The sequence below is a fragment of the Cajanus cajan genome, chromosome 10, assembly GCF_000230855.2.
Source record: "Cajanus cajan strain Asha chromosome 10, NIPB_CcT2T_4, whole genome shotgun sequence".
NCBI classification, from domain to species: Eukaryota; Viridiplantae; Streptophyta; class Magnoliopsida; order Fabales; family Fabaceae; genus Cajanus; species Cajanus cajan.
The window spans coordinates 41,851,558-41,995,736 of NC_138526.1; the positions used below are offsets into that span (position 1 = coordinate 41,851,558).

Genomic DNA, 144,179 nt, shown 5'->3' on the forward strand with positions numbered 1-144,179 from the left:
AAATAAAGGTTAAATAGCCCACACACACACACAACAAATATAAGTCACATGTAAATAACATACATAAATAATCAATATCACATATATATTCATTTATCATGCTATGATGTCATGGACTCGACTCATAAATGCATGCATGTGGCGCCATAAGGAAGTTTCACATATCATCACTGGTGACCTTAAGGTACACCTTGTTAGCATGTTACATCGTGGGTGATCCTAAGGTACACCTTGTTAGTCGTGGGTGACCATAAAGTACACCTTGTTAGTCGTGGGTGACCATAAGGTACACCTTGTTAGTCGTGGGTATGCGGCCTCAGCGGCACACCTGGAGTAATATATGCATATGATGCATGTCATACATTTATAATCTCATTGACTCAACATTTAACTTATTACATAATTTCATTTAGTACATCATGTCATTATTTGTCATAGTCTCATAATCATAGTTTGTCTCAATAGTCCATTCTCAGGTCTCAGGTCATTTGTCCATATTTCACATGGTCACGTTATCAATACTCCTCATAAGGTCCGCACAGGAATTCTCAGAGAACATTCTTTTTCATATTAAAACTTATTTATTTTTAGCATTAATGACATAATCATTTATTATTTCCATCAAGGAATAAAGTAGAGCAAATAGAAAATCAGACAGAACAACGGCAAGGGATTGCGATTACTTAATCATTTATTATTTTCAACAAGAAATAAAGTAGAGCAAATAGAAAATTAGACAGAACAACGGCAAGGGATTGGGGGCCAATTCGACAAACAAACTATCCAACAATTATCCCCACACCCCCGAGCGAGGTTTCTCACTCCCCCCTTACCTGGATAAGCGGAGTTGAAACTTGGGCAGGGCCTCCTCCTCTGGATTCCCTCTTTCCTTCCCTCTCTTTCTTTCTTTCTTTCTCTCTCTCTCTCTCTCTCTCTCTCTCTCCCTCTCTCTCTCTCTCTAGAATTTTCACTTTTCACTCAGTTATAATTTTTCACCCCCCAGTCTCTATTTATAGGCATCCTAGGGTCCTCGGAACGGCCCGTATTGGATTCGGAACGGCCCGTTCCGGATTCCTTCGAACATAGGCAAATTTAGCAACTGGAACGGCCCGTTTCAAAAAGCAGAACGGCCCGTTCTGAAGTTCACGTTAACACTGATTGACTATAGTTGGAACGACCCGTTTCCAACTAAAGTCTTTAGGCAATTTCATAACCTTGGAACGGCTCGTTTCCCTTTGGGAACGGCCCGTTCTGGAAATACAAAAAGAGTAATTTTCTTCTTTGGAACGGCCTGTTCCACTTTTGGAACGGCCCGTTCTGGTCCCTCAAAAACAACTTATTTTCATTATCTGGAACGGTCCGTTCCACTTTTGGAACAGTCCGTTCCAGCCTAAAAAATATAATTTATAAAAAATTTCATAAATAATTTTAAATTAATACAAACCTCTACAAAACCCTTTTAATTAATAAATAATAATCAACAAGAAAATTTAGGGTGTTACAATATACCTTAAGTTATGATAATTAATACATTTACTATGTGATTTAAGTTAAATAATTTCTATTAAGTAAATTATCTTTTAAGTTTATCTTAATTTTTTAAAATTAATTCAAAAAGTCAAAATCACATCTACAAATCAAAAATCATAAAATCAAATAAAGTAATACATTAAAAAATTTTAAAAAATCAAAATAAAATAAAATAAGATAAATTCATTAACTAGATTAAAAAAAAAAGTTCTGTTAACGATTAGACTCTTCCACATGAGTTACTCTCCAATTTTAATGTTTATTATTGAGTACAAAAATTCAATGATGAAGAATATTTCACTACTAGAATTTCTCTTATTACCTGCAAATATTTATGAAAAATTTGCAGGAAACGTTGTTCCTACAAATTTTTTTGCGGAATTTTATTTGTAGGTAATACCTTCATGGATAATATATTTTATTTGTAGGTAATACCTTCTTGCAAAAAAATTCACAGGAAAGTTTCCTGCAAAAAAAATTAAAGAAATTACTATAAATTCTATCAATAATTCTTCAACTTTGAAATGCTCACAATGAACTCATCCGAAGCATTTGTTTTCATGCCTCCAACATGTGATACACAATCTTTTAAATTCTAAGATTGTAGATTATAAGTCTAACACTCAATCATACAAATCAACTTATAAGGTAAGTGTTGTCCCAACTTATATACTGTTAAGTCTCAATTTTACCTCTTTTTGGATGAGACTTATTGAACAAATTCCACTCATCCTTTGAACCATTGCAATATAATTGTTCTCTTTTTGGTTCATTTTGTGTGCAGATATAACTAACCCAAATTTAGCCAACAATACCTTAATACACCTCATTTTTTGTGCAGGTATTGAGCTAGAGATTTGAGGATTGAAGATCTTTTGGATTGGAAACATAAGGAGCCAAGGAGCAGAGCAGAGTGGCTGCGCCGGGCGCAAGATGACTCCGCGCCGGGCTTGAGAAGAACAGAGCAGTGGACTTCTGGAAGTCATACATGCGCCGGGCGCGAGACTCCACCACGCCGGGCGTGATCGAGGCAGAGAGTACCTCAATACTCTCTGGAACGAATTGTGCCGGGCTTAATAGAGAATTGTGCCGGGCTTGCTCTAAGGCAGAGAATGCTTGAAAGCCTCTGGAAGACACTGCGCCGGGCGTAAAAGTAATTGCGCCGGGCTTATAACGAGGCAGAAAGTGCTCAGAAGACTCTGAGTCGGGCGCGAAGACTTATGCGCCGGGCGCGAAACCCTAATCTGACCTCCCAGGCTCGTATTTGAAGCCATTTTCGAGGGTTTCTCCCTCATTCTCACATTGGGCGCCTCCAGGAGCTGCGGAAGGGATTCCCAGGGCTTGGGATCGTCCGTGTGCGGATCTTTCCTTCGGTTCTTCATCCTCCTTTCATCTCTATTTTGTATTTGCCCTCTTTGTTGAGTGGTTTCACTCATTTTGTGGGGTTAGATGTAACCAACGTACTCTATTGTAATCTTTACGGTTTTAATGATATATATATATGTTGTTTTATTCTTTGTTGTGTTTGTTTCTATTCTTAATGCTTGCTTTGGATTGATCACCCTTTGCATGATTTAAGGTTCCATGGGTATTGGAAAATAACCTTTGAAACTAGTTCTGAAACATATGCCTAGTGGTGATTGTATCTAGGGATAGAGCTTGACCCATTAGTAGTCTTAAACCCTAGCCCGTAATGCGGGTGTAGATATTGGGTACTCAAGGGATTGATATTCAATATCCGCACCTAGGCTCTTTCTCTAAGGGATTAGGTTTGAGTAAACTTATGGGTTGACTAAGCAATGAATTCAACAAGAGATTAAGGATACATTAGTGTTACGTTCGGTGAAATCTGACCCCCACAACCTCACAATACCACAATACCATTCCTTACCTTTTCCACTCACAAAACAATATTTATTTACAGCTTTCATTCCAATAGTCACAACTTTGCATTCACTGCACAAACTATGAAATTGGAATTATTCTTTAGCCACGAATAGTCAATAAATGCTTATATTACCTTCTAATCCCTGTGGATACGATATTTTTACTACTTGAACGGCCGGTATACTTGCCGTGTTTGAGACCGTTGATAGAATTAAACGAATTTACAAATATTAACAAAAGTGTTTCAACGGAAATCTCAACAAGTTTTTGGCGCTGTTGCCGGGGATTAGAATGGCGATTTAGTATTTATAGCTATTTGTGATTTAATCCTTTATTGTTTTTGTTATTTTTTGTTAGCAATGAATTGATGAAGCTAACTTGTGTACTCTAGTCTTCAGCTTTCTCTTGTATGCAAGGTACTGTGAACTAGATTGACCAATTCCTCTGAGCAGTTGCTGAGCAATCCTCAGATTGAGCACAAAGCAAGGAGGAACAAGAGCAACAGGAGGAGAAGGAGAGTAGAGCACTTCAAGTTGGTCACTGTCAGGCTCGGGACAGTAAACAAGCGCTTCCTGGGAGGCAACCCAGAGATCTGAACTGTGTTTTAGATTTTTGTTGCATGTTGTTCTGTGTTATAAGTGTTGTTTTGTATTATGTGTTGTGTTTTGTGTTATATGTTTTGTGGTATATGTTGTTTGTGTTATGTGTTAATTGTTAGAATCATGCTTGAGTGGGTAAATATAGGGTACATCTTGTTGGGAGTGTGAGGAAGAGGTAACTCTGTATCTAGGTGGAAATCAGGCCTTATCTCAAAGTAAATTTAGGCAAAACTGACCATATCAGGGTTATGCGCCCGGCGCGCTTCACCTCGCGCCCAGCGCAAGACTCGAATTGTGGTCTCTGGAACCCACCACGCCGGGCACGTTTAACGCAAGCCCGGCGCGATATCAGATTTTGAAGCCTTGTTGAATTTTACTGATATGAAGCCCGGCGCATCTGTGTTGCGCCCGGCGTAGGACATTCCTGACAGCCCATATTTATCTGTTTTCAATCATGTTTCTTTATGTTCTGTTGTATGTTGTATGTTTGTGTGCTTTATGTTGCATTGTTATAGTTCATTTCCGTGTGCATGCATGTTGTGCTTAATTTTGGTCTAAGGATATTCTCCATTTTTGCTATATTTGCTTGGTCATCAATGTGTATAATTTTTGTGCTCACCATGTTCTTTCATGATTATACTCCGCAATCACTTCTGGTTACCAGAACTTTCAGGCATATACTGGTTGGCCTGGGGACCAGGCTCCTAAGTTTGGGGGAGTGGAGCTGCTGATGCTGATGGAGTTGATGATGGTAGAGCAGCTCTTGGAGATGATGATGACCAGACCCCATAGATGGAAGCAGATGGAGCCTACCATAGTTTACCTTTGTCTATTGCAATTTATTCTTCTGTCTTTTATTTTCAGTATTTAACTATTTTTATATATAGTCTTTTTGATGATTACTCTGTTGGTTCTTTTTGTGAATAGTCTGCCTTAGCATGGTTTTTAATCTTGTTGATACTTGTTTTGTTTGTGGTCGATTCTGGATTATAGTTTGCTTGATGTTTATGGTGTGTGTACCTTAGACATTTTCAAGTCACATTAGATATTTAGTTCATAACTAGTTGCATACGGGTTTCAATGTTGATCATAGAATTGAGCTGAGTTTGATAGTTGTGCATGCATAGCCGGGTGAGGTGTGAGCCTAAATACCTATGAGTGAACTACACTTAGGTTGCATGATAGACTTTGCTTGAGTTTCCCTGGTGGTTTGCTTATGTTGTGCACTTATATGATCAAGGCATTCATACTCCTCTATTTTGTAACCATCTAAGCCAAAAAGCCATCTCCACTCTTCACTTGACCCATACCTTTCTAAGCCTAAACACCACACCTTCCACTTGTCCCAAACCATGAAAAATTAACCATAACCCTTGCTTTGGTTAAGAGAGCAAACTGATGACATCAAATAAGTTTGGGGGAGTTGAAGAATGGGGAATTTTGGGAAGAAGAAAGTATGTGGTCAGCCATTACAAAAAAAAAAAAAAAAATATTAAGATGCAAAAATGTAAATATGCATCTCATAAAGGCTAATGGCTTGGATCAGGTAAAGGGCATGTGCCAAATTTTTGTAATGGGGTATGGAGAGGGACATCATTGTAAAATCTTATTTGCTCTCTTAAGCTATAGCACCTTCAATCCTTGAAAAACCATAAAACTGCTACCGCTTGACCTTGCTTGACCTAGATTGCCCTAATAAAGACCTTGTGATAAGTGCCTGCATTTGTTTTACCACTGGTCTCATTTGGAAACGAAGAGCAAAGTTGAATCATGTGGCGTGAGTAGTAGACTAGAGAGAAACACTCACCCTGATACACTAGTGTGCATAGAGAGAAACACCTTCCTAGTGAGGTTGTATACACAGATAGTCATTACTCTTCTCAGCTCTTTGATCTCTTTTGAAACCTTTGTTTGCACCTTGTCATGTTCTTTTGCAATAATTGTGACTGGAGATCCATCTTAGGTTCATGCTTGCGAAAAGAAAATACAAGTGAACTGGGATGTAAAATTTGACACACTTGCACTGCTTGTTATCTGCTAGATTAATGACCTTTTGCTTGAGGACAAGCAAGGTTCTAAGTTTGGGGGAGTTGTTAAGTCTCAATTTTACCTCTTTTTGGATGAGACTTATTGAACAAATTCCACTCATCCTTTGAATCATTGCAATATAATTGTTCTCTTTTTGGTTCATTTTGTGTGCAGATATAACTAACCCAAATTTAGCCAACAATACCTTAATACACCTCATTTTTTGTGCAGGTATTGAGCTAGAGATTTGAGGATTGAAGATCTTTTGGATTGGAAACATAAGGAGCCAAGGAGCAGAGCAGAGTGGCTGCGCCGGGCGCAAGATGACCCTGCGCCGGGCTTGAGAAGAACAGAGCAGTAGACTTCTGGAAGTCATACATGCGCCGGGCGCGAGACTCCACCACGCCGGGCGTGATCGAGGCAGAGAGTACCTCAATACTCTCTGGAACGAATTGCGCCGGGTTTAATAGAGAATTGTGCCGGGCTTGCTCTAAGGCAGAGAATGCTTGAAAGCCTCTGGAAGACACTGCGCCGGGCGTAAAAGTAATTGCGCCGGGCTTATAACCAGGCTCGTATTTGAAGCCATTTTCGAGGGTTTCTCCCTCATTCTCACATTGGGCGCCTCCAGGAGCTGCGGAAGGGATTCCCAGGGCTTGGGATCGTCCGTGTGCGGATCTTTCCTTCGGTTCTTCATCCTCCTTTCATCTCGATTTTGTATTTGCCCTCTTTGTTGAGTGGTTTCACTCATTTTGTGGGGTTAGATGTAACCAACGTACTCTATTGTAATCTTTACGGTTTTAATGATATATATATATATGTTGTTTTATTCTTTGTTGTGTTTGTTTCTATTCTTAATGCTTGCTTTGGATTGATCACCCTTTGCATGATTTAAGGTTCCATGGGTATTGGAAAATAACCTTTGAAACTAGTTCTGAAACATATGCCTAGTGGTGATTGTATCTAGGGATAGAGCTTGACCCATTAGTAGTCTTAAACCCTAGCCCGTAATGCGGGTGTAGATATTGGGTACTCAAGGGATTGATATTCAATATCCGCACCTAGGCTCTTTCTCTAAAGGATTAGGTTTGAGTAAACTTATGGGTTGACTAAGCAATGAATTCAACAAGAGATTAAGGATACATTAGTGTTACGTTCGGTGAAATCTGACCCCCACAACCTCACAATACCACAATACCATTCCTTACCTTTTCCACTCACAAAATAATATTTATTTACAGCTTTCATTCCAATAGTCACAACTTTGCATTCACTGCACAAACTATGAAATTGGAATTATTCTTTAGCCACGAATAGTCAATAAATGCTTATATTACCTTCTAATCCCTGTGGATACGATATTTTTACTACTTGAACGGCCGGTATACTTGCCGTGTTTGAGACCGTTGATAGAATTAAACGAATTTACAAATATTAACAAAAGTGTTTCAACGGAAATCTCAACATATACTCTTTAATTATTTTATTTTTAATAAATGTAGGACTTGAATTTTTTAAAAATATTAAACTTATAAATTTAAATATTTTATTTTTTATTTTTCCTGCGAATTAAAATTTGTAGGAAAAATTACCTGCAAAATTTTTCTACCATTTAGTAAACATTACTTACAAATTTATTTTTGCAAGAAAATCTGCAAGAAACAAAATAAAATTCTTACAATATTTTCTGCAAATTTTTACTATGGAAAAAAATTTCTATAATCATTAAAATTGTAGCAAAATTTGCAAAAATTTCTTGTAAATTATTTTTCTTAAAAAAATTTGTAAGAAATATCTGTAAATTATTTTTCGCAAATAAATTCGTAAAAAAATTTTGCAAAACTATTATTGCAAGAAAATTCGCAAAAAAAATTTGCGAATATTTTTTTGTAGAAAAATTCACAGGAAAATGACGCTTTTCTAGTAGTATTTTTTTTTAATTAGATGTATGGAATTTAAGTGTTTGCAAATATAATTATATTAAAAGTTTCTCTAGTATTTAAGTGAACATTAATCTTCTTTATTTATTTATCTAAATGATATATATAATTTTTTTATATAAGATAATACTATTTAGACACTGTTAAAAGAGAACAAATTATTAATACAAGTATCAACAATAAAACAAAACTTGATATTTTACTCAATTTTACCTACAAAATTATATCTTAAATATCATGTGTGTTGTGATTTTAAAAAATATATCAACTCTAAAAAATAATTTTAAAGAACAAGTTAAAAAATTATTTTTTTAAAATTGAAGAAATGAAAACGCATAAAAAAATATAGTATTGTTTGTAATTCAAAAACAAAAGATATAGATTTATATGATTCGTAGGATATAAATTGACTTTTTTTTATCTTAACTAATAATATTATTTCAAGGGAACTAATATGATTTTTAAAAAATAGAGAGAAAATATATGTCATTTGAATAAACATTAAGAGAAGTGAGTGCAATTTTCTTTAATATTGATGTAAAAAAGAAATTATATTTATATTATAGAGTACTAATATTATGGTATAAATAGATTGTAATTTTAATAATAAAAAATTAGGGAGATTTTTTTTTCCTGAACTTTACATCAGGGATAGCAACGAGGTGGGTCGGGAATAGATTTCATGATACTCATTTCCATTTCCGCGAGTCAAACTCATCCCCGTTCTCGTACCAATACTCGTTGGGTATATAATTTTCATCTTCATCCCCATTCCCTTCGAGTATTAGGTATACATGTACCTGTACTCGTCATTTTTTTTGGTAAAACAAATACACAAATATTTTTAAATTATTTTTTCTATTATATTATAATTATAATTAGGATGTTTCTCTATCTCATATTATAATAAATAATCACACAAAATAAAATATTAAAATTCGTTAACATAATTAAATCAGGAGTAGGTATTAAATTGGGAATGAAAACAGGGACGAGTACGGAGTGAGTAAATATATACTCATACTCGTACCCGTACCTGGTTTAATATATCGAGTTTTACACATATCCGTATCTGGTCAAACTAAATATTCTCTATCAAAGTCGGGACATATTTGGGTATTACTCACGGATACGAATATATTTATCATCTACTTTGCTTGTAGTATTAAATTACAATTTTTTTCTAATAATAAAAATAAATATATATTTATACACACAATACACGGATGTTAGATATACTAATATATATATATATATATATATATATATATATATATATATATATATATATATATATATATATAATGTAAAGTCATTTCATAATCATACTCATCCAATTTTTCTGCATAAAAATAAGGTTAAAACCCTATTTTGGTCCCTTATAATCTTTTTTTGTTTCAATTTAGTCTCTCATTAATTTTTGGTCTCAATTTGGTCCCAAATTAATTAATTGGTTTTAATTTAGTCCTAAATTAATTAATTGATTTCAATGTGGGACTTTCCGTCCAAATTGTTTTAACGGTGTTAACATTTGGCCATGTGGACGCCACGTAGATGCATACGTGGCATCCACGTGGATGAGAATTTTTTTGAAAACACCTGGACCTAGAATGGCCCATTCTGAAACCGGAACGGGCCGTTCTGGGTGCACTTTTGGTGTGTTAATTTTGCATCCGGAACGGCCCGTTCCAAGTGCAAAATTAACACCCCCAAAATGCACCAGAACGGCCCGTTCCAATTTCAGAACGGGCCGTTCCGGTTTATTTTATTTTTTTATATATAAAATATTAATAAAATATAAAATATATATTATTAATTATATTTTAATTATGTTATTATATCCAATAAAATAATATATTAATATTTTTTTATATTTTATTTTATTATGTTTATCTTATTAATTTTTTATCATTTTATTCCTTTAATCTTAAATAAGTTGCAAAAAATTATAAAGTGATATTCCTTTTATCTTATTAATTATTATATTTTTTAATAAAATTAATTAAGAATATTGGTTTAATTGCATTTTTTATCCCTCAAGTATTACAATTGTGAAGTTTTGTGATCTCCAAGATTTTAATTGCATAATTTTAGTCCTTAAAAAATTGCAATTGCGCGATTTTGGTCCTTCAATTTTTAATTGAACAATTTTAGTCCCTCAAATATCATAATAGTATGATTTTTGTTTCTCTCATTAAAAATTAATAATTTTAATATATATATATATATATAAAATGTTTTAAAATTAAATAATTATTTATCTATTCAAATTAACGTATATTATAATTTTCGATATTATATAAATAATATTATTAATATATTTATAGATAAACTAATAATTTGATAAATATAACTTGTTATATATTAATATACTTTTACAAAAATATAAGTATATTAATTAGAAATATATATATGATCTTATATATTTATATTTTTTGTAAAATTATATTAATATATATTAAGTTATATTTATCAAATTATTAGTTTATTTATAAAAAAGGTAAAAATATTATTGATATTAATTTATCAGTAATATTAAAATACTAATAATATATAAATTTTATTTATTTAGTAATAGTAAATATATATCATTTGATACATTAAAAAAAAAAATACGTTAATTTAAATAAACAAACAATTATATAGTTTTAAAACATTATATATATATATATTAAAATTTTAAAATTATTAAATTTTTAATGAGAAAGACTAAAATTCCACAATTATGATATTTGAGAGATTAAAATTGTTCAATTAAAAATTGTGAGACTAAAATTACACAATTATAATCTTTTAAGGACTGAAATTATTCAATTAAAATCTTAGAGATCAAAATTGCATAATTATAATATCAAAAACACAATTAAGTAAATAATATTTTATTCACAGTTTTGGAACGGGCCGTTCTGAAATCAGAACGGGACGTTCTGGTTTCAGAACGGCCCGTTTTGAAAGTAGAACGTCTCGTTCTGATTTCAGAACGGCCCGTTCTGATTCACTGGTAGTGTTTTAATTTTGCAACCAGAACGACTCGTTCCGGTTTCAGAACGGGTCGTTCCGGGTCCAGGTGTATTAAAAAGAATTTTCTCATCTACGTGAATGTCATGTATGCATCTACGTGGCATCCACGTGACCAAAAGTTAACTCCGTTTAAATAATTTGGACGGAAGTCCCACATTGAAACTAATTAATTAATTTGAGTAAATTGAAACCAATTAATTAATTTGAGACCTATTTGAGATCAAAAATTAATGAAAGATTAAATTGAAACAAAAAAAAATTATAAGGGACCAAAATAGAATTTTAACCTAAAAATAAAGAATACTAATCATGTCCTCAATTAAGAAGACAACTACTATTCACGATTCCCGATTGTAGATTTTAAAACGTGGCAAGAAGTGGCTATAAATACAATAATAATCATATTATACTCATAATTAAAAACAAAAAGACAGAGATAATACCTTACATTTTTAATGTCACCAATGGAACCGTAATTGTTAATAATGATATGGTATAATAGATTAATATACTATGCATGTATTTTTTAATGTTATATCTTCTTACAGCATTATTACTTTAGAAAACATTTAAAATAAATAAATACATTTAATATTTTAAAATAAAATATATTTAACACGTACTTACCATATAAAAAAGAAATAGAAAAAATAGTAAAAAAATAGTTTTAGAATTATTCTTTTATAAAAAAGAATTTATCACAAAATTAGCAAGTTTGGAAATATATAGAAACATGTCTCATAAACATAAGTTACTATACTAAATTAGTTTATATAATTGATAGTGACTATTATATATTAATTAAATTATTTAGAATTTAAATTTTAATTATAAATTCTTTGTATAAATATTATGGTTACCTTAAAAGAAAAAAAAATCAACTTCTATATATTATGTTCTACATGTTGAGAATGGTAGATGAACTTTGATGAATAATTAATAAGTCCAAATATAAATAAAATGAAAGTGACATTTCCATTTATTTTAAAGTGGTTACGGGGATCACTAGGGACACATTTTTGTTGATTTGGGGAGATGATGTTAGTGTAGTTGAGAGCATGAATTGTGACAATTCAACGAATTTTAGTTTCGTTGATTCAGACATGACAAAGTTGAAGTTATGCATGCATAGTCACCTAACTTAACAACTTACTTAAATCCATAATTTACATATATGTGTGAAGAAAAGTGCTAGGAAACTAGTTTCACCATGGTTTGGTTTGGCCCTTAATGGGTCTTGTTTGTTTGCCATTTTCACAATTGAATAATGAAATTTACGAAGTGATGGTGTTGGTGGATACAATTAAAACTCATTCCCATTAGTTAATAAGGGGAATGAGATTTGAGGAAGAAGTACGAAATGAAAAAATTATGAAAGTGGAAAGTGCAGAGACAATAATAAAAAAAGAGAGGGTGAAGTGGAGACAATGTGGCAGATGGACATGTGCAGTGCCAGCTGGGCCCATCACTAGGCAATACCCATACTCATTAGCCAAGCCCAACAAACCAAAGCATGTGGGCCCCACTCTTAAAATTTCAATTATCCACTTTGAGTTTGGAGTCTCGTGCCAAGCATATTCTGCCTACATGCACTGACATTCTGTTTAGACTTTATAGATAATAAAGTTCAATAAAGATGCATGTATGTGACCATCTCCTAACACTTGGATCAACAACGTCATAATTTCTTCACTAATCTTAAATTTGAGTTATGAATGTTAATTAAAGATAGATGAAACTACGTCATAATTAGTAAATAATAAGATTTTTAAAAATATAATTATAAGGATGGGATGGGATGGGTGTTATAGTATTGCATATCTTTGACGAGAAGCACATGTGAAGTGTCTTCTTGTCCCATAGCCATACCCACTTCGATTGTGACTTTTCTTTTTCTTCCCTTTGTGGAAACAACATCTATAAATTTTGTTTAAATCTTCGACACAAACTATTGTTCATTTTATGTCCACCTGGTCATGCTTTTGTTTTGCTATTTTGGGGGTGTCAGGTTTTGTTCTTTTTTGATTAATTTCTCATTTAAAAAATAGATGAACCTCTATGGTAAAGAGGAAAAGCTCTTGAACAAATTTTGTTTAGTGGGCACTCTATCCAAAGGCGAGTACTTTTGACGAAAAAAATTCTAAAACTTCCCAAAAAAGAATCTCCATTCGACTATGTATCGTATAGTAAAGCAACAAATTTTAACCCGACTTGGTAAGACCTCATCTTATTTAGATTATATATGTGTTCATGAGTAATCATCATAACCCTTTTTTCCAAGAATGTCTTTCCTATTTTAAAATTTCCATCACCTAGCTATCTAGCTCATATGTTTATCATACTAGATATATTTAAATCATCACCCGATACAATTAAGATCCTTGATATTTCACTCTCAACACTAAATATATATGGATCTTTCTGCCAATTATAAATGAATTTTTAGTGAGAAGAATTACCACACCTATTAATTATGTCATTTCGTACCTAGAATCTCCAACTGTGAGACCATTAGTCTGCACATAAACAACCCATTTGACCAAAGCTATTTTATTTGCTTTTTTGACTTCCACCCCACAAGAAAGAGCGTTGCAGACTGTAATAATCTTAACCAATTTATTTGAAACCTTGAAAAAAAATGTATACAGAAGAAATACATAGGTAACTAGTGCAATATTCTTGCTATATGAGAAATTAAACATGTTTACTTTTCTATTAAGTGATTAACCCTTAGCAGGAAGGCTCGTGTACTTGAAAGGAACGCAGCCACTCATGCATCTCGACATATCAAGTTGGTAATTATTATTCTAAGGTACTGTAGTATATATATTGGACGTAACTACATGCATGCATGTCACATTATTGCTTAGTTGTGATAGGTACCGTAGCTGCAAATATAACGGAAAAATTGTTTGCAAGAATTTTCGAAAAAAGACTAACTGCAATATTATTTTTTTAAGGAGCCTAACTGCAATATAAAAACGATTATAAAAATAAATAAATAAATAAATAGGAGGCACCGGTAAAGTAGGTTTTAATTATAACCTAAATGTAGGTCTTATTTATATATAAGTAGCAGTGTTAGTAAGAATGTAATGTGTCTGGTTAACCTAGGCAACGTCACAGCAGAGCGAGGTTTCATATTCATGGCATTTGCTGATTCAAAAGTGATAATTGTTTATCAATAATTTAATGCGTATGCTCCATTCTCGAGTTTTCATATTGGTTTTTGGAATGCGATGGTGAATTCTCTAACACAACCTTAAATTAAGATATCACTGCATGCATGCATGCATATTTTGGTTCTCTGGACAAATTTGGTTGAATTAAAGTGTTTCTCATTTACTATTTTTTGATTAGGTTCCTACATGTACTATTTATACCAATACTTTTTTTTTTTGTAAAATATAAAAATAACTTAAATAGATTTTATAAAATGGTGTGACAAATTAAGGAGTTTATAAAATGTTAGAAGATATTTAGAGTGCTGGAATGCATGATGATGATAGTATTTGTGATAGTGAAAAAGTGTTTGGTTGAGTGGAAAGGCAACGCAGGCCAACTTGAAAGTCAAGATCGCCGCTAGCTTAGCTCCAACTTTTGATTAAAGCCTCAGATAGCTTCTACTTTACAAATTTTTTACAACATCAAACAATGTACTTTTAATTATTTTATTTTTGCAACTTATTTTTTTATTACTAAAACAAACACTTGTCGTAAAATCACCTTAGAAATAACTTTTTTAATATAACATCAATTTTACTAACCGATCTTATACTAAAAGTTTAAGCAAATATAAACTTTGTTTGAATAAAATTTTCCGTCAACAATTACAAGAGAATAAAATAAAGAGGTAATTAAAATAAATTATATTTCTTGTAAGGTAAAATCAATTATATACTTCAAAGTTACAAGAGAAGGTAACTTTGCTTTGGGCCAGTCCGAAGGCTGTATCAATTGGGAAATGGTTCTACATGTTCCGTGGGGCTTATACTAGTTTGCTGGCCCGCATTTTATTTATTTATATTATTAAAGTTGCAAATTTTAGTTTTCAATTATTTATTTAATTAATTTGTATAAAATTAAGTTAATTTACATTATAAAATGAAAGTTAATTGTTACTAACAATAGAATGTTTTAGGGTTGTAATAGGAAAAATGATGGAATCATGCCTAGGAAGGCAAGAGGTGACATATTTAAGGAGTCAAGAGGAGTTGGCTAGACATGAAGGTTTGGGCCAGTCAGGGCCCAATGGGCCTGATGGGCCTGGGAAGGCTCAAGTTGAACTTTTCATGGGCCATATTTTGTTATAGCTAATTTCATATGTTTTGTATACATCATGTTAGTATAGGTATCATATATTTTGGTCTTGTATTTTGGACCACATAGAATAACATTTTAGGTTTTAGGCTAGTTGGGCCTAGTTTTGGGTTTCATGGGCCTTTGGGCTTTTGGTACCCAATATTGGGCTCATTTTCATTCTTGTAATTTTTCCTTTCCATTGTAATTGTTTGACCAATGTAATTAGGTCATTAGAATAGGAAAATACAAGGAATACTAAAGTATGCTAATTAGGTTAAACTAGGTTTAATTTGGAAGCCATTTAAGTTACATTTGAGTCACATGTTTTGCACCATTGGTGGCTGAACATGTGACACTCAAATTAACCCTAAATGACTCTCAAATCAGACCTAAATGCACCTTGGTACCTAAATTTTCGGACTTATACATGTGCACCAAAGTTTGAATTTAAATTTCAAATTTGAATTCAAACTTTAGGCACCAATTTGTGTAGCTTTGGTTTAGGTGCCTATGTGCTTCATTTTCGTGCATACTTAAGTCCTCCCTTCACATTTTTGTATTCACTTTTGAGAATAATGAAATTTGAGAGCTTATTCAGCCAAATTTCGTTCAAGAGTCACCATGAGAGAAAGCTTCACCTTAGGAACCCTACTAGGTTTTCCTCCTCTTTGAAGTGAGCTTTTCCTTGCACCTTAAGCTTGGATGCTTCCATCCAAGGCTTAAGCCTCTTCTATATCCGAGATTCTTCCTCCATCTAGTGTTCATCTTTGTGGTTTCCATCTCCTTGAAGAAGATCCGAGCAAAGGAGAAGCTAAGGAGAAGTCATCTACCACTCCTCCTAACCTTTTTCCATCATTTTTGGTATCAAGAGCAAGGTTTTCAAGGAGATAAGTTGTTTCACTTTTGAGTCCGTTTCTTTTTGTGTTCTTGTGTTGTTCATTGTGTTCTTCTTGTATTGTTTGAGTTTATTTTCGGATCTATATGTTTTGAATCACATTTTGTTCCATAGATCCATTGGTTGATTGTTTTTGAGTTTTCTTCCACAATCAACATGTTTAGGACCTATTAGCTTGTGCTTGTTTTGATTTAATTTGAGTCTCTCCATTCTTGTATGTGTCCGTGATTGGACTTCATGCATTTGCATTAGATTTTGGTTTTTAATCTTGTTTTGTCTTAGAGTTTGTGTTTAGTCCTTCTATGTCACAAAATTCCTTGAATAGCATGTTGACCTAATTTTTGTTTTAAGTGCATTGTTCATTATTTTGCTCTCGGTTTGTTTCTTTTTGTGCCTACCTATATGTGCTTTTTCTTTTACCTTATTGTGTTCATAATTTGCTTTTAGTCCTAGCAAGTTTCTTTAGAGTTAGGTTTCCATTGTGTTCTTAAGTTTTCAAATCACTTTCCATTGAAAATCTTATAAAAATTTTTGACTCAAAATTTCAAGTGTAATCCTACTTCTAGTGCACTAATTTTGTGGATTCAAATTAAAAAAAAAAGTGAGTAAGAGGCTGGAAAACAGAGTTTAAAACAGAGCCTAAGGACTTAAAGTTCAAAAGAAAATAGTTCAAAAGGAATCCAAACACAAAACTTAAAGACTAGTGCACTAGTTTCTCATTTTCACTTGGATTTTGACCTAACTTGTAGTCTCGGTTTCTATAGCTTGGAATCATAGAAAAATTTGAAGCAAATACCTTCTCTGGAATCTTAATTTGAATTTAGAAAAAAGAAAGAATAAAAAAAAATTATATAAAGCAAATTAAAAGGAAAAAGCCGAGAGGTGTACAATCTGAAAAATCCACTTGATTCCTTGTTATTGTTTTGACTACTACTTGTGCTATACTTATCCAATTGTTCTCAAAAAAAAAAAATTTTGTTCATCTACTCTAGTACCTATCTAGGAACCTTCCTAACTGTGTGCTAGCTTTATTTTGAGTCTTAGTTTTCAGTTTTACTTGTTGAACTTCTTTGAGTCTTGTCATATACACCTATTACTCTTCACTTTTGGTATAAGCTTTTCAAATTGTGCTTTTGTTGCTTGTCTTGTTTTCTTTCATTAAATTCTCTGTGTTGGAAGTGGCCTCAAATCCTTGCTTAAGGATCAAGCATTGCTCAACAAAGAGTAGGAAAAGTTTGGACACTAAGACTACAAAATTTTGACCTAATTTAGTGACCTAGCTTTTCCTAAACTTCCTTCACTTGAGTGACCATTCCTTTCACCTTGTGAGGAGCCTCCATTAACCACTTTTGTTGTGTTCATTGTGCAGGTCTAGGAGCATCTTATTTCAAGGATTAGTGGCGGATTAAAACACTTGAACAAGTGTTAGAAAAGTTGATCAACCAATCCGTCACTAATTGGGTCACAAAAGCCGTCATTAATTGTTTTCTAGGCTAGTTTAAATTTTGCAATCTCTTTTGTATTTTTAAACCAATTTGTAAAGCTTGGAGGGAGTATTAAGAAACTGGTCAGGTATATCTAAACCTTGGTAGCTCACTCACGTGTAGTACTAGTGGAAGTGGCTTGGAAATTTCATATGTTTCAAGCTTCCACTTAGGGCAAACCGACTAGTTGCTTAATCTTGCTTCCTTTAAGTGTTTGATCTTTAATTTGTTTACTTTTGCTGCCTTGTTTCGACTAGCTTTGTGTAGCATTTAATTGTTCACGTTTTAGATAGCTTCAAAAATAATTGTGAAAAGCATACAACATAAAAATCTTTGTGAAAATTTTTGTGGAATTGAAAATACCACAAGGGAGTTTAGTGATTTCCACTTGAAAAGGCTTGGTTATTAAGTGGCTCTTAGTAGCTCACCTCCCTTGATAGTGCAATTTGTACACTTAGACTTCCAAGTGCTATTTTTTTGTTCCTAGAAAATTACAAAAATATTTTCTTTTTGCATAGCATATAAAAACAAAATTCTTTTGTTTAATCATGAGAAAATATTTCTCAAGTGGTAGTGATTTAAGCTCTCCAAAAAGTTTTTCACATCCTACTCAAAGGCTTAAATCACTAACACCTTGGACAAAGCAAGAAGTGTTAAAAAGAGAAAAAGAAAAACTTGAAAGAAAAGCACGACTTGCAATTTTAGAGGAAGAAATTCACATTCTTAAACAAAAGAAAGAAAAAATTTTAGCAAAAGAAAAATTGAGAAAAACAAGAGAAAAAGAAAGAAAAAAGGCATTGCTCTTAGGGAAGAGTAAGGAGGAAAATAATTCCTCTAAAGGACTTGTGAGTGAAGAGAGTTGTTCTACCACTAAAAATCATTTACAAAATACTCTCTTCATAAATAAAGACCTTAACTCTTACCCTAATCTTATCACTAGTCATGAAGTAGAGATTCAAGAACAAATTATTCTAAAGAAAAATGAATCTCAACTTCAAGATGCAGTGAAGAAGGAGTGGACTACATTTAGTTCCACTTCTTGTGCTACTTCCTTGGAGGTGCCCAAGGAAGAAAGCCTTCCCCTCTTTAGGACTTCTTCTACCTTAGTTGTTCTAATAAAGCACCCAATTTTCGGTTTACATTGTTTAGTAGATACAACTTGTAATAATCTATATTCTATATTTGATCTTATGGGAAGTTCTTACTCTTTTGAACTTAATACGTTTCCTTCCCTACAAGACAAATATAGCTTATATGATTGTGAGTATCTAGTAAACAATCAAATCCAAAATTGTTTAGGGCGTTTTCTAGTGGTATTTTCTTTATATTCTAGGAAAATACTAGGTTACCATTTAGGGTACTTTAGGCAAGATGTTGTAATTTTTAAGAAGCATTCTTTTCATTGTCTTAGTCATAGTGTCATTACATTTTTAGGATTTCATTCTAGGTTGTACTTAGAAGAGGATCCAATTTCTACTTTTAGGGAGTCTAATTTTGATAGTTTATTTTTTCTTAGGCTAGATATAAGGACTCCTCTTAGGATCCATAATCCATTTTCTCATCATAAACATGTCACCTCTTATACATGGTTTGTTGTGTATGTAGGTGATGATTCTTATTCCATGCATCCTCGTGATTTGAGGACAAATCCTTTTCAAGAGGGAGGGGATGATGGAATCATGCCTAGGAAGGCAAGAGGTGACATATTGAAGGAGCCAAGAGGAGTTGGCTAGACATGAAGGTTTGGGCCAGTCAGGGCCCAATGGGCCTGATGGGCCTGGGAAGGCCCAAGTTGAACTTTTCATGGGCCATATTTTGTTATAGCTAATTTCATATGTTTTGTATACATCATGTTAGTATAGGTATCATATATTTTGGTCTTGTATTTTGGACCACATAGAATAGCATTTTAGGTTTTAAGCTAGTTGGGCCTAGTTTTGGGCTTCATAGGCCTTTGGGCTTTTGGTACCCAATATTGGGCTCATTTTCATTCTTGTAATTTTTCCTTTCCATTGTAATTGTTTGACCAATGTAATTAGGTCATTAGAATAGGAAAATACAAGGAATACTAAAGTATGTTAATTAGGTTAAACTAGGTTTAATTTGGAAGCCATTTAAGTTACATTTGAGTCACATGTTTTGCACCATTGGTGGCTGAACATGTGACACTCAAATTAACCCCAAATGACTCTCAAATCAGACCTAAATGCACCTTGGTACCTAAATTTTCGGACTTACACATGTGCACCAAAGTTTGAATTCAAATTTCAAATTTGAATTCAAACTTTAGGCGCCAATTTGTGTAGCTTTGGTTTAGGTGCCTATGTGCTTCATTTTCGTGCATACTTAAGTCCTCCCTTCACATTTTTGTATTCACTTTTGAGAATAATGAAATTTGAGAGCTTATTCAGCCAAATTTCGTTCAAGAGTCACCATGAGAGAAAGCTTCACCTTAGGAACCCTACTAGGTTTTCCTCCTCTTTGAAGTGAGCTTTCCCTTGCACCTTAAGCTTGGATGCTTCCATCCAAGGCTTAAGCCTCTTCTATATCCGAGATTCTTCCTCCATCTAGTGTTCATCTTTGTGGTTTCCATCTCCTTGAAGAAGATCCGAGCAAAGGAGAAGCTAAGGAGAAGTCATCTACCACTCCTCCTAACCTTTTTCCATCAAAAAATTATACTTGACTTTATGCATCAAAATCCAGTCAAGCACTAGTCATGGCAATCTAACCCGCCCCCGTGGGTACCCGCCCGAACTCTTCCCGATTTGAATGGGGAAAACCTGTGTTTATCGGGTTCAATCGGGGGCAGGGGCGGGGATGTTAATACCCACCCCGCCCCGCCCCCATACTCGCCCCCCGCCCCCGCCCCAGCCCCACTTAATAATATAATTAAAAAATTATTTATATATATATATAAACCAAAATTATAAATATTTATATGTAAAAATTTATATTAGTTTACTTTTCTTTTATTTTTTTTTTAAATTGTTCATATTTATTTAAAAGAAAAAAAGAAGAAAAAAAATAAGAGCGGGGGCGGGGACGAGGCGGGGAAACCCGAACCCCTCCGGAGGCGGGAATGAGGACCCAGATTTTATCCCCGGCGGGTATCGGGGGCGGGGGGCGGGAACAGTTTAAATTTGCAGGGGCGGGGGCGGGGAACGTAAAACCCGCCCCCGCCCTGCCCGTTGCCATGCCTATCAAGCACTCATGCAAATTTTTTTTTATAGACACGATTCATAATATTTCAAAATTAATAATTAAAAAATTAATTTGCATTTACAGTCTCCACAAATGTAAAATGTGTTTTTCCATGTACAAGAGCAATTTAAACAATTTTTATTTTCACTTACTTTTGAAATAAACTTAATTCCAGAACTAGGCTCAAGAGTTATCTATCACTTGATTTTTTTAAACATAGCTTTCTATTATTTTCACGTGCTTCACGATCTTTAAATGTTTGAATTTTTATATTAAATAACTTTTAAAGCATATATATATATATATATATATATATATATATATATATATATATATATATATATATATATATATATATATGAGTTAATCACCTATACACTGTAAAGTTTTTTATACTAACAATCAATTACATTTTTTAATTGTGTCATATCACTGTTAAAAGTAAATGTGTTTACAGTAACATGATACAATTAAGAAATATAATTGGTTACTAGTGTAAAAAAATTTTACACTGACAGTATATAGATGATTAACTATATATATATATATATATATATATATATACCACTAAGAATGAACATGTATGTTCATATTATAAATGAACAGAAGCACAAAGTGTGATTAGATTATGCTCATAATTAAATGTAAGTTGATACAAATGGTTGAGGATAATTTAAAGAAAATTTTCCACCCTCCCTATAAGCGTAGATTTAGACTAATTTAAAATAATCTCTTTGGGAAAATCACTTTACACCCAAAGGCTATTTTTTATTTTATTTTTAACAGACGAAATTTAAAAACAAAGCAAAGCAAAATTAAAGGGATCTTAGCCATACGTCAAACCTACGACGAGATGCCCAAAAGCTAATTGATTAAGAACTACAAATTTTTTTAAAAAAATGCGTCCTTGCAATTTAAACTTACATAGACATGAAAACTAAACCTATACAAACTTATATGTATGACAACTAAATCTATACATATAGATATCCATTCGACCTCATTTTAACAAAATAAAATAAAATAATCACTTTGACCATATACAAATTCGGATATAGATTTTTTCTAACTTGAAAAATCGAGTTTGAGTTCGAATATATAAATTCTCGTCCAATTCCTTGTACTCGTTAAATCTTTTACATTTTTATTTAACATTGTTTTACAACAAAGAAATATAATATATATATATATATATATTAAAGTTAATATTTTTTTATAAACATTAAAATTATAAATTATTTTAATAATTTAATAATTTAAATTCTAACAATAATTAAGTAATGAGTTTAAAATTATATATTTAACTAAAAATATTATTAAATTCTTAATTTTTCTATTTGCAAATTTATTCTTATTTATTATTCACATTATTATAATAAAATTTATTTTATTTAAAAATTTTATGCAATAAAATTATATAGAAAAATGTGATGATTCCACGTGAATTTACTTAAATCCGATAAAATTCGAAGAAAATAAAGGTTTTAAAAATATAAACCTTTAAAACTCGAACCCAAACCCATTCTGTCTTATACGAGGATGAGATTGGGGACACTTAGAGCTAGAGAGCAACGGATACCAGCACCATCCCTAAACTTACATAATAATGTCTTAGGTCAGGCCTTCACTGATATTACCAATTCCCAAGATGTCATTCACGCTATTTAGTAGGATTTGGGATGTTTAATCCTTCCTAAAAAAATAAATTATAGTCACAGATTGACAATTTTTACTTTTTTTTGTACAATGGCACAATGTTATAACTTCAAACATTAGACATACTACCCAAACCTCCACAGCTACGGCATCTCTAATAGTTTTAGATATAAACTGTTTTGATGCATTAGATTAAACACCATATGCTCTCTAGGACTGTAAACATTCACTTGACGGAACATTTAAATAAACAACTTAACTAAATACTTATTTAATCATCACTTACATTATGCGAACTTAACCTTATGGCTCACCTCTAGACATAGTTTACCAACTTGCATTTAAATAGGACATTAAGCAACGTTCCTCGATGGCAGGAAACAGACGGGTACAAACTACAAAATGGTAATACAACTTACATACTAGCATTCAATCATAAAAGCAAAACTGAAAAACCCAAACTATCACGATAACTTCAGTTCTGAAAATGATTGCTGTATGTTCTAATTGTTGGACTGGCGCAACTCGGGACGAACGAAGTCTGCATCTGCCGACACAGAAATGTCAACCGTAGGTCTCAGCTCAGCACAAACTTTAATGGCAGCATGCACTGGGTCTGACAGGAAGTTGCTGATTAATGACCGGTTAATAGGTTTTCCACTGTCCACAGCCACCAAGGCCTGCTGGGTTAGGATGTAGTCAAATCGTGGAGCCCATTTCCTCGAACCTAACCTAGCCGTGGTTGAGCAGTTATCAACCATGAATGAAACACCACGGGCATGCATGAAAGGATTCAAAGAATCAACAGCCTCGATCACGCTCTCATTGATGATTTCGGAGTACGAATGACCCTTCTTCCTCAGGATCTCAATCTGGAAATTTAGTAATCACAGTGAAAATACAGATATTTTTAGGATCTATATCTACAACAGGAGAGAAAAAACTACCCTTTGAGAGCAAACAAAGACAAATATGTGCATCAATCCCCAAAATACTAGCAAGAAAAAACTTCCAACAGTACCTGAGCCATCATCAATGCCACAAAGACGCCAGCAGTAAAAGGATATAATGGGCCTTGATCACCCGCTGGTCTTGTAGATCGGACACGCTCACCAACCTTCCACATGCGGGTTTGATCAATATTACCCATGGGAAAAGCAGGTAGACCCTCTTTCTCCTGTAAAACATAAGTATAATTTAAAAACTCTGGTGCAAAGGCTGATTACTTTAAAAGAAAAAATGAATGTCCTTACATAAAAGCGACGCCCAGCCAGAACAACACTGCGAATCTCACTACCACTGGCTACATCCTCGTAGCACTCATACAAAATCTCCATACAAGGATAATAAGAAGCACTATAAGCTTTCTCAAATTCCTTTTTCTCATCTTCAGATAAAGAATTGTATACAGCTAGCATGCCCTGTCCAAACCAATAAGTGCAATAGGCTAGTCAGAACTCAAAAAATCCCTGTACCAGCATATTATCCAGGGTTTCGGGGAAGGGATGGGGGAGTTCAGCGGACACATTAAATGCCAGACAAGCATGAAAATACAACCTTAGTTGAGATGGTTTTAGATATAATTCCTGTTATAGACTCAACAGTATTCTTATAGGCCAGATCTTCATTCATTCCATGTTCAGTGAATCTCCTAAACAAGGATTCCACAACTCCATGAACAGCACCAAGTAAAATGCCTAATAACCAACAAAAGTGGAGTTATCACTCAAGTCTTCAAGGAAAACTAGCAAAACACTGCAGAAAGTTCTCACCTCTCTCCCCAAAGATATCACTCCTGTATTCCTGCTCTAATGTAGTGGCAAAAGTGAATGGAGAACCAAGGGCAACGGACCATGCCAAAGCAACATCAGTAGCCCTGCCATCCACATCCTGCATGCAGAAATAGTTACCCAAATTAATCAATCAACACAGGAGCAGAAGAACCACAGAAAGTGAAGAGAGGCTCAAGCAGAGCAAATAACCTGGTGGACCGCAAAACTTGAATTAATTCCAGCACCATTTATTTCTTTCCCTTGGACATAGAGCCTCCTCACAGATGGACCCATTCCCTTAGGGCACACAGCAATTACACTAATGTTCTTTGGAAAATCAAGTCCTTGTGACTGTAAATGCCCAAGAAGAAACCCATGGGACAGCCCAAGTATGCTGTTTGGCTTCATGTAAGAGAATATCTTTTCATAATTATCAGCCTGCAAGATAAATAAAAATATTAAAACGTTCTGGATTAGGAGCAAATATAGAAAAATAACAGAAAACTGCAAAAATCACTGGCAACAAGACATACTTTTTCTACTTATATTGACGAAAAGGATTTTTTTTTCCAAGGAAGGAATATGTTAGGAGGTTAAGCATGATACCAAGAAATCTTTCAACCTGACATGGCTTCACAAATGAATAGTATGACATTCTTAGAAAACTTGCGACATTTGATTGGGACACCTCTTAGCTTGCACTAGTTACAACTTGCATGTATATTGGAAAAAATGTTTCTTAAGAGAAAATGTTATATAAGGTTATTTTCATTCCTTTTTACATGTTTTTAAATAGAAGACCCCTAATAAAATTAAACTGAACAATTAAATATTTTTTATTTAAAAATATAAAAGGGGCAAAAGAAGAATCATGTGATGGTGATGAAAGCTGGCGATAGCAGCTGTGAGTTGGTGGTGATCAGCCGATCAGGTAAACATCAGAATAGATAATGTCATTAGGGTGTGGAATTCACAATGGATTGGGTGTTAGCAGCTGCATTGACATGTCTAATTTCTGATAATTAACATGGCTGAAATTAACCCAACAACTTTCATACAAAGAATTGTTACTAATACTGTGAAGGCCTTATAGTTACAGTCGAGTTTGTGTTAATAATCAGACAGTTTCACCAACACAATAAAACAGCAAGAGACGAATAATAATAAGAATATAGAGCAAATAATATAATGAATTAAAAAATAAAATATAGTTTCAGGAGCATTGACTTGAACTGATTAACCTGTGCGGAATCAGAAATCAACAGCAACACAAGATCACTGCCGGAGACAGTTTCATATATGTCACCTAGAGTCCCATTCTCCTCAGAAAATCCAGCTGCCCGAGCTTCAGCAAAGGAACGAGAACCTTTCCTGAGTCCAATCTGCGTTTTAAAACGACAAAACATTATTAAACCGCAAAACACTAATCAACAATTTCAGCATACATTCTATAAAAGAAACCAACCAAACCAAAATCACACCTTGACCACAATATCAGACTTGGCTTCAGCAAGCGAGTCCCTTAGATTCTGAGCCTGAGCAGGTCCCTGGTAAACACAGTCACGCGTCAACAATCATATCATAGATAGTAAGTGAGTCATAATAAAAACAAAACAAAACAAAACAAATACCAAGTCATAACATAAAAGCGCATTCCCAAACAAGATACGCAACATATTGAACATTTCAGCGAAACCATAAAGCACTCACTACGAAATGAAATACTCGATTACCTGAGAACCCCAACCGATGACCCCAATCTGCTTGATCCCCTTGAAAGCATCGGGCAACAAGTGAAACAAATCCCTGCCACCTCTCACGATGTACTGCAACAAATTAACACAAACAAGAAAGAATAGAAAAAAAAAAAAAAAAAAAAGTTCAACGCTCACGAATCTGGAAATGAGAGGAAAAGAGGAAGCATTCGAAACAAAACCTCGTCGTGTCCGGCGAGGTTAATCTTCTCCTTCTTGAAAATGTTGGTGTCGAAGTCGAGGAGCGCGGGGGCCTTGACCGGCGGCGCCGACACCATGCGGGCGCCGAGGGCGGAGGCGCAAGGGCGGAGTCTTAGGGATTTGAAAGCGAGCTTGGAAGAGGAAGAAGGCAGAGCGAGGCTGGTGGCGGAGAAGGCGGCGGAGGGAGGCTTGGGTAGGGTTTCGGAGGCGGCGGAAATCGCAGAAGAACAGGACGTTGCAGCCGCCATTGTTGGAGTGTGAAGTGGCTGTTTGGAGGTACAAAGGGTTCAGTGAGTGAGTGAATGAGGGTGGTTTCTGATTCGGGGCTTTATACTAGGGGTTTTTAGTGGACAGTGCTAACGTGCGCTTGTAAGAAGTAAGAAGTGATAACTGGTTACTTGCATAGCCCGTTTCTCGTAAGACTCAGATCCAATGGTTATTATCCTCGTGTGCACAACACAACCCTACAAAGGAGGTAGGTAAACTAAAGCCAGAATGATGCCCACATTCCACAAACACATCATCATTGATCACTCTTGGATATTACATTGTGTTAAATATTTAGAAAAAAAAAATTGTAATTCTTAATGATGCTATCAAACGGGGGATACATGTTGTATTGGTGAGTTTTATATTTATTTGCAATATATTTGGAATTTATATTTGGACAAGAATCGTGTTAATTGATGAAGAAACTATTTTGATTACTTCGATTGGATGTATGCAGAAAGTGATGATTTATGTTCTGAAATTAGTTAATAAATCTACTGGAATTCTTTCATTTTTGGTAAATTTTAATCAATAAGATATGTATTAAAGTGTGTTGTTCACATTCCTTTTAATTATTAACAAAAAAAAATATTACCATATTCAAAAAAGTATATAAATTTTGATAGATTATTTTATAATGTGAATTTTGTGACTTTTAGTTAAAATTTATAAATATCTCATTCATTTGACAATCTTACCCAAACCATTAATATATTGTATTTTTTTTATATTTTCTCTCTCTTATTTTTCTTATGCTTTTTATTCTCTTTTATTTCCCTCCATCCTTTCTTTCTCCTTCTCTTTTTTCTCTCCTGTTGATAAATTATATTTTTGTTGATTATATATATAGTAATTTTATTTTGATGTAATTGGTATTTTATTTTATATAATTTATTTAAAAAATTTAAACTAAATTTGAGTTGTTTTAGTGCAAATAATTAAGTTTATATAATGAAAATTTGAAAATTAAGTAGCATGATAAAGTATGTGGAACACTAGACCAAAGAGTACTAAGAAAAATAGTGCATCTATGTATAATTATGCATATTTGTGTTAAAATTGAATAATTATATGTTTCAAAAAGAAGTACGATTAAGTTAAATAATGCGCAACATGTCAAATGATGGAGAGAAAACACACACTAGTCATATTGAAAGGAGACAACACAGTCATGTTAAACTTAGTATAAAAGTGCTTGGTTGACTCAAGCTCAATCTTATTAATAAAGAAAATGGTAGAAAGGAAACACTTATTGGACAATTTGACCTAATTTCAAAGCTACAAACAAAAATCCTACTTCTTGTGATTCTCAAATTGAAAATGAGATACCTCAAAGTTAAGCGAAAATATCTTGAGATTTCTGGATCAAGAAGTGAAAGGATGTTCATTATCTTTAGGGTTCCTTATTTCTTCTCATATACTCCATAATGATAAGATTGCTTTCTTTTGTGACGAGGAACTAATTCTTTAGACTAAAGTTATACTAAGCCATGCTTGATTAACCTAAAACTCTTATTGGTTGTTGGGACCATAGTGCATAACAAAATATTAAAAGTTTAAAAATACTTATTTTATTATGAAAACCTAGTTATAAAATAATCAAATAAAACAAATTTCAACAACAATAATAAACTTCAAAATCTAAAGTGAAAGATTTCCACTTCAATGTTAGAGAATAAAGATCATGGAACCTAATTCAAAAACAAAAATTTCACTGTATAGAATAATGAATACACCAACATAATTTCTCTAACTAGACAAAATTGACAATCTAAACTCAATCCAATAAATAGAGTTAAGTTAGATCTTTAAAAAAAACTTGTCTAAATAGAATTGAACTATTTTGACCTAACTAATACAGTTTGACAAGTACCCAAATTAGACTAACCCACAGGCATTTAGATTGCCCAATAAAGAAATAAAATTTAATTAATAATTAATACCAATAGTAATAATCATTATGTAATGTGATGTTTGTTGTAATATTGATCGGACATAGTCCCACAAAATAAATAATAATTTTAGATTAGGTGAAAATGTCAAAATGACACACACACACAGATACGCACGCACGCAGGCACGCACGCACGCACGCACACACGCACGCACACACGCACACACACACACCACACACGCACGCACGCACGCATGCACGCACGCACAGACACACAGACACACAGACACACAGACACACACAGACACACAGACACACAGACACACAGACACACAGACACACACACACATACACACACGCACACACACACACACACGCGCGCACACACACATAAAATGATTTTATATAAAAATGATAAAAGAAAAGATAAATTTTAATAAATTAGAATAATATATATATATATATATATATATATCAATAAAATCAAGAATGAAATTTAACTTACTTTTTTTTTTCTTCTATATTTAAAAAAAAAATGAAAAGAAAAGAAGAACAATCCAACTTAAAACTTATATATGAACATATTACATTTTAATTTATAATTTATAATAATAATTATTAATTAATAATTCATTTATTATTAAATAAACTCGATTGACTTGTCGAGTTATATATGTTGAATTAAAATAACTTGGTTTTATTTAGACCATTTTTATTAAAATTTATTCTAATCTTATTAAAAAGTTAGTCGAATTGATCATTACATCATACTTAATTTGACAATTATAATTCAAAGAGTCTCTGATGGTAAAAATGTAAATTTGTATTATTAATTTAAGAGATTTTAGGTTTGAATTGAAACGAAGGAGATTGTCTTCTTCTTCTATTGTGTTGATCCACTTGAATTCCTTTTATTAAAAGCATATCAAAATTAAATTCTTAGAATCATTTAATCTTTATAAAAATGATAGTATCTTGTTATTTTGTGTTACGTTGTTCGAAGTGATATTTGCCAAGGAATTTTATAAGAAGAGATTCATGAATCACTATCCCACTTTTAAGATTGACATGGAATAGGAATTAGGAAGAAGAATGGCACTCAAAATCATAGTATTTCATTACTCAATGCTTAGCCAGTTAGCTCCTTATTCTAAGTTTTTCTTATTGGGCCCCCTGTGAAAGAGACCAAGCTCAATGGGTAGCTCCTAAGCTTAGATTGTGGGCCTATGGATCTGTGTCTCGCGATTTTTTTTTTGGGTTGATAGAGGTTTCAAAATTACATTCGGGCTCGCAAATAGGCAGTGGCCTAATACCCACCTTTTAAGTCTCAACTCTCAAGTGCCTATCCTGTGAAACAAATGTCATCACACACATTTTATTTTCCTTTATTTATTTTTATTGTAATTTCATGACACTTGTTTTATTTATCATTTTTCTCTCTTGGTATAGATCGACATACCTTCCACAAAACATTATTCTTCTCGATTTGAACTATTCATCAACACTTCCACTATAGTTGCAAGTGGCTTGAAAATCAGTTACATGTTCTTTTGTCTTTTCAAACAAAACTTTAGTGCATCTCTTCTTGGCTTCTTGCAGATGAATCCTATCTCTAGACATTTATTCTTCAAGTAGTTATTGTTTTGATGAATTTGAACCCTCATGTGATTCAGAGTATTATATTTGTTGAGTCAATAATTCTGATATCTCAACTTTATATTATGTTTCAATACATGCATAACCTATAATAGAATAGGCACAATGTGATTGATTACTTTATTCACTCTTAATATATTTCTTGCTAATCGATAGTGAGAGCTCTAAATCATCTTTAGTTAATCTATCCATATTTCGACCCATAACTACAACATGAAATTATTCTTATTTTGTTTGCAAACTTGAAAAACCTTAGCTTTCTGGTGTAAACAACACTTGGTTATTGTATAATCGTATTTGATTAGTATATAAGTATTTGTCTTCAATACCTTGTTTGTGAGTTATATGTGGAAGAAAGGTCGATATTGTACAACTTTGATATGAACAATTTCCTTGATCTGGCAACAACGTATTAATTGATGTTCTACAGTGTACTTACACGAGACATTGATTAAGGTAGTGATCACCACTACAAACATGTTTTCTTTGGCCATTCCACAAATTTGTATATTTGAGACATTATACTTGTTGATCAGTTTGCTGTGTGGAAATCTGAAACGTATACAAAATGTTGGGGCAACTTTAATGAATTCATATAAAACAAATATCACTCCCATATAAATTTATAAAAGTGGCGTGTTTAAATAAATGAGCAGTTATGATATCTTCTTATTTTAACCTATATACATGAACACGTCTATCATCTAATTATAATTTAATTTGGCCATCATTAAGGTCAAATTTGAACAAAATCACCTTTGACTATTTACAAGTTTTAGAAAAGCAAATAAACAAAATGTTACTAAGGTAAGATTAATTATTATCATGGCACGCAGTAGCAAAATTACATGTACTAAACGAGATAGATAATTGCCTTTTGGAAATCCAAGCCTCGTACTAAACGTGGAGAATGAACCAATTTGTTACCAACCTTGAAATTCATGTTTGCATAGTGGAAATTTGAGGACCACCACAGGAAGGATTAGATTCGTTAGAATAAGTGTAAGAAAGGAAATCTTGATCCCATTAAGATAAAGTGTGTGAATCTAAGTGGTCGTGTTCAAATAAAGCTGTGTTTGTGTCACCATCAATGACGTGGATAATGGATTACAATTCTATTGTCAAAGGAAAGTGATTAGCATAAAGGGGTAATTAGCCTATTAAAAAAGTGATTAGCTGGCTCTTTACCCTAAAGGGTGCCATCAAAACTTGGCTTTTGCCTAACTTAAAGCTTGCAATTACTCATTAAAAATATGAAACAACACATTCTCCCATAAATCACTATGCATGACTCCAAAATAAAATTCAAGCATAGTGTGCGTTACGCAAATTGCGGCAATTAAGATAACCAATTTAGAGATCACAAGAAATCCCAATTACTGCGAAACCACTTTCTATATTGCAGATGAACCAATTACCTTTGAGTTAATGGCAAACAATTTAATCATATTATATTCCTCAACGACTTGGAACTCATACATAAGATTCTTTTCAAAATGTGCTAAAATATGCACTTGTCATATTCAGCAGCACTCATGTATTTTTCTGAATCACCACTCGTGATGCTATGTGACTGTGTGTGTGTGGACAAATATTGTTCAGTTCCAAAAAGGCTCATTTGGGTTATTTTAGCTACGACAAAATTTCCCATAGTGAATTTTCATCACTCAGCACTCGATCGAGAAGAAGTTTGAATTTGAAGATTTTTTACACTCTTTTGATTTGAATTTCTTTTGTATATATATTACTATTTTCATTAACTATTTTGTGAATGGCCTCTTCCATTATCGTTGCCTATTTGAAGAAATAGATGGTGCCGTATAAAAATGAAATTGAATATTTTGCAACTTTAAAGAAAGTCAATTATTAGCATTAACTAACATAAAATATTGTAGGTCGCTTAAATAATCTTCTACCTAGTATTCTGATGTTCTAGTTTTACAAGTATCTCTAACCTTGAAAATCATAATTTAAATCCTTAAAATGATATGATAATGAAACTCTTAATCCTTTAAAAATAGCAGAGCCAATAATGTTTTGGAATGACCACAACGTTCTTTTATCACGCATAATAACATCATAAATCTAAAATAAAGATAAAAAATCAATCTTAATCATATTATTGTTTGTCCCATTCCCCCTTTGAAAAGAAATTATTATCACTACAACTAGTTTTCTCATAGACAGCAAAATCCCCCCTTTAAAAATATATTTTCCGAAGGCATATACAAATGATGTATAAAAATTAATTAAAAAAAAAGCATAAACAATTACTTTTCAAAGTTTGACTTATAACATAATAATTTTATATATTGTTTTGATTTTGATGGAAAACTAAATAAAATTAACACTAAGCATATTGAGATAAACTTCACGATATTCACAGCAGAAGAAAAAAACTAAATAAAATTTTATAAAAAAATTAAATTAATTCACATATAAATTAATTTGTAAAAACTCTTTCATATCAAATTTTTTAAAATATATTTATTGATTTATATATAAGTTAATTTTTTTTAAAAATATTTTAAAAATCCTTATGAAGAACTAAATAGACATCTCTATGTATGTGTATTTTTTTTTTTTCGAAAAACAATTATGAAAGTTGAATATGAATTAGAAAAGCTATATTAGAATAGAACCTTTTTTTTTTTTTTTAAATAACAAGAACTGAATTATAATATATACCTATTTTTATAATCATATTATTCATACAATACTTTTTCACACTACTTTTTGCAGTCTTATTTGTTTTCTTTATCACATCATTCATATTACTTTATGTTTTTTTAATACTTTTTCTTTTATGCAGAATGTTGTACAAAAATTCACATATCTATCTATCTATCATATGCATTTGTATTTAAAAAGAAAAGGGACAAGAAGTTTTGTTTTTGACAGTAAAGGGACAAGAAGTTCTGGTCTTAAAAGTGTGTAGTTGTTGTAGTCCCCCACCACAAGAGGTAATCCGTAACAGCACAGGTACTTTCTGGAATGGATCTCACCAAAGCCTCAACCATCATCATCACCCAACACTGACTACACACATCTGACACAACACAACACACTCTTCCATCTTTCATTCCAAATACACTCCAACCCCAACATGACAAACACCAAACCTTTCCCATTTCATCATTGAGTTTTTGTCTCTAACTCAAACACTTATGGAAATTACACAACACGGTGCAGCCAAAGCCAAAGTTTCATCACCCTCCAAGTTTTTCTTCTTCTTGTCTTCAAAAGAATCAAAACTAAACCACTCTTCTTCTTCTTCTTCTTCCTTGTTTGTGTCTATTATTCCCTCTTTGTCATGGAAATGGAAGCCTTTGCCCCTCAGAGGATAAGTGACGGTTTTCAAGTAAGTTGTGGTGTAATTGGAAGTGGGTATGCTTCATCTTCGTCTCTAGTGTTGGATAAGGAGAAGGGAGAGCTTGTTGAGGCCCCTGTCAAATTGGAACGCAAGGGTGTGTCCCCTGAGAGAAGCATTGAAGCCTTGAGGAACCATAGTGAGGCAGAAAGGAGAAGGAGAGCAAGAATTAATGCACATCTTGATACACTTCGCACTGTCATTCCAGGTGCTAAGAAGGTTCGTTACTTCAATATAATGCTTCCTCCATTATCATTTTATTTTTATTATTTAGATAACTCGCAGATATCTAGTCCAGTACGCTAGATATCTAGTTGTGCAAGCTAGATGTCTAGTCTTTGGCATGAAAATGGTGTGTTAAAATATCAGATCAACTATTGATATAAGAGAATAATGTACATAAGTGAGTGACAATCCTTTTGATAATTAGCTTTTCGGATTAAGTTAGCCTTAAAGCCAGCAAATTCTAAGAATTTGCAACCTCTATCAATGGTTGGTTTTGATCAGACTAACAGGTTCTGTCTCATGTGGCAGTTGCTTGATTAACTTAAAATACAGGTTTTTGATTGTCTCTTGTCTGAGTTCATTCATTTATTGTTGTACATTAAAGGATATTAAAGGGAAATCTGGGTGCCAGCTTATTATTGAATGTTTTCTTTTTTCATATTTTATCTTCCTTGTAAAATGTATGTTTAAATATTTAGGTTAACTTGGGATTGTTACCGACCTTATTAAGTCATTTGGTTGAAGGGTCATGAAACAAAATGGTAGCCTAAAGGCTAAATAACTTGTTTACTTTACCTCTCTTGTGCTGGACCTTGCAATGAAAGAAAAGCTTTGGCTATTGACACATGCATCACTGAAGCTTTTAATTGGAACTGATCTTCTTAACCAATTAAGTTCAAAGATAAAATTCTTAATCAATGCATATGAAGGTTTTGTAAGACTTTATGGATGCTCAAATCATTAGCTTGGAGATCAGGAGTTAATTGACCCTATTTTATGATCCATTTATGAGTAAAGCCATTTGGCTAGGTTTGGAGTCTTGTAGAATTATTCATTCATGGCTTCTAAATATGAGTTTTCTTTGTATACTTTTTCATCTCAGTTGGACAAAGCAACCTTGCTGGGTGAGGTTATTAGACATTTGAAAGAGCTGAAAACGAATGCAGCACAAGCTAGTGAAGGCCTAATGATACCAAAGGACAGTGATGAAATAAGAGTTGAAGAACAAGAGGGTGGGTTGTATGGTTTTCCTTACTCAATTAAGGCATCACTATGTTGTGAATACAAACCCGGGTTATTGAGTGATATAAGACAAGCACTTGATGCACTTCATCTTATGATAACAAGGGCGGAAATTGCAACCTTGGGGGGAAGGATGAAGAATGTGTTTGTGATAATTAGCTGCAAAGAACAAAGTGTTGAAGATGCTGAATACCGTCAGTTTCTGGCAGGGTCTGTTCATCAAGCTCTAAGATCTGTGTTAGATAGATTTTCTGTTTCACAAGACATGTTGGAAAGCAGGAAGAGAAGGAGGATTTCTATATTCAGTTCTTCATCTATAGGAGATTTCTTGTGAGAATTTTTCTATATAAGAATGTAATTTAAATCTCCATATGCATAGCATAGCATATATCTGAATATGATGAGGGAGTAATAGTGACACATTAGCAAATAGCAATTTCACATGCTATGGAAAGTAGAGTGAAATGTTGTGCTTCCACTCTTCTTATCTAGATTTGTACTTTCTTAAGATGAATCATGTGAATCTGGATTCTACATGTATTTGGAGCATTCACATTTCACTGATAACTTTACTCTTTTGACCATAGACAGAAATGGAGTTCTCGTTCCTATCACCTTGTACCTTGTTTAGTCAAAAGTTTCTTCAGTCAAGAATTCTCTTCCCGTGAACAAAAACTTGGACTTCTGGGGTAAGTAGTTTATGACAGATTTAAAACAATCACAGCCTTTGTAAGATTCTGTTTTGAATTTTGTTAATAAATAAATTGATCTATCTTATGCATTACTCCTCTCTCTCTCTTTTTTATTGCACAAACTTGATATATAAATAACATTGCTCTATGGTTAATCATTTATTGTGATTATATTATCATACTCTTTTATGGAATATCCAAAATTTCATACAGCTATATGCAATAGAAATTTAGCATGCAGCATAGAGGTTTCTCAAGAGCATTCAGTTAACTTATTGTATGTTTTGCCCCTTTAGACAATCCATTTGAGTTGTGAGCAATACAAAAAAAATGTATAAATTCAAATTTTGTACTATTTTATTTCTTTTCTCGTCCTCTTTCTCTCCCATTTTCCTCATAAGGCCCTGTGGACTTTCTCAAGATTCACCTACCGTGGCTTCTTCCTTTTCCAAATAAATAAATAAAACACTGCAACATCTTTAAAGCTGAGCAGGAAAAAATGACTTATATAAGGACTCAACAATGTTAGCATGCAGCAACTGATTACTGAATAATGCAGAAAGTGGAGAATTAGCTGAGCTTAATGTTATGATTGTTTTCATTAAGCAAATTTAATTTATTGTAATTTGGTAATTTTGAAAATTGCGACATTTGTCAACATGATAAATTAGTAAAAGTTTATTCCATATATAGTTATTATTAAATTAAATTAGTGGTTATTTACAAGTTAAAAGGGTATAAATCTAGAAACTGTAGGAAAAGTTGTAAATAAAATCTTAAAAAAGATAATATCCTGTTTATGCATATTTTCAGTAGAGACTTTATTTAAAGAAATCAATTTTATGTGTTGGGTAAAAGAAAATATACACGGCTTAAAATAATAAATTGATAAATTTTTTGTTTCACATTTTTTAAGGAACATATCACATATTAAAATCGTAACAAATATTCCGATAATTATGTGTAAACTATCAGTTTATTTTGATTTTTTCCTTCTTTTTAAAAGGAAAAAAATTAAGCCACACAATTTTTTTCTTATTTAATAAAACTTTCAAAAAAGTTAATTTTATATTATTTATTTATACCGGTTATTCTTTTTTTGGTTCAAAATCAAAAAGTATTATTTGTCTAACATGAAAATAATTTCTTCCAATGATTTGATTTTCTCCAACTAGTTTTCTATATTATTAAGAGTTAAAATTTAAATCCTGAACTCTTAATTAAATGATATAAATGTCTTAGCATTTGTGTCAACTAAATTTGTTGTTATTCCTTTTTTTAATGTGTAAGAGGTTTAGCAATCCATGAAAAATAAGCACACAAGAAATTTTATTGCAAACTCGACTTGATTACAAATTGAAAGAGAGCCTCCTTATATAGACTCGGAGGGAATCTCATGAGGCTTACAAACCACAAACATTTTACTCATGGGCCAATCCTGATTGGCTCTCTAAAAGCTAAATACAGTAAAGGACCCCCGTGGGGTGTGACTCACACAACTAGACAAACTATTATGACTCAGATGATAAGAACTAGTACAAACAAGGGACCTACACGGTCATAACTTATACAGGCTGTCATACTTATTTTACACTGAGGGCAGATAGTACGAAAAAGTAGATTCCCATTACTATCCTTTTTTGATAATGGGCTCATGACTAGGAGAGAGATTCGGATCTGATGCATCTGAGTCGGAACAACTGTCTATCATTAATTCAGCATAATAATCATCATTGTCTTTATCTCCTAGATCATTAGCTGTCTGAAACTGTTCATCTGGCACGTAATATTCAGTTCTGCTCATGAAAGCATTGATACCCTGATGACTTGGTTGGCTAGGAATGAAACGACCGTGTGATGAACTGGCTTCTCCTTGGTTTTCTTGTTGGATTTTTGCTTCCTTGAGATGGTTGATCAATTGTGCTTTGTAACTTTGATCTGGGGGATATGTTTCAAAGGTTCCCCAAAAATAAGCTTCATTCTTTGACCATAGTTGTCCTGTAGATTTCTGGAAATAAGGACGCCTGATGATAGCTATGGAGGTTAAAGACTCACATTGTTCTCTGGTTTTTCCCATTTGATGTTTTTGGAAATCGAGAACCTTTTTTAACTCACTTCTCCACCATGGGAGAGGCGAAAACCATTCTAATAAGGTCCAGAATAAAAATTCTGCTTTATCTGGATTTATCAGAATATTGTAAGCTGATTGTACCTTCAAAGCAATTGCAATTGGACTTTGGACAGTTTTGCACCATATAGCCCAGAGAGTTGGCTCACATAAATCCCAACCAATTTCACAGAATAATTCAAATATTCCGGGATGTTCTTCTGTAGGATCAAACATGGTTGGAGGGACTACTTTAAACCTTAGAGTCTCATGAAGATAATAAAAATAATGAGATCTGACGAATTGAATAATTTCTTCAGGACTGTTAGGTTTAAAACCAGGGGGATATAGCTTTCTAATTTTTGTTGTATCAGGTAGAGGTTTTGCCATGAAGATCAGTGGAAAGCTATAGGAGGATGAGATAATTAAGACTGGCTTTTGTGGTCTTGAAAGAAAATCAGGAATGAGGTTATGTTTTCCTTTGATGTGTTTAACAATAAAATCATACCTGGAAAACCAATCCTTTAATCTTAAGATTTGAGGTTCTGGTGGTAACTTATTTTTGAAATCCAGGATTTTTGGAAATGAAGAATTATCCATCTGGACTTCAAAGTGATATCCTCGCAGATGGAAATCAAACTTCTTGATTCCATTCTTCACAGCCAGTGCCTCTTTATAGGTGGTGTGGTAATGCTTTTCTGCTTCTTTGAATTGTCCACTAGCATGCCCACAATAGAACCTCTTTCCGTCTATAGCACCCCATTAATGATCACTTGCATCTGTCTGGAGGATTCTTTTCCCTTCTCCTGGGATTTTTAATGCAGGAGGATTCTGTGCAATCTTCTTTATCTCTTGGACAGCCTTGGTTTGTTCTGGTCCCCATGGAGGGGGATTTTTCTTTAGCAGTTTTGAGAGAGGGCTTATGTATCTGGCAACTTTCGGAATGAAATCTCTGATGTAGTTTATAATTCCAAGGAATTGTTGAATTTGCTTAACAAATAGATTTTCTTCAGGGAAGTTGAGCAACTCTTCAGCAATATGAGGTTGAGGCTGATAACTTCCTTGAGAGAACTTCATTCCCAGGAAGTCAATTTCCTATTGTGCTAACTGTATCTTCTTTTCTGAAAACATGATGCCATACAAGTTTGCTCTTTCCAGGAACTGGCTTAAGAGCCTCTTGTGACTTTCCATATCTGTGGAGAATAAGAGAATATCATCTATATAGATGATAGCATTGTCTAGGAGTGGCTCGAGTATCTTTGTTATTGCTTTCTGGAATAGAGATGGTGCTACCTTTAAGCCGAAAGGTAGAACAGTCCATTGATACTGTGCATTGGGAATGCAGAAAGCTGTCTTGTGCCTTTCACTGGGATCAACTCCTAACTGCCAGAATCCAGATTTGAGATCAAATTTAGAGAAGATTTTTGATTCTTTTAGCAAGATAGGAAGAGTGGATGTCTTGGGTAGTGGAAACTTGTCATCTTTCACGAAATGGTTGAGAGGCTTGTAGTCAACGACTAATCTTTTCTTTCCTCTGAGTCTTTCTGATCTTTTTTCTACGTAGAAGGCTTGGCACGCCCAATTTGATGTCGTCTGTTCTATGAGACCTTGTCCGAGAAGTTCTTGACATTCTTGTTTGGCTAATTTAAGATCAGATGGGGACATGCCTGGATGAGAAGCTTTTGTGGGATTTACATCCTCATTCAGCTTGAATGGCAATTGTACAAAGAAATCAGGATTTTTCCAGAGTGGTTTTGGATGGGTGAAATCTTTATGATTATCTGAACACAAAGATTTCAGTTGTATCTTGATTTCTTCCAATTCTGGTGTGACTTCAGAAAGAGAATATAACTTACTGGTTGGCACGAAGGGCTTGAATTCTCCTTTGAATCTGAGTCCAGTTGGGTGGATGAGTAGTCTGTGTGCTTGGGTGAAAACATCCATCCCAATTAAGATATCTTTGTTAGGTAATTTAGTTCCAACAACTTTGGACCAAATTATGCATTCTCTGAAAAGGCGGATGCCTACTGGTGCTCGCGAAATGACTTCTGATTTGAAGATCTTTCCGTCAGCTGCTATGAAGAAGGTATCTTCCTTTTTCCAGAAATGTGGTGGCAAGATTTCTGGGTTCATCATAGTCTTAGAGGCACCTGTATCAAGAAAGCCTATAGCCTTAATAGGTTTCTCATACTTGGATGGTAGGATTTCAATTTCCACATTAGGGTGTGGAGGAACGACAGTTTTCATACTATCGCATTGATCAACAGCGAAGATTGGGACTGTATCTTCCTCTTGGCTAGAGTCATCTGCATCACTACTAGAGGTGTCTGAGAAAGAATCTTGTAGAGCAAATACAGTATCTTCATCTGCAGAACTTTGTTCGGAGTAAAGGGATTCTACTTCATCCCTGTCATTCAGCTGTAAGGATGTAATCATCTTTATGGCCTTTTGAGCTTTATTTGGACATGTCTTAGCAAAATGTCCTCTTTTGCCACAGATGTAACATCTTTGTCCTGGATTTTTCCCACGAATTTCTCTTTTCTTAAAAAACCTATAAGGTTTTTTATACTTCTTTTTCTTGAAATGAGATGGGAACTTCTTGCCTTTGAATTTTTTCTTTGGACAGTAGCATCGATCCTTGTCTTTGCATTTGATTTCCAAGAAAGGTTTTCTGCAAGCTTTGGCATACTTTCCTTTATCTTTCAGCATATTGGAGAAGTATTCATGTTGTCGGCAAAGCTTGTCTATAGCCTCTTGGGTCATCTGATGGATTCTACCCATTGTCAGGCCTGTGAAATCTTTATTCATAACAGCAGCCATTCTTGCAAGTTCTGGCTGGATCTCTGTGGGAAGTGAGCTTACATAGGTGTTTTTCAAGCTTGGATCATTCAGACCATTAAGAAGATAGAATATTTTAAGCATCCTTAAATAATGCTTATCAAGATCCTTTAGTTTAAGTGAACAACACTTCATCTCAAAGAATTCTTGTATGATTTTTTTGTCTGTGAGAGCTCCATCTCCTATAAATTCTTCGTGGAGTGCACCTAGGACAGCCGCAACATTTCCCAGTTCATGAAATGTGTTTTGACCGACTGGACCTAAATTAGCATACCATTCCTTTAGAATACCAGTCATCCTACATCCAAATTCTTCAATGATTTTGTAGGATTCTGTATCTCCTTTCATGAATCTAGTGTCTAGCCAGGCTCCAAATTCAATTAGCCGAGATCTCCATTGACTTGGGTCAACATCATCAAGAGTGAACCAAGGTCCCCTAGTTGGTTTAGTGGTCCTATTTCTAGGACTTTGTATTGGGATCTCATCAGGGGATTCATATATAGGATCTGGTCCGGTGGATACCATCAAAACAGAGAGATCTGCTAATTGTGCTTCTAAGGAAGCTGTAGTAATGGAATCTTCGTCAGATAAGTTTGTGAGAAGATCATCTTCTGATCCAGTGTTTACAGAGGATTCTGGAGTCGCAAGTTGTTCATTCTCTTTGATCATCATCTGGGAGTAAGGGTCTTGTGAGTCTTGAAAGTAATGACCCTTTCCCGTATCATGCCTTTTGGGTGATGAAACCGGGGTAGAAGATTTGGAATCATCTTCTATTGATTTAGAGATTTTTTGTGAACTGGATTGTGACTTTCTCCATTGCCAATTTGCAGAGGCAGTAGGAATGTTGTAATGTGGTCTTTCAGGTTTAGACCATGAGACTGATGATGTTTTGAACAGAGAATGAGACACAGGTGTAGGGGGGTGCAAAAATGCATAAGGATCTGCAGCAACTGGCTGAGGCTGTAAAGCCTTTTTCTTTTGTTCTATTTGTTCTTCCAATTGGAAGAGTTGAGCTTTTAAACTCCTGATTTCTCGATCCTTCTCGTTTAGTGCTGCACCAAATGGGATATTCTTTATTTCATTCTCCAGTCTGGAAATGTCAGCAGTTAACTTTTGGTAGTATGACTTCATCCTGGAGGAGAGATAATCTAGCTTATCTTCTGATTTTTGCATACTACTCGACATTTTTGTAACCTTGTCATCAATCTTCTTTAGCAGGGAGTTCTGTGCTTGAGCATTTTCTGTTTGCCAATTAAGAACTTCTTCTGCCTGACTTAGCACCTTTGGCTTTCCGTCAGTACCAATCTCTGAAGGAATGTTGGTAGGTTTGGTAGAATACCTCGTACTGGGATTTATTTTTCTTTCCAAAGGAGGAAATTCTACATCTTTGTTTGCTTCAGAAAACATGAAGCATGGTACTGGTTTAGGTGTAGGGGGAGAAAATCTTTTCACCTCATCTGAACATCTTGATGAGGTCATGCTGTAAGAAGACTTGCTCCGTTGGTTGAGTTGTCTGTTGAAGGAAGACTTGTTTTGTGAATCTGGCCTCCTGTTAGGTCGAGGTGGTGGTTTACAAGGTGTATTCCACTCCTCATCGTCACTGTAGTCACTATCTAATTCTCTATCTTCTTCTTCACTGGTGTCTCCTGAGTGCATCCAGTAATCGCACTCAGGATCGCACATTTCTGGGGCAACATCCCAGATGAAATGACCATTGATCCTGTCGGTATAAAATCATTGTTTGAAAAATTGGACCTGAGGCTGTTTCAGGTTGTTGAAAGATTGTTCTGACCGTTCCGTCGACGGATCTTCTGAAAGTTGCTTGATCCGTTTGGATTGGCTTGCCATGATGCTTGTGGAGATTCTCATAATTTGTCACCCATTGTAATGGGATGAGCTCCTTCAGCTGTTCCCTGGAAATATTCCTGGGAACTTGGACGATCGATGGACTTTCTTCTGCCTGGTTTGCAAGAACAAACAAGGCACTATCATTACTGTTGGGTAAGGCCAAATTAACCGCATGGGTCTGTAGCCTATATATGATTTGGTAGTGGAGAGTAGCACAAACAGCATCAGCGGTCTGGGCAGCTCCGGTTATCTGGACTTGGACCTTTAGTCTCTCTGGTACAGTGGGGTCTCTTAAACTAACATTATAATTGGGAAACAATGTTAGGACGACACTTCCGGCGTGAAGTGTAGTTAAGACCGTACCAATCACAACATTTTCATAGTGGAGATAGCTAGTATCTAACAGGGAGATCCTTGAGGAGACAGGAAGTCCTCGTCTCCCATGGAGTGTGAGCATCAACCTAATGGCCCCATAGTGAAGATGGGTGTATCCGTCGGTTCTCCAGTGTCGGATGAGTTCCTTTGGGATTTCAATAGTAACGTACTGTTCTTTAGAAGTGGCCATCAAAGAACACTGTTCCATCTTGGAAGATTGAACATATTCTTTTTCATGTGGACGGGTGGTTCTGACCAACTGCCTGATAGATCTGAGAGTAGATCTTTGGCGTTTGAATATATTATATGGACTTAGAAGGGGGGCAGTGCTCTCAGAGATCTGAGCATCTTCAGGGACATATGAAAATTCAACTAAGTTTTCAATCTTTGGTGCTAGGGTTCTAGAGACATGGTTAGGTAAAGATAAGGAGGTGTTTAGGAAGGCGGGTTGAGTGTCTGAAGTAGAAGTTTTGCATGGTAGTAAAGTCTCTCTTCTACTCACTCTGTCCTCTAAAATAGTATTACGGTTTAGGGTTTAGGGTTTAAAAAAATATTAAATACACCTAATTATATGTTTATAATAATATGTATATTTAACTTTCTTTAATTAAATACACCTAATTCATGGTTGCATATTTTGAAAACTTTTACCTATAAGAAAGGACAATAAGAAGGGACGAGGGCAACATTAGGAAAAAAAGGAAAATAAGAAAGAAAAAAAATAGAAAGAGGAAGAAGAAATGGTAGAAAAGAAGCTCAAAGAGGAAAAAACTATTATTTTAAAAATAAATAAAACTGATTTTTAGAATAAAAATAAAAGTTAAAACTATGGGAGAATTTGTGAAATCTATTAAGTAAATTTTGTAAAATTACATTAGCAAGAGTTGTAAATAAAATAAAATAAAGCAAATTAAATAAATCTGACAGTTAAAGTTGCACTTATACACACATTGGAAAACCTATGATGAAATTGAATTTGTAGCGTATAAACTCCAAATTTTGTACAGCATATTCCCCTTTATCCTCTCACTCAGCATTTTGAAGCTAATAATAAGAATAACTTAATAATAATATTAGTTATTAGATTTATTTTTCTAATGACTTGAAAACAAAGCAAACACTGCTCCAGTTCAAAACCCATCACACACCGTTCGATCCCAGAGCTGTGCGAATCTGACGGTGCTCATTCATCTGATGCAGAACCGTTTCAGTGCAGCGTCATCTCCTTCCTGAGAACGAAGGAGACAGAGACAAACCTTCCCATCACTCACTCTTTCTCTCTCTTCAACACCAAAAAAAAAAAAAACTAATCAACCAAACCCTAATTCTTCGAAATTGGATTGGCAAAGTTCTTCCCCAAATCCTCACCTCCTTCAGACCCAGATCACATTTCTTCTGCCTCTTAATTCTCAGCCACCTAATTTGCGATCTTTCTCTGCCTCCGAATCATGGAGAAGGAGGAGAACGAACCGCATGTTCAGAAAAGTGGCGGCGAAACCGAAGACGCCGAACCCCTTGAGCTCGTTCTCTTTCAAGTGCCCGAGTGTTACGTCTACATAGTAAGTCTCGCAAGTTTCGGTTTGTGGGTTTGTCTCAAAATTTGATTTTGGGCAATGGATTTTGAGAGGAACGTGGGAATTCAATTTACAACTGAATGGGGGCACAATTGGTCAAGTTTCATAATAGGCTTGTGAAAAAACTATGGTGGCATTGAATGTTGCTTTCTGTTTTTTTGATCGAAAGTTGAATTTGCTCTTATTAGCTGTTAGATGGGTCGGTTGAATTTGAAAATTTTCTTGGTGTCCAGCTAATAATGGGTTTCTAATATTTTTGCAGATACCTCCAAGAATGAGTGCAGCTTCATACAGGTTTGTGATCAACTGATCTGTTGTGCCTGTGATCTGTTTAGTGCATCTCTCTACCTTTGTAAATAAGTTGTCCTATTCAAGTCTAAGGAAGGATGTTAGATCTGTTTAGTACATTTGTTATGATTTAAAATTTTAATTATCTTGTGGCTTTCATTACCTTTGTTGAAATGTGTTCTTTGTGAAGGATTTGGTTGACAGATTAATGACTTTTTTTATTTTTATTTTGATTGCTACAAAGTGTGTGATTGGCCAATATTTACATCCGTGAAATTCATTTCAGGGCCGATGAGTGGGATGTCAACAAATGGGCATGGGAAGGGATATTGAAAGTCATTAGCAAGGGAGAAGAATGCATCATAAGACTCGAAGATAAGAGCACGGGTAAGATCACATTCAGTCTTCTTTAAATATCTTATACTCTTAGATTTTTCTTTATTTTTTATTTTTTATTACTAAGATAAATATATACAACTAGGTGAATTATATGCTCGGGCTTTTTTAAGAAATGGAGAGCCGCATCCTGTAGAACCTGTTATTGACAGCAGCAGGTGGTTTTCCATGACTGTAGATAGTTTAAGTTGCTCGTTGTCATACCTTTTGTACTTCTGGAGGCTTAACTATTTATACCTATATTCTGCAGATACTTTGTTCTTCGTATAGAAGAGAACATAGGTGAGTCATTATATCTACATATTTCTTTAATGCTTTTCGTCTCTTAATTGTCTTATCATCCATGTGATGGGTAGTAGGGTAGGAATTGTAAAGGAAGGACATAAAATGACATGAGAACCTGTTTGGTTTGCCAAATTGTGGAATAATGTTGTGAAATGTTTTTAAATTAGTTTCTATTCCTCTTGGAAGAAAATAGTTGAACTAAAAACTCAGCTTGCATCAAAGTATATGGCAAGCAACTTATTTTTAGTTGTAATCAATTGATTTTGTTGTTATCAAGAATTTGACTCTCAAAACTGCCTTGCTTCTACATAGTGTTAGAGCTAGAATATTCCCAATAGAGAACAGTGCAGCTTTTTTCTTGGCATATGGGAAATACCCTGCAGCAGGAAGAGCTAATGCCATCATATTCAAGGCCATGCAAACCATAAAATGCCCTTTGTAGAATGCAAACCCTTGATCAAGAAGAAATATGGACAGCCTTGACCTCCTTGAAGGATCAGTTTTGGGAAGTAGCTTTTTCACTGTAACCACATTAGCTTTATCCGCCTTTTCTATATCTTAAACTTCTGCTATGAACTCTACAACATCACTGGCATCAATATCAATGTCACAGAAGGGACTTCTGGTCCTGCTCTGAGTTGGACTAATTGTATGGGGCTGAGGAAGAACTTTGAATGAATTGGTTCGCGTCCATGGAAGCCAAAGCCAAGTTCCAATTCGTTCCTGCTTTGTTGGTGATCCAATTGCAAAGGGGTTGTTTCTATTGGGACTGATTTCAAATGCTACCCCACGACAACTTGAAAACCTGGCTATCTTTGTCTCTGTGCTTTCCATTTCTTCCACAGTGAATGGATAATCTATCAGGTTGAATATAGCAATGATAGATATATAATCTCATTATACAGTGCAGTTATAGATGGTGGAATTCCTTAAGAATGTTGCATATTAGCTCCTAGACAACAAAAGCTTATAATGTATGCATAAAGAATAATGTCAAGTCCTCTTAAAACACTTAGGTGAAATTCTCTACAGAAAATAGTAATTAAAAAATTAAAAATTATTTGATAAGGGGGGTATATATATCAATGATTCATGCTATTACAAAGTAAAATCATTTATAAAGATATAAATTATTCACACTATAATAAAGAGTGTAATGTAGAGTTAAAAAGACTTTCACAAATGGAAAATGTTGTCATGAACCAATAGTAATCTCAAAAGACTACCTTAATTATTCATATCTTGGTCAATGGTTAACAAAATGAATATGATAATAATTCTTGCTATAACAAGGAGTGTGTGTTTGGTTGGGACTCTTATTAATAATTTATAGTATATTAATCCTCTAAAATAAGTGTACACCAGGTTTTCTTGATTTGGTATCAGGACAAACATTACAAAAAAAAAGAACAACAGATCATGCTCCTCTAATTGTAGCAGTATAATTATTTTAACAGTTGCTATCTGTTAGAATAGTGGATTAAGCCTAACTCAACCCTACAAAACCGGCTTGTAAGGTAAGGGTTGCTTTCCACTTATATACTATTCAATTGCCTAATCTCTAGTCGATGTGGGACTTGGGTTTTTCCCAATACACCCCCTCACGTCCAGCACTATTGGGCTTGGTACGTGGATAAATGGTGGGTGGCCCTTTTTAATGATCTAGGATTGGCGGGACTTGGGTTTTTCCCAATACACCCCCTCATGCCTGTGAGACATGCATCAATGGTGGGTGGCCCATTTTTAAAGTAGATCTAAATGGCTCTGATACCATGTTAGAATAGTGGATTAAGCCTAACTCAACCCTACAAAACCGGCTTGTAAGGTAAGGGTTGCTTTCCACTTATATACTATTCAATTGCCTAATCTCTAGTCGATGTGGGACTTGGGTTTTTCCCAATATCTAAATTAATTTGGTTATGTTAATTACTCCTTGTTCAAAGTTCAAACATTATCAACTTTTCCCTTGTACCTGCCAAGATACAAAGTTTATCTTGACAGAGTAAACAAAGAAGGCACAAGGACTGTACGTTCGAATGTGGCAGAGCGAAAAACTCAATCCAATAATATACCCACCAAATCTGTGATATTGCTGGTGAAGTGTTATGAACATTGCATTACTGTTGGCCATCATCATAAATGAAACGCATGTAGTTTACCTTCTATAAACTGAATGCTGGTGAAAGCTTTTGGAAACTTGTAAGCTATATGATTAATTTGATCCTCTTTGGCCCTAGTACAATACGTTCTTTCAATATTTATTTAATCCTTGAATTTTCTAAACAACTCCAGATGGGGGTGGATTCCATAAGGACAAAATGTATCAAATTCATTCTTTTGTTTGAGACTGAAATAGGAAACTGTAGTTTTTACTGTTTCCCTTTTAGTCTTTCTGAATAAAATAGCAAACAGTGTTTTGCAACCAAAAATATTCCTAACTTCAGAATCTTTATGTTTTTGCACATATTGTATTTGCACTGCACAAATCATCTAAAAATTCCAATTCTCGACCTTTATGACCAAGTGGTCGTAATCTTGGCTCATTTGCACTGATTGTCCAAATTATAAGAATATGATTGTGCTAATATCATATTCTTGGTATTCTCCTACTCGTATGTATTGGTATGTAGGATTAGAAAACTATGTTGCAATACAATACAATACAATACGAGGAAACTATTTCTTTGATCCTTTGGTGCCAAATGTGCTTTTACTATCTTCCATAGTCCGATATTCTCTGCTCCACAGCCATAGTTGCTCTGTTCCGTCTAATACTATTCCCACTTCCTCTCATGTGGTATTAGCACTACATTTTAGCACGAAGAAATTTACTTTTAAGTACTTTATACCTCTTTTTTGTTTTGGACATTTCAAGCTGGGAAAACTGTTAACTTTTGGTCCCCTGTTATCAAATGCATTTTCTTTTTTGGTTATTTTGCTGCACTCTATTTCTTATCACTGATGAAGTTTGGTCTTTATTACTTGAGAATCATGTAGATGGTCGTCTTCGACATGCTTTTATTGGTTTAGGATTCCGAGAAAGAACAGAGGCTTATGACTTCCAAGCTGCCTTACATGATCATATGAAGTATCCTCCATCAAATATATTTTATTAGATTTTATCATAGAGGACGAATGAAGGTCCTTGTGCTTTTTTTCACAAATGGAAAGCGTGTCTTTTCCTAAATTTTATAAAGATATCTGAACAAAAAGAAAACTGCTGAAGAGATGGAACAACATTACCAGCATACTTCCTCTGTTGATTACAGTCTGAAAGAAGGAGAGACTCTTGTGCTGCAACTTAAGAACAATGTATGGAAATCTGCATTTTCCTCTAGTGAATGGCGCTTTTTTCTTTTTTCAGCACCTTATCGTCATTAACTCCTATTTGTTGCCTGCAGAAAAGTGGCCGCAGCATTAAGTCGAAGTTTTTTGAGCAGGGTCTGAACAACTCCCCAGAAGAAAAGACTGGAAAAAAACTTTTACCTGTACCTAGTATCAAGTTACCACCACCTCCTCCAGCACCCCTTTCACCGGTTATTGCAGCGCAGAAGTCTCCAACAGACTCACCTACAAAACTTAGCCTTGAGAAAACATCTAAAGTTGAGACACCCAAAACAGTCAAAGACAGAGACCATGAAAATTCTCCTGAAACTCAAAGCACACAGGATGTACCAGATGATGATTTTGGCGATTTCCAAGCAGCTGGTTAAGCACATAAGCTATCCATTATTCATCATGTGGTTTGTCTCTGATGAATAGAAAACATGCAAAATTATTCACTCCTTGTACATCTGGTATATACCAAAGACTGCTGATTCAGCTTGGAGATTCAATTATGTCCTTCCAGACAGGAGAAAGTATATCCTACATAGCCAACAAAATATCATTAAAGAATCAACCTATATGCTTAGTAATCGGTGGTTGTTTTGGTTGCACTACGGGCTACTACTACGAGAGTTTTTCCTTCTTGAGTCACTTAATTTCAGTTTTATGCTTTGTTTATATTTCTGAGTTGAGATTCCTAAGTAGTTATTTAGTAGTACATCCTAAACCGGGTTCATAGCTTTGTCGATATCATAATTGCTGTTATGATGAATGAACCAGATTAAGCGTTGATGACTTGTTGATTTGTTCCTTGTATGGTGGATGATCTAGAATAGGAAGAAGTGAACACAGAAATTTGTGTGATTAAATAAAAAATTAACTTGTCATCGATTGAAGTGATACATAGTTACATGGCCGCTAGGAGAATATGTTTTTATTATGTTTTGGATATTCTTTGATTTGAATGATTTTTTTATTATGTTAAAGATATTTTGAACTTAGGAAAAATTTATTAAATAGGAGGTATGTTTCTAGAAATTCGTTATGTTTGTTGGAATATTGGTTAAAAAATTTGAAGAGCAAGTTTATTATTCTTGAAAGGTTAGTTATTTAGCAAACTTCGTTAAGAAATTTGCATAAAGTCAAATTCGAAACTAGCTGGATGATCTTCCATTAATGAATGAAGATAATTACTTTATCTTTCTTTGTTAAGAAATTCAAAATTATGCCCATTTTGCAACTATACATTCAATCTCCCACTAATATATCCTTGATAGAGGAAAAAACACATAGTTTCGATAAAACGATTATCTGATAATCTCTTTATAATTTGTTTTGGCGACGAACCAATTCTAATGTCATCTGTAATTTGAAAAATTGCATTTTAGATAAACAAATCTAAATACCAAAAAAAACAGACAAAGTACTGAAAATAGTGCTGATATTATAAAGGCACTGAATAAAACAAAATAGTAGTACAAAAAGGTAATAGTCATGGTGGGTGCAAAAAAAAATGGATGATGGGGCCCACACACCGATAAAGTGAACAACAATGATCAAAAATTCATGTACGAATAGGAATCCACATGTCAAATGTAAGACTCAGCGGAGCTGACTGACCTATATGCTCTCTCTCTCTCTTCTTTGTTACAATTTCTCTTCAATTTTACTTCTTTAGCCTTTTCACGACTTCATCCTTCTCATGACTTCTTCAGTTACACGTTGTTCACTGGGCTTTTCTGTGTGTATTGCAAATAAGTAAACTCTTCTGTGCTGTCACTTCTTGTTTGAGTAATATTTTAAGTAGATTTTGTTTTCTGGCTACAAGTTTGCCTTTTGTTTATATATTTTATTATTTATTGTTATTGGGGTGAGATTTAATTTTACCTTTGGCAAATTCATATTCTTTCCTTGTTTGGTGGTAATTTTGATTAGGTTAAGTTGGAGTTTGCATACTGTTTTGTTTATGAGAAAATAATTAAAAGTATTGTCAATTGTATGCAGTAAATTACTTAAAGGGTATATTAGTATATAGTATGATTTTGAAGACAAAATTATGGAATAGTCATGATTTTTATAGGTGGTTATTAATTAGGACTGTGAAGGGTTGGGGTAGAATTTGGCATTAGGTAAGAATCAATTCGGTTGTTTATTGATTTATTTTATAAAAATGTGATGGGATGGAATTTATCTGCACTCCATTTTATGCTTTTGTAATATAATATCAGCCTCTGATCAATATACATTTAGTTTTAGGCCTATAGAAATTACCACCATCGTTTGAGGCTCTGTTTTGATCTTTTTTCTCCTGTGATTTGTTGCCAGATAGTCAGGTAGAACTAGAGCCACCTTCACATTCAAATTTTTATCCTTTCTCATATTGGACATACAAGGACAACTCTAGCTACTGTTCAACAAGGAAGTTATTGCGATGGCTATGGACGTAAAAGGCATAACTTGGATTGGAAACATATTCCAGAAGTTTGAGGATATTTATGTGGAGGTGGAAGATGCAGTGTTTGAGGTATATTTTTGTCGTCATTTATCCTTAACCTATCCTATGCTTGTTTAAGTTTCAATTGAGGGAAGGTAACTGAAATTACCCCCAACTGGACATGCCAAATACTTGCTATAAATGTCATTGAAAACATAATATTATAATCTTAATTCTTTTACTGCTATTAATAGAGATGCATCTCTTCATCTTTGACTTATATGTCCCAAGTGTTTTACCTATAGTTCTTGTTATTTAGTTGCCATATATATTATTACACTTTGAGTTGAATCACGAGAGCAACTATTCTTAAATTTGTCTTGGTATTTATGGTAATCTATGATAACCTTTCTAAAATTCCTTTTATATATAATTTCAATTGTGTAGTTTAGCACTAGCCTGGATGAACTGTTGTTTTGGGACTGATAGTTCCAGGCCTGCAATTGATTTACATCAATAGTAGACTATAATCCTATATTTTTTGTTTCCCTTTTTTGGGGATAAGAAACTATTAAGTACATTGGGAATCAGATGCAGACTGTTGGGGAAAGTGTTAAGAAGATCTATTCAGAAGTCATGCAAGATTTACTTCCTCTAACTTCATGTCATTTGGACGAAACATCAGCCTCTGAGTTGCCTATAGATCAATATACTGATGCTGGTCTCCCTAAGAAGTCATTTCAAGGTTGCAAGAAAGTAACTATAAAGGCTGATACCAACCAAACAGCTGCTGATTTAAAGATCACTCATGGTGTTGATAATGATGTAGTCCATGCTGAATCCTGTGATTCTGATGCTATGTTCATGTCAAGTTCTTACAATTCTGTCAAAGAGAATACTTTTATTTCACATGCAAGACAATATGTTGGTAGCATTGAGATTAAATCAGACCTTGACGGTGATGAAAATCATCAAAATAAAAATATGCCTGCATCCAAGACAGTTAGTGAAATTTCTTCATCATCAGAACTAGATAAATGCAGAACATCACAATCATATGAACTTTCCAGGCTAAATCCAAATCATGCAGTCACTGTTTCAAAGTCAGCCTCTGCGAAAGTAGCAACAATTACCTCTGTAGCTGACTGTTGCAATGAAATTGAAAAAGCAAGTACTGAAGAAATCCCCGGTCTTCTGGTGTTGGCTGAATCAGCTAAAGAGAAAGAGATACCTAGTAATTCATATTCTTCCAGTGTCCTATTTGGAGAGTGTCTCTTGGATATAGTTTCATTATTTCTGGTTGGTAACTTGTTTCTTTTTTAGGAGAACTGTAACAATTGTATTTTTTTTTTTGCCAGGGGTCACGATGGTTAGAACAATTCAGCCCAACAACTATGCTTTTTCTTACCACAAAATCCTTGTATCTCATCCAGGTATTAATTCAGAATTCAGATTATTCTAATGTACTTATTGAATTCAGGTGTCAACTCAAATCAATATGAAGTAATTGCTCTGTTTATGTATTTCTGCATACCATTTTAGAAGTACTTTCAGAGTTTAGTATGTATTCAGTGCTGGCTGCTTTGGTCTCATTTTACAAAAAGGTACATGAGAATAAATTGTTGAGACATCCCCATATGGTTGTAATTGTGACTTCAGAACAATGATTTAAGATGTAGGGGATGTGATGAAGTTTTCCTAACATGTCTGTTATACTTAATGATAGGGGTGAATTAATGAGAACTAGGACTACACGAGTATTAACTAAGAAAAGATAAGTTAATTCAGGAAAATATTTTCCCTTCATTACAGTTCCATAGAAAAGATCTAATGGACTACATACATACACATGTAGGATGGATATTATTCTAAAGTATCGAAAACATAGGAATGTAAATTGGGCCATTGGACTAGATAAAGTCCTTCATCCATGCTAGAGGAATAATAGTGCGTTTGGATTTGGGCCTGTTTTGCACATTCGTAACTCTATCTATAGCCTATTGTTCAATAGGAAAGAAAATGTTTTTATTATTAAGTGGCACGGTTGACATCTATTGTGAATAAAAATTAAATTATTTTATGGAATATATAGAGAACTTTCCCATTCCCCAGAAATGGTTTCTTGCACCATTGCACATAACTATTTGATTTTGGTTAAGATCGGTATATTTTGTATGTTTTAAAGTTCTCATTGGTGTATCTAGATTCAATAACTCTAAAGCTTGTTATGAGTAGAATTTGTTTTCAAGTATTAGACAAAAAAAAAAAGTCTGTGGGTACTCCCTATGTCATGGTAATAATGTGTAGTCATTCATTTCCTTGATGTTTCTTATCTAAGCTCATGGTAACCGACGCTTTTGACTGTTTAAGAAATTACAGAAACATGGGGTTTGGATGTGCCTAAGATTGGCACTTGCATAAAGCAAGGCCATAAAACCATGCAACTAGATGATGAGCAGAAGCTTGAGGAAACTTGTGTTTTGGTGACTAGAGATGAACTTCAAGCAGTTCCCAATGCAGGGAGCAATCTAATAACTAGCAAGGTACACATACTTCTTCCCCTCCCTCCTTTTTCCGGAGCATATTATGCTCTAACTTGTTTTTTCTTTTTTCTCATGTTTGAAGAACAAGAAGTGGCAACCCTTTTCTTTATCCAAGAAGGCTGCAAGAAGGCAAGAGTATGAGAAGCTTGCAATATTTCATGGGAGTAATGAAAAAGGAAAGGGTGATTGTGCAGAGAATTCATGTCCAACTTTTCATGATGATCATAAGAAATTACCGCTTCCTGATATCTCTGAACCTGAGTGGGAGCTTCTCTAATTACTAGGATGATTATGAACATGTTTAAATACAAGTTATAAGTGTTTTTGAGAGTTTTCCTACCGAAAAAAATTCTTTACTTTCGATAAATAAACTTTCAAAAGTACTTATAAGCTTGTATGCAACCAGACTCCAAATTGTGTAGATACACAAGTAACACAACCAACCCTATAAGATTTTACATCCACTTCTTAGTCCGTATAAAGAAGATTGAGATGTTCTATTGCAACAATGATTCAATGCCCCCTCAATACCCATTATGTTACCACATTTACTTTTCTATGATATCAAATATCCTATTTTCAAAATGCCCTCCTCCACCCTTTTTTCTCAGCTTGAAAAAAAAAAAGAAGCCTTAGTTGATCATTCAAATGAGAATCTCCAAATAGAGTAGCATTTGAAGTAGTTTGGATCAATTATGTATGAAGCACTGAATGTAGCTTATTTTTGTTCAATTCCTAAGTTTAGATATAGTATTTCTATATATCATTATTGAGGATTTCAAATACTCTATCATTAATGATAAATATCTTGGATGTATCATATATCTTCTGTTGTTGTTTTTTGCTTTTTTAAAAGTAAAAATTTAAAGTTACACTCGTATGCTCAAATTATGCAACAAAGGTCCATTCAATAACTAGTTCATAAGATCTGATAAAAGTGTTAATTATGTCCCTGGAGGTGGGAAGCGCCATTAGTAGCGATAAGTTTAGGCCTTCATGCATTTGTCAAAGATTGTCTTATGTGTGGACAATTACTTCTGCCAAAGATTGTCTTATGTGTGGACAATTACTTCGTCGGAGTTTGGTTCTTATATAACATGTTCTTATATAACATCTTGTATTTGTCTGTTACATGTGCATGTGTTTTCTATTGCATGTAACTGATTTACTTTGCACTAATTTTATATATCCTTTATTTATAATTAAGAAAACAAATTACATTTATTTATTTTTTAAAAAAAATTAAGACATAAAACGTTACAAAATTTGTATCGATGTATATTATAACAGTAATAATAATAATAATAATAAAACAACAATGTGTTTTATATAGATAAGACATAAAATGAGTGTAAATAATCTAATAAATTGGGTGTGTGTATGTTAGATGTGTGATGGAGCTGTACTGTGAAACCCAAAGTTGGCCCAAAATGTCCCAAGGCTAATGTTACCACCTGAGGTTTAATTAAACTCTAACGGGCTTAGGCTCAAAAATTAAAAACTAACGGGCTTCAACCCTTCAATAAAGCTCCACTATGCAACCTTCATGGCTTCTGTTAGGTTCATGATATATACATCATTTTTTATTATAAGTACATTATTTTTTTTTAAATTTATAAATATTTTTAATTTTTTATTCTTATTATTTTTAATTTTAATTTTCCCTTTTTTTTTACGTTGATATTTCAAGAATTTATTTTTATTAGAAAAAAGAAAAGGAGGTGTACTTAATAAATATATATATATATCATGAGTCAAACAAAGAAAGAGAAAGATGTATGTAAAAAATAAAAAAAATATTAAATTAAATATTAAATATATTTTAAGATTTTTTTATAAAAAAAAAGGTGTACTTAGAGGTGTATATATCATAAGTCCTTCCGTTATTATCACCCATTTTTTGGTTTTTTCACACCCCACATTTTACAAAAAACATTTGAAAATACTAAATTACCCTTGTGCTAGCTAGCTTCTTTTCTTGCTTATTTTGTGTCCTGTCACAGTGTCTAAGGGTCTTTCATGCTTCTTTTGATCTTATGTTATTCTGAATTTTTTCCTCTTCTCAACATTTTTTTCCACCTTCACAGACTCAAATAATTAAGATAAATCATGCAATTTTCAACTTCCAATTTAATTGACCATAGACGATGATAGAGTTTAAGGTTGTTGTTTAACAATGGAAGGAGTAAAAGACATATCTCTATCTCTAATCTCCCTCAATGTTCTCTAATTTGTGTGTGGTATGTGTTTTGAGAAGAGAGGAAAGCATGTGATAAATTAAGATTTTAAAAAATAATGAGATTGTAATACTTACATGGTCAATTTTTTTACTCATTAAAGAGAATTCATTCCCTTACACCTCGTATCTCAAGGGTGAACACTAAATTCATATTGAAAAAAAAAAAGGATAAATAGTAAATCGAACGAATTAAATATCCATCATTGAAAGTTACTATAAGATTTTCTATCTTCGCTATTTTTCATCGTCCACTAACTTAAAAAGAAGAACCAATTTACGTGAAAATTTGTTACAAATGCTTATTTGATCTCCAAATTCTAACTGTATTTTTGGTATCACGTAAATTTTAAACATTATCTTTGATTAGAACTTTGACTTTGTCAAACAAAAAATGGGTTATTGCTCAAAGTATTTCTTTTGAATTAATTACTTTTTTCTTTCCTAAGAACAAACTATTTTACCATTTTTTTAATTTAAAAATTTGGCATGCTATACACCCACAACACAATGAAGCACAGCAAATTAAAGTACTTTATATGAAACAGTGAAATTGAAGCCAAATCCAATGAATAAGTTTGAATTTTATATATAAAGTAATTCTTATGACTTTCCAAGACTCATAAGGTTCATAGAATTAAATATTAACTATTAAATAGCCCTTCTCCTTTTGTGTATTACCTCGTGCTATCGTCAACATGTTCTCACTTTTAATTGTTTTTGTGTTAAATAATCAAAGTTTTGCTTCAAGTGATGAGAACATCTTTGGGTGGTAGTTAGCTAAAAAAAGAAGGAGTTTTATAATGAGCCAAGATATGCCTCTTTGGATAAAAATCCATATTTAACGTGATATTTACATGACCACCTAATCCCCCATTAGTTCTTAAATTAGTTGCTGCCATAAAGCACATAACTTTCCTTAAGTACAAAGTTAGGTTCATTCACCAATGCACATTTTTGTTGCCTAAAGGATAATGGCTGCCATTATTGACCTATGAAATTGAAAAGGGGAAGAACAAAGAGGAGCAAAAACACATGTTGAGAAAAGGCAAGTATCTCTAAAATTACTCATTGAACAAGCAACTTGTGTATTAGGATTTCATCAAGATGGGCCAGGCACTTTTGCTGGACTTGGCCCACATAGCCCAACTGAAACTTCATTTTCTTGAGCAAGAGAGATTCCAATCTCCACATACTCTTGTCGACTCTTCAAGGCATTAGGTTCTAGAGAAAACAAACAAATGCAATTGATTAGTTATTTGTTTGGATTGTTATCTGAAAATTAATAAGTCTTGAAAATTGCTTTATTGTATGGCATATATGCCACTTTGCTCCAAAGAAAATGACATTCGTTAAAGGAAAAGGACCTACAAGAAGGTGGTTGATGCATGTAGTGGCGGGCTAAAGCTAGAAAATGTGACAAGGATGTTAATCATATCGTATGCCTTGAAAAGTCTAAGTTTTTCTTGCAAAGATTGCAAGTGGATAAAAGAATCAAATTTTACAAATTCTATTGGCCATAGTTGTGGATAAAATTTTGAATTGTGTTTAGTTTTACATCAAGCCTGTTTGTTTTAAATTTGATTCTTAAAAAATGTTGTTTTTAATAAAAATAAGCAGTTTTATTTTTGTTTTATTCTTAAAAAATATTTTTTAAGAAGTAAATTTTCTTCTTAAAGAATTAATTTTTTGAAAGACACTTTTTAAGATTTTTTTTAATTTAAAACAAATATGCCTTAAATTAGTTTGTTAGATCACACTATTTTTTTTTAATAAATAAAAATATAACTCCTTCTAACTACATTGACTCACTATAAGAATAAAGTAATACTTCTAGTTGAAGGTCCTCTCAAATTGGAGATTAAACTCAATGTTTGATTAAAAAATAAAAATGTTGAATCACTTACACTAATAAATTTTTTTATATCATAAGCATTAAGTTTAATGTAAAGTTTGTGGTTGTAATTAACTAATATTTTAGCATGAGTATTTTATAAGCTAAACGTTTATAATAATAAACTATTTATACAAATATATTATATTTGAATATTAAATTATAATTAAGAATATGTAAATAAATATTTTTAAACATACAAATTATATTTTAAGTTTATAATAAATAATTTATATTATGAAATAAAATAATTTTAATTATTGATAATATATTTTAAAATTATTAAAATTTAATTTATAGATAAATATGGTAAATAAAAATTGAATAAGATAATAAGTTGGAAAAAGTTCTAAAAATTCTCTTGTCAAATTATTTTAAAAATATTAAATTTAATTCATATATAAATAGGATAAAAATTAAGTTATGTAAGAAGTTTAAAAAAATTTCTAGAAACACTTTCGTTAAAGAAAATTCCCTAAAAATATTTTGGTGCAAATAGAAGTTCGTGTTTAATATAGAAAAATTGATTTACACACATATCTTGATTTTTTTTTAAAGATATCTTCAACTAATAGTTAGAGATTATTTTCTTTCAAGAATCAAGACATAGAAAATAAAGATGACCAAAATGAGTTTTGTCTTTTTCAACATCTATTTCAAGAAAATTGTCAAGAAATAAATCTTAAAAACTTTAGTTCCTATACTTATTTTTTTTTTAATCTTTTTAGTTTCTATACTTGTAATTTTTTAATCATTTTAGTCTCAATTATTAATATGTTTTACAACATTACCTTTTTTTATATTGATGTAACAAAGATATTAATTTAACTTTATGTGTCTTTTTTCAAATTTATATATATTGCTAAAATCACTCTAAATTAAATTTTTTGACATTTTATGTTTCTTTAATATTCTTATATGCAATGTCCATTATTGAGATACAATATTTTGTCTCACAAAATTAAAGATTTCTATCAACAAAAAAATTCTGTTACAAAAAAATTAATGATAGAGATAGAAGAATTAAAAAATTGTAAATTGTAAATATAGCTTTTATATATATATATATATATATATATATATATATATATATTAGCTTTTAAATTTTAAAATAAACTGAATTGATCTATTTTAGTATTCCAAATCCGTTAGAAGAAATGAACAAACACCATGTCCAAATCTAAATAATAAATCGATATATTGGATTTGAAAAATATTTTAAATGTTTTCTTTATATAGATTTTTTATACAACTTAGCCTAAAAACGTAAGGTTGAAGAATGAAAGTTGTGACACGTATCACGTATGGTATATGGATTGGAGGCTCCCCCGTTTGAACCTAAAAGGCTCCAACAAACGGTGTTTGGGTGTTCTAAACTCAGTCAATTCTCGTGTTGATGGGAGCTTCTGTGAAAGCGATTTTACGTGAAAGTTCAAACTACAACTCAGAAGAAACTCGTTCTTCGCTTACTGCATATATACATAATTACACACATTCCTCGACTCGTGTTTTTGTTTTCGCATGCAACTCCATTATGTAACCCTTCAATGTCACAACTCTTTCTTCCTTTCTCCATACACTTGGCTACTCACACATTAATTAATTTAGCTCCATCAAATGAGATTTCAAATCATATATATGATTCATCATCAATTACCTTATCACAAAGTCGTTTGTGATTGCACGACCACCCTAAATTTTTTAAGGTTACAAGTGAACTAAAAATATGATACTCTAATAGATAGTTATTGTTTTTCTATTTTTTATCATCAAATTATTAAAATATCAAAAGTATTTTTAAGATTATTTACAATAAATATATCTTATTTAATATTATTTTTTAGTAATTTATCTTGTAAATAATCTTTTTTAAAGTTATTTCATGTTATTTGGTTGTAAATTTTTAATAAATTATATTGATTAGGTTATCTTGTGTAGATATGTTAATTTTTATCATTAAAATATTTAATTTTATCATAATCATCATTTTCAATTTTACTATTTTTAACTTGAATATCAGACTTAATTTTCATTTTTATTGCTTAATTAGTACTGGTTTAGTTCGAGAAAAAATTATTAAACTACACAAATATGATAAAAAAAAATAATACATGTGTACTAAATTACATTAGTATTGGTTTGGTTCGAGACAAGACATGATCTTGTGCAAAATTTTGTAAAGCAAAGCATGAGTGGTAAGTTGAGAAAACTTTGTAACTAAGGAAGCTATATATAGTGGATTCAAATTTAATTAAACAATAATTTATTAAACTGAGTGGAACTAAAACATGAAAAAAAAATGTGATTGAAAATAGAAAATATTAAAGTGGTCATCTAAATTACATAGCAGAAATTAATTATAAATAAAATCGATAAATCTTTTACATTAATAATAATAAATTTTAATTTAAATATACTAATATTATAAAGATTTATTACACTATTATTCATTGTTATGCACAGTAAGATGGTTAATTTTAATTTGTAACAATTAGTTAAAATTATTCATATACCCAGCATAATTTAATTTTTAATTAAGTCACAACATAAAAATATTTTATACAAGAATTACATATATAGAAATTAAACTATATTATGAAAGTTTTTGTGTTATGATTCTTTTACAAAATTGTCATCTCTTAATTTGAATAGACAGATACAAAATTGAAAAAATAAATATAACTAAGTGGTTTGACAGAAATAAAAAGGTGAATTTTATAAATATGCTATCTGAAAATAAATAGTTCCTACTAATCAATGATCATTTTGTAAAAATGACAAATTCCACCTTCTCCAAAAAACTATTTACAAAATAAATAATTATAAATTCTCTGACTTCATCATGTGTTAAGAATCTGCACTCTAAAAGAAGGGGTGTTGTTGATGCATAAGTTAAAAAGAAAAAGTGTGATTACTCCTTACACAAGAGAAGAAGAGTACTAAGTTCCCATGTGTTAATTCCACGCAAAGTTTGGAAACTAACCCTTCTTTCACTTTATTTTAACTTTGTGCCACCAAGAGCAAGGGATCATCACATGCTCTCCGGATCTTGTCTCAACTTCTGGTCGGATGCTTCTTTGGAGAATGAAAGAATGGTAGAGAATCAAACAAAATAATTCACAATTCATTTAAGAGGAGATAGATATGAAATAAGTATAAAATTTTTATTTATTTAGTAGAGTGAAATTAGATGAGAAATATAGAAAAATTAGTATTTAAAAATGTATTTTATATAATTAAATTTTCATGTATAAAATATATTATTTAAATAATTATATTTTTGTCTTTTACTAACTAATAATTTAGATAATAGTATATGAATAATCTTGTGTATGTATTTTTTTTGTGAAAAAATTTACACAAATCTATTCTTAAGAGAGTGGAATTAAATTTACATGGATCTCATTACAATTTTCTTACAAATTCATTTAAATCATTTTCTCTAAACACACATTTTTTTAATTCCATGATAATCACTATCTTTCTTCTCTATTCCCTACTAAGTCACTTCTCCTAAACACATCATTAGGATTGGAGACAAGACGAGAACAAACTATATTGGATTGAATTAAAAATATATTTTAATCCAATCCGATCAAATTTAATTGTATTAAACTTTAATTTGAACTAATTCAATTCAATCATATTTGGTTTAGTTTGAATTATTTATTAAATTTATCTGTAAAATTAAAGAATAAAATCATATTAAAAAACTAATAAAATATATTTTCATGCCTAAATTATTCAATATTTTATACATATTTGTCAATTTTATAAAGTACTACTTAAAACATTAAAATTAAAAAAAAAGTAATAAATATCATTAAAATAAAATTTAAGTCTATCCAACATCACAATCTACAAATATATCATATGTCATCCTCAACATTTCAAACATAACAAAATATCCAAATTAAGTCCCTGTTTGTTTCTGCTGTTCATGAGGAACGAAAGGCAAAGAAAGTGCACGTTTGTTTCTGCTGATTTGTATGGAAAGAAGAGCGAAGAAAAGAGGGAGAACCTGCGTTGCCATTCCTCGCGCTTTTGCGAAGAAAAGAAATGAAAGCTACGTAAGAATTGTGTCATTGTAGGTAAGCTTCATTTTTCTTTATGCATGAGGGAGGGTAGGAATGAAGCATAATCGATTATGCATGCCACATAATCGATTATGGTGACACATTTTCGCTTCCAGGCGAACTGAGAACAGCCCGTTCCAAAACTAGATTTTATGAGCAATATGCGAACTCAGAATGGGTCGTTCCACTTTAGGAACGGGCCGTTTCACACATGACCGTTGTGGGTTAATTTGTAATCCTAGAACGGGCCGTTCTGGATATGAAAATTTTAAATATGTTTTATTTAGTTACAACATTTTTCATTTCTATTATTTTATGTCATATTTAATTATTCTTTACTTAATTGATGACTGAATTGTATTTTCTGTTCCATTTTACAAATATGTTATTACCCACCTACTTTGTAATGTTAAAAATTTCTTAATTTTTTAATTGGTAAAAATTAACTTGTACAATTAACAAATGTATGTTCATTTCATTCTAATTTATGTCAATGATTTATTAATTTTTTTAATTTATTAATTAGTTTTCAAAAATTTATTGTACATTTTTTTTATATTAAGAAAATTCTATTATTTAAATATTGACATCAAAAAGTGAAAATATAAAAAAAAGTAATACATGTTTATAAAATTAAAATAATAACACTTTCATAAACATTAATAAAATAATGTTAGAAAATATAATTATCATAATATATTTTGTTATTATTATTTATTATTATAAATATTATTATTATTATCATTATTATTAATATTATTATTTATTATAATTAGTATCATTATTATTTATTATGATTCTTATTATTTTTCTAATATTTATTATTATTATTGTTATTATTATTTATTCTTTTAATAAATTATACCTATTAAAATAATAATATTATTTATTTGTACTATAAAAATGCTAATAATAAAATTAAAGAAGAATTTTAAATTAATTTTATCATAAGTTCAAAGCAAATATTTAAATTAAATTATTTTTAAATTAAGATTTTATATTTATTTTTTTAGTTAAAATTTTTATATTTATCTTTTAATTATAATAATTATAAACTTTTTTTTAACCTAAGGGCAAAATAGTGATTTTACAAAATCATCAATTAAAATTTTTATCTATCACATCAATCAATTCACTCACAAACTTTCACAAACTTTCTCTACACTTTTCACTCACTTTCCCTTAATCCAAACAACCTCATTTTTCACTCACTTTCCCTTCAAATCCCTCCTTTTCCACTTCCCCTTTTCCATTCTCAAATTCAAAGAAAGCGTAAGTATTATGACCAATGCTATAAGAATTCTAATATAAAATTCATACTTAACTTTCGAATGAAAGACACTGTAACAAGTCCCACATCGGGAAGGTCTCCTTACCAGGGAGGCCTTATAAGGCGGGAGGTTTTATAAGGTGGGAGGTTCTCCAACCTCTTGGGCCGGCTTTTGAGGGATGGTTCCCCTCCTTAGTCTTATGCTCGTTACAATGGTGCTTTCATTGAGAGCCAGCCAAATCGAGAAGGGCTACCCACGGAGGGTTCTGACCACTGGAGGGTTCTGACCGGCAAGGGCCGAGTGAAGTACCGGTGAGTGAAGTACCGTGGAGTGCAGCCATCGAGGACGCTGGCTTTCGAAGGGGGTGGTAATGTAACAAGTCCCACATCGGGAAGGTCTCCTTACCAGGGAGGCCTTATAAGGCGGGAGGTTCTCCAACCTCTTGGGCCGGCTTTTGAGGGATGGTTCCCCTCCTTAGTCTTATGCTCGTTACAGACACTCACAGTGAAAAGTAAAAAAACTTAAATTTCAGTTTTGTCCTTTGAAACCGAATGAATGAGCAGGTTTCAAAAATAAAATTTAATGAATCATTTATCACTTCTTTATCTTTTACTAATGTCCCTTATTTGATAACCAAAAATAAAAAGTAAAGTAATTGGATGGATCAATTTGGCTTGGTTCCTTAAAATCAAAATTCAAAATCCGAAACAAACTAATTGAAATTCCCAGAAATTTTAACACATGTTCTATGATATGAGAGTATATCTCATACTCCCAAAATAGCTAGTCAAATTCATAATGAAAATTTTTAATTTCTAAGATATTATTTATACATGATAAAAAATATTAAATTACACTAATATAATTTTTATTAATTATTATATTGTGAATAACTTTATATTTTATCGATTCACTAAGTTATAATTTTATATTATGTTGAATGTGTATGTGAAGTTTAGGGTTTTTTCTGTACAATATCTTTTATTATTAGTTAAATTTGATAAAAAAAAAATTGTACCAAAAATTTGAAAAAAGTCAGTTTTATAAATTTATTAAACGATAGAAGCGTGCTAAAGATGATATATAAACTAAGTGTCGTGAGTAATGTTCAACGTAAACAGACATAAAATTTATAATTAATTTGCATGATAAAGTAATTTGGTGTGTATGGGGGGTGGGGGGTTTATATTTTCTATTAATCAGTAAAAGGTACCAAATCTGATTATTATATGAGCAAAAAATTCAAAGATTATTTGACCATGATTTTCGGCTTGATATACCCAAATCTACACGGTTTTCAAATTACAATGAGTAGCCCAAGTTATATATTTTTTAATGATAGAAAACAAAAATTAAAATTAAAATTATCAATTTTTATAAATTATTAAGATTGGCATAATGATAGAGGAGGAGAGTGGGTATATACAAACTCTTATATTTAAACTTTATCATAATTATAGTAATTTTAACATCTAAAAATAAACAAATTTTAATTAATGATTTTAAATTTAAGTTTTAAATATATGATTTCATTAAAGCTTAAAAAAAAGAGTTTTATCCCCTCTTGATAATTTTATTTGGATCTATTATCTCGTGGAAAACTCATGTCTCAAAATAAAATTAAAAAAACAAAACCATGGACATGATTCTTGACATGCTTTATATTGTATGGTAGATTAATTTGAATGGCTAACTGAGTACTAAATAATAAGTTAAAATTGACCTACAAACCAACTCCAATATAAAATTATTTGAATGATGAATTTAAACATTTAAAATAAAATTTTCAGATCAGCTAGCCAAAGCAGCCTCCACCAAGTGGATCATATATAGCTTTTTTCTTTGCCTTTTGGTTTTGTTGGCCTTATACTCATTTCTTAATGAATAAGATAATGAGAGAGGGAAGTTTATTCGAAGCACTCCATCATTGGATCATTTCCACACATTATCTTCTACATGTCATCAGTAACTAAGTACTACAACAACTATATATTATATATATATTTCTAAACATGACCTCATCACTCATAAAAAAATATAACACATTACTAATTGGCAGGAATTGTGATATTAGAATATCATATATATAACCAATTCCAATCACAATTTTCCCTTTTAGACCCATCTTAGCCAAGGAATTTCATGTACGAATTATATATACATAAATTTGTATAATGTGTCATTGCAAAAAAAAAAGAAAGTAAAATTAACAACCTATTAAAAATTACTGTAGATATTAAATTTATCATATATAATAATATATAATGGAATCACATACTCACAATATTTTTATTTAGGTTTAAATATATTTTTAGTCTTTAAAATTTAAAATAATTTTATTTTTAGTCTCTTAAATTTAAAATTATTATTTTTAGTTCTTGTAATTTTAAAAAAATTTATTTTAGTCTTTCAGTTTAGCAATAACATATATGAAAGTGACAAATTAAGATAGTTATGCAATATCAATTGAATTTAATGCGATATTATCAATAAATAAATTTTATGCAATAATATTTGATAAATTTTTTAATGTAATTTGAATATAAAGACTAAAATAAGATATTTTGAAATTATAAGGACTAAAAATAATAATTTTGAATTTGAGGGACTAAAAATAAATTTACCCTAAATTTGAGGGACTAAAAACATATTTAAACTTATTTATTTATTTATTTATAAAAATACAATAACAAAATTTCAACTAAAATTTTATGTATATTATTATACTAAACCGATTATAGTGGTTGAAATTCACTTTATATATAAGTGAGTTCTAATTATATAAGTATAAAAAAAAAATTGTATGTGTTATAAAATTGCTTAAACACTAATATTTAATGATTTTGTATTTTGAAAATATAGCACATTGTGATTGACAACTCACAGTTTGACTCGAGAACTTCTTTTCTACTACACAACACTATTTCTACATTATTTGGACGTTTTTTGGATTCATTCACTCTATTTGGACTAGGGATGTCATAAGAAAAAACAATACGAAAACAATAGAAAAGTGAAAATAGAATAAAACGAAAATGAAAAAATGTATTATATATTTAGACAGACCAAAATTAGAAAGAAAGTAAAAAAAAAAAAAAAGGTATTTTCTTTGCTTATTTAATTGAGTGAAAATGAGAGAAACAGAGTAAATTATACAAATATAATTTTATAATAATAAATTTAATGTAAAAATTAATTTTTACTATAGTATTTTTTCAATAAAAAGTTATACTACATGTATAAGAATTGTGTTATATTCTCTGGCGCAAATATTGCTGTTTTCTATTGACCAATGGAATGCCCTACGAAACTTCTGTCTATTAGTCAAAATCTCTGTCTCTTGTCAATTACTAAAATATTTGAACCGAATCTGGGGGCACGTTTTAGTTTATTTTAATAATTTATGTAATGAAACTTGATCAAATAAATACAAAACATTTATCCATCTATCTATATTTTTCAATTTTTTTTCACCTTTTATCTATCGACTTTTTATTATTGTTCTTTTCCAAACATGCCAACGAGAGGGATATTTTTATTTTATTTTTAAATTCGACAACATAATTCTGATAAAAAAAATGAGGCAAATTATTCAGTTTGTTTATGTTTATTATTAGTTCATTCATGAAAAATATTAGGCACTGTTATCAATGTATGGACATCATCAAATACTCTTTTACTGTCAACACAGCTGGGAACCACAGCTATAATATTAGAGTAGCTTGTACGTAATTTTTATTTTTATTTTTTTAATTTTTTATGGACACAAGCCAATGGCACCCAAAAAGGAATAATCACAATATAAACAATAATTGACAATCATAATTCAATATTGTGCAACTGCCTTCGTGAGTATTATGAATTTGATGATTCTTTGTTGTAGCAGAAGCCACTTAACCACTGGGCACCAACATATATTTTATTCCGATTCTTCCTTCTTTTTCTTTCATATTTTTCTTTTGTTAATTTTATGTTTACTGATTTTTTTTTTTTTATGTCTATTCAATGTGCTCATATTTAACAAAAAAAAATGTTATATAGGCAGCAATAAAAGAGAGAAGATCAAGAAACAGAAACTAGTCACACAGTCACATTGTATAGTGTTAGCTCACATTTGTGATTCAATTTAAGATATGCTTAACAACGTAACTTTGCCAAGCATATGCTCAACATCACACCTTTGGTAGGGGACCTATATCTTTGCATGAGATGCATGCATGCTGTTCTCATTCGTGTCATAGATTTGTAGATATAAGAAATTATTTTTGTAATATAAAAAGTGTATATGAAACTTTATGCATATTTATGAGAGAAACATGAAGACAACGGAGACAAGTGTAAAATAAGGTGAATAATGGAATGAAAAGAAATATATACAAAACAATATTATAAAATGTGTTGAACAAATGTATTGTACGATTAATAGTTATATCTTTAAATGCCACCTAATCAATTTATGCCAAAAAAAAATTAGAAAAACACATGCAGGCACATGAAAGAGAAGAATTTGCTTTTCTGGTCAACCCTGATATGCTCTGTTTCTATGATCTGAACTCCAAATCCAAATTGATAACTTTACACATTGAGATCATTTAATAAAACTGAATCACACGCATTGGCCTGATTGTGAAGGGTCTAGGTAGTACACAAGGTTTCAAATTCTGAACTTCTAACTTTTTTGTTACTATTATATATATAAAAAAATCATTAAATAGCACCATAGCAGCGGTAACAGAGTTGCTTGAAGGAGCATAATTGAGGATGATGTTGCACATAAAGGAATACTATGTAACCAAAAAGAATTCAAGCACAACAAAATTGTAGTCGCAATGTTATTAAAGCCTCAGAAACTACATTAAATATTGTAGTCATAAGTCAATAGTTGGGTTCAATAATTCAAAATAACACAGCTTCGATTCTCCTAATTAGTTTAAGAAAAAAAAAGAGTGGTCCTTAAATTGATCTTCTCAAAAGTAGAAGAAACGAAAATAATTATCCTAGAAAACTAGTATTGACGAGCCAGTTTCAATTCTGTCTTTCTGGGAGAAGATGTGACCATTATTTTTCACTCAAAAGAAAGAAAAAAAAAATAATCACAAATTTTGAATACAAGGACGAGGATTAGATCCAGCCCCACCACATGCCACTGTTTAAAGAATCCATCCAAAATCGCACTGTTTCCGCCAGCAGAATTAAATAAAGAAATAACACGTATACACATTAAGAAAAAGGTGCCATGTTTTCACATTCTTCACTCTCTCTCACTCTCTGTCATAAACCAACACATAAACATTATATAAGGCTTTGTCTCAGACAACTTTTTGTGCACTCCTCGTCCTTTTCCTTCCTTCAACAAAACACAGGAAGATGGGTTTCTTGTTACCAACCCTCTTCCTTTTTGTGTTCTCCCTCCAAACAAAGGCTGAGGAATTTGACTCCTTCTTCAATGCAAACATTTCCAGTTTCAGCAGTGGCAGAAAACTGGCAGGAAGATGCAATTTTTTCCGTGGGAAATGGGTGTATGACCCTTCATACCCTCTCTATGACCCCTCTACATGTCCCTTCATAGATCCACAATTCAACTGCCAAAAGTACGGTCGCCCTGACAAACAGTACCAGAAATATAGGTGGCAACCCTTCTCTTGTCCTTTACCAAGGTACCAACAAGAACTATCAACCTTCACTTTCGCTTCTTCTTTGCTTCAATGTTCAATCCTTTTCATGCTTTCTGTGGTGGCTAAACGTTGCTTCTCACAACAGGTTCAATGCGTTTGATTTCCTGGCCAAGTATAGGAACAAGAAAATCATGTTTGTTGGTGACTCCTTGAGCTTAAACCAGTTCAACTCACTCGCTTGTATGATCCACTCTTGGGTGCCAAAAACTAGAACCTCTTTTATAAAGCAAGATGCTCTCTCCAAAATCACATTCCAGGTTGGTTTCTTTTAATTCAAACAAAACTTAATATTGTTGTTCTGTCATCATAATTAAAGTTTCATCTTAATAATACATATAATACAAGATTTGAATAATTGTGTTACATGGTACTGAAATAAAATTTTAATTCTGATAGAAGATGAACCTATTGTATCTAATATTTATTTCTTTTGCGTTGAATTGAGGTGGTGGGAGTGATGATTGGTTGTTTTGTACTGTGTTGTGACCATACAAGTGGTGTCGTTTTCTGTCTCTCAAAGTTGAAAACCGTTAAATATTTGCCTTGTTTGAAGTTTTGAATCGGAATTAATTCAGCTACTGACGAGTCCAATTGATTTGGTGTAAGATTAAAACTTGGTTTTTGTGGGTATATTTTTGTGTGTTGCTGTGAAGCACCGAAATAAAGTGTGCGACGTGATTGGTGGGGGCTTCTCCTTTTGCAGGGGACACCCTTGATTGTTAATAGAAGGATAATAAATGTTTGCCTTAATTGCAATAATTACACTTTACTCCAACTGTTACTCTTTCTACCCAATTTGAACGTGCGCATAAATTTCCTTAGCTACATCGAAACAGAGAAAATATTTAAAATGAAATATATGTAATTTTTTTTTTCATTTCTTTGGTAGTTAAAAAGTGATTTTTAATAAATTTTTCTGTATCCGCTTTGTTTATTGATTATTTGCCTAGAAACCCTCAAAACCTTTTTTTGAGTGTGTGTTCCACCAAATTGTCAAACGTTCTTGCTTTATATAGAAACTGTATTAAAGAAATGTCTTAGTTAGCAATGATGAATGTTGGACATATGGTTTTCCTTCCAAATCTTTGCTATGTGCCTAGTAACATCAAGTCATCAATCGCGGCTTAGAATTCCGCAGCAACCAACAGCCATCATTAGTAATAACTAAATCATGAACACTGTTACTCAGCTAACTTATTTTTCTTTGCATAATCCGTTTCCGCAATTGTAATGATTGGAAATTTGATATCTGCCTCATCTTTTCTTTCTCACAATCAAGAAAATCCTATTGATTATTACATGCTTTACTGTGCTTGTCCACCATATATAAAGCCTCAATCATGCTATTTACACAATATTACGGGTATAATTATACATAATTGCATATGGGTTCATGGTGCTCAATAGAAAAGATGAAAAATTGAAGTGGGCCATATATATTTTATATCCATGCACATGTACAACTACAGAAAATTGTGACAGCTACAGTAGTTCTAGGTTTGTAGATATATCTTCTGGAAATATCAATATAATTTGTAATTTAGTCCTTAATCACTTTCAAAATGGACCACTTGACACCTGTGGCTTCATTCAAACGCTGTCCTCTACTTGCAGGACTACTTTTTCTTTATAAATTCGGTAAGCTACAAAAGTGTAAAAAAAAAAGGGCAACTTCTTTATGATAAGGAGGGTTTCTCTTTTTCTTCTAGTTAATTTTTATTCCATGGTCCTTATAGTTTTTCAATATTTTGAACCTAGAGGCAAGAAAAGACACCACTTGATAATTTGGTAGGAAGTTTCTTAAGAAGTAAACTTACTTTGGTAGAGGTGCCAAAATAGACAAATGAAAAATTATTCACTTGTATGTATATCCGTATAATTCATATAATTGTAATAATAATAATTTTTTTTATTAGGACTATGGGCTTGAATTATTTCTATACCGCACACCATACTTGGTGGACCTTGATCGTGAGAGCGTTGGAAGGGTTCTGAAGATTGACTCAATAAAGAGTGGTGACGCATGGAGAGGGATGGACGTGCTAGTTTTCAACACGTGGCACTGGTGGACCCACACCGGGAGCTCACAGCCGTAGGATCAACTTTCACATCATTATGTCATAATCAATTTCGTTAATTTAGGGGAGAACAATATTTGATTATTTGTGTTCATTAAAATTCCATTTCAGGTGGGACTACATTCAAGAGGGTAACAGGTTGTACAAAGACATGAACCGTTTCATTGCATTCTACAAAGGCTTGACAACTTGGGCTAGATGGGTTAACATCAACGTCAATCCAGCCCAAACCAAAGTCTTCTTTTTAGGAATTTCACCTGTGCATTATGAGTAAGTTACTTAAGCACCAACATTAACAAGTGTCTATACTATATCATAAGAATAATACCAGTAACACTTCATTATTAGTCGAAAATTATAAATTTTGATGAGTCTCATCACTGAATCAAGAGAGAATGTTACTAAAATTTTCTGTATGATAATTTAAGTAGTACTTTTTATTTATTTATTTATTTATTAATTGTGCATGGTGGTGTATGTGATGTGGTAATTAGGGGGAAAGATTGGAACCAACCAGCGAGATCATGCATGAGTGAGACAGAACCATTTTTTGGTTTGAAGTACCCTGCAGGGACACCAATGGCATGGGTGGTGGTGAACAAGGTTTTGAGTAGGTTAAAGAGGCCAGTGTATTTCCTAGATGTGACTACACTTTCACAGTACAGAAAAGATGCACATCCTGAAGGCTACAGTGGGATCATGGCAACAGATTGCAGTCATTGGTGTCTTCCAGGATTGCCTGATACTTGGAACGTGCTTCTGCATGCTGCACTTTTTGGCTGAAGGAAGCAGTGACTTGCCAACTTTGTTTAATAGAGGAAAACCAATTGTTTTCTAATGTAGGAAATATTTAATTTGCCATTTTAATTTGCTTCTTGGAATTGGACAATAAAAGGGTTTGATTCTCCAAATTGTAAATTTATTATTGTTTTGGCATAAACGTGCCTTTGATGTACCAAATACGCCCCCCCTTTGGAATATTGAAAAGCATTTGCTCTGAAGTTTCCTTTGGAATGACTTGCTGCTGGATTGTTGTGAATCAAGTACCTTGTGAAATTCCTCTTTTCTGAAGCTTAATAATGCAAAAGCTAACAGAGAATCTGATCTCACTTTGCTAACTAAACCAATGTAAAGCATCATCAGTTCGGATTAAATTACAAGAGAGCGAAAGAGTCTTCCAAATTTAGATAAATTTAGCTGTCCTTTCTTTCAGGAAAACTTTTCTTTTTTTCCAACCTTCCTATTTCAACAATTTAATAAAAAGAAAGTTTCTACTTTCTACAAAATAAGAAGAGAAAGAACTTTCCTTTATTGTCACGTTTTTACTATCAACGTGAACCCCATAATCAATGAGACCAAAATAAAACAAATGATGATAATTTCAGTAGAAAAAGAAAAATGGCCCCTACCCTACCAGAGTTATATTTACATCTAAAAGAGCCTGCAATTAACAAGGGAATTTAGCTCAATTAAGTGAATGCCTTCAATTCCTACTGATAAAAAAAAATCCAATTTTATCTGATTAGACTGTGTAATTGCAGAAATGAAACCCAAGTACAAATATTTCAACTTGGTTTTGTCCAATCTATTGATGGGCCTATAAGTTTCAGTCCGATCCACAAATAAAACCCAAGTACCTAAACAAACACCAACATGCCCCCAACAAGAGGTATGGCCAAGATCTAGAAGAAAAGCTTTGTTTTACATGTACTATGAGGGAGTGGATATTCTGATCACGTGTCAACCAATGATTAGAAGCACATTGCAGCCACGTGTCTTGCACTAACTCATACGGGGTGAGCCACATGGACCCTCCACCACCTTCTATATCCAATGATTCCAATCTAAATCTGCTTCCTCTGTTCTCTTGGGATGAGTCACATTAATTTAGTCCTAGGAATATCACACGTTGCAATTCCCACTAGTCCTTTTACCACATGTCCTCCATGCAAACACATCCACCACCAACGACCTCACCAACCGCCAATCCCCTTCTCCTTTTAAATCACATACACATCCCATGCACACCCCACAACATCAGAATACTCCATCATCTTCCTCACTAAACATTGTTATTGTTCTTTCAAGCAACAAACACAAGTCCACAACGCAACAACATGGCGTCTGAACAATTGGTTCGCAGAGAAAACACCACCACCACGGACGACAAAGTCCGGGTTCCCAAGATGGCCACCCGCTTTGAAAACCTTACCGGTGGGAATGACACTCCACAGGGTAGCATGGAAGCGTTACAAGGTGGAGAGCTTAACAAAGAGCATGAAGGGAAATCCATTGGTGATGTTGGTGGACGTGGGAAAGCGAGGGAGAGCCATGAACTGGGTTCACACTTCGAATCCCTCGCTGACAAAGTGACGGGTGAAGATCACAAAGAGAGGGTAAGTGACCATGCATCGAATGTAGCTGGAAACAAAGAGGGTGAAGGAATCGCGAGAGAAAGACCTGCTCGTAATGTTGGAAAGTTCGACATGGAAAAGGAAGGTGGAGAAAGAGAGAAAGAACTGCAGAGACAAACGAGAGTGGTGAAAGGAAGAATGGAGAAAGAAAGAGGAAGAGAAAATGAAGGGAAAATAGTGGTAGAAAAAGGAAGAGTTGGTGCTGAAAATGAAGGTGCAGGTGGAACCGCTGTTATAACAAGCACATTGGAAAAAGGTGGTGATACTGAGAAACCAAGAGAAGAGAACGAAGGTATTGATGAAGCTGATCAGAAGAGTGCGAAGGAGACACTGAAAAACAACACATCATCACAAACTGAACCAAATGCGAAGGACGTGACCTTGGAAAAAGGTCAACAAGGCTACATTGCTGCGGCCAAAGACAGCATCACGAGTGCGGTGGAAAAAGCTGCGCCGGTGGCGCAGAAGGCGAAAGGGTACACGCTTCAAGCGGCGGAGAAGGCCAAGTGTGCGGGATGCACGACGGCGAGTTACGTGGGGGAGAAAGCGGTGGAGGGTGGGAAGACAGCGGCGGAGTATGCCGGAAAGGTTGCAGTGGATTTGAAGGACAAGGCCGTGGTGGCGGGGTGGGCCGCGGCCCATTTCTCGACGGAGAAGACGGTGGAGGGGACGAAGGCGGCGGCCCATGTGATGGAGGGAGCGGCGGGATATGCGGGACAGAAGGCCGCCGATCTGGCTTCGAAGTCGGCGGGTGCTGTTAAAGGGTTGGCTGCTTCTGCTGGTGAGACTGCTAAGGATTACACTGCAAGGAAGAAAGAGGAGGCAAAGCGGGAATTGGAGGCCAAGAAAGCATTACAATCTCAGGTTCTTTACAATTTCAAAATTAATGTTTTATCTTTCATATTACTACTTTAAGACATCATAACAATTTTGATGGAATGATATATAACATCAAAAGCAACATACTGAGAATTGACACTTTGATTTAGGAAGCGAAAGGTATTGGCGAAACTGTGAGCGAGCATGCGCAAGAAGCGAAGCCAAGTGGAGGAGCCTCTCAGCAAGAGGGAACAGGAAGCAACGTGTTGAATGCAATAGGCGAAACTGTGAGCAGTGTTGGGGAGAAGGTGAAGAAACCGTTTGAAAACATGATGGGAGGAGGAGAAGGAAAAACGGAAAGTGGAGGGCAAGAGCAGAAAAAGAGTGTCATTGGTGAAACCGCGTCTGAGATTGGACAGAACATTATGAAACCAGCTGAGAGAGTTCAGGAGCATGGTCAAGAGGCAAAGCAAGAGGATGGGGTGTTGAGTGCCATTGGTGAAACCATCGCTGAGATTGCTGAAACAGCTAGAGTCATGGTTGGTGGTGAGGGAGAAAAAGAGTTGAAGCAGAACGTGGGATCAGACACTCGCGTAACTGATGATGCCAAACATGAAGGCTCACAGAGTGCTCGAGTTTAAGTAAACGCTGTCTTTTAAGGTTTATGAGGTTTAAGGTTTGGTTATATGTCATGCTTAGTTTGTCTGAGTTCCATGTTTCGGGTTTGCTCTATGGACAAATAAGAATCTCCTTTTAGATTATGAAGATTTGTAAAAATGTGTGTTTATTTATGGTCGTAAACAATATGTGCTTTTCTAAATTCTACCCATGCAAGTAAATATTTAATATATTTCTGTATTTTATTTACTAATGTGCTACGATAGTATTTAATGGGTTATGTTAACATACCTAATTTCTGCAACAAATTTTACAAGGTACTATCAGTTAAAGATAATTCTATTTGATATAGCCTTATCCATCCACCCCTAATTCTCTTGTTGGTTGTTGTTGATGTACACGAATTCAACAGGACTATATTAATATTAAAATATGGTTGGATAGAAATTAAGGTGAGTATCTCAATCATCTCTGGAGAACCTGTGATCATACGGTGATGGCGTAGCATTAACATGACGTGCAACTAATACTTTATATATATATAAATCATGGTTAGCATTAATGGAAGTTTATCTTATTTTTGTTTATATCAACTGGAAAAGCATGGAGAAAGGGCAAAAAGAAAAGAAGGAAGGAATTCAGAGTAATGTACTGTAGGCTTTCATTTTACAAGTTAATGTCAATAAACAAGAATAATTATTAGTTGATACCCTGTTCAATTCAAACAGAGAAGCAATGAATACTTGCCTTTGAACATATTTTTGAGCCTTTCAAGAGTCCCAAATGGGGCCAAAGGCAGGGATATTAGCCCTCTTGCATGCTCTAAGGACATCTCTACTACCTTCAGGGTTGCTAGTGACAATAACCACTTCAACATTCCACCTAATGGCAGCATTCACACTCATCTCAGCCACATTGGGACGACCACAAATTGCTGTGTCATGCACTATCACTTTCTCTTTTGGATATTTGTTCACCAATTCTCTAATCTCCTTTCCAAAGTTCAATTCAATATCCTTTGCTACCCAAACTAAGCACACGTCAGCCTTACTAGGCTGCAAAAGAAATGACAAGAACACACAAATCCCTGACCCTGTGGCAACCAACAACACCCTTTGGTACAAGTTCACTAGGTAAGGCAAGCCTGCAAAGTGCATGGTCCGAACCCAAAGATGCTTTGGTGGGGTACTAATCAAGGACTTGGTGTAGTCACCAACTGCACCAGCAAGCATCATGTGCTCTTTCTTCCCATCAGATATGATCCCAAAGGCATGCCATTCAGACAAGGGTGAAGGACTAATTCTACCTAGTAATCCTGCTTGAACACCACCTTCAAACTTGATGATTGATGCGTGGTTTGATGGAGCTGATACACTAACTTTCACCTTTCTAACACTTAGCCAAGGAATGATAATGATAATTGTGATGGCTAAAGTGAACCACCACTCTTGCTTCTTGACCACCTTAGACATGGTGAAGTCATAGGTGTGTGAGTTAGGTTCATAGCTTAGGGAGAGAAGAATGAATAGCCAGAGAAGGATGAGAGCCATCCATCCAGCAAAACGGTGTGTTCTCTCAAAAACATTGTGATGAAGGTGGCGGAGAAGAGGGAAAGCTGCAAGGGAAGAGAGTAGAAGGAGTGAGAGGATGGTAAATGCAACTACAATTATCTCTGGGGAGGTTTTGTCTTTGTTTCTCAAAGTAAGAACTGATGAATAAACAAGCCAGGCTATAGAAGAAACACCACAACCACTATGGATTCCTCCAACGCTTTGAAGGAATGAAGTTGTGGCAGTTTTGATTCCAAGAGAAACACAAGGCCTCCCAAGAGTCTTCACAGCCAACCAAAAAATAACTCTCAAAAAAGCCTCACTTCTACATAGTGTTAGAGCTAGAATGTTCCCAATAGAGAACAACGTAGCTCTTTTCTTGGCATAAGGGAAATTCCCTACAGCAGAGAGAGCCAATGCCACTATATTCAAGGCCATGCAAACCACAAAAAGCCCTTTGTAGAATGTGAGCCCTTGATCAATCAGAATTATGGACAGCCTTGACCTCCTTGGTGCATCAGTTTTCTGAAATAGCTTTTGCACCTTGACCCCATTAGCTTTATCTGCTTTTTCTACATCTTGAACTTCAGCTATGAACTCTACCTCAACATCACTAGCATCTATGTCAATGTCACAGAAGTGGCTGCTGGTTCTGCTCCGAGTTGGACTAATTGTTTGAGGCTGAGGAAGAACTTTGAATGAATTCGTTCGAGTCCATGGAAGCCAAAGCCAAGCTCCAATTCGTTCCTGCTTTGTTGGTGATCCAATTGCAAAGGGGTTGCTTTTGTTGGGATTGATTTCAAATGCTACCCCACGACAACTTGAAAACCTGGCTATCTTTATCCCTGTGCTTTCCATTTCTTCCATGGTGAATGGATAATCTATCAGGTTGAATATAGAAATGATAGATAGAAAATCTCATAATATAGTGCAGCTAGAGATGGTGGAATTCCTTATGAAGGTTGCATATTAGCTCCTAGACAAGGAAGGCTTATAATCTTTATATAAAGAGTAATGCTAAATCTGAACACCAAAGTTGGTGTAGTGGTGAGATTGGAATGATATGTAAAAGGTATTAAATTTGAACTCGTTGCCGTTATTGTAGTTTCTAAGAATTTTTTTTTAAAAAAAAAATAAGTGATGCTAAAATCCTCTCAAAACAATTTGGTGAAATTCTCAAAATTATAGAAACTATAAAAAAGAATAAAATTATTTTATAAGGAGGGAATGTATCTATAAGGACATGTAATGGGCAATAGAATCATAAAACATAAAAATCATATAAAATTATAAAACAAAGAAGTGGAAAGTTCATGGAACATATTTGTTGAATAACTATACTATTCTATATATTTTTCATTCGTATATAAAATAAATATATGAAAATTGACAATCATAAATAATGTTCATATATGTTGTCAATAAAATACATGTATCCATCATCATTAAGCACATATATTTGTATATGAAAATTGACAATCATAAATAATGTTCATATATGTTGTCAATAAAATACATGTATCCATCATCATTAAGCACATATATTTGTCTAAAATTAAATACTTAGTTGGATATTACCTACTAAAATAAGCAAACATAATTATAAGTAACCATAATTAATTATAATAGTAAAAGTAAAGGAAAACTTTTACTACTTTAAGAGTATCAATGATTCATGATTGTTTTTTTTTATCGAATTTACAAATCATTAAAGGTGATGATAACATCTTATATGCTCTACTATCAATGGTGGTGGAGATACCAACAAAGAAACTTCGACACTCAAATTAAAGGAAGTCTAGGGTAAGTGTAGCATCAGGAGATGTATTCTTCTTATCTCTAGGTTTGCAGATAATATTATACAATATCTTTATATTCCCACAATTGTGGGAATATTTGATGTGTGGAGATATCATTCACGATATATTGATCTTTAGTGTATTTTGAGATTTTTAGAGATATGATATGAGAGTTATCTTTTGATTGTTAAAGATATAATTGCATAACTCATTTTCCAATTTTGAGTGTGGACAAGCCGCTGAAACTACTCGGTATGCATGACCTCATTATGAACTCAACTCGATTTACTGGAGACAACGTTAATACAAAATAAAATCATTTTACGGATATATATCAATTGTTCATGCTATAATAAAGAGTGTCATGCATAATTAAAAGACTTTCCAAAATAGAAAATGTTATCATGATCCAACCGTAATCTCAAAAAGTCTACCCTATCCTAATTTTTCATAATTTCATACCTAGGTCAATTGTTAACGAAATCATTATGATAATAATTGTTGCTACAACAAAGAATGTGTGTTTGGTTAGGACTCTTAATAGTAATTTATAGTATAGTTATCCTTTGAAATAAGCGTACACCTGATTTTCTTGATTTGATATCAAGACAAGCATTAAAAGAAAAACAACTAAACCGACCATGCTCCTATAATTAGTAGCAGTTTAATTATTTTAACATTTCCTATGCAAATTCATTTGGTTATGTTATAATGTTAATTACTCCTTGTTCAAATTTCAAACATGATCAACTCTTACCTTATACCTGCCGAGATACAAAGTTTATCTTGACAGAATAAAAAATGAAGGCACAAGGACTGCACGTTCGAATGTGGCAGAGAAAAAATCTGAATCCAATAATATATACCAACCAAATCTTTGTGATATTGCTGGTGAAGTGTTATGAACGTTGCATTATTGCTGGCCATCACCATAAATAAAACGCTCGTAGTTTACATTCTATAAACTGACTCATACCGAGTCTAACATTTTTCTAAACAAAACCTGAATATATCTAATTATATAGAAACATTGACATCAGCCTCCACCATCAGTTTGTCAAAAATGACAATAATTGTGCCTCCTTTTCTTTTCTTTTAAATGCGAATTCCTCCTCTTGTACGTGGTATTCTTAATTCTCAAATCATAATTTCTAGTGTTAATAGAATATTAGTCCCAGCACAACTTCGTGAAACATGGGGATGTCACATTGATTAATATTATTGGTAAACATGAAAGAGAATCATCTTAATAATTTTTTTGTCTTTCAAAATAATATATATATATTACGCAAAGGAATCCAAAAAATTTGTCAGTTTGTCTAAATTATAAGTTTGGCCTTATTTAACCTAATTAACTACTTTGCAAGAGAGACAATGTTTTTATCTTTAATTTCTTAAACCATTTTTTAAAAAAATGTCAACAACTTAGGATGTATTTGAAAATCCATTTGCGTTAATGTAAACCAAAATTCATACATTCAAATACATTTTACTTCTTTACTAAGAAGTAGGAATTTTTGTTTTGTTTTTCATTTAATGTGATTTTTTTTGTAAATTTTCAACGATAAATCAAATATGCACTTAGTGGCTAATTTTCCTGTTAGACAAAGAGGGGCATTTCTTGGCTAGAACCGACAGAATCATTTTAGGTTGGAAATGTGTGTTCAAACTGTTTAGTTATGATGTTTCAGATGTTTGAGAGAGAACGAAGGAAGAACCTAGAATATATGGCAGTGCGTTAATTTAGTGATAACATATATGAATTTCAAGGGTTTATACACAATGATAGCAGTGGCACAAGGTTTAGTGAAATTTCATTATCATATCAAGATAGAGAGAGATACAGCTAAGAGACATTAAACTTCGTAATCTCCTTATGATATTGTTGTTGACTTAATTTTATATATTTGTATACGTAACCAGCTCTAAACATTTCATTAAATCTTTGATTAACGTATCTCCTTTTCACCAAACCCATATCATATGTATGCATATATAATCAAGAGGTTTAGTTCAGATAGTTTAGGTGGTAACATGAGTGCATGTTATAAACTTTTTTGATATTCATGTTCTTTCTATATATAAGAGGAAGAAAAAGGATATGTATGTATAAGGAATCTTCTTTTCCAAGTGACGTGAAATGTTGAAGCATTGTGGCATCTTTGCCCGAATAATAACTACTAAATAAAAGAAAAAGAACATGATCAAAGCAATAAAGATAGAATTTGGTTGCATTGTTGGTCATGGAACACCTCACATGGTCAGGTTAGGGGCCCTTTTCATAACCTAGCTGCAGGCCAAAATTTTCATGTCTTCACTTTTCATTTCACCTATTATGAGAATTAGTTAATTTAATTAAAGATATTAAATTTTTCTTAAGTTTACATTTTCAAATTACCCTTAATATCAATGAAACACATTTTTATTTTTCAAATATTTAATTGTTTACTATTGTCTCGCCATTGATATATTTATTATCTTAATTTTTATAAGCTATATAAATGTGAAAAAATAAAGAAAAATTTTCAAAATCTTTTCTATAATACAAAGATTTGTTTTTTGAAAAATTCTCGGACTCTGAGACATTAATGTATCATACCTATTATCTATTGAACATAGATTAAAAAGACTCGTGAATAAGGTTATTTGTGTGAAAAGATAATTAATACAAAATATTTTAGAATTGTTCTCGTAAAATGAACCAAGTCAAACTTCTAATTTGATACTTAATTTTCATATATCTAATTTGTTTATTATAAAATGGATTGGAACGGTGATTCTTATAAATGAAAACTAGTCCACTAGATTTTAATTTTGTTGGCTCTTCTAAATTAAGAAGTACGTATGTATATTTTGGAGAATAAAATGCAATTCTAAGTTGATTAGAAAAATAATTGGATAATGCGATAAAATTATATATATATAAATATTTAATCTCCATTTTTTATTATTCAATTTTGTTCTTTCATATAATTGTATGAAAGATAGTTATTTTTTCTATAAAAAAAAAATATCTGCACAAACTTCTTTCTTTAACTGCATAAATAACCTTTGATCTTTATCATTTCCTTTCACAAATCAGCGTAGCCTGATTTGAATCTCCAAAATAATAATTCCTTTCTTTCCTGATATCAACCATTTCACATTAATTTCTTACATCCATCAAATTATTCTGTTCATAATTCCACTTCACTACCAACCAAGGTGTCTCCTTCGTAATCATTGTAAGTTGTGTAAATTATTTACTCTAGCCTATATATTGTACTGTTGTTTACAACTTTGTATTGTTCATTTTCTCCGAAGTAATATTATTCCTTTTTCATTCAAGCAGTTCCAGAAATGTTTATATCGTACCGGAAATGATTATAGGCTCCTATATTTTATACTCATATATGTAAAAAATTTAACCTGACATTCTCTATAAATGGAAGTGTAGGCAAGAGGAAAAATTAAGAATTCTTTTTCATTATAATACATAAAATGCTTGAGGTCATTTCAAAATACATAAAATATACATAAAATACTTGAGGTGATTTCAAAATACATGATTTATTATAATACTTTTTTGTGATAGTCATTGATTTGGAAAATTAGTCAATGTTTTCCACCCCAAATCATCAATTATTTTGCTTACGTAAATTTGCATGTTGATGTCAGTAGTCATAGCCAAACTAATAAAATAATCAATTGGTTAACTTAATGAGGTAACTCAAGTCTAAAGCACCAAATTAACATCCTAACATGGTTGAAACTGGAAAAATTACCTGCCAAAATCTTTTCTCCATTGTGCTGTACTTGCAACCAACAAGCAGCCCATTCTGTGTATAAATTTTGTAAAAGTAATGACTGTTTGCATAAATTTTGCAATACACAATGGAGTTGGCTAAGATCACTTCGTGTTAAACATTTGGATTTTTTTTTCTTCGTTTGGGAATTTGATATTTTTTTTGGTCTGATATCCTTTTCTTTTATATGTTTTCAGGTGTGTAATTTACTAATTTTCAGGATGGTAGTCATTGCCTTTTCAACTGTTCTCCATATTTTGATTTCAGCTGTCCATATCTCCCTTCCTAGAGTTCACATTTTCGTTTTGGTGTTTTGACAGAGAATTTTACCAAAAATTGTCTAGAAATTTCAAGTGAGTTTTTATTTCATTTATTTGTGTGCATTGTAATAATTTAATTATGCATACTTTCTGTAATGATTTAGTTCTCTTCGCTTCAAATCCTTTTTTTAAAAAATTTCATGTTTATGCCTTTTTTCTTTTTATTTTTGTCTTTCTATTTTTTATGGTGATTGTAGTTGTTTATAGTTTCAATTTAAATTTAGTATTGTTTTCCCTATAATTTTTTACTAACTCCTTTGTTCAAATACTAAAATTATTATTAATTTTATATAGTGAGGCATGGTTATTCTTTTATTATATTTTATGTAGTCATCTTTATTATTTTCAAAAAATTTGTTTACATTATTGTTTTCTATTTCCTACTATGCACGATACATATAAGTATTATACTTAACTGTTCTTATCAACCCTCATTCTTTTTGTTAATTTTTTATTTTTTTTAAGTTTGAATAGTCATACCATCTTCAATTAGAATTTATGTAAAATTTTGTCGTAATAGCAAAAACACAAAATAGAACAAATGAAGACGGTAGAGATAAGGGATCCAAATATCAAATTTTATATGTACAATTTTATGTTATTGTAAATTGTAATCAACACAATAATTATATATCATTTTTCATAACTGACAACTTCTTATTTTTCCTTTTTCTTCACCAAACTATAATCAACAAAACAATCAGCCCTTACATCCTTTTCCTTTTTTAAAATTCCAACGAAACATATTATTTCAGTTGTATTTTACCCCTTAAAATTTAAGTTTACTCAACTTTTTAAAAATACAAATTTAATATGTCTTCATTTATGAATTTCTATTTCTTATTTGAAATCTATTTATTTATTAATATTATAAAAAAAATCATTTTAAAACTTAGTATAATTTAATATGTCCTCATTTATGAATTTCTATTTATTATTTAAAATCTATTTATTTATTTAATATTATAAAAAAATCTTTTTAAAACAATAAAGACATAAAGTTAAAAAATTTGACAATTATTTAAAATTTTACAATATTACAATGCAATTAATATGCATTTCATCAATAAACAATGATTAAATTAATCATATAAATAGTGTAAAATTATTTATATGATTATATGTCAACAAATAAATTCATTCATCTCATGAGTTATTTTAAATTTGAAGATAAAATACATATAGAGGCACAAAGTGCACGGTCCCGCTAGTATATATATAATAAAAATTTAAAATTAATTACATTTTTAACTGTTATTATTATTCACTTTATCTTCTAAAAATACATTTGCCTTGAAAGGAGCCAAATCACCATTTTAATTGTCCATCAAATTTTTCAAATGAACAAAAGAAACAAATGGTCGACCACACGGGTTAATTCGTCTAACTTGTCAGTTTTTTAGCAAGTTAAGTTGTATATTGAATATGTCATTGGATATTAAAAAAAAAAACTTATTATTTTATCAACCTCAACTTGCATTTACACTCTCACTTCTCATCAAATTTACTTTCTTTTTATTTTTACTTAATCTCAAGAAAAATTATTTTTTAACTGGACCGAATAAGATCATATGATGCATGTAGTCAACTTAACGTAATTGAATAAGGCTTTGTTTTAATTATTGTTGTAATTTTTCGCTTAATCAACTTAACTCATAAATTTTCTTAATCAACTTCTATTAATTAAAGAAGAATCTCTATTTTATGTAAAAATATTTTTACAGACTTTTCTTTAACAAGAGAATTTTTAGAGATTTTTTTAATATCTTATCTAATTCAATATTTATTTATCATAATTATTTATGAATTAAATTTTAATATTTTTAAAATAAATTATCAATAAAATTAATATTTATACTGCAATATAAATTATTTTAAATATTTATTTATATAATTTTAAATATAATTTATATATTCAATCATAATATTATTTATATATATAATTTATTATAAATTTTAGTTATATATAATAAATATCTAACATGTGCATTGCATATGCTAAAATACTAGTTATTTTAAAGAAGGGTATGCTAAAAAAATTTAACTCATTTTAAAAAGTGGATGAACCAATGGTGACAAAAAAAATCTATTTATCTATCATCCATTTAATTTATCTTTAAGTATATTTATTTGATCATCCATTACAATAAAAATAAACAATAGAATGAATTCAATTCATTCATTTAATTTTAAGAATAATCAAATATCTATCCATTATTTTTTCAAAATTCATTTACAATATAAAATATTTAATAGATTAAAATTTTATAAGACTATTTTAACATAATTTTTTTATGAATTTTAAAAAATTATATAAAAACTAAATGATTCATAAAGAAATAAAATAAAAATAAAATATTTTTTAAAATATTATTTTTATGGATGGGTATCTAATGGATGGATTAGATATTCATCCATTAAAAAAATGTTAATAAATGAGTTTGATGTTTTTTTTTAAAATGGATCGAGTAAGTTAAATTTTTAAATAAATTTTTAATAAATCTAAATAAATTAATAAATTATTTTTATCTAATTCATTCATTATAATCTGTTTTTAAAAAAATATCTATTCCATCCATTTCTCGATCCTAAACCCAACTTACTCCTTTCTATGACGAATAAGCGGCGAGACTTCAGAACCCTCTCCTATCTCTACAGCAAAAATCGAGACCATTAATATCATTTTATATATCTTATTTAATTATTATGAAATACCTAATCGATGGTTATGATTTAACTGTATATTGATTGCTGAGGATCTATTTTTGTTCAACTCTCTAATAAAACTCTAAGGTGGAATTGGTTGTTTCTATGTTTTTTTTATATTATTTTCCTTGGCTAATAATGTAAGATTTATCGGTGTCAAAAAAAATATATGTAAGATTTATTTTTTAACCATGGAAAAAATATATACAGGAATTATCAGCTATCATATTGATTATTTTACTTTAGTGTGTATATATATATTTGACACCTTTTATATATTTTTTGAAACAACTGAAATATTTCAATTATTAAAAACTAAGCTAAAAATATGATAGGAGAATCATTTTCAAGATAAAATAATTATTTCAGTTTTTTTCTAGATCACATGTATCCTTCATTAAAAATAATCTTGTATTGTGTACCTAGGAGTCAGACACAAATATGTTGAATATGTTATTGATGAATTGTAAATGCAAATTTCTTTTATGCACACCACCAAAGATATATTTGACTCACTCTTAGACAGTAACTATTTTCAACAAACCAAAGTTATCAAATCGATATTCAAATTATGAATTACCAAGCTAATTTTTAACCGTGAATTGTAAATTGTGTTGTATCATAAGATACGAAGACAATAAAAATAACTTTAAATATATCATGTAGATTCAATGTCAGTTTTAAACAAGAAATAAATCATACAACCTAACCATCAGTCTCTTTAAGCAAAATTATTAGTTATATCCGAATTTGTGAAACCTCTATTTTAGAATAATGAAAACTAAACAATGAAATATAATAGAATAATCAAATAGGATAAATCTAGAAAAACTCCTTCCATTTCTTATTTTAACAATATAAATTTATGTAACTTTTCAAATCCTTTCATGAAAATTGGTGAAAGAAAATAAAAAATAATGAATTCGAATAGTGTGATTTGTATCAATGACATATTATAAGATATAAAATTATTTGAGATTCATATATATGATATAAATTGATAGATAACTAAATTGGATCAAATGTAATGAGATATTATAAGATATAAAATCATTCGAGATTTATATATGATATAAAATGATAGATAACTAGATTCAATGATAGGTAGATTCAAATATGAACCGCAATATTCTAATAACTATACACGAGACAATTGTACACCGGCTCAACACATAAATCCTTACTCTTTTAAAAAGAAAAACTCAACAATCTATTAATCTTGTTAGATTTTGATGTTTAATACATAATGTCTAATTTGATAACTACAAACACAACGTTTTTTTGTGGTGCCTACAAATTAATCCTTTGTGTATAGGTAAAAAAGAGAAGAAAAAAAATATAAAGAAATCTTAAAAAAAGATGTTCCCCCGGCGTAAGAATCGTGGAGGAGATGACAGAAGAAAGAAGATTTTTTTCTTATTTTTCAACTTGCTTTCTAAACCTCAATCTTCCAATCACTAAAATATATAGGTTAAAAATTTATTTTGGTCTCTTATAATAATTATTTGTTTCAATTTAATTCCACTTTTATTTTTGGTTTCAATTTGGTCCCAAATAAATTAATTGGTTTCAATTTAGTTCCTAATAAATTAATTAATTTCAATTTGGGATTTCTGTCCAAATTATTTAAACGGAGTTAACTGTTGGTCACGTGGATGCCACGTAGATGCATAGGTGAATGCCATGTGGATGCCACGTGGATACAAATTCTTTTGAAAACACCTGGAATCAGAACGGTCCGTTCTGAAACCAGAACGGTCCGTTCTGAAACCAGAACGGGCCGTTCTGGATGCACTCTTGGTGTGTTAATTTTGCATCTGAAACAGGCCGTTCCAGATGCAAAATTAACACACCAAGAGTACATCAGAACAGGTCGTTCCAAAACTAAGAATAAAATAATCTTTATTAATTTTATTAAAAAATAATAATTTTAAAAAATAATTTTTTATGGTAAAAGTTTTAAAATTACTTATTTTTATAAAATACAATTGTCTTATAAATAGAGTAATAACTTTTTCTTTTTCTCTTTCTGTCTGAAGAAATATTTAAGTGTCACTTTATAATTTTTTGTAACTTATTTAAAATTAGAAGAATAAAATGATAAAAATTAATAGAATAAACATAATAAAATTATTAATTTAATTTCTTTTAGTGTCCTCTAAATTTTTACATTTATTTAAAACAAAAATATTTTATATGTTAATTTGAATTAATTTAGCGAAGTATCATATGATTTTTAATTTTTTAAAATGTTTTATAAATTTGATCTATACATGAAAAACTTTTTAATTTAACAATTAAATTCTTAAAAATTTGATATTTATTATATTAGATATAACAACATAATTAAAATATAATTAATAATATATATTTTATAAAATTATTAATATTTTATATATAAAAAAAAGAATGAAAAAAATTTTAGTGGGGCAAGTGTCCCCACTATGATTAACTTAGATCTGTCTCTGCATATGATTGTGTGGTGAAATGTTAGTCCTGTGTATCTTCTTCCTTTACTTCAGCTTCTACCTCTTTAAGAACAAATTGTTATTGTTGGGGTACATCGTTAATGACTTCAAGGAAAAATACCATGTCATTTCATCCTTTACTGTATAGTTTCAATTTGGTAGTAAGTGGTTCACTCCAGTTTAAAATGAAATAAAATCTGCTACTATTGTCTTTAGTGATACATTGCATTGTCCTTAATAATACACTGTATAGCCTAACTGTTTAGTAATTGAAGTTATCAATTTCCATTGACAATATTACCAAATTCAGTGTTTGAAATATTTTGTACCTTGAGTCTTTTTCCTTCCATGATTCACAACCGTGAACTATAATCATTGATCGTTTATGTGTAGCAGTATGGAACCAGAACGGCCCGTTCTGCGGTGCACTTTTAGTGTGTTAATTTTGCACCTAGAACGGGCCGTTCCGGATGCAAAATTAACACATCAAAAGTGCAACCAGAACGGCCCGTTCTGGTTTCAAAACGGGCCATTCTGATTCCAGGTGTTTTAAAAAAAACGGCATCCACGTGGCATTCACCTATGCATCTACGTGGCATCCACGTGGCCAACAGTTAACTCCGTTTAAATAATTTGGACGGAAATCCCAAATTGAAACCAATTAATTTATTTGGAACCAAATTGAAACAAAAAATAAAAGTGAGACTAAATTGAAACAAACAATTATTTTAAGGGACCAAAATAGGTTTTTAGGCAAATATATATACATATGCAAGCGAGACCTAACTCGAAGGGAAGCATCATGCATTTACTTTAAAATTATTAAAAGCATAACCACAGACTGTAAAGCTCGAATTATTTATCAGTTTAGTATACAGTATTTTTTGGAAGAGGGAAAAGTAAAGTTTCAAAGGAAGCAGAATTTTTAAAACAGAGGTTGGTTTAGAACTTATTAAATAATAGTTTAAACTTGAGTCTGAATGCGCCAAACTCGTACCCAAGAAATCCCAAGTCCAAAACAGAGTTCTGTTTTGGCGTCACAAGCACGATAATTGACAATGACTTTAATGATGGATAAACCAGAATAGAAGATAAAACAACCCAAATTTTCAAACCATTGACAAATCCACCCTTGAGCTTCTGTTTGTATTATACAATTTACACTCTATCTTCCATCAACGAATATGTTGCTTTCATTGCAAACCGTAATACATCAGTCATCAAAATGAGCCAAAACAATAATTTCTGCAAGTTCATTATTGTAATATATGTACAACAAACCACAATATACTATGAACTCTCAAACCACACAAATCAACAATAAAGGCCATAACATCAAATTCCCAGACTCACCAAAAGCCAATAAAATTAAAATAAATAACCTATTCACTCAGTCTCTCCGGTAGTTCCTATATAACAAGAATGCAAGTTTTAGTCCCTACATAATTTTTTTGCAGCAATTTAATTATAGCTGCGAGAAAGACTTTGTAACGGTTTTGAAGTCCTTTCTAAAGTTAACAACAAGGGGTATATATAAGGACTAAAACTTACAATTTTCTCGTACACAGTCTGAAATTTAAAATAGGGCTAATTATATGAACGAAGTGAATAGTTTATGTTTATCCAATGAAGAATAATTAAAGGGCTGATAAAATCAAGGAAACCAGCAAATACAAGAGAGGAGCTTTGTGATAGAATAAAATTTGTAGAAACAGAAGCTAACATGGAATCTGGGAAGTGCACCAGCCCATGACATGCAGCGGAGCCTTCACCAACTCCAACGCACACTCCACTAACACCGTTATGCACAAGCAGCAAGGGCATATGCATGTCAGCAACAACCTGCAAATATCATCAACCAAAGTGTTGGCATGTGTATTTGAATACGGTCAAAATTGAGTTAGAAATAATGTGATTTATGTATTAAAAACGAATAAATAGTAAAATTCAGCATAAAATTTGTGATCCAACACAGAAATTACCTAAAGTTAGCTTCCACTGAATTAATTCTAGACCTAAACCTAAAATCAGTTCTTGAACATGCAAAAACGTACCTAAAATCACCTTAGCTGGTATTTAAACATGACTATGGAGAAATTAACGTGAAAGCAAATCGTTTTGATATTTTGGCTCAAGCGTGTTAGAGATTAGAAATGAAGGGAACCCTAAAGCCGAAAATTGAATTAAAATTCCATGGTTCTTAAATTGAAGAAAAATGATGATAGCGAAGCGAAGAGTGTACCCAACGATCCAGACGACAATGCCAACGATTGAGACGATGAGGGAGAGAAAGGCGAAGGGGAGACCCAAGAGAAAACCTAAGGGTCTGCACTCGCCCTCTGAATTACACATCTCTATGAATTTGTGGCAGTGAGTAGGTGAAACCCTTGCTCTTTCTTAAGAAGGGAAGAGATTCGCGTTTCGAGCCTTTAAGCAAAAGCTAACTACCACACTCCGACGATAGATATTCCCACAACACCAAATTTTCCAGAAAAGGGAACACAACTTTTACCTTTTTTTAATTACAAGATAAAATGTTATAATAAATTATTAATTACAAAATCATTGATTAAGATTATAAAAAGAGAAAAATATGCATATAAATACTGCTAGTATAATTGTTTTTATAATATGTTTAATTATAAGGCAATATATCATTAACATTGTTGACTTTTCATTTCTAATTATAATTGATTTACATTGTAACTCTATCAATACATATTTACTAGAGTTGTCCCGGATATTGTTTTAAAAATTTTGCTTTTTGGCTTTTAAAGATTCTCCTTCTCTCTGTGCTTTACCGTTCAGATTGACAACCTGGACTTGTATGCTATATTCCATTCCCTATCAATTATACGAGTATAGATGATATACTAATTTTAATTTTTTTAACTTTTCAAGTTCATGATGGTGTGTCTCTGTTGCCTATTTATTTTTATCTTTATCACTTCGATGTAAATGTAAAATAAAAAAATGAGAAGGATTTAATGGCCCGGCACACTATCCAAGAAGCTAAGCAATGCTCATTGACTTCATTCAACTTCGGTATCACGCTAAGCCTCTAATGATCATACACATTCATCAAATATTAAAATTTTTTATATTTACATCGGTGTCTATGTACGCAAAACAAAGAATATGTTTTGTCTCCTCTTTTTGCTGACACTTGTCATCAATAGTGGACGCGTCACACGGGGACTGAATTTCCGATTTTGCAGTCAAATAAGGTTGCTAATAGAAAGAATTGCATCACCAAACGTATGTATCACTTCAAAGCATATGATGATGATAATGTTGTGTTGGTTGGCTGTTGAGGAGATAAGTTCCAGACTTGCAATATCAGTTCATATCTTTCCAGTTGAAAATGGAAATGGCTCATATTGTGAAAATTCATTCGGGCGGCTTAGTCAAACTTGAATTCTCTTTTTCCATAGCAATGATGGAAGCCAGCCTCTCATATACCTGTAATAACACATCGATACACATCTATATTAACTATTAAGCAAGAAGAAAGTTAAATATAAATAGAGCAAAAATCTTGTGCACCGATAGTGTAAATAGACTTTAAAGTCATCAAATCACAAATTGACATATATGAAAAGTTTACTGATTTTTACAATATCTACTGTGAATTTTGATGATTGACAATTTTATACGTACATAGAAATTAAACTCATAAAAATTACTGAAATGAGGAAGATGATTGTCACTTACTGCTGAGAGCTGTTTTTTGTTGCCATCTTTGTCTTTCTTGTCCTGAATGCTTATGGATGATGCATCATCATACCTATAAACAGGAAAATATGAACCAACCAAAATGTTAGGATTCAGATGGAAGTGATAGGACGGAATTTCATGTAAGCCTGAAATATCGTAGGTACAGCCAAGAAAACCAATTGTTATGTACAATATCTTACCAATCACGGGGGATGCCAGCTTCATCTCGAGCTGAATAATTGAAGGGACCCTTTAGTTCCACATTGTATTCTTTCAGTAAGTCTGCATGGTTACAGAAACATTTTATGTTGAACATTGCATGCCTTCAATATGTGTGTATGTGAGAAGATAAGTTGATATTAACCAGGCTTCACAACCTTTAAAAGTGGAGTCTGGAGCACAATTCATTTTTTGACAGACAGAAGCAAACCAGTAGACACCAACTGCAACATGTGCAACTTCCTCATCAGCAATTCTAGCCACAATCTTAGATGTCCTATTATCTCCAAAGCCAACTAATTTTTTCACCAGGCGTGGCCCAGCATCAAGTCCTCTAGCCTCCTACAAGTGAAATAAATTTATACGTTTAGAACATCTCACATGATTCAAAGCTTATGTATCTCTGTAGCATGTGGTTAATGACGGGAAGCATTTCCAGGCATTTTCTAAAAAACTTGTTCTCCTTCTGCAAGAGGCAATAGCTAGTGAAAAATATACGTCAATGGGCAAGTATATTGATGTAAAACGTGGTTCTGGATTGATGCCAATGCCAACCATTATAACTTTAACAAAGAAGTTAATGAATGAGGCCCTAATTAATTAGGTTGTATACAAAGGAATCCTCCGGTAATATTCATGAAAGTACTCCAAAATCCAGACAAATTTTTCAGAAACCCATAAATCAGCAGCACTATTACATCAATTTCTACCCACATATAAAAAAAGATTTATTCGAATAGACAATGATGCCTAACCAAAATACCAAACCAGCAGCTTTCAAAGCATAAAATGATTTTTATTACTAGATCAGTACGAGTCATTCTACTTATCACATATCCTATAATTGATACACATAAGCTGGAAAAAGATAAACAGTCTCAAGAAAACAGCCACATTATCATATTTACTGAGCAGTTTTTCACCAAATGGTAACATCTATTTGCAAGGAAGACTGAAGGGGTGGGTGTTACCTGGACTAGTGGGATCACAGCCAAACGTGCAGCAACATTGTCTGATGATTTCTCACATTCCCTCCATAGCAAATTGTGGGCTGGCATATCACCATATCTGGTTGGAAAGGAGATTCAGAAAATCAGCATAATTAACAAGAATTGGAAACAAAATTAAGTGACAACTATGCTTACTTAAAACCCAGCTCAGATAGCCTCTGTGCACACCAAGAGAAGTGGCGGCTTTCATCATCAGCAACTTGAGCAAAGTCAGCAAAGAACCCCTCCCCTAGAATTTCACTGTAGGAAGAAAATCGGACGACAGTGTCCCATGCCAAATCAATTGCATTGAGCTCCACGTGTGCCAGATTATGAAGCATATAAGCATTCAGGGGCAAACCTGAGTCCTTGGGAGAAGGAATTTCCTTAGGAGAAACCTGAAGTGAAAGAGAATAACTTCGTTATGCACACATGATTATGATGAAGCTCAAACCATGAAGAAAATTAAACATTCAGGAATCCACACAGCATTATTAAAAAAATACAAAACATTTTTACATAAATACAGAACATTTGTAAAGACGCATTATCATTTCTAATTAATACATATAACCATATAAGTGAATGACGATCACAATTTACCAAAGAAACTAAAAACCTACTTGTGGTCATAACAAAAAGCCAATTTCCTTTCAATATAAAAAGACATCTTTAGTCCAATTCAAAAGAAATCTTGACTAGTGTAATTGCCTACTACTACTTACTATAACTTGAAGATACAGAGGAAAGGTAGACATATCAAAACCATACTACTTCAAAATTTTGACTAGTGTAATCTTGACTAGTGTAATTGCATTCAAAATTTTAATCCTATTCAACATATCAAAACCATACTACTTCAAACACGTTAGTTAATAAAACTTGAAAAATAAAAATGGAAGATAATCCCTAGATACGCGTCAAACATACTGAATACATAACAATATAGAATAGGCATACAACACAAACACTTTGGGCTGCACGGTAAAAAAGAAGAATAGAAACAAGTTACAACTACAAACTGTAAAATGGCAACTATCCATGGCGTGGTTTACGATTAAGGCAGTGATTGGGTAAATAACTGAGCAACATGAAAAAAGTTTGCGGTAATTAACTTAATCCTGAAATTTGCAAAAAGAAACGAAAATTGAAATTATAAGAAAGCAAGTGATAAAGAAAAGGAACCAATTGGGGGATTGGGGGTCGGGCTGGTCGAGAGGGGGGTTTGGAAATGCCGAGGGGGAGGTTGTGGCGGCGCCACATCGAGTAAGCCATGTGAGAAAGGTGAGACTTCGCGAGAGGGTCGCTGGTGGAAAGAACAATAGAACCAAGCTCTGCCAAGGAAGAAGCTTGCTCCAATGGAGAATCAACGAGTTGGGGTTGGGGTTGGGGTTTGGATTCTGGACCATTTTCTCCCCACCTGCGATTCTCGTTCAGAGAACTCTTCCTCCATTCATCCAAACCACGCCACGGTGAAACCTTCAGACAAGATGAAGTGAAGCGTCTGGGTTTGAAATGCAAGGCAAAACCGTGAGAGCAGCGGGAGACTGATACTGATACTGATACTGATACTGACATCAGCATCACTTCAAGTTTCAGACGCTGCATCAATACCGTTTCGTGTCTATTCTCGACTTCACATTGCTTCTTACCAACTTATAATTATGATTCTCCACTCAAGCTTACTCTTATCACAATTTTCACAAATACCCAACTCAATATTTGTTTAACCAATGCCCTTACAGTACATATTTAGAAATTATAAATTATAAACTGTTTTACTAAGTTTTTAGTTTATTTATTTTATTTTATAAAACAATTCTTTTTTTTACCATCTTTCACTTTTTTAAAAGATAAAGCAATTAATAAATACTGTTCAAAATACGCAATATAGAGAAGATGTGGTACCACCGAATACCTCAAATATGACCAAGACCGGAAAGATATCTTCAACTTTTAATCGATAACCGTTGAGCGTTGATCATCCAGAAAATTTCCAAACGGTTAAAAGCTACACTTGACTAAAAAAGTGTACCAAACATCAATTCTGTTAAAACACCTTAACCTTTTTTTATGAGTAATTACAGTTGAACACCAGTTCTGTTCACACTTGCGGTTTCCAGTCCAATACGAGTTAAAGGCATACCAAATCCTACTAGTTAAATAAAAATGGGAATACGCGTGTAATGGTTGGGCCATTTTGAAAAAAGGAACTTCGTTCTACGCATTAACCAAAAACTAAGGCCTAACATATCTGTATTCCTTGACTGTACAACTGTAGTAACATCCACAGCCTAATTTGAGAGCCGGAAAAGATAATATTAACTGAATAGCTCGGGATCATATCTCTCAAAACCAGAGGATGAAAATGTACTTCCTTAATGCCCCTATATCATTATTAAACAAACTGATGCCAAACTCATGCTACCATATGGAATGAGATATCATGTGAACCAATAATGACTTCAAGAACTTGAATTACAGACTATCTTTGTATAACAGCAAGAATCCCGAATCTGCCAGCACAAAATCAAAACAAGTCATCAATGGAACTTAATGAGAGTAGCAGTAGTTAGCAATGTACACTGCTACGGAGAACTACCTATCATCACATTCTACCAAATATTTTACAAGAGTTCGTGTTATCACAAATAAGGCCATACAGCAGTGGTGCAACAATTCCAACAGATGAAAGAAAGTGATCCCATACTGCATCTGTAGGATCACATGTGGCCTCGAGAATGCTTCCTCTAAAAAACCAACAGCTAAATTCAGATCCATAATCTGGAAGTGAGAAAAAAACCAACTAGGCAATCATCGCATCAGTATCTAATCTTAAATATCAGAGATCTGCCGCACCCACATGAAATGAAACAACGAATAAAAAGTTAGAAGCAGTACACAATTTCTGTGATCAATATATTCAGACAGTCTGATAAATTGCAAGGCACGTGATTTTGATTAGTTCAATTCACATGGTACTATACTTTTAGAAAAAAATAATTGCGTTAAATTGTGAATGCGAAAAACAGAAATCAAGACAAATATTGCATAAATAGCTATTATATGCAAATTGTAGCATTGTACAAGATAAAGATGTCATTCCACAAGAATGCATTTCTGTTTCTCTAGTTTATAATGGATAACATCACAAACGCAGATAAGACATGTAATAGAATAAGCAAAACAAATCATCATTAACAGATAGACAAACAGTAATAAGTAGACAGAAACCAGCATTTCAAACACAAACTCGTACATTGTAAAATCTAATAAAACAGTATGCGGGGATAATGCTAATAGTGGCACCGCTTAGTGCTCCATAACCAAAAAAAAAATATAATAATAATAAATAAAAATCAATTTACAAACAAATGTAGTACTACAAAAGAATCCTTCAATACTGCATTCATGACAGTCCCTACCAGTGTTTTAAAACCCGGACCGACCCGGCCGGTCGGACCGGTTGGACCGGGAACCGGTGGTCCAGCCGGTCTGAATCTGAAGTTGGATCGGTTATGCAGTCGACCCGTTTCAAACCGGATTGAACCGGTCAATTTTCCGGTTCAACCGGTGAACCGGTGGGTCAAACCGGTTCAACCACTTTTTTTTTTTTTTTTTAATTTTTTTTAAGGGACCATAAATCACAAAAATAATAATGAAAATTGAATCTCTTAATGAAAAAGCAAGGAGTCTTATTAAATATAACAATGACTACTTGTTCTAATATATTTGTTTGCAATATATACAACTTAAATAACTTTTATAGTATATTATTAATTTTAAATTATATATTTAATAATTCAATATCTATGTAAATATTACATATATTATTTTGTGATATTAATTGAAAGCATATTATATATGTACATATTATTTATATTTTTAATTTGTATTAATATACCGTTTAACATGTAATTTTTTTATATATTTTTTTACAAAATAAAAATAAAAATAATTTTAAATAAGATAGAAAAATTTAAATTTAAAATAAGATATGAATTTATTAAAATTTATAAGTATAAATATATTTAATATGAATATTTTTTAATAAAAATAAATAAAAATCGAGTCATGCGGTTCAACCAGTGACCCATCGGTTCAACCTTTGACCCACTGACCCAATACCTTAACCGGTTCGATGACCGGTCCGGTTTTTAAAACTTTGGTCCCTACCAAATATTTCCAAATACCAAATAACTTTCAGAGAATTATGAGATACGAGAGAAAACATGACTTTTCACAGTAAATTTACTTTCCAAGACCATATGCTTCCAATATTTTCAAGCAGATATTATTTGTTTAAACTCTAGGTATACTGATATGCAATCTTCCAATAATCTCTTTATAATCAAAGTTGCATCTCCATCAGCATGGCACAATAAATGTTCACACCCGTGCAGACACAATACCAGTTTAAAAAAAATCAGCTGTGAGCAATTAGCGAAATAGTAGAAAGCATTTTAGTGGAAATCACATTTCCTAGGACAATTACACACGACCAGAAAAACTAAATTCAGCACATCTAGAATGGCATAGGTTGTGCCAATAAAAATGCTCTCAACGAATGGAGGGAATATATAAAATAAAACGTGGAACATATGCAAACAGGTATACTAGAGAATATACAGTCCCACAAAAAGGTAAATGTTTCATTTTTAGGACCTTAAAATGAGAAGTCTTCAAAAAGGAAGAGCATACAAATAGATGTTAAATTTTACAGAAAATGGCATCAAAAAATTCCCACTAAATCTGCAAAATGCAAGGAGTCTAAAGAGTAAAGACAAACCCACACTCCAAAAATTAACCACAGGGCACTGGCACAGCATTCAATTTTAAATTGAATCTTAATTATTAAACCTGTAACATGTGATTGTCTTAAATTTTCAATACGCAGACATATTCAGCTTGAATGGATAAGTAACAGTATACCTATAACAAGCATGAAGCACCAGAAATGCATTCAACTAAAAATCTAAGGTAAACCAGTATTACTCATCATTTATGAGCAACAAAATCATGATAGTTAAAAGAAAAAACATCGTGAGAAATACCTATGTCACTCTATGTAATGAATGACATGAGTACAAATGGTATGACGCAGAACACATACTAGGAAAAAAAAAAAAAGTGGAGCACATAGCAAGATAAAACATAGGTAGTTGTGATTCAACCTGACAGAATGTGTTCAGGTTCTTTGTGAACCTGCATCAGACCCAGATGCTGAGGAACTATCACTATCAGAATCTGCAAAAATATAATAAATAAATAAATAAAGATCAGAAAGAACACATGACTAAATTCACAAACTGAAGTTAGCATGCATTAGCATGAATAATAGGTAAGACATCTCATAACTAAATAATTAATTAAAGTACCACTTGATGAAGAGCCTGAATCGCTGCTTGAGCTGCTTGAACTACTTGTCTTACTCCCATTATCCCCTTGAATTTGCCCTTGCACAGGTGAGGATGGGGGAATGTTCCTTTCATCTGCTCATCAACAGGCAAACAAGATACATAAAAATCAATTAATTCAATAATGAGATCCACAAGAAATTAATAATGCCATTATTAAGAATTACCTGCTGGTGTTTCTTTTGGAATCTCAACCATAACTGGCTCCTGGCTCTACAAGAAGCATGAAAAAATAGTGTACTTAGCAAATGATTGTTAGCCAATTAAGACACCAGCTGTTGGAAGTTAAAACTGAAAACTTTACCTTCTGCTGGGCATTCTGCTCAGCTCGTTCTCTAGCTTGAATAGCAAGTTCAGCCTTCCTCTTGTTTTTGCTCAAACTTTTCTTATAGTTGGTCACAAATCTATCAAGCTCCCATAGAGTCTCAGTATCCACACTATCAATGTCCACTTCAATTTCATCATCATGTTGGGAAAGTGCTGAATTTCTCTTTTTAATGATCTGTACAATTGCATCTAGCTTTTCAGAAGGTAGACTCTGAAGATTTGTGCTAAGTTTCTGCTTCTCATCATATGTCATGTCTCTTTTATGAGGATCTTTTGCCTTGGGCTTTTTGGGAGCAGGGGTTCGAGAAGAAGGAGTGATGCTCATGATTCTTGGAGGTTGTGTCATTGATTCTGACCTATCCAAAATCCGTCTCATATCAATTGGCGGGGGCCGAAATGAAGGACCCTTTCTAGACAGAGGCGAAGGTGTAGGGATAGCTGCACCATAATCTAGGCCGTATCTCATATTGCTGTTGTAATTTGACTCTATTATAGCCCATCTTTCCTCAAACACATTTGATAGCTGCTCTGCCATTACATGAACGTCTTGCCCTTTGGGATTATAAGTCATGGCATTGCGAAATGTGAGTCTCACGTCCTCAGCAAACTCCTTGGGTGATTTGTACCAATTCTTGTTCAGCCTGGACTTAACAGTACCCAAGTCCATTGGATGTGTGATGATACTAAAATAATCGTGCAAACCAAGACCCTCAACGTCAACCGGAGAATTAAACACCCAACCATGCTTGTGTTTCATCAACTTCTCAAGCAATGAGCTACAACTCTTTAAGAGCTTGGATCCCATTCCATGTCCATGTCCCATCTCACTCATGCCATGCTTCTTCCCATTCAATTTAGACTTCTTGTTACTCTCTGCAGGTGGAAACTTATCTTTCCCAAGCAAGAACTCTGAATTGCGATAGAACTGGTTCGCCTTGGGTGTTCTCTTCTCCTTCTCCACAATTTCACCAACCCCTTGACTATTCTCCAACACTGACACACTCAACTGATGCAACGGCCGGGTAGGCTCTCGTGAAACAACAGCAGATGCCACTTCCGAGCGAGCACGCTCTCGTGGAACAACGGCAGACACAACCTCCGAGCGAGCGCGCTCTCGTGGAACAACGGCAGATGCTGCCTCCGTGTGGGCATGCTCTCGTGGAACAACCGCAGGTGTGGCCTCCGAGCGAGCACGCTTAGCTCCAACCCCATTACCAACCCCATGATCCAACATCATATTTGAATTACCATACCCACCACCAAGCAGCCCCTGCTTCTCTTCAATCCTATTCACCAAACTTCTAATCCTATCAAGCTCACTCTCAAGCTTCCTCCTCAGCTCCCGCTTCTCCTGCTTAGACCGCGAAGCCAAACTGATCCTAACACAATTCTCCGGCACCGGCGACTGCTCTCGCAAGCCGGCAACACTGTCCTGTCGAACATGATGACTCAAAGGCTCATCCTGTAGACGGTTCAGGCTGGAGGAGTCATCCGAAACCGCGTCCAACCTCGAATTCACATGCAGCCGAGCTGAATTCCCATCTTCCGGCACCACCGCCGGCTGAGCCGAGACGTTATTGCAATTATCCTTAACCCTATCATTACCGTTATCGACAGTGCTGTTGTCCTTATTGTTGTAATCAACGGCGGTGACCGTGGCAGAACTGTTGGTAGTAGGTGCAGCGGAGGGAGGAGGAGGAGGAACGGCGTTGACGTTGTTCACAGCGTTACCTTTGTTCTTAGGACCTTTAAACGCTTTCCTAGTGTAAACCTTGCTCTCCGTGTATCTCTGCTTCTCTTTGGCTCCATCATCTCCAACTATTGACCCCGAAGCCATACATCCAAAACCCTAATTCGTTTTCCCTCGACCTGAAACCTTCCCCGAACCCTAGAATCCTAACCTAGGGTTTTACGAGCACGGAAAAGGACGAATCGCGCGCGGAGGAGAATAAGAATAACCTAGAAGTGAAAGACACGAATCGACGGAGAAGGAAAGAGAGCGAAAAAGGAAAGCGAAGCAGATAAGAGAGTAGTAGGGTTTCGAGCTAGAGTTACCTCGGTTCCGATCAGATCTCGCAGTTTCTCTCTCTGGAGACGGAGTTTCTCTCTCTAGAACTCTCGGAGTGTTTCTCTCTCTACGTATATAAACGGGATATCACATCCTCTTATCGCGTCACAGGTGTACGGCAACGGTGGGTGCGTGTGGGTGGTGACGCGTCTGGGGTTGCGCCACAGGGAACCATTATAGCACCAAATTTTGGGGACACGGACTCGCCACGGGTTTCGCGCGTGGGAGTCACGCACCAATTGGGGTGCAGAGAGGGAGTGCCGTGTTGCCCACGCGCCAGTGGAATGGAGATGGGAGTTTGTGGCGCGAGGTTTCGTTTGCGAAATTTTGAAAAGTTTGCGTAGACGGGGGTGTGGCGCGTGAAACGAACTCGCCTTTTCGGACGGGCTCTGTTGCTGACCAGTCCCCGGAAGGGATCCGCACGCGCCGGCGTGGCGGGTGGAGTGCGTTGCTGCTTTTTATGGGCCTTTTGATGAGTCTTCTTTGGGCTTGTGTTGTGGATCATAGCCCACTCACTCTATGTTTGAGTTCTAAGATTCTGATGGAAAACTTTAATTCATTGATTCATTAAAATGATTTGGTAAATTTGGTTGAAAGGAGACCCAAGAGTATTAAAAGGTGTAATAAAAGTAACTAATGAATCGTGTCCATAACTATTTGGAAGGTATGAATTGAAGATACCATATATGTTTTATAAAATCAAGGTATTAGGGTTAAGTTATGGGGAAAAGAACGTGACGAATTATGATTCGAATTTATACACATAGAAGTAGTTATATTTAGTGTACGTTCATATCTCAAATAGGATATTTCTGATGTTTTGTTTAGCATAGAAAAGAAATGAGGTAAAAGAAAAGAAAAATGAGAACATTTTTAAGCTATTTAATATAATTTTTCTTGGTATAGGAATATCTTTCTATTTTGTTGGAAATTAGTCTTCCTTAGAGTTTTAACTGCATTAAGTTAAGCTATTTGAAAGGAAAGAAAAATAAAAAGATTAAATAAATAAAAACTTGTGTTTGTTTGTGTAAAATATAGAAGAAAAATATATAAAATGACATAAATATCATTGAAAAAATATAAAAAATAAAGATAATTTGATATTTTTATTCAATAAATACAATTTTTATCTTACTGACTTCTCAAAACAAACACATTGCAAAAATAAGTAGTCAAGTCAATAATTTCTTAAAGACTTTACAAGTCTTTTGTCTTATCTATTGTATTATTGACCACTTTCACAATGTATTTTTACAGTTCTATTGATTTTCTTATAATAATCAACTCCAGCATTAGCACTCCAAAATTATAGACATCACTCTTTGGGTAGTATAGTATGTATATTCATGAGGATAAGTCAACCCCCTAGCAACACTAAGTACTACTTTCTACCCTCTACTCCATATAGAATTTGCTAACTATATTTATTAGCTAATTTTTTAAGGATTCATCGATGTCACATAAGAGATAATTTATAATTTAGATTTCTTATATAGTGATCCAAAAGATAAATGAAACATGAAGGATATATTTGACAAGTTACAAATATTTATATACAATATAATAAATATAAGAGATGTTGAATGTAATGACTTGAATAATATATTTTATTTTGCTAAAGTATTGTACATTTATTGTGTTTGTGAGAAGGAACCAAGGTGTCGGAATTTATATAAAACAAAATCACTTGGATTTGTATACAAGTATGTAAAAAGGTCTTTTATTTCGATTCTTTAGCCAAATTCATTGCTAAAAATAGCAATAATGTTTCATTCACTTAATCTTTTCTTTTTCTTTTGGCTTGTATAGTGTCCCTATCAAATCAATACAATTGGATGTAGTTATTATGTGATGAGATTCATGAAAAAACTCTTTCACAAAATAAAAATATGATTCCAAATATAATATGTAATTTTAATGATAATTTATTTTTATCACATTAATTAATTTTTAATTTTCATACCATTCAATATTATTCAATTCTAACTTACATTTATTTCAATTTTTATTTTGTAGTACTTTTCTAACTACAATTTGCTACTTACTCTTATGATCAATTAGTTAAAGTTAAGAAAATTTAATGTCGTTATATGTTCTAAAATTATAGTTTAGTATAGTTTTTATTAGAAACTATTGTAATACAATTGTGTGGTCTGATTTTTTTAAAATAATTTATATGTTCAACAATACAAATTGCTTTATTTTTTTTATGATTTTATATTGTGAATTGAATTAAACATTTTGCACTTTGATTTGGTTATTGCAATTCTATTGATATTACATGTGTATTAAACTTTTAGATTGTCATATTATAAGGAAAACTCTGGAAACTTTGATAGAAATTTTATTGATTAACAAAACTAATTTATTGAGTGGGATTATTAAAGCATTAAGCATTCAAAACGTTAAGAAACCAATTTAATTATATATTAAAAGCAAAAAGATACAAAATGAATATAAATTAAATTAAAATTTTGACAAGGACACGACAAGTGTTATTGTAATGCATAATTAAATAGCTCCTTTAATAAACAATATTGGGACCTAAATAACACTTATTTTGAAATAATGTAGTATAGAGGAATCCAATAATTAAGTTTATTACACGTGTTGTCTATTTATGTTCAAAAACAACACTTTTAAGTGTTGCTAAAGCTAGACCTCTCTTTAATAGCATGGTATAGACAACACAATAAATGTTGTTAAAAATTTTATTTAAGTGTTATTAAGGTCATTTGTATTGTGGTGATTGATTATTTTTGCCCAAATAATTAGGTAAAAACTTTTGTTTTTGAGAAAAATAAACATGCATTTTCCAACTGTTCTTTTTCTTCAATAAATAATTGCAACAACAGAACATTTACTTTATCTACTTTAGCCTTAAAACTTATGGTACTGGACATAAAAAATATATGGTCCGCTTATTTAAACTTAAAAAAAGTGTTTTAAAACCAGTGTTTTTTAAAATAAAAAAAAAATAAACAAAATTGTAAGAAGTAAATAGCAATTATTTTAAAAAAAATAGAGAACTACTTATTTAAGAAAAAAAGTAAAGTTTAGACAAATACATTAAAAAGTAAAAAAAATGTTTATTTTAATAAAATGAAGTGCTTTTATATATAAAAGAAAATAAACAATCATACTAATTATTATTTCACATTTAATTTACAAAAAAAAATCATAAAACATGACAAATTAGATGAAAAATACTAAAAGAAAAATATTATCATGTTACTCAATAAACTATCAACCATTTTTTTTTTATCTTAAATACAAAATATTCGATAAACAAATATATTCACAACAATAATTATCGTTGTTCCACCATCATCATTCTTGTTCAATACTATTGTTGGCTCTTACCATCATTGTCAACAACCACTCCCACCCCCATACTCTATCACTGCTTTAGTTAGTAATGATGTCATTATTACAATAATCAGTGTTATACATTAATATTATATTATTGTACTTAATGCTATTTATCATTGTGTAATTATTCAGGAACTTGGGGTGTATTGGTTTAGAATTTCATAGGATTTTAAAAGATTTTTTTTAGTAAAAAGGTATGTTAGTATTCAATCAAGATTTTATGTCACTTAAAATAATTCAGTGGTATTCAATCTGGATTTTCAAGATTTTTTAAAGAGTCTATTAAAATCCATTAGTATTCATTTGAGACTTTTTACAACTTAAAAATAATCCATTGGTATTAAAAAAATATAGGAATTTTAAAATATTGTTGTATTAGAAAGATTTTGAAGGACTTTTAGTGGAATCTATAAATACCAAATTCATAAAACAATCTCATCCAAACCCATCAAATTTTGGAGGATTGTTTGAAGTGACTTTCTAACTGCTTCAAGAATTTTCAAGTAAATTTTTCATTTTTTTATGCTCATGTCTTCTCCATTTTTTCTCTACTAATAATACTGTACTACTGATCCCATTTTATTTCCCTATTTGGTGAAACTCCCGTACGTAAATAATAGTGCCATTGACTTGCTCTATTTTTCTTTCTGTTATCTTTAATTTACTTGCTCTATTTTGCTCTATTTGTTCCTCAGATATATAACATAGAAAATGCTTAAAATTTTAACTTTTAAGTAGTAATTTTTTTTCTAACACGCATCAAGAAAAGGAAAAGGTGAAAGCTAAAATTGATATCATTATCTCTATACACTACAAAAAAATGTGTGATTTGTGGCGGTTATTTTGGCAGTTTCTGGCGGTTAAAAACCGCCACAAATTGCCTTACCGGCGTCATTAACAACCGCCGGATCCACGGTCGCCAAAAACCGTTTGTGGCGGACATTTTGTAAATGCTGGTTTTGAGCGCAAGAAAATTCAATCTCTTTGTGGCGGTTTAAACCGCCACAAAATGCTTTTTTGTTTGACATGTTCTGGCGGTCCGAAACCGCCACAAATACGCAATTCTATTTGACTTGTTTGTCATGTTTTGGCGGTTTTACACTGCCACAAAATGAATAGAAATGCAATTTTTGTCCCAGCATGCAGGCAAATAATGTGCCCCTGGGATAACTTGAGGTATCAATGAGAATAAAATCTAAAGCTGGAGGAAAAAGAAGTAATTTAAAATATGTGAAGTACAATTCTACAAGGATCAGATTTAAATTCCTAATAATTAAGGGGTTAGTTAGTTAGATTAATCCCAAAATCATCATGTTATTAGCTGAAAGATCAACCAGGCTATTTTAATTTACTTTCATTTACTAATTAAGGCATAATGTTGGCCAATCACATAGTTGATAATGAAAGACCATTGTTTTGAGAAATACTCATCATCCAGCAGTGCCAACAATAACTCTAGCCTAGCACTGGTTGAGCAACTATTTGATTGCAAACACCAAGGAACAAATATATTCTTGAATATTTGTTTCCCCTACTTTATCCTCATCATAAGAAAGCTGACTAGAAATGTGACTTTTGCTCTTAATAAAGACTTCTTCAACAATCATCCGTGGTCCAAATATTGAAACAGCAACTGACAGAAGTCTCACAGTATCTGGTGAATCCTGATATTTAAGAAACAAGGTGAGTCTGGAAAAATATGGTAGAAAATATCATTTCCTTTTAAAGTAATAATTTGAAATTAATATGGTTTAACAATACCAAAATCCTATGAAATTTTAGATTCTATTTTTCAACAGGATAATCAAGAACAGTGGTGACATCATAATTGACTCCCATATATTGTTGTTTCACTTATTTAGATTTTAATTGTTCATAGAATCAATCTTTTTGATGACCCAAAAAATATAATCTATTTTGTTTACCACTTGTGTCTAGATTTTAAAAATAACTTCTGTTCAAAATACCTAAAAAATATCTACAAAGTAACAACAGAGCGCATCAAACCCAGATTCATTTAACCTTTATAAAGAGATCAATTCTATGCATAGATAAAATATAAACAAGTATACCAGAAAACTATTACAAAGTGAGAAAAAGTAGGAATAGAAACTTTGTTCTAAAGAACTGTACCTAAGTTTTGCCCTAAACATTTATCCCCAGAGAGAGAAAGTATCAAACAGTTGGCAACCAATTCAAATATTTATCACATAATTTTGCCCATATAAACAACTTGATATTCATGGAACATTACAATCTTTATGGAAATGAGTGGTTAACAAACCAAACAGAACCCCAAAGTACTGCATAAAGATTACAATTTCAATTTCTTTTAAGAATAAAAAGACACTATGCAGGGCAAAAGAACAAGATTACATGAAACAAAATGAGTACAGAAAAGAGTACAAAGAGAAAACCTGAATTTATAAAATCAATTCATCACCCCCCCCACCCCCAACCGATCAAGTAATCAATAAGAAATTTCCATTCATGAACAGAAATGCATAATTATAATTCTTATATTAAGATTTATTTTCATAGAAGCCTACACAACAGAAATGTATAATTATGATTCTTATATTAATGCATTTGTGTTTTGCAGGCTAATCTAAAATTTTATGCACCATTGCCTTTTAATCCTAAGTACTTCTTTCACAATAACTCTAAACTATATTGAAGGTGATAGCTCAATTTTTTATATAATATTTGGCTCAACACAACAATTTCTGTAAGATTTTTTATCCTGTCATGAACTTTGATAAAAAAAATTTAAACAAAAAATAGAAATAGAAAAATATCAATGCAAGTCGATAAAAGAACATGCCATATTTGATGAGAGCCTGGCTTGGTGCGTTTAGATGTTGTTATTGCTCTCATATATGAGGACGAGCAGAGTCGAAATCAGTAATTGGTATTACAGGGGAAGACTGCAATAGCTGATCTAGGTAAAGCATATCATCAGTTCCAAAAAATTTCCATGGTTGCCCCTTCATCTTAGATTCAATGTCTCCTACAAGTAAAGCTGCTGCACCTATTTCTAAGAAACTATGTGCTGTCATGTCTTGATTATTGACAGCACGATCACTGCATTAAATTATGTTAAATAACAAAGTCAAATTTTGAAGCACAATAAGATGGAAGAAAACTAACAGGTAAAGTAGAGATATAAACTTTCATATAAATTATCGCAGCATATTTAAGCATAGGCTGGAAGTATAACTAAAGTGTTGGTGGAAAAGTACAAAACCTACTTTCATATTGCTAAATCTCATCGTGCCATTTTGTAAAAGTTAAAAGTTTCACAACGAAGTTGGGGTTGTCATATTTTTCAGCATGTGAATGTGTTTAGAATGCATATGGGGCTGCATAGGAAAAACATTCACTCAACTTCAATATGAAAAACAAAGCTGTTGAAGAAAGCAAAGAAGTGAATACTATACTAACATTGTGAAGTTTAAAATAAACAAATAAATCCACATAAATATTTGAATATAATCTAATCATGAAAAAGTTAACAGAGTCGGCATAAAAAGTAAATAAAGTAATTCAACCTGCAAAGGAATCCAATATTATAATGAGTAATGACAAAATTAACAGAATCAATATGAAAAATCCATCAAGTAATTCAACTTATAAGAGAATCCAAACATGCAGTTGTTACATGGCACCCTTCCAAATTTAACAAAGCTAGCTTTTGTAATCCTGAAATCAGTTGAAAAATTATTGAAAATGGAGGAAATGAACTATTCTGTCGATCTGAAATGAAACTCAATTTTCTTCATTCTGTTGATCTTAGACACTTATACATTGAAGATGATCATATATTTCCCAATGCTCTGAAACATCAGAATAAAATCCATAACTAGATTCACACACACATATATAATCAGAGATAGAGAGAAACTCACATGCAAATAAGAGATATCCAATCATTTGAATTCCTTACACGTGTGTTTATGGACTACTTCAAACAATTATGACCTTCGTTGTCATGGGAGCATCCTAAAATGAACATGTAAAAATCAATATCAACCAAACTCAACAAACAAGTTATAATCAAAACTTTTAACATAATCAGAACCATCTATACCATATAAAATTGTCCAATATATCCATAAAATACACAAGCTGAATCAAGTGCTTGGCGCCACCAACGCTTATGATGGCCTTGGCGTGATCCACGTGGAGGTAATTCTCCGTGCACGCGAATTTCGTGAGCGCAATCGCCGCCTCCCTCAGCACCTCCGGTTCCCTCTCGTTCAGAAGCCTCACCAAGGGCCCAATCATCTGACTCCGTCGCCTTAAACGTTCTGGCCAAATTCCCAATCGTCTTTATGCAACGAATCCGCTTTCTTGATCCACAACAGCCTTGCAAGCGGGTGAGTTTGGCTTGAACGCCGATTTCCTCAACTCCATGTCTTTCTCCGCCACCGCGGTAATCTCCATCACCGCCATCCCCAAATTGCACCGCCTCCGTTCCCTTCCAAATCTACCTTCTCGAACATTCAAGAAATTTTAGGGTTCCAACTTTTTTTTGAAGTTATGCCTTCACCACCACAATTGTAGCCGTAGAAGTCACATTTCTCTGCAATTTTCCATAATCGTAAGGAAACTATAATTGAACGCTGAGTAGAGAGAAGAATTACATTACCTCTTGGACTTTGAAACAATTGTTTGTCCGGGAAGACAAAAGAGAATGAGAGCTTGGCATTTCTTCTTCTAACATCAGGAGCAACTTCTTTGACTTAAAAAAAACAGAGAATGAATGAGTGAACCCTAAAAAGTGGAGAGAAAAAGAGTAGTAAAATAGTATTTTTGATTAAAAATATTAAAAATGAAAAATGGGAAATGCTCATATTAAATTATTTAAGAATAATTTTTTGTTTTTTGAATTTTTTTTAAATAATATAAAAAAATGGTTGTCACGTGTGACATAGGATGGGAAAACAGGTATTTAAAGATTGTGGAGGTTTTCAACCGCTGAAAATATCGTTCGTTTGTGGCGGTTAAAATAACTGCCAGAATAATAATATTTTGTGGCGGTTTTTGGAAACCACCAGAAAAAAACCGCAACTAATTACATAATTTTTTGTAGTGATAATCAATTGTAAATCTTCAAGACCTTGTAATAAATTTAGATTTATTAGAATATATATATAAGATGAAGAATTTGACTTAGGATTTCTGTGAGTAGAATGAGATAATAACGGATCTTAATACTATTATCTTTCCTTCTTTTATGACTCAACAATTATTTTATTTCTTTTTTTTTACTATGAATTTTATTTTTTCACTTTTTATATTGTGAAATTAGGATTTTTTATATTTAAAAAAAATTAACATAAGACAATACAGTATCTTAGAATTTAATACTAAAAATATTTCTTTGCGGATGAATAATTTGAAAGCAACTAAAAAACTTTAAAAATTATTTTGTACTTGTAACAAATTTCAGATATTTTTTTACTCTCATAGTTGATGTTTATAAATTTCTAAGATATTTTAAATGAATAAAAGTGTATGAAAGACAAAATTTCACTCAAATACCAATATAAAATGCATGGACATATTTAATTATAAGAGAGTAGGCTAGTTGTCACACTATATTTTTAACCATTTATAAATTTATAAATAAAATATTTTAAATCACAAATTATAAAAAATTTGAAATGTTGTTTAGAATAATTTTTAGCTTGTGCAACACTACATAACTTTATTTGTAAAGAATGTCATTCTGATGAATTTTCAATTGAAGTGGTGGATATGAACCTTCATCTTCAACATTGTCGATTAATGAAAATCATAATTTTGAATCTATTATTAAAACACAGGAGCAAAAGCGAAAAGATGTTAATGCTTGGAGGACTAGTATAACTATGAATATATGGGTGAATACTATTTAGGAGCACATGATATTACGGGAAATTATTATTATTATTTATCCAGACATTGTTATTTTTTTAATTATTTTTGTCTTTAACTCTTTTTAAATGTATGGAAAAAAAATCTTGAACTCTTATCGTATATAAAAAATCTATGAAATTCTGTAAAGTTTACAAAGTCCCGTAGAATCTATTAAAATTATAACTTTAAAGTCTTGTAGAATCCATTAAAATCTCGACTTAAAGTCTTGCAGAATTCTCCAAAGTCTTAAAAGTCATAAAAATTCTATAAAGTCTTTTAAAATCTACGTACAAGACTTTTTTCAACTAAAAAAGTCCTTTAAAATCTTAATCCAATACATCCCCCTAAATGTTTCTCTTATATTATTATTTGTTTATTATATTTTAAACGTTTATTATATTATTACACTTACTGTTTCAACCTAGACATTAGGCAACATCAAGCAACTATTGTCTTAAAAAAAATTAACTAATAATATTTAGTTAATGCTCCCTTTAATTTCGGGACATTTTTATATTTGTTGTGGTAGACAGTTTATCATGTTTCGTACACTGATTTGGTTTTGCTTAATTTCCACAATTCCACCATATCTAGGTGCCAATATTTTTATTGCTTGGACTTACATCTTGATTCAAAACTTTGAGAGGCGGCTTCAGGTAAATAAAAAGAATTAATTGAAACAAAATAAATAAATCACAGAAAAGGTTGGATTCTTTGTGTGTATATTTTATATTTCTCCAACAAAAGAGAACATAGAATTGACTCTTCCATTAGATTTAGATTAATTATGTTGGAATGTGAAGCTTTTACGTGGCGATCCGTTAGATAAAAAGTAACGCGAGTGGAAGATATCAAAAAATAAGTTGTTGTAGAAAAAAGAAGAAGAAGTTATATTGGTGATTTACGTGTGCTGATGTCTACGTGTGTCTTGAAAAATTGTAATATTAGTTTATGCGAGATTTTGTGAAATTATAGTAACATTTTTTTAATGTTTATGGTAATTTTTATTATAGGGAGTCACATTATAATATTTTATAAACAATTATAAAAATTGATCTAGCTTCTAAAAAATATTAGCATAATATTTTTTAACAATTAAAAAATATATTATAAGAGTAAAAAAAAGGTGGTTGATGATGGGAGTAAGTATGGTTTAAGTAGCAAAACATAAATCGACTTAAACATGAATTTCAATAATAATTCATGTAATAATATTTTATTTTATTTTTCATGTAATTCATCTAAAATTTACTCGGCTCAACTTAGTTTTGTAGGGGGAAAATATTCACTAAATAGTCTATTAAAAATAGTATATATATGGCATTTTAATTCCTCCATTATTTCATTAAGAATTAGTTCATGTTTATAATATTGAGTTTCGAGAGACTAAATGCTATATATATATATATATATATATATATATATATATATATATATATATATATAATTTTTTTGCAGAATCAAAGTACTGTGAATAATGTTTTAAGGAGTTATTTAGATATTCATCTATTAATTTTGTTTATCGATTGATAAAATGATGAAAGGAAAGTTTAATAGAAGAATAAACCACGAACGGTTTATGCTAGTAGCATATTCTCTCATGGAATGCTATTATATATTTGCTATCATCGTAGTATAATCTTCTCCCTGATCTGAAAGCTAACTCCTTTTCTTTGTAGTTAGGGTTTTTATATTATGTGGCGTACGACAGGTACTAGGAAATTAATCATGCTAGCACGCTGCTTTAATCTGATTGCCTAAATTCGAATCATTCTCTGATTCGTCACAATATAATTACCCATCTAGGATGGATATGGAATAAAATTATTGAAAATATGAAAGAGATCTTTTATGTGGCTCATATGAACGTTAGAGGGAACCCTAGCTAGGCGTACGCATTGAGCCCTTCAAAAATGAATCAACAACATTTTGTGTTTTTAATTTATTGGCTTCCGTTCATGGCTTGAAAGGTTCATGTTGCATCTCTTTCCAAAATAATAATCATGTTCTTTGCTATTATAAATAATCTTTTTCAATGGTATAGATTCGTACTACATTCCATTTTAAATGGTTGAGCATGGTAAAGACGAGACCCTTTATTATCATGTTAATTAATGAGGATACTCTATAGTTTAGACTAAATATGGGTTGTTTATGGGAATGGGCATGAGTTGAAAATATATAATAGTCCCTAGCTAAAGATAAATGTTATTACTGTCAATTTTTCTATTGATGAAATGCCTCACTCGGTACGTATTGGAGTTTTCTACTATTTAGGTAAATAGGTGAAGAGTGAAGATAAACATGTGGAGATTAATGTGACTATATAATAAGATTAATCAACCCAAGTATATTAAGGTATGGAGTTTTGGCAAAAGAATTAATCACACTTGGAGGCTGGTCACCTTATCAAACAGAAGGAATGTATTCAAGATGAATACAAGTGAGTGAGTGATGACCATGGTTCAAAGTGGTTCAAAAAGTGTTAGATATAAAGTTATCCTTTATTAAAGGGCTATTATTAAAAGGAAAGGGCGAATTATAATATTTTCACTAGATAGTGGTGAGACACACTTCGATCGATTTATGTATTACTGGGCTTGGTAGCACATCAAAACGTGGATGTTTAGCTATTGGACATGAAAATGACACTTCTACATGGAGATCTTTAAGAATAATATATATATATATGCACGGGGTTTGAGGGTCTAGGCAAAGAGAAACATTGTGTATCCTAAGAAAATTGTTATATAATTAACCTAAATCACTCACCCAAACAGTGGTCTAAGAGATTTGAAAGCTTCATATATAGTGGGTAATGTTAATTAGAAGCCCATGCGCAAATCGGTGATTTCCAGGATATATAGTTGGATATTTCATATCAATTATTAATATAATTAAAATAAAATATACAAGTAAAAATTATTTTTACTTTATATATCAATTCTCTAAGGTTAAACATAATGTTTAAATCTACATTTTTAGATGATATTAAAGTTTGTTCTAATAATTATTGTTAAACTGTGATATTTACTGATATTCCTTTCTTTGATAAAAAGTCTCTTCTTGACTTCGTAGTAGAGAATAAGTTTAGACTTGTATAAGAGTGAGGGTTTATGTATTACATATTATTAAAATTTTTGCAGTCTAGCTAATCTCGTAAACTCTACACTCTAGATGTTTAATTTTCTATATATATGAGAGATGTGTGTTATATAGATCTTATTCTAAATTATTTAAGTGGAGAGGATCATTGTAAATTGACTGTACAGGATTGAATTATGTTAAAAATAAAAATTTTACATTCTTAATATAATATTAACGCTTATTGTTGTTGGTGTGAAACAATAATTTCACATGTTCTAATAATATGACCAAAATGAAATATATAAATAAAAATAATCAATACCTTTTAAGCTAATTTTATAAGTTTAAATTAATTAAATTTAAATCTACGTCCATCAAAATATCACTAATATGAGATCTCTGATGCTTTTTATGATCCGGAACAAGTCATAATTTAGAGGCTAGTGAATTCTTTATCCGGTATAGGATTTGACATGATGAATTTGGAAGCAACTTGGAAGACATTGACCATGAAAATTTTCAAGGCACTAGGATGACTAAGTAAATTTATCTTGTTAATTTTGTTACATTAACAATCTAGGGTTAGTATTTCTTTATATATTTTTCTAAGAAATACAAATCAAAACTATATATACATCCATCGTTGTCTGCATGCAATACCATTTCATGCACTACAAAAGATTAGTTCACTATTCCTAAAGCGAAAAAGACCTTCCTACTTTTAAAGACGCATAGACCAAAACCTAATATTTATAAACATACCTAGTTAAATCTAACTATTCAATTTTCAATATGAATAGACTTAATAATAATGAACCATGTGATAACCACAACCTTCTTTAACCCTTTTTTCCTTAGCCAAACAAAATTGTTGATAATAATGATTTCTGCTATCTAAACAGGGCGCACAGACAAAACCTAATAAAGAATTAACCATATATTTCGATCAAATTTACAAATTACGAAAGTAAGGTTTCCACTTTTCAAGTAACACAGAACACATGCCCGAGACATGCATGGATTAGTTCCCCTGTCATTTAGGGCAGTTCTGCCATATGAAATTCTTAATATATATGATCTAATTAAACATAAAATTATATATTTCACATGAAGCTCACTAAGCAGATTCGGATATAGAGAGGTTATCACCTTACGTGGAGCCACCCAGACACAACATATTATATTATTTTAATGTAATAAATATTAGATTAAACACCAAAAGTTGCATCTATGACTCAAGCAAAATTCCTTCAAATGGAGGTTGGCCGTCACTTGCATTATAACATATTTTCATATTCATTAATTCTTCATCGATCTCACATCCTCCTTAACGATTGTGACCCTTAAGCCTTGTAAGGGATAGTCAAGATTCTAAAGGACGCCAAAGAGATCATTATGATTTTTTAGGGGCGTCTATGGTTCGTTTTTTTTTAAAAAAAAATCACACCAAACCACATTGTATAATTTTATTGAAATGAAGTTGTTTATAAATTATTTGAACTAAATTAATAAATTGGGTCAGAATCAAACTATTTTTATTAACAAGTTCAAAATTGATTTAGAATATGTTTTAGAAAATTGAACAAGTTTTAAACCGATTTTTTTAAAGATTTTTTTTTAAATTGTGAACAAAGCCATATTTAATGCACTCTTTAAAGATATATTAATTTTTTTTACTAGTTAAACACTTAACTTAAAGACTGATTAAGTAAATAAACACATTATAAAAGGTAAAAAAACTTTATTTTATTTTAAAAAAATTAAAAAAAAAATTTACACAAATGAATTTTTAGAGGTCAACTTAAAAGCATCAAATAATTATAATAATCATGTGAAAAAATAATTACGAAATCTTATTTGATAACTAACATTTATTTTAATAGTCTAAAAACAATTAAAAAGTAAAACAAAAACAAAAATTAAAATTAAAACAAAAACACAATAATTAGAATACTCAAACATTTTATGTCAAATATTTTATATCATAATGTTAATTATTATACCATAACATAAGCTATAGGACACATAAATAAATTATTTTTATTTCATTATTTAAAAAATGGTGCATTGATGTATTGACCCAATCATTAATGTAGTTTGTTTTTTTAAAATTATTTTTTATAAAAAATTTGATTCCACTTTTTTAAAATTGATTATAATTTTTTTAAAATGGTACGGATCAATTTCAAATTTAAATTGGTTCATTTTTTTTTCCAATAAACTCATCAGTTGTTTGCATCGCCCCTCATATGATATTCAATAAAATTTAGACAGCAAGACACATCACTTTGTAACATGTACTAGGTAATCGAGGCTTAATTAATTAGTCAATCAATGCAACTTATATAACTATATTATTATACATAATTAAATTTAAAATAAATTATTTATATAAATAAATATTATATTTAAATATATAAATTATATTTAAATTTTAAATAAATAAGTATTTTAAAATATAAATTATATTTTAGATTCATGATAAATAATTTATATTATAATATACAATTATTTTTACTTATTAATTTTAATTTAAAATTATTAAAATTAATTAATGTATAATTATAATAAATAAAAATCATATTAGATATAAAATTAAAAGAATCCATAAAGATTTCTTCGTCAAATAAAAGTTTCTCTTGCATAAATAGCTATTCATGTTTTATAGAAGTTGAAATAAGAGTAGATTTATGGTTTTATTTTGTTTTGTAAATTAATTGTCCTTAACAATGAGTAAGTTTTTAATTTACTAATATATTTACTCGTGTAATGCATATTATATTTATTTTAAAATATATTTATATAATAATAAATTAATAAAAGAAATATATTTTTAATTATTTGTTTAATGTGTTCATGAATTCTAAATTTGAAAACTTTATCGTATATATAGTTTTTTTTATAGTCCTAAATTACGGTTATCTTTAAATAAGAATATAAATAGTTGATTACCGTTTAATAACCTTATATGAAAAATTAATTTTTCAAAACTCATCTTTAGATTGAAAGTTTTTTTTTTAATATCATGTATACAAAATTTTATATTAATCTAAAATAATTTGATATCATATTTATATAAATTAAAATTGACATAATATATATAATTTAAAATATTTTAAAATATGAAATGTAACGATCCACCATGGTCCTTACACTTAGTGGAATCGCACTACTAGTGGACGAAGAGAATATTAAAACTGAATGACTCATATATACAGGTATATAAATATAAAATATGAAAATTATGTTTATAAGTACAAAATATGCAACCATATATGTACAGTCATCCCAAAATAATAACCCCCTAGTGTCGGTCAAGCACAAACAATAATTACTCAAGGAAGTAACTCTAACACTAGAACAAAATTCCTCATCTCGCAGCGGTCACCCCAACTCCAAGCTAGCCCTGACCTGCTCCCATACAAAGTATGATCATCGTAGTCCAACCACATGAAAACAGAAGGGTAAGCTAGAGTTCAATAAACAACCATACAAGCATAAGAATAAATATCTATGCTACTTAACTATCAAGTCATCCAATCATGAAGTCAAACACCACACACTTCATCATACAACATTCATGCAATTAAGCAATACATTAAAGATATCAAATGCATATATATCATCTAATGCGTCGTCGCACATATACCTAGGAGATCTCTTTAACATCAGAGTAGTATAAGTGACATCTCAATCCTACCAAAACCACCCCAACTGTTTTCACGCCTAATGCGCCTACTCAGTCACAACTAATCAAGATATAAATCCTAACTTGGGTTTACTCGGATAATGTTACTTACACAATTGGAAGTCCAGTTCCACCGTTAGGTATAGCACAACTGGGTATAGGCTTACCACGACCTTGTCATGCATTACCAAGTCACTTATGGAGTTCGCCCACCGACTATCTACAAGGAACCACGCATCTTTCTCAGTACTTGGTTAAGGGAATAACTCTCGATCTCATACCCCGCTTCAACACTAGTTAATGACTTAGAGAATACTCACCCAAAGCAGTGGCCTATCCAAGCACCACACTCACCCCAAAACCAGTGGCCTATCTAAGCACCACTCTCATTTATATCAGTGGTCTATCCAAGCACCACTCTCAAGAGACTCTATGTGAGCTCTTCCAGTTCGAAAACATTTTCCCTCTCCTCAAGTCCTAGGCTAGACACATGCCATAAGGCATCACATGCAATAATACATCATACATCATACATGGTCAATCCACCATTATGATAATTATCATTCTCATATGAACATACACACATGTCATGTCATGCTTAAACATTCATATATATCATTATAAAGCATACATATGAATCAAGTGCCAATTTACATCATATATAATACATATATGAACCAATATACAACATAGTATCAAGCAAATTTTTAATCCACATGATAACAACTTAACTAATGCTGACAACTTGACCCCTATTCACTAAAATAGTCATATCTAGAGTTCTAGACCTCTTTTTTAGGTGATTTCAACGCCATTGGAAAGCTAAGATCCAAGGCTACAACTTTCAAGAAGACCATAAAATCAAATTCTGAAAGTACAAAAGCGCTTAGTGCCTCCAAAGCGCTTAGTCCTTTACCTCCAAGAACTCTCCCCTGGCAAACTCCCCCGAAAGGGCTCAGCCCTTCAAAATGGCTTAGCCATTTCAAAAGCGCTCAGCCCTTTAAAATGACTCATCCCTTTGGTTTCAGAAACCCTCCTCTGTCATGTAGCCCCAAAAGGGCTCAACTTTTTAAAACGGCTCAGCCGTTTGATGACAAAGGCACCATGTTCTTCACCATTTTTGGACCTCCACACCTGAAACTCAGAAAAGAACCCATATGCAATGGAGGAGATAGAATCCATGCAACAAAAACAGTTCAATTCAAGTCCTAGAAACAACATGTACTCATCCGATGCATCAAATAAGCCAAAACCCCGTTTTAGCCCAAAAACTCACATGCAACCAATCTATCACAATCCTAGCTTCCCAAAGATTGACTCAAAAATAGCCAAGAATTGAAAAGTAGAATTTCCTTCCGAAGCTCAACCCGGGAACTTCAATCCACCAAAAGCAAGCTTCCTAGTCTAAATTCTAAGAAAAGACAGAAGAGATTAGTAATCTAGAAGAGAAGAGGAACCAAACAGAGAAATTTGGGAGAGAAAGAAGCTCACAGACCTAGAGTCAATCTCTCTAAAACCTCTCTCTAAGTTTTCTTGAGAATGAACTTATGAAGTTCCCTTCTTAAAGAAACCCTTATATACTCCTCTCTCTAGAGTCAACTAAACTCTGAAATCTACTTACTACATTACATGAAAAATTTAATTATCTCTTAATTATTGTTCAATTTTAACAAAATTTAATATCAACATACAAGATAAAATAAAAGTTATAATTTACTTATTAAATTGATAAAATTTACTTTTAATATAAAATTATTAAGCGGTGTAATAATTATTAAAAAATTATACTTATATTATTTGATCTGTCTTTAATATAGTGCAATAATATACTTATTTGTAAATCAAATTTGAAGTAATGTTAGTATCTCAATTTTTATTATTTTTATTCAAAATATTAATATAATTTTTTTATGTGACTTTTGATAGAGCATGGGAATAAAATTAATATTTTTCATTATTCAACACCCCAATTTGTGATGATGAAAATACCATTTCGAGATCATAGAAAATTGATCCATTCACTTACATCTTTTGTGAACCTTTGTTAATTCCTATATTGCAACTTGTAACATAAACACTATATTTTAACTTTCTACACCCCATCCTAGGATAATGAAAATATGTTAAGTCTCAATTTTACCTCTTTTTTGGATGAGACTTATTGAACGAATTCCACTCATCCTCTGAACCATTGCAATATAATTGTTCTTTTTTTGGTTCATTTTGTGTGCAGATATAACTAACCCAAATTTAGCTAACAATACCTTAATACATCTCATTTTTGTGCAGGTATTGAGCTAGGGACTTGAGGATTGAAGATCCATAGGATTGGAAACTAAAAGGAGCTAAGGAGCAGAGAAGAGGTTATGCGCCGGGCGCAAGGTGATCCACGCCGGACGAGCAAAACAGAGCATCTCACCTCTGGAAGCTATTGCGCCGGGCGCAATATGAATTGCGCCGGGCGTGTCCTGAAGACAGAGGGCATTTGGAAGGCCATGCGCCGGGCGCGAAGACTTATGCGCCGAGCGCATGAACCCTAATCTGTCTTCCCAAGCTCGTATTTGAAGGCATTTTCGGGGACTTCTCCCCCATTCTCACATTGGGCGCCTCCAGGAGCTGCGGAAGGGATTCCCAAGGCTTGGGATCGTCCGTGTGCGGATCTTTCCTTCAGTTCTTCACTTCCTCTTCCATCTCTATTTTTGTATTTGCCCTCATTATTGTGAGTGGTTTCACCCATTTTGTGGGGTTAGATGTAACCAACGTACTCTATTGTAATCTTTACGGTTTTAATGATATATATACATGTTGTTTTATTCTTTGTTGTGTTTGTTTCTATTCTTAATGCTTGCTTTGGATTGATCACCCTTTGCATGATTTAAGGTTTCATGGGTATTGGAAAATAACCTTTGAAACTAGTTCTAAAACATATGCCTAGTGGTGATTGTATCTAGGGATAGAGTTTGACCCATTAGTAGTCTTAAACCCTAGCCCGTAATGCGGGTGTAGATATTGGGTACTCAAGGGATTGATATTCAATATCCGCACCTAGGCTCTTTCTCTAAGGGATTAGGTTTGAGTAAACTCTTGGGTTGACTAAGCAATGAATTCAACAAGAGATTAAGGATACATTAGTGTTACGTTTGGTGAAATCTGACCCCCACAACCTCACAATACCACAATACCATTCCTTACCTTTTCCACTCACAAAACAATATTTATTTACAGCTTTCATTCCAATAGTCACAACTTTGAATTCACTGCACAAGCTATGAAATTGGAATTTTTCTTTAGTCACGAATAGTCAATAAATGCTTATATTACCTTCTAATCCCTGTGGATACGATATTTTTATTACTTGAACGGCCGTATACTTGCCGTGTTTGAGACCGTTGATAGAATTAAACGAATTTACAGATATAACAAAAGTGCTTCAACGGAAATCTTAACAAGTTTTTGGCGCCGTTGCCGGGGATTAGAATGGCGATTTAGTATTTATAGTTATTTGTGATTTAATCCTTTATTGTTTTTGTTATTTTTTGTTAGCAATGAAGTGTTGGAACTAACTTGTGTACTCTAGTCTTCAGCTTTCTCTTGTATGCAAGGTACTGTGAACTAAATTGACCAATCCTTCTGAGCTGTTGTTGAGCAATCATGAGGTTGAACACAGGGCAAAGGGGAACAAGAGCAACAGGAGGAGAAGGGGAATCAGAGCACCTCAAGTTGGTCCCCGTCAGGCTCGGGACAGTAAACAAGCGCTTCCTGGGAGGCAACCCAGAGATCTGACTTTGTTTATGTGTTTGTCATCTCATTCTGTTGTAGACTTTAGTGTTAATGTTTATTATGCATAGTTGTTTTGTGTCATATGTTATTGTGTGTATGTGTTGTTTTGTGGTATGCGTTAATTATTAAGTGTTTGAATCATGTTTGAATGAGTAAATATAGGGTACATTTTGTTTGGAGTGTGAGAGATGAGGTAACTCTATTTCCTGGTGGTTATAAGGCCTCCTTTCAAAGTAAATTTAGGCAAAACTGACCATATCAGGGTTACGCGCCCGGCGCGCTTCACCTCGCGCCCAGCGCAAGACTCGAATTGTGGTCTCTGGAACCCACCACGTCGGGCGCTTTTAACGCACGCCCGGCGCGATATCAGATTTTGAAGCCTCGTTGAATTTTACTGATATGAAGCCCGGCGCATCTGTGTTGCGCCCGACATAGGACATTCCTGACAGCCCATATTTATCTGTTTTCAATCATGTTTCTTTATGTTCTATTGTATGTTGTATGTTTGTGTGCTTTATGTTGCATTGTTATAGTTCATTTCCGTGTGCATGCATGTTGTGCTTAATTTTGGTCTAAGGATATTCTCCATTTTTGCTATATTTGCTTGGTCATCATTGTGTATAATTTTTGTGCTCACCATGTTCTTTCATGAGTACACTCTGCAATCAATTCTGGTTACCAGGACTTTCAGGCGTATACTGGTTGGCCTGGGGACCAGGCTCCTAAGTTTGGGGGAGTGGAGCTGCTGAGGTTGATGGAGTTGATGATGGTGGAGCAGCTCTTGGAGATGATGATGACCAGACCCCATAGATGGAAGCAGATGGAACCTACCTTAGTTTACCTTTGTCTATTGCAATTTATTCTTCTGTCTTTTTTTTTCCAGTATTTAACTGTTTTTATATATAGTCTTTTTGATGATTACTCTGTTGGTTCTTTTTGTGAATAGTCTGCCTTAGCATGGTTTTTAATCTTGTTGATACTTGTTTTGCTTGTGGTCGATTCTGGATTATAGTTTGCTTGATGTTTATGGTGTGTGTACCTTAGACATTTTCAAGTCACATTAGATCTTTAGTTCATAACTAGTTGCATACGGGTTTCAATGTTGATCATAGAACTGAGCTGAGTTTGATAGTTGTGCATGCATAGCCGGGTGAGGTGTGAGCCTAAATACCTATGAGTGAACTACACTTAGGTTGCATGATAGACTTTGCTTGAGTTTCCCTGGTGGTTTGCTTATGTTGTGCACTTATATGATCAAGGCATTCACATTTCCATCTTTTGTTAACCATCTAAGCCAAAAAGCCATATACACTTTCCACTTGACCCATACCTTCTTAAGCCTAAACACCACACCTTCCACTTGTCCCAAAACCATGAAAAATTAACCATAACCTTTGTCTTGGTTAAGAGACCAAATTGATGACATCAAATAAGTTTGGGGGAGTTGAAGAATAAGGAAATTTGGGAAGAAGAAAGTATGTGATCAGCCATTACAAAAAAAAAAAAAACAAAAAACAAAAAACAAAAAAAAAAAAAAAAAACAAAAAGGCTAATGGCTTGGATCCGGTAAAGGGCATGTGCCAAAAATGTGTAATGGGGTATGGAGAGGGACATCATGGTAAAATCTTATTTGCTCTCTTAAGCTATAGCACCTTCAATCCTTGAAAAACCATAAAACTGCTACTGCTTGACCCTGCTTGACCCATATTTGCCCTAATAAAGACCTTGTGATGAGTGTCTGCATTTGTTTTACCACTGGTTTTATTTGGAAACGAAGAGCAAAGTTGAATCATGTGGCGTGAGTAGTAGATATGAGAGAAACACTCACCCTGATACACTAGTGTGCATAGAGAGAAACACTTTCCTAGTGAGGATGTATACACAGATAGTCATTACTCTTCTCAGCTCTTTGATCTCTTTTGAAACCTTTGTTTGCACCTTGTCATGTTCCATTGCAACAATTGTGACTGAAAGTTCATCTGAGGTTCATGCTTGCGAAAGGAAAGTATAAGTGAACTATGATGTAGAATTGAACACACTTGCATTGCTTGTTATCTGCTAGATTAATTACCTTTTGCTTGAGGACAAGCAAGGTTCTAAGTTTGGGGGAGTTGTTAAGTCTCAATTTTACCTCTTTTTGGATGAGACTTATTGAATGAATTCCACTCATCCTCTGAACTATTGCAATATAATTGTTCTCTTTTTGGTTCATTTTGTGTGCAGATATAACTAACCCAAATTTAGCTAACAATACCTTAATACACCTCATTTTTGTGCAGGTATTGAGCTAGGGACTTGAGGATTGAAGATCCATAGGATTGGAAACTAAAAGGAGCTAAGGAGCAGAGAAGAGGTTATGCGCCGGGCGCAAGGTGATCCGCGCCGGACAAGCAAAACAGAGCATCTCACCTCTGGAAGCTATTGCGCCGGGCGCAATATGAATTGCGCCGGGCGTGTCCTGAAGACAGAGGGCATTTGGAAGGCCATGCGCCGGGCGCGAAGACTTATGCGCCGAGCGCATGAACCCTAATCTGTCTTCCCAAGCTCGTATTTGAAGGCATTTTCGGGGACTTCTCCCCCATTCTCACATTGGGCGCCTCCAGGAGCTGCGGAAGGGATTCCCAGGGCTTAGGATCGTCCGTGTGCGGATCTTTCCTTCAGTTCTTCACTTCCTCTTCGATCTCTATTTTTGTATTTGCCCTCATTGTTGTGAGTGGTTTCACCCATTTTGTGGGGTTAGATGTAACCAACGTACTCTATTGTAATCTTTACGGTTTTAATGATTTATATACATGTTGTTTTATTCTTTGTTGTGTTTGTTTCTATTCTTAATGCTTGCTTTGGATTGATCACCCTTTGCATGATTTAAGGTTTCATGGGTATTGGAAAATAACCTTTGAAACTAGTTCTGAAACATATGCCTAGTGGTGATTGTATCTAGGGATAGAGCTTGACCCATTAGTAGTCTTAAACCCTAGCCCGTAATGCGGGTGTAGATATTGGGTACTCAAGGGATTGATATTCAATATCCGCACCTAGGCTCTTTCTCTAAGGGATTAGGTTTGAGTAAACTCTTGGGTTGACTAAGCAATGAATTCAACAAGAGATTAAGGATACATTAGTGTTACGTTTGGTGAAATCTGACCCCCACAACCTCACAATACCACAATACCATTCCTTACCTTTTCCACTCACAAAACAATATTTATTTACAGCTTTCATTCCAATAGTCACAACTTTGAATTCACTGCACAAGCTATGAAATTGGAATTATTCTTTAGTCACGAATAGTCAATAAATGCTTATATTACCTTCTAATCCCTGTGGATACAATATTTTTACTACTTGAACGGCCGGTATACTTGTCGTGTTTGAGGCCGTTGATAGAATTAAACGAATTTACAATTATAACAAAAGTACTTCAACGGAAATCTCAACAAAATACGATTATGATATAAACAAAAAATTACAAACTATGTCATTTGAAACATCATATGAGAATAAAATGTAATTTAATTTTATGATTAATAATTAATATCGTTACTTCTTTGTCTTTTTCATTTATGTTGCATGAATTTTTCATAAATGAATAGTATTTATTATTTAATAAGTGTAAAGAATGTCAAAACAAAATGAAAATCAAACTTGAATTTGTGATTTTTAATTTTAAATTTAACATTATTTTAAGCAACTAAGTCATTTCATTTTAAAAAAAAAAATTTAATTGTTTTATCTTTTTATGAATTGACTTTATAACCAAATTCTTATTATATTGTAGAAAATCTCTACAGATATTGTTCATTATTTCATTCTAAGAAACAATAAAAGCGGGATAATTTCATAATAAAAATATCAATTATCGTATTTAGGGTTTAGGGTTTAGGGTTTAGGGTTTAGGTCCGACGTGAAAAAGTTCGCAAAAATTACAAAAATGCTACCGCATTTTTTTTACGTCGGATTTAAGTATTTCTAACGTAAAAGAGGTGACGTAAAATGCTAATTTTCCACTAGTCTTGACAGAGTTACTATACTATAAACTCTTACGAGTAACCAATTTTTTTTAACTATTCTTAAGAATCATAATTCTTAAGATTTACAATTCTTAGGAATCATGATTTATAGTTATTAAAAAAATTCTCTCCTATCAAACGTTTCCTAAGAGTAAGCCTTGGTGAGTTACTTTATTCAATAATTCATTATTTATCTTAAATTTTAATGACTCAACCATTAAATTAAAAATTCATAACGAATAAGTCAAATCTATAATTTTTATAAAATTTAAAAATTATTTGATATTTCATTATATTAATTTAAATTAATAATTATTTACAAAAATACATATTTACAAAGTCCAAGACTACATGGTCTTTTTAAAGGTCTTTGATTCTTGTCCCTAAATTTTTGCTTTTACCTTTGTTGGCTGACTCTTCAGCAGTTGTTTGTAGACGTTAGTCCTTTTGTTCCGGTCGTTTGGCCCTTTTCTTTAATAATAAAAAAAGGTCGCTTAATTAAATATTCCATTAGAGTGAAAGCAAAATAAACCTTACGAAAGTTGCAAAGCATAACAAAGCAAACTTAGCTATATCAGTTAGTTAGGTGAGGCTTTCCGATCCGAAACTCGAGAAAAAAGAATAGCTATAAAAAGAAGAAGAAAAAAAATTCCAAAAACCTAACTTAACCATAATTAGTAAAAAAGCCAAACGAAAGGAACACCATTCTCTAGTACAATTTTATTTATATATATAAACTCTCTTGAAGAATTTGTGCATTAATATGTATCTACATAAGTATTGACTCCTCTAGATACAAATTACACATTCGTCAAGAGCTATTGATTGATAATGATATTATATATAGCAGAGTTTTATGATTAATTTTAGTTATGGGTTTGTTTATTGTCTATACTCCAAATCTAAAGGATTGTTGTGATAAGAATAACTCAGATCATAGTTTTTAAAATTGCACCCAGGCCAATATATATATATATATATAACTTAAAGGTCTTTTGACTGATGCCAATTTAAAATCATGATTTAGACTTAGATATATATAAAAACCATTCACGAGGCTTCAACTAATCGTTAGTATATAATTAAATAAATTCCACTTATTTTCTCCACATATAAGCAATGCATATATATATATAGTGAGCTTCCACACTACTCTTACCACTTTGTAGTGAATTCAGAGTTGAAGAGAGATCAACATGGCGCATACAACAGCAGTGTCTACCCTTGCTGCACTAGTCATCCTCTCCAACGTGTTGATGATTTTGCAGGTGCATGCCCATCCATTCATTCGTGAAAATGCAGATAGGCATTATCATCATCGCAAACTAGGTTTCAGCTTATCAAAGCATGTGCATGTGCATGTTCACGACGCTGATGATCATGACTCCAACCCCAAGGATGCAAATTCACATAGACTCGCGCCAGAGGGACCAGATCCTCACCATAACTATGCCAAAAAGCCACCAAGAGTTTAAACTACCTTTATTTGGCCTCAATCATGTATGTTTCTCTTCAAATATATCACTTGCAAAACCTGTATCAGGTGCACGTACATTGGATTTTTAGTATCTTTAAGGTTCCTACTATTTTCAAATAAATTAAACCTACTTGTTTCCAAAACTTAGTGTTCTGGATCATATGTAGGTGGAGTACGGATCATTATTGTTTCTGTTATTTGCCTGAGTTAGTAATATTATATATGCCATCATATGTCATGTTTACTTTCTTTTCATATTGTTGTTATTAATCATATTATTGTTCCTATTATTATTCCCAGCAAAATTGAGCTTAATTTTTCCTGATGGATGATATATTATACGTGTCATATAATAATAAAAAAATTATATGATATGTTGAAAAGTAGGCAGTTTCTTATCTGTGTAAGACAGATTCAAGTTGAACTACGACGATGACCTTAATTAAATAAACTAATAGCATTTAACCTGTACTATGTTATAAACCAATAGATATTTCTTGTTTTATTTAAAATATTCATAAACCGGTGAATTAACCAATCATGCTCAAGTTTTGGTACTCTACGTTATCCTGAATAAAAGCCAAAGTATTTCAGTGGCAGTAGGACTCTTCCTGATTAAGAAACTTCCCATGTTCTATTAAATGTCAACGTTTATGAATTATGATTATAGGCATTATATATATTTGAAAAGCGAGAAATATTCCTCTTATATATTTTATTTTAGTTATATTATTAATTGTTGTGACATTTCCAGCAAAAATAGAATAAAAAAACTTAAAAACAAACCTTTTCATTCGGAAGGAAAAGAAATATCCAACAAATATTTTTATCATAAAACATCGACACTCATTAATTCCTCTAATTAATATTAAGTTAGAGATCCATGGAGTATACATTAGCACATGTTTAGTAATGCGTCAATTAACTAACTTTGGACGTGGATCAGAGTGAAGTATCTAAAGCTTGCTTCTACTGTTTCTCTAATTAATTAGTAATTTTTTTTAATCAAATTAAAATAAAAAAGACATTATTAAAAAATATGATTAATTATTAATATAAAAAATTTTACATTAACAATGTATTAACTCGATTACTTTTGACGTGAAAATAAAGAGTGGCGCAGATCACAAGCTAGCGCGAGGAAACAATGTATTAACTCGATTACTTTTGACATTAACAATGTATTAACTCGATTACTCGATTATTTTTTGTTTCAATTTTTAAACGCAAGTTTTTCATCTCTTTCCACGTCCAATTATTAATTTACGAAAAAATTATTATTTTTTCCTTCCGATTAAACGTGAAAAATCACGTTTTGACGCTGATACAAACACACGGGTATTTAAGCTTTCATACCAGCTTTTACTAGAGTGTATGTAAACACTCAAGTTTGACTTTCTTTCTTTTATTTGTTTTATTTTCTGTTTAAATAATAAAATAAAAATTTATTATTATTAATATTGTTGAGAAATGTTAAAGATCTGATATCAACTAATGATAAATTTAAAATAATATACATGATTTTTACTTTATAAATTAATTTTATATAATTAAATTGGTTTCAAACACACATTCTGTAAACAAAAAAGATGGATATATAATATGTTGCATAAATATAGACTTCTAATTAATGCTCAAAAATAGTATCTAATGACAAGAAATAAAACCCTTTTAACCAATATTTTAAAAACTGGCTTGAACTAGTTCAACTGATAACCGTACATAAGATCGGTTCGAACCTCTTAACAAATCGGTTATGTCATCAAACTAGTATAAACTAGTATTACTCGAGTAATCGTGGTTCAAATCCCAATTTATAATTTTTTTAACCTTTTTTTTCTAAAAGATTTTGTCTCATGTACGCACGTTGCTCACGGTGTCCCATGACAAGTGTCCAAGCTTCTAAAAAATAAGTTGACGAAATTATATTTTTAATCTCTCTGATTTTAATTTAAGTTAGTCTTGTTATTTTTTAAAAGATTTAATTTAATTTTTTAATTTTTAAAAAATGTTTAATATTATATTTTTATTTGAATTAATATCGATAACGTTAGTAAAATTAAGTGAAAGGATAATATTAAATAATTTTTTTAAATTAGAAGATTGAATTAAATATTTTAAAAATAGTGAAACATTTAATTCTTAAACGATGTTTAATATTAATTTTCTATTAAATTTTATTAACACCACTAAAATTAATTTTAATGAAAAGATAATATTAAATATTTTTAAAAAATCAAAGGACCAAACCGATAGTAGAATCAAATTAAATATTAAAAATAAATAAAAAGAATTAAAAATATATAATTTACCAAACATATAATATTTTTGTGCGAAGTGAGACTTAAACATACGCACATGACATCTTAAGACTTGTGGACCACTAAACCATTGTTCTTATCTTGTTACTGATATGGCTTAAAAACATTTTATAGCATGTCTAAATATAAAATTGTATATTTAATAATACAACAGTTTTAGCTTATATATGTTGCTTTTTCCATGTATTTCTTTTTATAAAATAAAATAAAGATAATTTTAAATTTAAGTGAATATGATTATTTAACATCTTAGTAACTATTAAATCAATATATTTTATTATACAATTGACTTAAATAATTTATATAATATGTTTTTAATTTAATATTATACTTTAGCTTGTAAGTCTTGAGGTGTAACGCGCGCACTTTAGCTTGGAGCTACTTTTTAAAAACATTTGTAATGGATGATAGGAAGAGCATAATAACCCTTATGTAAAGTTTGCAACAAATTTGGACTTGATTAATGTAAAATATGGGGGAAAATTAAATAATTTGCTGGTGTGGATTCAATAATGGTACAAATTTCATATTTTAATAGAACGTAACAGTACACAAATAGACAATTGCAGCATTGAACAAATACTACTAAATTTTATTCTATAAAAGCAGCAGCCTTTGCAAATAACTCACCCAAAAAGTGTATCCAAAGGCCTTCTTGCACAATCCTAACCTTCTAGTAAGTTTCATTATGCAAACTAAGGTCTTTTGTCATGACAAAAAAAAAATGAAGTAATTGTATTTTAGTAATTAATTATCAAGTCGAGTTAACATTATGACTAGTTCGGAAGGAACAGCCAAGCAGAACACCAACTCGTCAGTGGGCTCAGGAGATAAGATCTTAGAATGTTTTTTTCTCCAATGGTTATAGAATTATATATCTTTGTGCCATATCTCTTTGGAATCCTCATATCACGTTAGAAATCAAGTTATTAAGAATAAAATCATTGTATAACTACTGTAATATATTTTTAGAAGGCATGCAATATTATTTCTAAATTTAGAGATAAGATGAGCCTTCAATATATAGGGATTCATGTATCATTCTATATTTAATTTAAATTCTTTTTTAATTTGAGTATTGAAGTGTTTTTATAAGTATTTTTTATTGTCAGTATTAGAACATGATACATTTTATAATGACATAATACTTGTCTTACTTTTACTTACATTATAAAAATAATATATATTGGTATATTATATATATATATATATATTTATTTATTAGTAACACATAATATATTTTGTTAAATCTTATTTAAAATTAATTAATACTAAAATTGTATATAATTATATGTCAAATATATTTATACCTACATATTTTATATCTATAATAACAATTTTTATATGTTACTGTTGCGAGTTGCATCAATTATCCCGTGGCGGAGGCTAGGTGAGCCAAGTCACTGGCGAATCATGGCGCTTGGGCTGCTGCGCTCTTAAGTAAAAAGAGTTGCGCCTATCAGTTATAGTTTTTGGCCTAGTGGTAAGCGCTCAATCCAACAATTGGTATCAGAGCCAAAGTCATGAGTTCGATACCCAGCGGGGCAATTGCTGAGGGGGAGATTGTTGCGGGTTGCATCAATTGTCCCGTGGCGGAGGCTAGGTGGGCCAAGTCACTGTCGAATCATGGCACTTGGGCTGCTGCGCTCTTAAGTAAAAAGAGTTGTGCCCTGACTATTAGCTATAGCTTTTGGCCTAGTGGTAAGTGCTCGATCCAACAGTTATCATAATTTTTCTTATTTTTAATATTCTTTTATCAACAAAATATTGATTGAGAATTCCTCTAAATAATGAAACTTGAAGACTTTTAGTGAGACAAATTGAGATATTATGTACATTAAACTATGGACTTTAGATGCAGAAATATATAGATACACAAAATTATAGTAATATAGTTCTTAGGTTCACTTTTTTACTTAAACCATAAAAGAACCATTGACTCTTATAATGCCTTAACTTTCTCAAATAACTGTATTGAATGAGAGAAATCTTAAAAATAGGAAAGTTAACATATTGAGCTAAAAATAAACAGGGGCAATCTCATCTCATCAAGGAAATCATGTGATTTTTCTCAAATTTTTATAAACACCATTGATGTGTCAAAATTAGTTCCCATTTCATCTCAAAACAGGATGTTTTCAAAAATCGATCCAGATTCATACTTATCTTTATAAGTTCATAAGTAAGTCTCAACTCATGCAAAATAGGTGCTTCCAAAACCATTAGAACCATCACAAAGTCTACTTTCAAACAAAAGTGCCAAAGAAATATAATCATTGTTATAGCAGTACAGTTTGCATAAAAAACATTAGAGCATGTCTAACTCGCAGGGGACAATACCAAACTCATCAAAAATCACACAAGCATCCAAATCATATGTGACCAATTGTGTTAGGATCTTCTTTCTGATGTCTAACAACAACTGCAGTAGTCCTTTGGACACCAAAAATTCAATCGTTGCATCATACTGAACACCATTAAATTTTTTAACCGTATCAAAAGCCACACAAAAAAATGATGGATCTAGCTGACCCTCAAAGCATTATTGATCAATTTTAGGTTCTTTTTCTTTTTCAACTTATTTGACATCTTCTATCATAAATACTTTATTTTCAAGTAGAATATTGATAAGAAATATTTATGATTAGAAATAATAACTAATTTCTGTGGAAAATCATAAACGTATACAAAATGAATATTTTTTTTGTTCTACCGTAATTATGAAGATGGAAAAGCAAGCCAAATTGGCAAACTCACTACTTAATGTCAATATAGTTTAACATTTGACATACCAGAAATGCAATGTGCCAAAGCTAGAAGCTTACCAGACACATAAGAAATCAAACCATAGCAAAATAAAATCTGATAAGGGTAGAGCTATACCAAATAAAACAATAAAACTAGACTTCCACCAAAACTGAAAAATTATACTGAAATTGTGCACCAAACTAATCTGGTAGCAAACTTGACTAGAAATGCACACTAAATAGACCGGAAATCTCAATGACATGTCCCAGATCAGATCTGGAATGCACACCTAAATCACGCCTGTTCATAAACCAAATCATAACTACATTGCACTAAATACACCTACACAAGAATTAAATCATGTAGCAATGGCAACCCAATTATACACCCACATTATGGATAGGAATAGGATCCATTCCTAGACCCTGCATACAGCAGAAGCTTTATAGTACCATGTTGAATTTAGTTGTCTATATACGTTTTATTGTTAAATTCAGTAGCATGTACATAGGTTTATCATTATAATCTTTGCTTTTCATCGATTTAGACACTAAATTAATACATAAGAACAACAGTACCCAAAATAACAGTAGTATGAAATGCATAATTACTGAAACCAACCATTTAAAAAAATTATGACCATCAATGACATACTTTTCTGAAAATAATGTATGGGAAATTCGCAAACACTTACCTAGACTTTGCTAAATCATCTTCAAGGAATCTGACACGCTCGACAACTTTTTCCAGGGACTTCTTAGCAACCTCCTACGATAATGAAAATGACAATACACAATACAAGTGTTAAATATAGAACCTTTCATGAGAATTCACCTAATAACTAAAGCTTTATTGGAGAGTTTGTCCTCCACACAATGTAAGAGCATAAAGCAAAATTGATAGGCTACAACACAATAATGTCAAGTAGTATAATATGATTAGGTAATAATTTTAGATTAAGCAATGATGAAACCAACTTTACATAACTCTTCACAATATAAAAATTTACTTTCAGCATAGGGCATATTAGACATATTCAACTTCAAGCCCAAAGAGCTCTCACATATTAAAGCACATTATGTATAAAACCATTCCTAAGCTTTTATATAATAGCTTAAACTATTGGCAGCCATGATCCTTGAGAAGAACTATGAGATTATAAGTAAATTTCTCCAACTGTCCATCGTTATCTTTACCTGTGAACTTTCAATTGAAGTCTTAAGGTTGTTTTTTCCAACTTCAGCAACAACTGAAAAAACCAGAATCAATAAAACATAAGATGCCAACAATGTATAAGGTGAGGACACTTGATCTACAATAACCAAACAAAGATCAAAACCTAATCTACAACAGCATACAATTCTTAAAATTCCATTAAGAAATATTTACTCCATGCATATTGGCATTTTTCACAATATAACAGAAAAACTTATGGATACAAGCACAAGCAATCAACAACAACCCATCAGGTGAGGTGGACACATGAGTAGAGATTCTGAGTAGTATTTTAAACAGATAAAGCATACCTATCAGTTATTACTTACAAATTGAGGACAGATAAAGGAATTGGAATTGAATAAATTAAATCCTGTTATGAGAATTGAAAAAATAATAATAAGAAAATCTAAAATAAGATTACCGGTCACTTCAACGGCTAGTACAAAGTTACGCTATCAGATAAACCAAATTGCAACCTTCCAATCACGGAACCTATTGTTACTCAATTCCTGAAACAGAAATCCCGCACAATATCCAATTCATAAATAAACAAAGCAAAAATAAATTAAATAAAATAAAAAATTCATAAAAGGGATGATGCAAGTCAATAACTAAGTAAAACTTTGTGCTGACTTACTAGAGAGTTACGTTATCCAACAACATAAGTTAACTCCACAAAGGTAGTAAGAAAATATAGCTTCAAACTGAATATACCAATTACATTAAATATGTTCAGGAAAAATAGCAAAGAAAAACAGGTGACACAGGACCAACAACCACCTTCTTAAAAGGGTTTAGGCCAAGCAACTGAAACAAAGTTGGAAGCGGATGAAACACAAGGTCCATACCTGTTTCCCACAGCACCCGTCTTCCAATCATGATCACTGAACCTATTGTTACTCAATTCCTGAAACGCCCAATTCATAAATAAAATCAAAAATCCCGCACACAAAATGAAAGTAAATTAAATAAACAAAGCAGAAATTAATCATTAAGAAAAATTCCAGAAAGCACATAACCGAATATGAATCCTAAATTTTCAACAACACAGTACCTAATTATTTTTAATTAAAAAAAAGGGCACAATATCGAAAACCCTAAAAATGGAAGGTTGATATGAGATATAGAAAAACCCTAAAAGAAAACACTAATATTCCATACGTTTATGGTTGTGTCAAAATGAAAAGCTGAAAACGCAGCGGTAACAGAATGAAAAGACGAAAACATAATATTAGAGAAAAGGAGAAAGGGAAAGAAATTGAGAGAAAGAGGAAGAAACGAATTAGAGCGAGAATGGGAACCTGGCCGGTGAGTGAAATGGAAACCCTAGCTTCATAGGAGTGTAGAGAGAGGTTGGCGTTTTGTGAAATGAGAGGGTATGTGTTTTTGTTGTTGAAGCACGCATGCAACACAGGTCAGAAGAGTTTCCTCATTTCACAAAAAATAATAGTATTTTTTTTTGGTGTTGAAAAAAAAAATTGCGACGGTTTATAGTAAACCGTCGCAATGTTGAACAATTTTGCGACAGTTTACAATAAACCGTCGTAAACATTGTTCAACATTGCGACGGTTTTGGAAAACGGTCGTATAAACGGTCGCAATATTAAAGCGGCGACAGTTTCAAGAAAACCGTCGCAATTTGTCTGTCGCAATTTTTCATTTTCCTTGTAGTGATGTAACATTTCTTGTAATAATATAAGTGAATTATGGTAATATTATGGAGGAAATATATATAGAAAGAAGCACAATAAGTTAATTTTAGTCGAATTATCTTGCAAGTTACGCAAACTAGTTTATAAATTTTTGAAATATCTTATTAATTATTGAAATATAAATAAAATTTCATATTACAAGAACAAGATGAAAAATAAATATATGTAAAACACACATGTACTCCATTAATAAGAGATATTTTAAATAATGACTAAAAATAAAATCACAAAGATTTTAAATTCAAAATAATTAATATCATATTAATGTGAGGAAGAGTATGTGAATACACCAAATACCTAATACACAACATTATCCATGTTGATAAATATATCCTATAGAACAAGTACAAAACAACCTAAACACCCAAGATAAATTGCTTTTAAATATGTTATTTCTTTTCATTTTTCCAATCAAATATTATATTAAAATATGTTCTTATACTAACTAATACTATTTAATATATCATTATTTTGATTTTGGAATAACTGTCTGCAGTATAAATATTTCGATAATAGTCTTATAGAATAAAACTTTTAAACTCTTTATTTTCTTTTATCTACTGTAAATTTTTGAAGTAGACATTTTCTGCTTATGTAGTTAAAAATAATCCCAAAATATTTCAAAATGTTTGATATCTTATTTACTTCTCAGATGATCTTTTTAAAGTTTATTGAGAGGTTAAGGTTTAGTTGAATATATTTCTTCGTTATATAAAAGAAAAAATAAAAGAAATTAGAATATATTTTTCAAGAATTAAAACTAATTTATGCATGAACTAAAAATAAATTTTTAAAAATTATATAAAAAATACACTAGTAAAAGTTTATATATGTTTTTGTTATCTTTTCTCTCTTAAAAAATACTTTACGGAAAAGTTTATATATTCGTAAAATCGTAGTATATATTTGTTGGTTAGGTAATTATATAGACTATTAAAAGTGCTATAGGCGAAAGGAAGAAAATATTAAAAAAGAAATACAATGATTTCTCTGAATATAATAGTAAAACAATTTAAATCAGTAACCGTATACAAACAACTCAATACCATTCGTAGCTGTCCAAACCATGCTACAACACATAAACACCAACAAGTGCATTATAACTCTCAAGCATCTTCATCACCACACTATTTTATTTAGATCCCTCAAAATTTACGAGAAATTTAAACAAGTTCTACAAAAATGATAGCTACATACTATTTTGTGCACATTGCTTTATTATTAATCAATGTGTAAATGACTAACGATCAACGTGTACTATGATCGATATGCATAATATTAATACTCATTATTATCCCGTGCATATATGGTACACGTGAATTACAAGTTATTTACACATAGATCAGTTAAAAATATACACAAAATATTGAAATAATATTTTGTATATACTATTCATCGAGTGATAATTGATCTCTATAACGTTTATACTATATTCACGCACTATTTCATACACTGATAGTTAACATGTAAATAACTAATAATCATCATACATACATAATATGTACTGATTCTCAGTTATTTACATTTGAATGACAAATAGTGTGTAAATAATGTAACGTTAAAAGAAAGTGCGACTTAGTGATGTTTGTGGTCAGGCCCTCCAGGGCTTAGTCTTTCGGAGAAGTAGGTAGGATTTGTAAAACGCCCTTTTTTTGCAAAACTTGTCTTCAGCATCTGTGATTTTTGAATGAGTTCTGGGGAACAACCTTTGATTGGGGTCTTCTTTCTCTCCATGAATGCTTCAAGTGATCGACTTTCAAACTTGGCAAATAAAAGCATCAACAGAATTATGCATGCTAATTGCTTTGCGTTGGCCATTTTCCCCAAGATCTCAAAGTTATTAGCTAAGTGATTCCAAATGAATATCCCAACGAGCTTATATATAGTATGTAAATCCTCCCCCTTTTAAAATATTTAAATCAAAGTTCAAATATAATATTTATCTTCTTGCTTTGGTACGTTGTTTCTATTTGATTAAGTGTGTTTATCATCAAGAAATGATGCATACTAATTATCTAGGTAGGTATTCGTTTCACATTCATTATCTCATCACCTCTTAATTTATCTCCGACAGAAACCAATCCCAAGAAGAATAAGATGGAGATGATTCAGAACCATTACCCTATTAGCTAAGCAGCATTTGACTTTTGTAAAAATAAATAAATAAATATGTTTTCCACCATTTTAAGAGATCGAATATAATTCAGTGAATCATTTTTTAATTGAATATCTAGATAGCTTGTTCATTATCTATTTTATTCCTTAAATATATGAAATATAATAAAACTTATTTATTATGTTTTCTTTTATTTTAATAATATGCCACCTTAATTGAGTAACATTTGACATGCAATTGAAACAGTTTCTTCTGTTTGTCTACATCTTTTAATAGAATCAAAATATTTTACTTTTTTCTTGAAATACTTATGTGATGCTTGATAGTATGTTTTATTTTTGAAATGACGTCTGAACATAAAACAAAATTTCCATACCATATTTCATCTCATTCTAACATATTATTTTTGAACATAAAATTAGTATTGGTTCATGGTTAGCGCGCTAACATGTGACGTCCAAACACGAAAAAGCATGGGAATAAAATGACGTCTTGATCGCAATGTGCATTCAAATTTGTCATCTAGTACTTCCGATTTTTAAAATAAATTTATTTTAAACAAAAAAACTTCACAACAATATCTAACTTGAATATAAATGTAGATTTGAGCTGTCCACTTTCAGTGAGAATTAGGACTAGAAGACCTTTCAAAGTCTAGAAGGGTATATATTCCGATCAAACTTTTTCCTTAGATGGGTTCCAAAGGCCATTCAAAAACTGTTTTTTTGGTGTTCTTCTTAATTCCTAGTTCTAAGCAAACATGTAGAAATTCGTTAAAACGTAATTGTTATTGCAATATTGCAATTATAGTTGAAGAAGGGTGACTCGTTTATATTTTGACACATTTATATTTTGACTTTTGTCCTCTTAAATAAGAGATGCAGTTCAAAAATTAAAGGGTAAAGTACTAAAGTTACACTCGCAGCCTCTAATTACTAAAAAAAATAAAATTAATTAATGAATATGCTTTATAACAATTTCATAATTTATTATACCTACATACACATACATATATATATATATATATATATATATAATTTTTAATTATTATATTATCATATATATATATATATATGGTATTAATTCTCTTTTAAACGTAATTTTACTTTAAAGGAGTAAAAGTATTATTGAAAGTTCATTATTATTGCTTATGACAATAATAATTGCTACTGATAAATGTTTTTTTTATTATTATTGCATATAGTGACGTTTCTGAAGATGAGAGGGCGATCGAAAACAGCACAACGTAAAGCTCGTCGAAAAAATGTGGCGAACCGAAAAAGGGCCTTGACTTCGCATGGAATATTTTTCAATGTTAGCAATTCACCATTATAAACAATATTCAAAAGATCCATTAAGCCGAAAGTAATCGAGTTTTGGAGTATTCTAAGAGAAAATATATTCTGCAAATAATTATGTGCCTGGTAAGGTAAAAAGAAGAAATAATAAATGAAACAGGCCGAATGGTTCCATGCACAACGAAAAACTGTTATGTCCTATTGTCCTAGCTGACAACATTATTTTTATATAGAAAAATGCAAGTTGTTAAACTTGCTCCAGTTAATATTTTCAATATATAGTCTTGTTTATATACGAGTCTATGTTAATGGAGGTCACATCATTGTCAAATCTGAATTACAGTCAATGAAAGGCTACTTAGTGATGTCATATGTAGCTTAATGGATAAAATGATCGTTGACGACATTATCACTTTGCCGAGTTTTGCCATGATAGTGCAAACTAATTAATATTGTATACCTATATATATGCCATCATCATCGTAATAGTTTACAGGAAGGAAAAAGCATAATGAAGAAAGAAACTAGAAACTTGTTTACGGTGGAATTAACCATCAAATCCTGGGTTCTTTTTTTTTTAGACTAGCATACGAACGTATTTCAATTTAGGTGCTTTACTGTGTTATCGTGTTATCGAGAATGGAGAGTAGGATGAAAAAGTCTTAGCAACTACTTGTTTCGAAATGTTCTTCGATTAAAACAAACAAGCAATGTTCCCGCATGCAAATAACAATATGAATAGAATGAACAATGTATACATTCGCAATACAAATCATGTTCAAATTACATAATGTTCAAGCATTACAAGATTAAAGTCTATAACTACGTAATTAAAGGGAGAGAAGAGAAAAGAAAGACTACACTAATCCTACTCCTAAAAAGAGAAAAGACAAGTGGCCGAGAAGTAATCATACCCAAAGATGATTCCTTGCATGGAAGCCATATGTGCAGGCAGAGAATGCTTCAGAATTTGGTTAGAGTATGAGTTTTCCGACCTCCGTAAAGGTCCGTAATCCTTGTATTTATAGAGCAATCAAGAGCGGTTAATTCTGTGCATGTACGCTTTCAACTCATAACTGCTATCCACTATATTTGCTACGTGGTCTTGAATTATAACTTCCTTTAACCGCTCTTCCCACGTTCCTTGTTTCTTCGATTGATTTTTTGGTAACCGTTTTGGCTTAACCTCCATGTTCTGAGAGTCTCAACTATTCTCGAACAACACTTGCTTTTTCGAGTCCCATAATTTCGAGTGCTCCCACGTCCCACGTGAGATTAGTCACAAGTATTCAGCATGTGTTGATTTTACTTCTCGGGCAGCGCTATCAATCTTTTCGAGTCACATGATTTTCGAGTATGCCTAACAAATGCCCCCCTAGGAATTTAGTTTCGATGAGCATCTTAGGAGAAAACTAAATTCCTATCAAGGCTGTTCTTCGATACTCCCTCGATTTGTTTCTTGATGTTCACTTTTCTTGACGTTAACTAATCATTCCTTCGATGAAAACCTATTCTTGTAAGGTACTGACCGTTTGGATGTGACATTGATGGCTCTAACGGCGTATACTTCCATTTTTCCATAAATTTGTCTTCTGATATGAAACGTTTTGGCGGTTGTTTTTGGAAATTCAATTTAATATTTCAAATAATCTTGCCTAACCCAACCCGTTTCAACCTAGGCCCATTTACCTCGTTTAAAACCCCTTTTTTCACCCTAGGGTTAAATCGTTTTCACCATTCTCTTCCTTCGTGCCCAAGTTTTCTTGCTCACTGTTTCTTCTTTTGCTCTGGTTCTTGATCTTCTTCTCCGACCGTTCTCTCTGACCGTTCTCTCTGTTCTTGCTTTTGTTCATTATGGCTTCTTCTGCTGCGTCCACTTCCGCTGCCGTGGCCTCTTCATTGTCTCCTACTGTCACCACTTCTTCCCCTATTTTGACTGCTACTACTTCTGCTGCTATGACCACCACTACTCAGAGCACTCCTCTGTTCATCACTAATGCCCAAGTCTGTAAGGTTAAAGATGGCGACGATACTTTTATCCCTATTCCTGGCATGGAAGAGGCCAGTTTAAAGATATACCAATATCAGGTACTTCTTCCTTTCTCTTTAGAGGATGGTTCTATTCATGCTTTTCTTGGTCCATTTGCTGGTCAAAACACTAAAAAATTTGGTAATACCCTTCTTCCTGAAGATGCCTCCACCATTCCCTTTATTTACTCACCCCAGATAGACTTGAGCCTTTTTACTGATACCACAAAGATTTTTAGAGCTTTTCCCCCCGTTAAAGAACGACATCTATCTTGGGTAGCTCGCGTAGAATCTTCTATGTCCTCCGTGTGGAAAGAAACGAGTATTTTTGAATTTATCCAATTAGCCAAGTATGATCTTCATCTTTTTGATCCTCAAATGATTCTTTCTGCTATTTTCTTCTGGAATCGAGAGACTAGGGCCTTCGAGTTTCCTTGTGGTTTTGTTTGCCCTACCTTACTTGATGTTGCTGCTATAACCGGGTTAATGCCTCTTGGGGAGAGGTTTTATCCTGATGCATTTGAGGAAGATATTTCGATCAAAGATGTTTCGATCTCCTGGGACAAAAAAACTTATTTGGCCTTCATTACTGCACACATGGGTCAACCTGGTACAACAGTTTCCCCTTCTGAGCATATTGCTTTTTTAATGTATTGGTTATCAGCCTGTGTTTTTTGTACTCCTTCCCTTCAAGTTCCTAAATATTACTATGCCTTAGCTCAAGCTCTTCACTCGAAGAAAAAGATATGTTTGAACAAGTTGCTTCTAGCTTCTCTATATACGTGTCTGGATGAAGCTTCTGAAAGTTTTACCCGAGAGACGGGGCCTCGAAATCTCTCCGGTCCATTATGGTTATTGCAACTATGGCTTAATGCTATCCTCGAGAAGAAACTTCGCCTACCTGCCAACCCAATTCCGCTTTGTGAACTCGAAGGCGCTCGTTTGACTACCCTTACTCCTCGGAAGCGTCTAGTGGATAATTTTGAAAAATATATTCGAGCAATTCTTAGCTTCACAGAGTTCACCGAAGATTTGGCTCCTTTTCTTCGATCAAATCTAATAGGCCCGGTTTGGTTGCGTCAGAACAATCAAGTTGGGAATATTAATCCTTCTTCGACTGATATTTGGTTTGGATTCTTAACGTGGGATGTCATTTTCTCGGGTATGAGACAGAAGGATGTGAGATTATATCCTTATCAACCTCAACTCTTTGCTCGTCAGTTTGGTCTTTGCCAGATGAAACCCCTCCCTCTTCGACGTAAGGAAGGCATTGATGCAGATATTTGTGTCGAAGCAGGGAATTATGAGGAAATCCTCAACTTCATTCTACGGCCTGACAAAAAACTCCAACTTACGCCTTCCACTTTTTCTCCTTCTTTTCTGGCTTCAAAATGCTACCTTCGATGGTGGCGTTACTATATTGTAGATAAACTCATCGATTTTAATGGCTTTCTGAAAAAGCTGATTAATTCTCCTCTTTCTTGTTCGCGGGGCCTAAGCAACCAGGTACTTTCAAGAATCAACTTATCATTTATCAATTCGAACAGTTTTTTAAGGTTTGTTATCGACCTGACAATATGCACCGAACCATTTTTGACGCTTCGGTCTCATTATCGAAAATGGTACAACGGAACATTCGCTCAAAAAAGGTAATAAACCCTCAAGGTAAAACTGATTTCGAAAAATTTTGTCCAAAGCATATACCTCCTCTTCCAAATGCCCTTTTTGGTAAACATGTATCTCATCCTCCTTGGGTGAAAACACTCGACCCGTTTTACCTTGAGCGCAAAGAAGTTCCTGTAAAGAATAAAGTTACCTACGCGAGATGTTCCGTGTACGATTTTCCTCGAAACAAATGGTGGCCATTATGTTGGGTCAATAACATTAACCCTCCCCCTGGTAAATATTTTTCACTTACTTCTTCTTCGAGTATACCTTAAACTTGTCTCACTTCTTTGCTCGAACCTTGTAGCTGCCATCCCTCAGCGTGTTCCTCGACATGCTGATCCAACTCCTGATTGGGAGAGTGACGATGGCGAAGACAAAGAATCGTCGAAGAAAAGCCGAAAAAGAAATACTGCAGCTGAGAAGGTTTCTCTTCGTTCTAAGGTATATTTCTTTTCGACTTTCATCTTCCTTACAATCAAAGTATTTTACCTTGCGTTCATTTATTGCTGATTCTTACCTTGCAGAGCATTGAAACCTCGAAAAAGCAAAAAGTAAGCTCAGACAGTACTAAAACTGTAAGTAAATTATCAATTTTGAGGTTATTTACTTACTCGAATTTTATAATCACATTCATTATTTCCAATTCAGGTCTCGACCACAAAGAAGCAAGACAAGGGGAAAGGGAAGATGGTCTTGCCTCTTCCCAAGAAAACTCAACAACCCTCTGGCGAGAAGTTGCTCAAAGACGCCATAAAGTCCGCTCCTAAGGTATTTCAATTTCAACGTCTTTCTTCATTTATATTTCTCTTATGCCTTTAACCGTTTTAAAATCCTATTAATAGGATATTGAGATTATCCCACTGGATTCTTCTCAAGGGGTGTCTCGAGAAGCGCAGAAAAGCGTACCCTTTGCCACTGAGGTAACCCAACATGTTCATCTTATTATACCTTGTGACTCAAATTTTCTCTTGATGTTTAACCTGACTTCTTCATTTTATCAATTGTCTACCCCTCAAGTGGATGTTGCGACGCTTGCCTCTGTTATGGCTTCCATAGAAATTCCCCCTCAGGTTGAAAAGGGTAGGGTTCTTCAATCAGGCCCTTTGATTAACGCGGAGACACGAAAAAATTCTGCTCAAGGTGAACCCTCTTTTGAGCTACAACCTCCTTCGAGTCAAAACAAGGGTATATTTCTTTCGACCTGACTATTTGTATGATGGCCTCTTACTGAAATCTTACAAATCTTTCATTGTGCAGGTTCGACTGAATCTCCTCGGCCCTTTGCAACTTCCCCTTCGACTCAAGGTGGGGTCACTTCTTCTGTCCAAGGTCTTTCATCAATCCCTTCTCCGGACCTTGACTTGATGAGCTTTTTCGACGACGAAGATGAAGATATCAATAGTATCTTCGAGGTCTTGGATAACTGGACAAGTGGTCCCTCTGGGTCAGAGAAAGAAAAATTGAAGGTTGTTGAGCCAGCTTCTGAAACACCTTCTTACCAACCCCTGCTCGACTCTTTTCGCTCGAAGGCATACGTTGAAGATCTCGATCAGGCCTTCCTCATTCCTGAGTTCAAAACGGAAGTGCAACAAATGATTGATGACTTGCTCAGTTATTCCGACCTTCCTTCTGATATTTCTTTAGAGCTTCAAGCATTTATCAGGCCCTTTAGCCGCGCCTGGGAACTTCGAACTCAGTGGTCTACTGCATATCAAGAGGTGACCCAAATTGAGGTCGAAACTGAAGGAGACCGTGCTAAGCTCGAGAAACTCCGAGACGAGTTTGTTTCTATCAGGAAATCAACGGAAGAAATGATTTCTGCTTTACAGGCATTGCAAAAGGAGGAGGCTGATATCGAACATGCTATCGAAGCTTTAAAACACGAGCTTGACAGAACTCGCTCGAAGAAGGATGGAGTGAAGGTTAAGAGTCAAGAGATCAAGCAACATCAAACAGGGCTTAAGGAAGAGGGCAAAGCCATTTCTTCTCGGCTAGCAAATACTTTGGAGCAGAAGAAGCATTTAGAAGCTCAATGTGCGTCTCGCAAGAAGAATTTGGACGAAGCTTACAAAGCTTTCGAGGACTTCAAAAAACAATTTTGTAATAATTAGCGTTCAAATTTTTCTTTTCTTTCACTCTTATTAATTTATGTTCGTCCTGTATTGAACAATTATCATTCTACCCTCTTGTGAAAATGTTTTAAGTATTTCCCATTTATGACCTTGCTTGTACTTGAATCTTTTACCCCTTTAATTACGTATGCATTTTTTGAATATACTTGCTTGACTACAAAGGGACCTTCCCAATTATATGACCATTTCCCCAAGTATCGAGATTTTTGATCTATAGGAAGGATGACTTTTAATACCAGATCTCCAACTTGGAAACGTTGGGTTTTAACCTTCTTATTATATGTTTTCTCGATTTTTTCTTTTTGTTGCACAAGATTCTGCAACGCAATTAACCTCTCTTCCTCTAAAGAAATCAACTCATCATACATTAAACTCCAATAATCCTCAACAGGTAATTCATTTTGTTTTTGTATGTGAATTGATTGTAAGTTAATATCAATAGGAAGAATAGCTTCATGGCCATATACTAATTTATATGGAGTAGTTTTTGTGGCATCTCGAGGTGAATTCCTATAAGCCCATAGTACTTGAACAAGAGTCTCGTGCCAACTTCGAGGCCTGTTTGATGTATGTCTTTTGATTAAATTAATCACAACTTTATTAGCAGCCTCGACCTGACCGTTTGCTTGAGCATAATATGGTGTTGAAGTTATTAACTTAATTCCCCTCGACTCCGCATATCGACCCATGTTTCGACCCGTAAAAACTGTGCCTTGATCAGTAGTGATTGTTTGAGGAATCCCAAACCTTGTAATAATATGATCCTCGATAAAATCAATTATGTCCTTTTGCTCGACTTCTTTTAAAGAAATAGCTTCAACCCATTTTGTAAAGTAATCTATGGCCACCAATATATATTTGTGATTTTTTGAAGAAGGTGGGTGTATTTGTCCAATTAAATCCATTGCCCATCCTCGAAATGGCCAAGGTTTGATGATCGAATGCAACTCACTCGCTGGTGCTTTTTGTATGGGTCCATGTTTCTGGCATTCTTCACAGCTTTTTGCGAATTCGATACAATCCTTAATCATGGTTGGCCAATATAAACCTTTTCTCGATAAAACCCATTTCATTTTCTTTCCAGCTTGATGTGCTCCACAAATACCTTCATGTATCTCCGCCATTGCTATGTAGCTCTCATCTTTCCCAAAACATTTGAATAAAACTCCGTCGAAACCCTTTTTATACAATTCATTATTCAGTAAAAGATAACTAAGGGCTTGGAGTTTAATCTTCCTTTCTACCTTTAGGTTGGGATTTCGCAAGTATTCGATCAATTCGCTTCTCCAATCTTGCTGACTTACTGAACTAACATTCATAATTTCTCGGTGCTCCACCAATTCATTTTCTGTGTGGATTAAGTGCTCGAGACATTCTTCACTTACTTTATACCCTGAGGCTGTTTGAGCCAACTTATTTGCAATGATATTTGAGCCTCGAGGAATATGTTGTAATTCGACTTCATCAAAAGTGTTAAGTAATTGCACGACTCGAGCCTTTAATTCAATTAACCTCTCATTTAAGCACTTATATTCTTGTGTTAATTGTTTGACAACTAATTGTGAATCCCCTCGAATCAATACATTTCGAGCACCCAACTCCATTAATATTTCGAGTCCAGCTATCAATGCTTGATACTCAGTTTCGTTGTTCGAATACTTTTTGTTCATTTTAAGTGACACTTTTGTCGGCAATCCCTGAGGGTTTAGGATTAAAAGACCTATTCCAGCGCCTGACTCATGTTTCGATCCGTCAAAATATA

The 144,179-nt window shown here is 32.5% G+C and overlaps 11 protein-coding genes across 23 annotated transcripts; 5 read left to right on the forward strand and 6 right to left on the reverse strand.

Annotated features, from left to right (window-relative positions):
- Positions 1 to 22,770: 22,770 nt before the first annotated feature.
- LOC109810416 (ketol-acid reductoisomerase) lies at positions 22,771 to 26,581 on the reverse strand. Its single transcript, XM_020373878.3, has 10 exons — positions 26,249 to 26,581; positions 26,046 to 26,138; positions 25,794 to 25,859; positions 25,554 to 25,694; positions 24,523 to 24,750; positions 24,313 to 24,430; positions 24,098 to 24,237; positions 23,794 to 23,961; positions 23,562 to 23,717; positions 22,771 to 23,412 (listed from the first exon to the last, which is right to left on the reverse strand). Exons 1-10 carry the CDS (start codon positions 26,513 to 26,515, stop codon positions 23,044 to 23,046), a joined length of 1,746 nt encoding a protein of 581 aa, XP_020229467.1. The 5' UTR covers positions 26,516 to 26,581; the 3' UTR covers positions 22,771 to 23,043.
- Positions 26,582 to 32,948: 6,367 nt separating this feature from the next.
- LOC109810415 (transcription factor bHLH30) lies at positions 32,949 to 35,489 on the forward strand. Its single transcript, XM_020373877.3, has 2 exons — positions 32,949 to 33,676; positions 34,566 to 35,489. The coding sequence occupies exons 1-2, from the start codon at positions 33,401 to 33,403 to the stop codon at positions 35,037 to 35,039; spliced, it is 750 nt and encodes a 249-aa protein (XP_020229466.1). The 5' UTR covers positions 32,949 to 33,400; the 3' UTR covers positions 35,040 to 35,489.
- Positions 35,490 to 43,794: 8,305 nt separating this feature from the next.
- On the forward strand, positions 43,795 to 49,337 carry LOC109810404 (Adaptin ear-binding coat-associated protein 1 NECAP-1). The gene is made up of 8 exons (XM_020373865.3): positions 43,795 to 44,124; positions 44,402 to 44,433; positions 44,714 to 44,814; positions 44,909 to 44,981; positions 45,074 to 45,105; positions 48,106 to 48,196; positions 48,306 to 48,420; positions 48,510 to 49,337. Exons 1-8 carry the CDS (start codon positions 44,014 to 44,016, stop codon positions 48,819 to 48,821), a joined length of 867 nt encoding a protein of 288 aa, XP_020229454.1. The 5' UTR covers positions 43,795 to 44,013; the 3' UTR covers positions 48,822 to 49,337.
- Positions 49,338 to 50,036: 699 nt separating this feature from the next.
- Positions 50,037 to 54,232, forward strand: LOC109810402 (uncharacterized). Of its 5 annotated transcripts, none has more exons than XM_020373859.3 (6): positions 50,037 to 50,193; positions 50,761 to 50,959; positions 51,461 to 52,103; positions 52,228 to 52,302; positions 53,240 to 53,412; positions 53,495 to 54,232. In XM_020373859.3, exons 2-6 carry the CDS (start codon positions 50,867 to 50,869, stop codon positions 53,687 to 53,689), a joined length of 1,179 nt encoding a protein of 392 aa, XP_020229448.1. In that variant the 5' UTR covers positions 50,037 to 50,193; positions 50,761 to 50,866; the 3' UTR covers positions 53,690 to 54,232. The 5 variants fall into 5 exon arrangements, with proteins under 5 accessions (XP_020229448.1, XP_020229452.1, XP_020229451.1 ...); XM_020373863.3 differs by having other exon boundaries at positions 53,249 to 53,412; XM_020373862.3 differs by having other exon boundaries at positions 51,467 to 52,103.
- A 13,944-nt stretch (positions 54,233 to 68,176) lies between these two features.
- Positions 68,177 to 71,656, forward strand: LOC109810430 (protein trichome birefringence-like 39). Its single transcript, XM_020373899.3, has 5 exons — positions 68,177 to 68,546; positions 68,650 to 68,821; positions 70,481 to 70,656; positions 70,754 to 70,912; positions 71,137 to 71,656. Exons 1-5 carry the CDS (start codon positions 68,257 to 68,259, stop codon positions 71,423 to 71,425), a joined length of 1,086 nt encoding a protein of 361 aa, XP_020229488.1. The 5' UTR covers positions 68,177 to 68,256; the 3' UTR covers positions 71,426 to 71,656.
- Positions 71,657 to 72,650: 994 nt separating this feature from the next.
- LOC109810369 (uncharacterized) lies at positions 72,651 to 74,746 on the forward strand. Its single transcript, XM_020373812.3, has 2 exons — positions 72,651 to 73,920; positions 74,046 to 74,746. Exons 1-2 carry the CDS (start codon positions 72,760 to 72,762, stop codon positions 74,514 to 74,516), a joined length of 1,632 nt encoding a protein of 543 aa, XP_020229401.1. The 5' UTR covers positions 72,651 to 72,759; the 3' UTR covers positions 74,517 to 74,746.
- A 407-nt stretch (positions 74,747 to 75,153) lies between these two features.
- On the reverse strand, positions 75,154 to 76,910 carry LOC109810439 (adenylate-forming reductase 06235). Its single transcript, XM_029273782.2, has 2 exons — positions 76,112 to 76,910; positions 75,154 to 76,027 (listed from the first exon to the last, which is right to left on the reverse strand). The coding sequence occupies exons 1-2, from the start codon at positions 76,908 to 76,910 to the stop codon at positions 75,264 to 75,266; spliced, it is 1,563 nt and encodes a 520-aa protein (XP_029129615.1). The 3' UTR covers positions 75,154 to 75,263.
- An 11,381-nt stretch (positions 76,911 to 88,291) lies between these two features.
- Positions 88,292 to 89,602, reverse strand: LOC109810400 (signaling peptide TAXIMIN 1). The gene is made up of 2 exons (XM_020373856.3): positions 89,364 to 89,602; positions 88,292 to 88,963 (listed from the first exon to the last, which is right to left on the reverse strand). The coding sequence occupies exons 1-2, from the start codon at positions 89,471 to 89,473 to the stop codon at positions 88,840 to 88,842; spliced, it is 234 nt and encodes a 77-aa protein (XP_020229445.1). The 5' UTR covers positions 89,474 to 89,602; the 3' UTR covers positions 88,292 to 88,839.
- A 520-nt stretch (positions 89,603 to 90,122) lies between these two features.
- LOC109810362 (uncharacterized) lies at positions 90,123 to 93,922 on the reverse strand. The gene is made up of 7 exons (XM_020373806.3): positions 93,232 to 93,922; positions 92,203 to 92,444; positions 92,029 to 92,125; positions 91,216 to 91,399; positions 91,039 to 91,120; positions 90,836 to 90,908; positions 90,123 to 90,583 (listed from the first exon to the last, which is right to left on the reverse strand). Exons 1-7 carry the CDS (start codon positions 93,652 to 93,654, stop codon positions 90,512 to 90,514), a joined length of 1,173 nt encoding a protein of 390 aa, XP_020229395.1. The 5' UTR covers positions 93,655 to 93,922; the 3' UTR covers positions 90,123 to 90,511.
- A 641-nt stretch (positions 93,923 to 94,563) lies between these two features.
- Positions 94,564 to 100,008, reverse strand: LOC109810361 (transcription factor GTE4). 3 transcript variants are annotated; one of them, XM_083065418.1, is made up of 6 exons: positions 99,846 to 100,006; positions 97,768 to 99,691; positions 97,631 to 97,676; positions 97,425 to 97,538; positions 97,221 to 97,293; positions 94,564 to 94,896 (listed from the first exon to the last, which is right to left on the reverse strand). In XM_083065418.1, the coding sequence occupies exons 2-5, from the start codon at positions 99,625 to 99,627 to the stop codon at positions 97,235 to 97,237; spliced, it is 2,079 nt and encodes a 692-aa protein (XP_082921544.1). In that variant the 5' UTR covers positions 99,628 to 99,691; positions 99,846 to 100,006; the 3' UTR covers positions 94,564 to 94,896; positions 97,221 to 97,234. The 3 variants fall into 3 exon arrangements, with proteins under 3 accessions (XP_082921544.1, XP_020229393.1, XP_020229394.1); XM_020373804.3 differs by having other exon boundaries at positions 97,768 to 99,749; XM_020373805.3 differs by having other exon boundaries at positions 94,564 to 94,796; positions 97,768 to 100,008.
- Positions 100,009 to 104,571: 4,563 nt separating this feature from the next.
- LOC109810375 (uncharacterized) lies at positions 104,572 to 108,035 on the reverse strand. 7 transcript variants are annotated; one of them, XM_083065421.1, is made up of 6 exons: positions 107,882 to 108,025; positions 107,321 to 107,719; positions 107,139 to 107,232; positions 106,482 to 106,592; positions 106,055 to 106,314; positions 104,572 to 104,894 (listed from the first exon to the last, which is right to left on the reverse strand). In XM_083065421.1, the coding sequence occupies exons 1-3, from the start codon at positions 107,954 to 107,956 to the stop codon at positions 107,197 to 107,199; spliced, it is 510 nt and encodes a 169-aa protein (XP_082921547.1). In that variant the 5' UTR covers positions 107,957 to 108,025; the 3' UTR covers positions 104,572 to 104,894; positions 106,055 to 106,314; positions 106,482 to 106,592; positions 107,139 to 107,196. The 7 variants fall into 7 exon arrangements, 4 of the variants coding, with proteins under 4 accessions (XP_082921547.1, XP_082921545.1, XP_082921548.1 ...); XR_014430102.1 differs by lacking the exon at positions 106,482 to 106,592 and having other exon boundaries at positions 107,321 to 107,815; positions 107,882 to 108,035; XR_014430104.1 differs by lacking the exon at positions 106,482 to 106,592 and having other exon boundaries at positions 107,321 to 107,723; positions 107,882 to 108,014.
- Positions 108,036 to 144,179: the final 36,144 nt, after the last annotated feature.

What these genes read in the sequence shown, in the direction of transcription:
- LOC109810415 (XM_020373877.3), top strand. Translation starts at nt 33,401, where the DNA reads ATGGAAATGGAAGCCTTTGCCCCTCAGAGGATAAGTGACGGTTTTCAA. An exon ending in TCATTCCAGGTGCTAAGAAG is followed by an intron (nt 33,677 to 34,565) that starts GTTCGTTACTTC and finishes TTTTCATCTCAG; the next exon opens with TTGGACAAAGCAACCTTGCT.
- LOC109810439 (XM_029273782.2), bottom strand. Translation starts at nt 76,910, where the DNA reads ATGGAAGAAATGGAAAGCACAGGGATAAAGATAGCCAGGTTTTCAAGT. An exon ending in CCTTCTACTCTCTTCCCTTG is followed by an intron (nt 76,028 to 76,111) that starts CAGCTTTCCCTC and finishes CTCTCATCCTTC; the next exon opens with TCTGGCTATTCATTCTTCTC.
- LOC109810430 (XM_020373899.3), top strand. Translation starts at nt 68,257, where the DNA reads ATGGGTTTCTTGTTACCAACCCTCTTCCTTTTTGTGTTCTCCCTCCAA. An exon ending in TCTCCAAAATCACATTCCAG is followed by an intron (nt 68,822 to 70,480) that starts GTTGGTTTCTTT and finishes TTTTTTTATTAG; the next exon opens with GACTATGGGCTTGAATTATT. An exon ending in ATTTCACCTGTGCATTATGA is followed by an intron (nt 70,913 to 71,136) that starts GTAAGTTACTTA and finishes TGTGGTAATTAG; the next exon opens with GGGGAAAGATTGGAACCAAC.
- LOC109810375 (XM_083065421.1), bottom strand. Translation starts at nt 107,956, where the DNA reads ATGTTAGAAGAAGAAATGCCAAGCTCTCATTCTCTTTTGTCTTCCCGG. An exon ending in ATTGTTTCAAAGTCCAAGAG is followed by an intron (nt 107,720 to 107,881) that starts GTAATGTAATTC and finishes TCGAGAAGGTAG; the next exon opens with ATTTGGAAGGGAACGGAGGC. An exon ending in ATATTGGACAATTTTATATG is followed by an intron (nt 107,233 to 107,320) that starts GTATAGATGGTT and finishes TGTTCATTTTAG; the next exon opens with GATGCTCCCATGACAACGAA.
- LOC109810416 (XM_020373878.3), bottom strand. Translation starts at nt 26,515, where the DNA reads ATGGCGGCTGCAACGTCCTGTTCTTCTGCGATTTCCGCCGCCTCCGAA. An exon ending in TCATCGGTTGGGGTTCTCAG is followed by an intron (nt 25,860 to 26,045) that starts GTAATCGAGTAT and finishes TGTGTTTACCAG; the next exon opens with GGACCTGCTCAGGCTCAGAA. An exon ending in CAAGTTTTGCGGTCCACCAG is followed by an intron (nt 24,431 to 24,522) that starts GTTATTTGCTCT and finishes TTCTGCATGCAG; the next exon opens with GATGTGGATGGCAGGGCTAC.
- LOC109810369 (XM_020373812.3), top strand. Translation starts at nt 72,760, where the DNA reads ATGGCGTCTGAACAATTGGTTCGCAGAGAAAACACCACCACCACGGAC. An exon ending in AGAAAGCATTACAATCTCAG is followed by an intron (nt 73,921 to 74,045) that starts GTTCTTTACAAT and finishes ACTTTGATTTAG; the next exon opens with GAAGCGAAAGGTATTGGCGA.
- LOC109810362 (XM_020373806.3), bottom strand. Translation starts at nt 93,654, where the DNA reads ATGCAGCGTCTGAAACTTGAAGTGATGCTGATGTCAGTATCAGTATCA. An exon ending in GACCCCCAATCCCCCAATTG is followed by an intron (nt 92,445 to 93,231) that starts GTTCCTTTTCTT and finishes CTTTCACTTCAG; the next exon opens with GTTTCTCCTAAGGAAATTCC. An exon ending in ACAAAAAACAGCTCTCAGCA is followed by an intron (nt 90,584 to 90,835) that starts GTAAGTGACAAT and finishes GTGTTATTACAG; the next exon opens with GTATATGAGAGGCTGGCTTC.
- LOC109810361 (XM_020373805.3), bottom strand. Translation starts at nt 99,627, where the DNA reads ATGGCTTCGGGGTCAATAGTTGGAGATGATGGAGCCAAAGAGAAGCAG. An exon ending in AGCAGAATGCCCAGCAGAAG is followed by an intron (nt 97,677 to 97,767) that starts GTAAAGTTTTCA and finishes TGCTTCTTGTAG; the next exon opens with AGCCAGGAGCCAGTTATGGT. An exon ending in TTCAGGCTCTTCATCAAGTG is followed by an intron (nt 97,294 to 97,424) that starts GTACTTTAATTA and finishes ATATTTTTGCAG; the next exon opens with ATTCTGATAGTGATAGTTCC.
- LOC109810402 (XM_020373859.3), top strand. Translation starts at nt 50,867, where the DNA reads ATGGCTATGGACGTAAAAGGCATAACTTGGATTGGAAACATATTCCAG. An exon ending in TGGAAGATGCAGTGTTTGAG is followed by an intron (nt 50,960 to 51,460) that starts GTATATTTTTGT and finishes ATTGGGAATCAG; the next exon opens with ATGCAGACTGTTGGGGAAAG. An exon ending in TAAAGAGAAAGAGATACCTA is followed by an intron (nt 52,104 to 52,227) that starts GTAATTCATATT and finishes TTTTTTTGCCAG; the next exon opens with GGGTCACGATGGTTAGAACA.
- LOC109810400 (XM_020373856.3), bottom strand. Translation starts at nt 89,473, where the DNA reads ATGTGTAATTCAGAGGGCGAGTGCAGACCCTTAGGTTTTCTCTTGGGT. An exon ending in ATTGTCGTCTGGATCGTTGG is followed by an intron (nt 88,964 to 89,363) that starts GTACACTCTTCG and finishes TGATATTTGCAG; the next exon opens with GTTGTTGCTGACATGCATAT.
- LOC109810404 (XM_020373865.3), top strand. Translation starts at nt 44,014, where the DNA reads ATGGAGAAGGAGGAGAACGAACCGCATGTTCAGAAAAGTGGCGGCGAA. An exon ending in ATGAGTGCAGCTTCATACAG is followed by an intron (nt 44,434 to 44,713) that starts GTTTGTGATCAA and finishes AATTCATTTCAG; the next exon opens with GGCCGATGAGTGGGATGTCA. An exon ending in GCCTTACATGATCATATGAA is followed by an intron (nt 48,197 to 48,305) that starts GTATCCTCCATC and finishes AATTTTATAAAG; the next exon opens with ATATCTGAACAAAAAGAAAA.